Genomic DNA, 140,246 nt, shown 5'->3' on the forward strand with positions numbered 1-140,246 from the left:
GTGTGTGTGTGTATTAATTTCACTATATCAAATTTCTCTCATATCAGATTTTAACAACTGTACTCAGTTACTCTAAAGTCAAGGTCTTTATGCTTTAAATATATCAATTTAAACTACTGCACTGGTTTTAGTTTTTAAAGAATACATCAGGATCAAATTTAACATTTTCACTCAACTTCTCTTAGCTGTGACAATATACAGAAACTTGGCAGAGTTCAGTCAGACTCTAATGAAAACTCCATACAGGCTGTTCACTTGATGGCATATACCTGGAGTTTGAATATGTTTGCCTACATTTTAGTTCTTTTAATCAAAGAGAATATAATTGATATAGGAGACAGTTTGTCTTCTGTTTGTGAGCATAAGCAAAGTGGACATCATTCAAAATTGATCAAATTCTCCAATTATTCTATTGAGGGATAGAATAATTGGAGAATTTGATCAATTTTGAATGATGTCCACTTTGCTTATGCTCTGTCATGAGAAGCACTCTTACTCCTGTGAAGAAGATTTCATCTGGACACAGTGTGCAGGCCTATCCTGGCTGCCAAATAATGCTTTCAGTGCTGGTATGTGAAAGATAGCCCATTACAAATGACCAGTACACATCCTATCCCCATATCCCCCAAAACACTAAACATCACTGTTAATCATTGACCATTTTGTGATATTTAGCTACCAGTCACAAAGTACCTCAAAAAATGGAAGTAACAGAGTTTGGCCAAGAGAGAGAAATTCCATGAGGAGAATGTCAGAGGAACACTGAACCAATCAGTAGGACGCAGTACAGATTCCACGGCTGGCAGCCAGTAAATGAGGAACACAGATCTGAGGAATGGGCTTGAGGATTTTCCCTTTACAGACCTTTCAGAATGTGCAACCAGCACTCAAGCCTTAAAATAATCCAGACATTTTGGCTAGTACCCCTAATAGGACCTGTGGACAACATGAAACATATGTCCAAAGCACATATTCATGTGTGTACACTTTAATACTGCATAGGAAAATGAAAATATACCAGACAAATGGGCTTGTGTTCTTTTGCTGTTAATTCTTTGACCTGCATCTCTGGAAAGTGTTCACTATAGCTGCTCTAAAGCTGGTGTTCATCTCTTCATCATGCTCACACATTGCCTTGTAAGGAAGCCGCAGCTCCAGAACAAAGCAAAGTGGAAGAGGTAGGCTTGCAGAAGGGTGGGAGAAAGAGCTGGAACAGCAGCTGAGTGGTGCAGATGGAATGCACTTAGGATCAAACTGTTTGGACTGCAGAAATTTCAAACATGAAGCCAGAGTTTCTTGGCCAAAATTATGATCCAGGGATATATTTGAACCCTATTCAAACAACAGACAGTTCCTACTCATAGCCATGGGTTTGGTGTTTTTTGGACAATGTTCATAGACAAATCTTTAAAAGGCTGAATTTGCAATTAGGTTTTGCAAGCCCTTATATATCTGAACAAAGACCAGAAAATAGATTTATTTTAGTGTCTTTGGGAAGTACATGGTATTCCTTTATATGGCACTGCCCAGCACAACATCACAGTGCATAGTACAGGATTATTTTAGAATTGGCAACAGCTTCCAGCAATCGCAAAATCTTCTTGCAGTAATAATCTGAGGTGTGGTTATGAAAGTACAGTTTATCTAAAAAATGTGTTTGTTCTGCCTGTTTTGATCAGCCTGTACAGTTTTGCTTCTTCCCTTTTCAAATTCATATTTATTAGTCACCAGGCAAAGTACAAAATCAAACAAAATTCAAGCCAGTGGTCCAGAATGATGATGAGGAAAGCGGAACATAGAAACTTAAGAGTGCCTTACGGGAGGGTGTGGCTTGCTGTCATGTTCAAAGATCATGGACCCAGTATATTTGGGAAAGGACTGAGGCAAAAAATGTGCTTCATTTCACAAGTCTGATGGGTGACAAATGTCTCTTACAGAGCGAATCTTTATCCCACTTTGTCTTAAGACAAAATAATCCATATAAAGTACCACCCATGAACTGCAGAGGACACAGTCTTGATGATAATTGTTTGCACTAAAGGGTTCTCCCATTTGTAAGTACATGCTCTTTTGAATCCTTATAACAACCTTGTTTAGCAGTTACAAACTCCTGGAGGTCATCATCACAGATGACCTCAAATGGACACTGCACCACTTCCAAAGCTAAGAAGGCCAATGGAGAGTAATGTCACTGGTAAGTTGCTAAGCACAGGACTGCAAATGATTAAAAAGAGTGGTGAAGTCTCCTTGATAATCACAGACACGCAATTTCATTTCTGGAGAGCCATGGAGAATGCTGGCTCAGCAAGACACCACACATGCTGAATACCAATCACCGATGTTTGTTTGTATGCAATGCATCTTGTTAGTCCTGTTGTGTAGTCAGCCTTACTGTACTGTATTGTTGCTGTGCTATATTGTTGAAGTCTGTAGGAAACAACGTGCAAGTAAGAATTTCATTGCATTTGTGTAAGACCTTTGATTTACAACTGAGTACAGACAGTTGTGTGTACAAAGACAGTGCTTTGACTCATTCACACCTGTTAGAAATTATGCATTTGCTGACCGTTACAGACAGCTGTAGGCACATGCTGCACTTTTTCTGTAGTGAGAGCAACTGATCCACTGTCATAGTTCACAGCTGTTACACTCCCTGAGTCTTAGCCTCTTAGAGTGTTGATGGTGCTAGGAATTGTCCCTATTGCATAGCATACCATACCATATATATATTCATTACTTTCAATATGGTCAGTAACATTCTCATTTCACAACTATTGGCCTTACTGGTACTGTGCTATATGGGTTCAGATCACATTTAACAGATCATCAACAGATAGGCATAATTTGTATCCGTTGGGATGCACATATCTAACACTGCTCTTGTTACTCAGGGTGTTGCATAAGGCTCTGTTCTTGGCCATCTGTTCTTTTTAACATCCTGACTATTGGAAACATTATGCATCATCATGGCCTCAAATTTCATTGCAATTTACATTTACTAGCGCGCTTTACAATTTCAATCAGCATTTTTACCCACTACACTATACTAACCACATGCTGAAGACATTCAAATCTATCTTAATACCAGTCTGACAGAATCATTTCCACATTCCACACTGATTTCCTGTATTTGGTTTACCTTCCAAACTCCTGATGGAGGCTTTGAAGAACAAATGAAGACATGATGTGTTAACATTTTAACAGCCCCCTTTTCCTCTTTTATGCCATTTTGCATGTGGAGGCAAAAATAATTTTGCCGTAGGTGAGCAATTAAACAGAAAGTTAAGCGTCTGAGTATTATTCAAGCCTGCCTTATGGCTAAGCAGGCCACTAAAAGATTTCCCTTTTCCAAGCAGACCTGCCAGAATGTTCAGCTCAGCTCAGCTCAACAGATGACCTCAACGCACGCACGCACGCACGCACGCACGCACGCACCTAGATATACCTAATAACAGTGCAGGTGACATAATCAAGAAGTTCTCGGTCTCAATCCAGATGCTCCTGTTTGCTATATTAAAATAATAAATGAACGAACAGGCTGTAATTAGGCTACGTAATACAAAACACCACCACCAAAAAACCGAACTGTATTTATATTCAGCTATTATCTCACATGGTGACTGTCATAGATACACAAAGTTTACTAGTGAACAGATTAATCATAAACTGGAGGTAAATAGTGATGCGGTGTACTTTGGTGCGCCTTTGCTGCGAGAAGCAAAGGGGTGTGTCGCAAAGTCACAGGCGCGCTGGCAGATCTTTTGTTATGTGTGACCCGTTCTGTAAAGATGACACTGCAGCAGCAAACACGCGCATGAGTTGAAAAGTATGAAACTTTAAACACATTAGCCTTTTGCGAATTGTAGCGCAGTTTTTAAGTGTTTTTGTGGGACACGACATTTTCATCAAACTTTATTTGACATTTAAAATAGTGTACATTCGTTGCCATTGCTCCATTACCTGCATGTGTGCTTCTTGTACTGGGCAATCTTCATCTTCAGCCAGTGCGGGTTCATCTGCGAGCCCCATTTCCTCTATAGCAACAGGGTCTTCTTTTTTAACTTCTGTAACAACTATTTTCTCCTTGACTGGTGCCGATGTGTCTGCCTCCGCTTTGGGCTGGTAGTACTCAGCTGCCTCTTCTGGTTTTGTCTCTTGCTGGTTCGGTTCAGGTTTATTTGATACAGATTTCCTAGCTAAAAACGCCGATGCGATGATAATGGCAATAATTGTAAAGAAAAGAGCCGACAAAATAACAGGGGCGTCTATGGCCATTACTGCTGAATTGTGCTAAAGCCTTGTAATAAACAAAACGAATAAGTAAACGCTAAGCAAAAAGAGTCGTTTTGTTTCTGGACATGTACGTCTCTGTTGCTTCGTTAAAGAAGACGCCCATGAAGTGCAGATTAGTGTTTGGATCCGCCCAGTTGAGCATCGCGCCAGTGCGGTGTTACAATCTGGAAACCTGGGAGTAAAGGAGCCAAGTCAAATCTCACGACCCAGCGTAACTTCTTACGAACCACGTCTGAGGGAGGTTATATTTAAACGACGCATTGGAGCTTTATCATGGATGTTTCTATGCACAAACTCACCAACTGAAACTTTACAAAAATGAGCAACAATTTAATATTTTCTAAAGTAAATGGGCTAATAAGTAATTCGGTTATTTTGTGTTCGATTGCATAGGTTGCAAATAGGCCTATAGCCAAACCATATTTATGTAGTTTTCAAGTTGCTGACCCTATCAAATCACATAATCACGTGTCACTTGAATTAATCAGTACACACTGATCACATTTGCTTTTTTGTTTCTACCCATTTCATGAGTGCCACAATGATTTTTCTAATCTAATCTGATGACATGAAGACTGAGGTTTGACTAAGGAGGTCCAAAGTGGAAGCCAAAGCTTACACGTCCTGGCTGATTTTGTGCTTTGTTCTTGGAAGATTCCCAGTTTAGATAATGTGAATTGTGCCATGATAGCGTTTATTATTTGCAGGGAACTGTGCCTCTAAGAGGCTTTAACACTTTGCTGCTGTTGTTCTGGTAGTTATAAGGGTACGGGTTAGTTTTGTTCGTTTGTTTTATACGATACAAAGCCTGGAACAAATCAAATGTATTTAAACCAGAACAGATCAAAAATGTTTAAACATCTAACTTGGAATTCTACAGAGCAATTACTTGCTCACACATCACTGTAACTGCCTAGCATCACAAATGTATTTATCACCCCTCTCCCAAACATCTTATGCTTACCACCACAAACAACAAAACCAGTCAGATTCAGTGCAAAAAATTAGCAAAACAAAGCATACAGATATATGTTGCACTGTAATGTAAACTTTAGCCAAAAGAGGACCACACCAATACATAGAAAGCTTTATTAAATCAATATCAGATTGTTTGCTTTGATCCAAGCAACAACAAGGTGTCTTTTGTTTCTTTTTTCCACACCTAAAGCCCAGTGGAGCAAAAGCAATGAATGTGAGAGCCCAGGGACTGAAACAAACGTGCCGAGAAAAAATGGTGAGAGCCCCAATTATCACACCTCACTGTAAAAACAGCAGCACGTATGAGATGATGTACTTGCCCATAAGACTGAACTGAAATACACTGAAATCTGTACTCAAAATATATCTGAAATCTGTACTCCAAATGCATTTGAAAACATAACCATGAACATATTACAATGACTCCTTAATTAACAGTCACAAATTGCAACATTAGAAACCGGGGCAGTTTTGCCGGTAAGCAGCCTTACTGTTAGAGCAACAACAGAACCATTAGGGACAAATAGGCACTTTTTTAGGAGAGACACTAATCCACATAAAGTTACAAACATTTACAGCTGGATATCATGTCTCACTCAGAACAAATGTAACTAGTCTTCAAAGCACAAGAACCAATTGCTTCCAATTCTGTAACACCCCCAATGTGCAATACAACACATCTGATGAACCAGCTGATGACTGCTCTTGAGTCTGAAAACAATAGTAAGGAAACTGTGAAAATACTTTTCCTTTATGGTTACTTTGTTGTGTGTTTGCCCTTTTAGAATTTAATTTCTATGATTTAATTATATTAAACAATAGACAAAATTGATCCAATTCTAACATGAAACAAATTTGACCAACCTGTAATCACTGACAAGGAATTAGAAGACTACCCATATTGTTCTATTACAGATGTTCAAAGAATCGTGTTTGCCTTTTTTCCCCTTTTTCATGTACTTAATATTTCAATTATAATGGGAGAATTTTGGACTCCTAGCTCCTAGAACCCAAACAATATGCACTGCTGCCACCTAGTGTTAAATGTCTTCTTTACCAAAACAAACAGAAAGACCAGATTTGGTCTGCATGCTTATTTAAACACTGCTGTCCAAATATAGCCTAGTTTGCAAGTCTAGCCTACCCTAGCCTATCCACTTCTTGATGTTGAATAAGTGGGAGGGTTAATTCAAGGTTGTGATCTAAATATTAATAGTATTCTTGAGGCCATATTTAATACTGCATAAATTAATTGGCACTGTCCCTATAAAGAACCACTATTTTGCCAAAAGGTATTACTTTTCCAAGACTTCAAGAGAATGGATTAAGTACTCGCATAAATGAAACCATCACATGTGAATTATATCCAACCAGTGGATTAGTAGATTTAACTCAGGAATGCATTTGGCATGGACAAATTATTTTGCAAGCTAAAAGTGATTTCTAGAACTTCAGTCTAATGTTGAAATTAATTCCCACATGGATTTAGAATTCCTTATTCATTTACACTCACATTTATGTGGACTGTTTTATATAGGCAAAACACTATTCATGTCTTATATTATATTAATCATCAAAGATCTGCCTGTATAAAAAGCTAGTTAGGGTCCATGTGTATGACGCACCCCTAGAATATTGATTAGCAGTAAAAAACTACTTTCATATGAAATGATTCATACAGCAGAAACAAAGATCTGATGTGGATAGAACAACAAAAACAATCAGCTGGGGGGTGGGGGGGGGTAGAAGCTTTCTTGTGCAGAGATAAAGGCAGCAGCATCACACATCAAAAAGCCCCCACCATTTATTAAGTGGACAAAGCGGAGTGTGGAGGATGAACACGTAATCACTGGCAGCTAGTCCATAATCACTACAGTCTGTTCAGGTCAATGCCACACAATAAGTCAAGAGTCTGTCAGTGGATGCCAACACACACACAAAGACACACACACACACACACACACACACACACACACACACACACACACACACACACACACACACACATTCTTCTTCCCTTCAACTCATTCACACTACAGCCAACCCTGCCCCAGCAAAGACTAACTTGGATATTCCATCCTTCTTTTGTCTCATGTATGACTAAAAAGCACATTAGTGACAGAAATTCAGACATCGCACCAGAGTTGACATTGCTAAGTGGCCAGGCTTCAACAGCAGACTTCTACTAGCCAGAGGGACACCAGGAGAAGAGAGGAGGCAAAAGACAGAGAGAGAGAGAGAGAGAGAGAGAGAGAGAGAGAGAGAGAGAGAGAGAGAGAAAGAAAGAGAGATATGTCTTGGGAGACTCCGCCACCTGCAGCCCCTCCGGTAGCACTCCAAGGAGCAGGATGTCACCGTGAGGAGCTACGCTCTTTGCTCACACAGTCATCTTGGCTGGTGATGTCACCATTTCCCATCATCCCACAGGTTCTCCGCTTCTTCCTGCGGTGGGCCATGGCATCGCCCTCAGAGCCTGTTCCTGCCTACAAAGAAGATAAACACAGTCAGTATTTCACAACTCACACACACAGACACGCACGTGTGCACACATTACGTATACAATCAATGTTGTGAGTATGGTGTGTGATCTTCTGAGCATAGGCCCTCATTGTCTAAGTTCACATTAAAAAAAAAACATTTGAAACACAAAGTTTATGCCATAAATTACATTCTAACTCATTAGAATAACCCACTATAAACTTACATTATAAAGGTTCAGTGGCCAAGTACAAATCAACTCTGTACAGCACAATATGGAACACCCTTGTCTAATTTATTGCCAGAGGTCACAAACAGCACATTAAGTATAAGAGAATGATTTATACAGAAACTTGAATGTAAGGCAGAAAATAGTAAAACATGCAAAATAGTAATCCACACTGCTGATTACCCCTCTGCTTGATGTCTAAAATTATTGTACAGTACTGTCTGGTTTCACCATCTGCTGCTGCGAAATGCATCGCTGTGTCACAGAGAAACATTATTTTGTTCCTCACTCAATACACAATACTCTTCATTTCGACTATGAAAACATCCAGAATTTCTAAGATTGCATGTACATAGAGTATAAAATGCAAATGAAACAAAAGGTATGGAAGACACTTTTCATAATTAAACTTTACATGGAGTGTGGAAAGACTACTATACTTTTAATGTGTGTGAACTGTATGGGTGATGTATGTGTCTGTGAACAATTGAACAGATTCAAGTGAACGACAGTGTGTGCATGTATTTGTGTGGCCAGGAGGGGCAGGATGTACCTCTGAGTCCGATTCAGAGGAACTAGAGGAAGAGGAGGAGGAAGAGTCGCTGGAGCTGTCCGAAGCAATGCCCGTGGACTCCTGTAGGTCTACTTTATCTGCCAGAGCAGCTAAATCAGGCCTCTCCTGCTTGAGAATTCTAGAGGCAATAAGCAATGAATGCAAGAAGCAAATTAAACATCAATATATTGAGGCCACAAAGCTTTGCAACAATGTTTTAGGAACATACTTGCAGAACCCTTCATTCATTCATTCAATCATTCATTCATGGCATTTAGCTGACATTTTTTATCCAAAACGACTTACAATTATGACTGAATACACTTTGAGCAATTAAGGGCTAAAGGCCTTGCTCAGGGGCCAAACAGTGGTGGTGGTGTGGCTTGAATGGGTAATCTTCTGATTACTAGTCAAGAACCTTAACCACTCAGCTACCCCTACCCCTGAGAACCCTTTTCACCTGTACCACTTTCGGGAAAGCTTTGGTCGGCCACGGACCGTCTTGTGCCAAACGATGGGGAAGTTGGTGCTACTGGCGAAGTTCTGAGTGACTGCAATGGTGGTGTCCAAGTTGAGGACGACATGCCACCAGCCACCTGAGGGACAGGAGACACATGTTGCCATGACATGAAATCCCACAAGCTCCATCCATGAAGTTTACACAATGTCAGGGTTCTAGTACAGACATATCCTGAGTGTTGCCCACCACACTTTCTGGCATTACTTTGCCATGTTCCCTGTACATCTACTGGGCTACCCCTTTAAGCAATGCATTCTGAGTATAGCTGCCTCCAACAACTGTAAATCTAATAAAGACACTATATACTTAATCGTGCCAGAGTAGCAGAACAGAGTTGCAACATGATAAAATATGGACAAAAAATTTCAGTAACACACCAGGAACAAAGACTGTCTCGCCGGGGCGCTGCAGGATCTCCAGAGGCCTGAACTCAGCTGGCCAGGTGGTTTGCTGTGTGCGCGGGTAGATCACGCTGAACCAGGTGATGGCCTCGTCCTGCTGGTTGCCACCCTCCTCTCGGGTCACCTTGATGAGCTCACGTGGCGTGTGGGTGGGGAAGAGGCACCAGCGCTTGTACCCCTGAACCAGGGCATTCCACGCACTCGTGCCCAGTGGGTCGATGTGAATTCCTGTGCCAGAGCGAGCAGGCCCCATCACAAACCACCTGATGAAGGAGGCATGGGTACTTCATAACTAAAATACTCTTTCAGCAGTACAAGGGAAGTCAACAATGACACTTCAACTCTCCCACTGGTCAGTGTATAGCTATTCGTGGCACAGGCCAAACTATTTGTATACAGTGTGGTACAATACAAATGCTACAGGAGAGGTCTAAGCAACATTAAAACAATTTTGTGCAAAGTCAGCTAAATTGGTGCCCAGGGTGCAAGAACTTCAGACTCTGTGTACCGGGTAATACCACCTACTTTCTTACTGAGTGTATGACAGAACACGCACATTTGGTTACCATCCTGTATATTAAACACTCCTGAACAGCTGACTAAGCACACTGGCCCATGTATTACCTGTATGGCGGCCGGCGCTTCTCCCCGGCAAACTGAAAGAGATCGTCCCTGAAGAAGATGGGCACCTGATAGTCCTCGAGGAGTTTGCGGCGTTTGGCATGCTCGCCGTAGCTGCTGTCAAAGATATAGAGTGGGCTGTCGTCCTGAGTGGCCTCCATGTACTCAACGTAATACTTCATCTTCATCTTCACTGAATAGCCATCATTGTCCTCACCGCACTTGAACTTCTGGTTGCGGTACTTGCGCTTTAGGCGCTCTAGGGTCCATTTCTCCCGTGCCGGCCATGACTCCTGGCAGTTGAGCAGGACGACAGGTTTATAGGGCTTCTCAAAGCGTTGGACAAAGTCTTCGGGGCTCAGATGCAGGGTGTCTACTCTCTCTACATTGTCCTGAGGCAAAAGGAGAAAATTCCTGTTGTGGGAGAGTGACAACTGGGAGGGTGTGAATGTATAGAGGACTGAAACCTGGACCAGTCCTGATGCCCCAGTTTAGGTTTTTTTTTTTTTTTTTTTTTAATAAATACTTACTTTACATATTCATCTATCTGCCATGAAGGTGTTTCAAGGTCTTCTTTTATTATATATAAGCTTATTTGACTATTTCCTTGACTTGACAGCTAATTATAGACTGAGAGAGTTATACTATACATTCAAATTGCCTTACTGAAGTTTGATCCATGTGACTGCCATGTGATCCAATCACATTCTTTGCATGCACTACAAGTTTTCCTTTGAATGTAGTACAATGTATGTAAATTTACATATTAATTCAGTAAATGTTATTCTTTTGACTTATTTGAGAGTCACAAGCACAAAGGTGGAACTGGAAGCAGTGATGATTTGGTTACCCCAGGCCCTGTCTAGACTGCTTCAGTTTGGAATGCTCAGAGTACTTTTAGCAGCTGACCAAAGCAGAGCCCAACAGGCCTTCTCTAATGAACAAATCTCCCACTAATCACGAAGCAAAAGAATGTGTGACATACATAAAGAGCACTAAGAAAACATCACAATAACATTGCTGCTGTTATTATTATCATCATTATTATCAATCTTGACAATTAGTTTTGTCAGTTGTACAGGTAATCCAGACACCACCAATACAGACAAATCAGGCCGAAAAAACTGTAAATAATTTGAATTATCATTATATTTAGACAACCAATTACTACATGTTGTACCTAGATAACTAGGTTAAGTCAGCTAAATCGAGAGTGCAGAACTGATGAGAATCTGGCGCAACCAAAGACACGAGACACCAGCTACCTCGTCATGGTGTACGTGCAGTAACCAACGTATCCTAGCTACAATACAGCTATCGTTACTGGCAACTGGAACATGCTCCGACCGATAATGTCTTGTATGGGTAATTCTGTGCTGGCATCTTGTCAGTACCATTACACAAGACGTGGAAAACTGTCAAGAGGTTTTGACATTATTAAAAACACTATGGGAGAAGACGCTAGCTTGAAGCTCCTCTTCCATCTCCCTAACATGAGCTAGCCAACCAGCTAACCTAGCTAGCTGTCAGTGCTGTGAGTTAGCAGATAGCCAAGTAGCTACCCAACATTCATTACCTTCACTGTCCGGAGCGAAAGATCGAACGTCTCGCTGTAGTTATGTTTTGTCCAGTCAACTGAATCCTTTAATTCAGGTCTGGCACTCCGTTTCGCTTCTTTGATTCGTTTCTTACTTTTGTGGTTCATTCCCTCACGGTGTTTACGCTGTTTCAAGTTGAGTCTGCAGTAAAAGTGGTTAGCCGAGTAGGCTAGCTTCGTGAAAGTGGCGCTACTAGTAGCTCTAAATTTAGCTAGCCATCAAGCACGGTACAAAGCATCAGTAATTTGTTAGCTAGCAAGGCAATAGCTATTCAGGTTTCTGTGTAGTTCTTTATTAAGTCTTTATTAATTCGGATTAATAAAGACAAAACCCCCAAAATGTGTTTATTTCAGTAACAGTATAGAATGGAAACTACTCAAAATGAACTTAAGACAACCAGGCGACAAGCTCACCAACTCCAACATGTGTACAACCTAATATTAATTATTTTAGGTCCCGCCTTACGCGCAATATAAGGACAGCTATTTGCTATCATTTCAGAGTCTTTCCAACCGCAAATTTTAATTGGCTGCGATAAATACTTTTTGCCGCCAGTCAAATTGTCATCCAATAGAAAAGCAACAAAGAAGCAGACCGCCTAAAAACCCATATCTGATTGGCTGCATGGTTTTAACGCACTATCAACACGTATTTCTTTCCTTCCCACTGTTTGCAGTCAGGACGTTGGGTTTTTTTTTAAAATTATGCATTTGTACTAATTTATTTTTAGGTTATGCTACATAGTGAAACAGAAACACATATTGCAACATCATAAACATGAGCAAATCCGTCAATCCATGTTTTGTACGGAAACCGTTCACATTTAAGAACCACGATGGCACGCAAACACTGATAGTGTCCATACCAGAGGTATTGAAAGGCACGCATTACATGAAACTACTTTAGTTGACAAAGATATATTTTGTTACCAGTAATGTATTTTGCGTGTGTAATCCAGGTTCTTGATCCGCAATATGGAATGTACGTGTGGCCTTGTGCGGTGGTTTTGGCACAATACGTATGGACTACAAGAGAGAACCTACAGAAGAAGACTGTACTGGAGGTGAAGCGTTTTGATTACAGTTTGACTAAATTCGTTGTGACTCATGCATTCGCAATGAATCATATCTAAAAATACATATTTTAACCACTATAACAGCTAGGTGCTGGGGTGAGTTTACCAGGCATAGTGGCAGCAAAGTGTGGATCTCAAGTGATTCTGTCAGACAGTGCTGAACTTCCTCTCTGCCTAAGAAACTGCAAGCGCTCCTGCGAAGTTAATAATCTACCGAGTGTACCTGTGGTAGGCCTTACCTGGGGTGAAGTATCACCCGAGTTAATTTCTCTGCCAGCTCTAGATGTTATCCTGGGATCAGATGTTTTCTACGAGCCTCAAGGTGATTTTTTTCATCATTTAGTTGCTTCCTGCATAGTCTACCTTCACGAACTACTCGGAACGGTCAAAAATATGAGCATTTATTCTGCTTTTTACAGATTTTGAAGATGTCCTTGTGACGGTGTCCTTTCTATTAAAACGAAACCCTAATGGTCAGTTCTGGACCACTTATCAGGAGCGGAGGTAACAGTCCCCTCATTTCTTAGGTGTATGGAGAGATAATGAAGAAACATACAGATGAATGTCTGAGTACCAGCTACCTCATCCTGAAAATCTATTACTCTCAGCAATGTGCAACCACCTAATCAAGAAATTAATGGTCTTGTTAACACATCCATTGACGTTTCATACCATTTCAGCACTGACTGGTCTATAGAGGCTTTGCTGCACAAGTGGGACCTGCAGTGTACCAATATTCCACTGGACACATTTCATGCAAACAAAAGCCACTTAGCAGGATCAACTCTACCTGGGAATCACACTATACAAATGATGATTGTAACCAGGGGGTAAGGCTTGATGCTGTTGATGTATGTGACTACAAGCCTTGGTTGAAATAGCAGGCACTTGTAAAGTATATTTATTAAAGTATTTCATACTCTGGAAATTGTTAAAGTATTTACGTATTTTGTCATCTGCATATTACCACTAAAGAGCAAGGCTGTATTAAAATATTTATTAAAATAAAAGTTCAGACAAGGATTGTTTGATACAGAAATAGAAAATGCACCAACAAGTTTATTGATGATTCAGAAATTAAAAAAAAACCAAAACTTTTGTTATATCCAATAGCATTATATAATTCATAGAACAGCAAAAGAAAGTAGATTTGCAGACAATCATAAACCACCAAGCAGTTATTTGCAGGTGCTGTTTTATCAGCCACACCAAAGCAATCTGGAAACAGCCAACTGGAAACAGCCAAGCACTCAGCACTGCAACACTGGATCTTAACAGCTAACCAGCAATACTCAACTGCTTTACAACTGCGCCTAGTGCACAAAAAATACACAAGACAGAAGGTTAGAACCAAGTTGTAAACTGAATGAAAACCAATAATACAAAGATGTAACATCAGACCTGCAATTTATTCTCATCAAAAAGTGAAAATTCTTCCCAAATATTTTTCAGAATTGGTGTAGATTAAACAGTTTACTTCAGAAATAAATTAAAACAAGAAAAATCAAAGGGATTCTTTACCGGAAAAAAAACCCCAAAAATCACAAATGAGGTACAAATGAGACCTCAGCACTACCTTAAAAGGGTTTACCTTAGAAATCAATACAAAAGTGGTGCTCATCCTAGTCAATAAACCAAAAGACATCAGGACATGAAAAATTAACCACCTTATTCAAGCTACTAAGAAATTTGTGAAATGGCTAAAATGGTTGAACAATGAAAACACCTTTCATCCGTAGTGCGCAAGGAGTATTTCAGGCTTCCAGGCAAGATCTTCAGAGGTGTCTCACAGATGCATATATCTGGAGGAAAGCAAGAAAGTGGTCATAGGAGTGTCAAAGATGAATGTAAAATGTAAAATAGGGAGGTTAAGTGACTCAGTAGTATTCTGGGGGTCTTGAAAGAAAATGTGATTAGATCACATAGTGCGCATAAAAAAGTAGCCCAGTTCATAAAAGTAATTCCAATAACACAGAACAAGATTGCTTTCAACATTTCATAAAAAGGTTTACATTTTCTGGTTTGACTTAAAAATCTACCAAAGCATACAAAATGTGTGTTGTCCAATAAAGTATTCATATACAGATCAACCCAATACAGGGCAGATAACTTGTATTACAGCTAAACTAATAAACTCAATATGACATACCTACAATAAAAATGCAGAATTTTTGAAATGCACTCTATTCATTGTTAACTATTGTCTTAGTTACTAGCCATACCTGCTGAAAATAGGAATGTTTTTAGACACTATGCGCGGTTATGTGTCTCAAAGGAACTTGATGGGGCCAAAACAAACAAAGGAGACAACCTGTAGTTACCCACTGATGCTCAAAAGGAGAGCTGTACATAATGACATTTTGGCAGTCCAGCGTCTCACAGACATACCTTTAAACCACCCCAACACCAATCTGCTCCATAGCAACCCCAACAGCGGCAGGCAGCGGGATCACACAGACCTAACTGCTCAAACTTCCCCTCACACTCGTCTTTTACAGCAGACAGCACTCAGCAGCTTGGAGAATTCCACAGTTTTGATGAACAGTGAGTTCAGTACCATTACACAGCAGTGTCATACATACATACATATATGAGCTCCTCAACATGTCAAACATTTATAAAACATGCCTGTTGAAAACCCTGTTCTGCAACCCTAACAGTCATAAAATAAAAAGGCTTGTACACAATTCAGATCTAATAAGCCTAGTAAAATAGATTCATTGTTCTCGAACGTTAATATACCATTGATGTACTTTTAACGGTGGTGCCATTAGGCCTGCCTTCTGCCCTATGAATACACACTGATGGGTAGCAGAATCTAAAAAATGGATTCAGCAAACAAATAAGCATGCATCATTGTTAGTCTACCGGAACAGTACTTTAAATAGTTTTGTGTTTTCTTACCATAATTCCTTAGGACCCGGTTCCGTCCTCTCCAGTGGACTTAGGTTGACTTTTGGATCGCGACCTTGACTTGGAGTCTTTGTTGGATGCAGGTGTATGGCTTCTGGAGTGTGACTTTGATTTGGATTGGGATCTGGACCTTGATCGAGACCTAGATCTGGATGGTGACTTAGATTTGCTCCTGCGAGGTGTACGTGACTTTGAATGGGATCGGGAACGAGAATAGGAACGGGACCTCGACCTGCTGTTGCGAGAGCGGCTCCGAGATTGTGAGCGGCTTCTGCTTCTTGATCGTTTGCGTCTTCGTTGCCTTGGACTGGAAGGGAAAAAAGTGAATTATCTGAACAAACAAGACTACTGGCACCAGAATGGACAAAAATTTGTACTCATTTCATATTTATGAATATATCAAAGTGCCTAACATCAGTTACAGTACAGTCCAACATAATGGTGCTGAAGTGATTATATTTTATACAGGAACACATTGTAAGATTATTCCTTTATTTGTAGCAATATAAAATTCAGTAAACATCAGACATGCACATTTGTATTTCTATAACAAAAGCGAAGCCATATTTCTTAATTTTAAAAAATGCAGGTACTTCATGTGTAAAAGCTTTATATTATCGACTTCATTTTAAGTAACTTGTAGCTAGATGATTCCACGTGCTTCGATGACGATTCCACGATTCAATGGTCACATATTATTGCATACAACGTCGACCTCTACTGGCTAGGAGCGCTTCAGTTGTAACTAAGGAACTTCCAAATTTTTTAAAATTTGGTTAATGCGGTTGTTATGGCTGAATGTTAGTATGAAACTAAATACTTGTTAGTGCTGCGGGCTTTGGATTGTTCCCACAAATAGATTGTTTTTAAAATGCTTCGTTTTTGTAATGCATTTTCATTCAATATATTTGTGTTCTCACTTAATGCAGTCAAACGCAGACTGAAGACCCATCTATCTGTGGAATATTTAAATGACCACTGATCCTGCTCTTATGTTGACTAGCAAACTCTAGTACTTATTGTACAGTATTGTTTATTGTACTTCTTGTTGTCCGTTATAGAGCTTGTGTGTTTTGCACTTAGGCATCAGCATTGATACCCATTGAACTAGAATTTTGTTGAGATACAGGTATCTTGGACTCCAACCTACTGTACTGGCTAGGAGATATTCTATGAGTGAAAGACAAAGCACACTTGTAAGTAGCTCTGAATAAGAGTGTCTACCAAATGCCGTAAATGTTATGTTCTCTACTTTTGTTTGTTTCGTAAATACTGTTATCTGGCTCTCCGGACAACCGTAGTAAGATAACAGTGGCGTTGGCTATATGCCACCGAGTTGCTGCATACCCAAGATAGGTTACTTGACCTCGCTATCCAGTATTTGGTTAAATAGGAAACCAATTGCTTATAGGTTAACTAACTTATAGCTACAACGTTTCCGTTGGAAATTGCTAAATCAAAAAGACAATACATTACTTGTGATTTAACTATCAAATGTAGTTAATGACGTTTCAGTATCAGATGCGATCGTTTAAACTCCAGCTATGGTATCTTAACGAAACCCTTATTCCTCATAATTTCATCAGTTTAACTACATAATTATCTTGCCTGCCAAAAATGGTTTTATTGAACACTACCCGATCACCAGATGTCACTGAGGTGCGATGTTTCGATTGTTTCTAGCTAAAGATTTGATCATTTTTCGAATTAATACCTCCAGTTTCAATTCATCGAAGGAAACATTTATGGTAAGTTATATATGCTTACATTCTACAGTAAGTTACCGCAACCTGAGCTAAATCTGTTCTTACCTATGGCTGCGACGACCATATCCTCCGTACCTTCTTGGCGGGCCCCCGCCGTAGTAAGAATCTGGTGGTCTTCCGTAACGGGCCATCTGAACTCTCAGTTCCCGTCCGTCTAAAATTGCTCCATCCATCGCATCCATCGCATCTTCGGCATCCCGCTTGTCATGGAATCGGACAAAAGCGAAACCTCTGCTCTCTTTAGTGTAACGATCTCGGGGAATATACACATCCCCAACTCTACCATACTTCTCAAACACTCGGCGCAGAGTTTCTGGTGATGTTCGATACGTCAAGTTGTCCACTTTTAACGAAGTCATGCCCTCTATATCGGGCGGTGGCCTACCGTAACTCATTTTCCAAACGCTGCTGAGAATCACGTTGGTATTTGACGTTACTATCTTTTACAGGCCTATTTCAAACTAACGAGCAAGCTAAGCTAACTCTCACAGCGACATTACCCACACACACAGGACGCATGCGCACAACGCTCATCTCGCGCGTCCTACCTACATTTTTTTCCTTTTAATGATAATGGTTGGAGGACAAAAGAAAGTCACTACATTGACTTCACTAACAAAATTATATGTTCAGTAGTTACCAAATAAATAAATAAACACATTACGATTAAATATGTTAACTCAACAATGAAATGACATATACCACTATAGTACAATAGTACACCACCGTCACCCGGAAGACACGTGTCATTACTTTAAAAACTCGCTTACCCATAAACAGTTTTAAATGTGATTCAGGTAACCAGCTGACTCCTCACATGATACATATTTTCGATTCAGTGGTGGAACAGGCACCACTAGCTAAATAGTATGAAATATTACAGTCTGGTCTGAGTCTTCGGTTGCACATTAGATAAAACGTGAAGTAATTGCCCAGTGTGGTCCAGCAGTAATTCAAGCTGTGAAGAATAACCGATCCAGATTATCATTATCTCCGGTAAGGTATCGACTGGTTAAACCAACACTAGCTAGCTATAGCTATGAAAGTCTTCATTATATAGCCTAAAGAGCTTATATGATTATTTCCATGTTGTCAACGCAAGTTTAAATGCGAACTTGAAATGGCAATTTCATTTCATTGTTCCAAAATACAGTCAATACACAATTATTGGCTTGTCTAAATGAGAACATATTGGTAATTAGGTTGCGTCAGGTAACATTACAGGTTACCTGACTAAAACAGTCATCTGATTGTCTCTCAGATGTCACTTGACATCCTGAGGGATCTCTTTGTGTTCGCTGTTTGCAGACTGTAGCTTAGTAAAGATACGGCAAGATGAGTCCAGAAATGAAGACCCTACTTAACATCTTCATTTTGGGTTTTGGCTTCATGTTCATGTTCGCTGCCTTCCAAACCTGTGGTAACATTGAAGTAAGATGATATGTTTTCTAAACACCAGTACGCACATTTTATACTGTTGTAGTTGTAAGATATTACAAAAGATCTAAAAAGTGACAGCTTAATTCTGACTGGTCTTTTCACAGCAAACTGTGATAAAGAGTTTCAACAGCACAGAATTCCATGGTAGTGGCTACACAAGGTATAAGCTACTTTTCATAATTTGCTGTTTATAATGGCTGTTGCCACAGCTGTGAATATGAGCTTGCTTGTCTTTCCGTGACAGTAGTTTGTATTTGTGATCATGTGACCTTGCTGATAATTCCTTTTGTGAGATCAGACGGCTAACTAGAATTTTCAGGAACTTCATAATAATATGTGTTTGTGTTGTAACCTAATAAATGTTTGTATTACTTTTCTTGGTTAGGTTCTTTTGACTTATTTATGAATTGTTTGCAACAAGGCAGTTAAACATTCTTGTAATTAAATGCATAGTTTGTGTTTGGAATTTTATTGCATTGTAAATGTGGAATGTGCACAGCCATTAGCATTCTTTCTTAGATTTACATAAGCAAGCTAACACACTTCTCTGCTAGCAACTCTTGTAATGTGACAGTGACACACATTTGTTCCCAAACTAATTTAGCCACTTGATTCTTTTTGATAGCATGGCAATTATCTATGGAGTCTTCTCAGCATCAAATCTAATTGCTCCCTCAGTGGTCGCTGTCATTGGACCTCAGTTGTCACTGTTTTTCAGTGGTTTAGTTTACAGGTAAGGCCAGATGGATGTGCATGTATGCTTTTTCTCATTTCCTGTACTTAAATTAAATTGTATGTTGTGCTGTTCCTTTTGTACATATATTGGTCATTTCAGTAATAGGGCAAAAATGTATTGTCCTGAAAACATATTTTTATGGATACTTTTTTCTGTTCTCTTTTTTAGTGGATACATTGCTATGTTCATCCACCCTTTTACGTGGAGTTTCTACACCGCTTCTGTCTTAGTTGGAATTGCAGCAGCAGGTGGAGTGTGACGATCTTTTCCTTTGTCAAGGGTTCCCCATAAATTCTTGTCACCTCCTATTTTTGCATCTTAATTGATGAATCTTTGTATTCATAGTACTGTGGACAGCTCAGGGGAACCTCCTCACCATCAATTCCACTGACTCCACCATTGGACGAAACAGTGGAATATTCTGGGCCCTGCTACAATTCAGGTGCTGTATGTTTGCTGACTTGTTTTTGGCTGGTTTAGTTTTTTGTTATCACTAAGATGTATGAATCCTAATCAACAAGGGAGATTACTGGTGTTTTTTGTGTGTTTTGCAGCTTATTCTTTGGGAATCTGTACATATATGTTGCTTGGCATGGCAAGGCTCACATAACAGGTGAGGATGTTTTCCCCCTGGCATCAGTATGCATGTGCAGTAGTTGCAGATATAAATATGACAACTCTGTCAACACTCTGTGTGTCAGATGAGGACCGTCAGAGAGTGTTCATCCTGCTCACCGTCATTAGTCTAGTTGGCAGCTTCCTCTTCTTCCTCATTCAACGGACAGAGCCGGAGTCTACATCTTCTGAGGTGACTGAGTCACTGCTGCCGAAGGAAGTCTGTGAGAGTAACTCAGTGGCAGTGTGAGTATGAAAATTCAAATTTGTACATATTAAATGTGCACATTCAGTGCTTGCTAAGGGAGAAAAAAAGATCTGTGTGTGTGTTCTGTGTAGTGAGACCAAGGGTCTAGCAGCTCAGGCTTTGGATGCATTCAGTAAGTTTTTACTTATGCACTACACTAACATACTATAGACACATACTATAAACACTTAAGCTTTCAAAATTCTCCTAATGTTTGCTGAATAAACAGAGAAAGCTGTTCAGCTGGCTGTGACCAAAGAAATGCTGCTCTTGAGTATATCCATCGCATATACAGGTAGGCACAAATTTATGAAGGACGATTTTTTTTGCCACCTAATTTATCTATAGAATGACATTTTGTTTGTTAAAAATGTTCAGCTTTAATAGGCCTAGTAGTAGTACCCTTAGTACTATTAATACTAATAGTACCCTTAGGTTTATGTAATTTGTTTATTTTGTGAGCTTTGCCATGATACTTTCCTTTCTGTAGGCCTGGAACTGACATTTTACAGTGGGGTGTATGGGACCTGCATTGGAGCTATGACTCTCTTTGGGGATAACGCGAAGAGCCTCATTGGTCTTTCTGGAATTTTTATTGGTATTGGGGAAATACTTGGTAAGGCAGTATAACTCAACAGCAGCAAGTTTCCTGACTTCCTCAATGTCTTTCAAACAATAAAACATATAATGACATGTTTTTTTTTTTTTGTTCAGGTGGATCCATATTTGGAATGCTGAACCAGTTCAATCGCTTTGGAAGGAACCCAGTGGTGTTGTTGGGACTGTTTACCCATTTCTTGGCCTTCTTCTTGATCTTCCTCAACATAGCCAGTGACGCACCCTTGGCCCCCGAGGAAGGCACCAATCTGCAGGGATTCATCACTCCAAAGTATGTAGAGAACAGCAAAAAAAAAAGGACTCAATATAGATGCATAGTTCTGCCAAACAATGCTAGTATCGGTATCAGTAAAAATGTTATGTTGGCTAGCGTGGCCTTAATTTAAGTAAAAAAAAAAATGCTAGTGGTATTGTTTAGCATTATTTATCAGTAATTTATCTATGGTCTGATTGGGCTTGTCTTGACTCTTCTCTCGTTATTCCTGTTGGTGTATGGGATCAGCGTAAGCGTGGCATTGCTGTGCAGTTTCCTGCTGGGACTGGGTGACAGCTGCTTTAATACTCAGCTTCTCAGCATTGTGGGATTCATATTCCGTGATGACAGTGCCCCAGCATTCGCGGTTTTCAAGTTTGCACAGGTAAACATTGCACAGGTGTTGTCTGTCTAGTAGTCAGTTTAGGTCATGGAAGAATTTAGATGTTTGTAAAGAAACATCTAAATCTGTGAGGTTTAAAGTTTTAATGCATAGAAATCACCACTTCCACAGTCATTTGTGGAACAACAGAAACTTTTAATGTTCTTGTGCACTTCACATTTACACAGTACTAACTGCTTTCTCTCCCCATGGTCTACGCAGTCCATTACTGCAGCTTTGGCATTCTTCTACAGTAACTATCTCCTACTGCAGTGGCAGCTCCTCATAATGGTGGTGGTAGGTTTCATTGGCACACTCTCCTTCTTTGTGGCTGAGTGGACGGCTGTCAGCCACCGAAGGGACTCTGATTATGACAGCATATAATGACATATTATGACTGCATATAATGTTTGGAGCTGGTTGGAATGTTGCAGCAGAAGACTACGTTAGTGCAACTTCCTCTCCAGTGTTCACCTTCTTCCAGCTGCGTGTTGGAACTTCAGCTGGCAGAGACAGTGAATGAGCAGTGAACAAGCAGTCCTGCAGAGATGTGTTTAGGTGATTTGTTCTTGATGACCAATCATAACCCTGAGAACATTCTGAACTTGGCCTTTCAGCCAAGGGGAAAACTTGTCCCTGTATCCTTTTTTCTTTATCAGAGCCAATCAGGTACACACAAGAATCTTTGTTGTTTTTTTATATACTAAGCCATTACTGTTTGATCTTGATGTTTTCATATTAGAAATTTTGTTTTTATTTTACTCCTCAAATTCACCCCAGGTTCAGATTATGATTTTGGCCTCAGATCCCCTTGATTTCAAACATCTTTAGCTGTTTCAGTCCCATGCCACAGCATGATTATTTAATGTTAATTTAATATAACACACAGCAAAACTATATAATGTTAACACAAAATGAATATCTTCCCATTTAAGGTCACAATTTATTTTCAAAATTTAGAACAGTTAGAGTAGTATAGAAACCCTAAACTCCAAAAAAGAAATTGAACCAAAACACAAAAGTATACCTGCATTAAGCCAAAGAACTGTGCTCTACTTCTTAGCACTGTGCTTGTATTTAGTTCAGGTGGATCCTTTTCTTTGACCTATTTCTGAAGTAAATGTTCAATAATATAGGTAAAAAAAAGAGATTTAAAACCTGTAGATCATCATGTCATGAGAATCTGCTTGTGGATACCAGCATCAATTAAAACATACTATGATGAAGTGCATGTATCATATAGCTAGAGTATTTATTTGATAATGCTGTAATGGAACATACTGAGGCAAAACCACAAATTTCAGCTCTTCTGACAACTGGAGTTTTATGCTTGGAGAGTTTTCTTTGATGTTGCCAGTCACTAAGCACCCATGGAATATTTTATGTCTACATTGGACACAAAAATTGATCTTCTGAATTACTTTCCCATTTTTTACAGAATGTAACTTATCTTAATTTAGAGTTTATTTCTATGAGTAGGTAGGAGATGCATATTAACTCTGGGGTGGTGCTGTTGATTATGTGGTGTTTTGGACTTCTCAGCTTGAATACAAGCCAAGCTAAAGGATGTTGAGGGACATTTGAGTAGATGTAAATGGTAGACTTAATTTATGAATATTTGTTTACTTTAGTCATATACTGTTATACTGTTAACAAACTGTTAATTGAATCAGGATTTTCTGCTTGTTTTTATATACATGTGATTAAAATTTATTTTGCACCTTTCCTGTTTCTTGGTAGTGATATTTTATGATGGGTTAAAAAGCAAACACTTATCGTTCTTATGACTTTTATTTATTAGTTATGGTTTTCTTAACTGAGGCATATCTAAAATTCAACATATCTAAAACTAATTTTATTAAGAATATATAAATTAGCCTTTTTAGGACGTCATGGCTGTAATTCCAGGTGATCTACTGTGTCCTTGAGGAAGCCTGTAAGGAAACATTCCTTATAGTTATGGCAAACAGTTATTTTTTAAATCTTATCAATTAGTAGTTCAGACAGTTGTTAGCTTCAAATTTAGCAGATTAGCAGGAAAAGTGCGAAGAAGAAAGTTGTGTGTGTGACATGCCATCACAGAAGGAAATGTGAATTGTCTTCTTCATATTCAGATTAGTTAACATAAGAGATGTTGTCATTTCAGAGGCTGTCTCTCAATTTTTGCAAATATCACCCCATTAAGAATGCTCCTAAACCTATGATTATAAAGTGTAAATTATTTAAAGCAAAAACAGGGTCTTAATGTTTGTTTCATTTCATAGTCTAAAACAGGCTATGAGCAAAGTAACAAATGGAGAACATCATAAATCCATGTGTGTGTGTGTGTATATATATATATATATATATATATATATATATATATATATATATATAAACTAATATTGCCCAATCAGAACTAACATGGTACACCACAACTTTCCCACCAAACCAACCACCCATTTATGTTTTCCTTCTCAATCAAGTGGCTATGATGAGGTTAAATGAAATATTGCATCAGGTCCTCTTGGAAATAAACACATATATGATAAAAGACTTAGACAATGACTACTAGACACTGAGCTTTTATTGAGAGTCAGATTATGTCCTAAGTAAGGTTATTTTTTTATAAACTAAATAAACACTCAAAATAATGCTAAAATAGACATAAGGACAGATCTTGTAGAGCATTTAAAGAAAAAAAAAACAGATGTCATTCCATGGTCACATGATTGATGAAAATTATCATAGCTGTGAGCTTTAAAGTTAGAGTGCTGGGGACCTGGACATGTCTGTGAAATTATAGTCTAATGAACTCATACCCCCTTCCACCCCCCAGATTATGTTTCCATCTTCCTCTGATAGCTCTGAAGTAATTAACCCCCCACTGAGCATACAGAGAATAGCACCTAGAGGTGGATTACAAAGTGCACAAAGAGGTCATGCTTGGGTCCTGTGAATCATTAAAGCCCCATTTGGTTGTGTTCAGAGTCATCTGCAGACAGCCGACCCTGGTTGACCCAGCCTACCCAGCGTGCTCATTTCTAGGAGACAGAGAGGGTGATCTGTCGGAGCAAGCAGGGGAATGCGCGAGTCAGAGTATTGCTTTGCTTGCACAATTCATTGCAGGCAGAGAACAAGGAAATGCTATTTTTGCAAGTGGTACATACATTAAGTGCATGTTACAAAGTTTTAGTAGAGGAAACACTGGTTGATTGGTGTGTCAATGTTGAGGGGAACCTAACAGCCTGCTACCCCACCCCAGCACTGTTAATGACTGACCACTCATTTCCAAGTGTGTGGTTACACATTCACAACAGTCTTGAACTTGATAAAGTTCTTGTGTTAAGCAGCAGTGTTTTGTTAGTGGCATATTAGATTTTTGGCATGGGTGTAGGTCTGTGTCTTATGGGACAGCTCAGGGCATGAGGCTCTGTTGAGGGTTTGGTAATGTGGTTCTGTGTTAAGGACAGCCAGGCTGTAAGAACTCAGAGCTGTGGGCCAGTAAGCTGTTGTAGGGCAAGTTCTCTCCTTCTTCTCCCTACATGTGATGTGTGAGTGCAGCTCATGAGAAATAAGATCACATCCAACTCAGCACACTGGATGTGAAGGTGATAATAGGCTGACATTTATGTTTGGCTTATTTATGATATTCAAATAATTATTGTGTTTTTGTTTTTGTTTGTTTCCTATAGACTGTCATACATTTAAACTACAGTATTATTATTAGGAAAATTCATAACAATAATACGGTTACAGGATATTGATTACATTGAATACAAAATATTTTTATCAGTAGGTATGTGAAGATTTCAAACTATCTTTCTATGACTTTAATCACATCTCTGTAAAAGCACAGAGAAAAAGGAAGTGTATTATATTTCTAGTAAAGACAGAAGGGCATGGTGAGAACATGGATGAAGGCCTGTCTCAAATGCTACAAGCAGGCTGGGACTGTTGTTTTAGAGCTGCTGGAGGAATGTCTTTGTCATGGCTTCTGTCTGGCTTAGTTACCTGAGTTGTACTATGAATCTAATAAGCAAAATCCTAATGCAAATTTGTTTCTTTTACCAAAGAAGTCAAACAAATGGTATGGTGGAATCCAAACAGAAATAAGAGGGGAAAAGGCCACTGAATAAATAAAAAGAGGTTAGGCATACAGGTTGGGGTAGACAGGGGGTGTATTTTCTGACTGATAGCATTCTCCCCTCTGCAGGCTGTCCTGGTAACGCAACACTTGGGTGAAGGGGGCAGGGAGATATCTGTAACTTTCCTCTAAAAAGATATCCATAACTTTCCTCTAAAAGAGGGTGGATGTCTTTAGGTAAGTCCATGTGCTGTAAATCTTTTCCATACAAAATGCTGGAAAAACAGATTTTGTTGGAAGGAATGTTGTAGAGTATTTTGCCAGTGAAAACTATTTGGTAGAGAAGGCCTAAAATGAAACCAAATCCAGTGTCTGAGGGGGGTTATGTTCTGTTCTTCATTATATGGCACTTATGCAAGACTTGCTTTCTCAAAGAGTATGTCTCCATATATCTTTTCATATGTATATTCATGTGGACACTTGCCAAGAGAATCTGTGTTTTGGAGCAGTGCTTCATCCAAGTGGATGACTAGTGACTAGGATGACAAGTGGGTGCTAATGGCTTGGGAGGTTATGAAGGCCACAATTATCAATGAGACACAAAAAATAAAGGTTTGCTAGTGCTTTAACAATGAATATGCCATTAAGGCCCAGCCTTTGATAGTGTAGTCAATCTTTAACAGGTAACTGTTTAGTGTTCACACTGACAGTTTAAAAGCAGATTTCAGTAAGATACACTTCTGACATTCAATTTTATTTGCCAGATTATCTTAATCAAAATGATAAATTGTGATTCCATATAATTAACACGACTGTGTACAATTCAATACAGTCCAAGATTTGTGGTACACATTATATTACCTATGATTTGTCAGGTTGTGGTTTTTGAGAGGAGTGACAAAACATTCATCTGGTATATGTGGGATTACTAAATGGATTTAACACATGGCACAAACGCTATTTTACTAAAAAGTAAATACTACTAAATTAACTAAGTGTGCCTTTTTAAAGTAGGTTGATGGAGGATATATGATCAGTTGTACATATAAGAGCTGTGGGACAGCCATGCAAGATCAAGTATGGCAGACACTGATCTAACACAAGCTTGCATGATTTAGTGTGGCCACTGTTCAAACACAGCTGTTTTAACTCTGTAACTAAGAGGACCTTGATGCATGTTGGACAAGGGGAAATATTAATGTATGTAGTATGGCATGCTGCATTCTCCCCAGGCTGGAATATTATGCCTGGAAAAGCAGTTTTTTATTCATAGTTTAATTTTCTGTTTATTGGATTCTGCTGAAGAAAGCCATGCTTGAAAATATAATGGAGCATGTGAATCATGTGAAAGTATTAAAGACACAAACAATTATTATAGGTGTACTTGTTGGAGCACAGCGAGTGTGTCAAAGAGCCCAGGTGTAGGTGAGGAGGTGACTGAGTTTGAGTCATTGTGTTGTCAGGACAAAGGAAGCATCATCATCAGCACAGATCAGCAGCCACAACTTTGGGCAAACTTCAGGTAAATGCTACTTTCTACCAGCAAGTGGCAGCACTCAACACTGAAACGGTACTGAGCCTTAAAATACAGGGGGGAAAAAATCTGTGTGTGAAATTGCACACCTAGTATGTGGAGACTTCATCCTCACATTCTCACTTAGACTGACACACACACATACACACATACACACACACACACACACACACACACACACACACACACACACACACTCTCTCTCTCTCTCTCTCTCTCTCTCTCTCTCTCTCTCTCACACACACACACAAACACACACACTTTCAGAGGAAAGGTGTGTAGTAGCTGGATGAGAAAGTGCTGAAGTTGAAGAAGGGTCTTATGGGTAGAACTGTAGAGCAGCCAAGATGAACACATGCTGAGTCAGATAAGAGAAGGACAGAAAAATAGAGGAAGGATTAACCAAGTGATGGAGCAGAGCACCTTTGCTTTTTTACTGATAAACTAATGTTCGTGCTACTTTACCTGCAGCTTAAACAGCAATTACCTAATACTGGAGCACATGGCAACATCATTGTTCACTATGTTGCCAGTTGTAGTAATGTGAAGCAGGACCAGAATGAAAAGGCTCAGTCAGTGGTATCACTGGCATCAGGCTACAGATCCGGAAGTTCAGGCTATGGGTCAGGGAGGCTTGCGAGGTCCACCGGGTCAGGGTGGGTCCATGAGCCCCTCTTCCATGGGGGTTATGATTGCTCTACATTTCCAGTAATCTATAATGGTTCCTGTTGATGACAACTGGGCCTCTTTTTAAGAGTCCATAATTCAAAAGCTAATCCAAGCCAAATTTTACAACATTGTTACAATGGTTTAAGAGTCTGTTGAAAGTTCACGTCTGCTAAGGCTTACAGTTGAGCTGGTCCTCTGACAGGCACACAGTGCCATAGTAAATAGTAAAAAAAAAACCAAAAAACCAGCAAAAACAGCTGACTGGAAGAATGAGGTAACATCTTAGCAGGGACTCTTTTGTAATAACTGCAAGACACAGACTGCTCAATGATTGACACGACAATCTGGTAAATGAAGTTAATCAGTAGATGGGGAGGGAGTCCAGGATACCTTCCACTGGAAGGTTCAGTGTCAACAGTCAAATGGTAGGGTGAGATGACTGAAGCCCTTATGGTGCACGCACCAGGGTGCTATAAGAAACTCAAGACAGGAACTAGCAGCTGAAACCAGAACCATACAGTTTACAACAGTGACACACTTCCATACCAACATCCATACCTGTTGAATTTGATATTCCTGTACTGTGCAGAAGGGTGGATGTGTTAGATGTTACAATCAGTTTATAAAATTGGTGAATGCTTTTACTTGCATAAATCAGAAGGCTCGACATGTTGCTAAATTGCTATTATGATGATGGGGCAGTGGTAGCTCAGTGGTTAAGATACTCAACTTATAATCAGAAGGTTGCCACTTCAAGCCCTATCATTGTTGGGTCTCTGAGCAAGGCCCTTGACCCTCAATTGCTCAAGTTGTATTTGGTCATAAGTTGCTTTGGATAAAAGCATCAGCTAAATGGCATAAATGATAAACTCTTTCGGAAATGTGTTTATCAAAGATTTACTCAGACAGTTTGCAGTAGCCAAATACTGTATCTTCCATAATCTTGTGGGAAATGGATAGACTGAAAGGTTTAATAGGATACTTGGGAACATGTTACATATATTGCCTGTGTTTGTTAACTAGAGGAACTATGCAAATGCACTCATGAAACGTCCTCATGGAATATATCTCAATGACATGCAGAGAGAAGCAAGACCAAACAAAAGACCACAACAGAAAGGTTAATTGTACTTTCTTTAATCTTAGAGGTCGGCTTGTAAGCAAAGGTGAGATGGGAAAAGCTTGTTCATAGGTGGGAAGCATCAGTATACACACGCACATACAAGCTAAACGACGGTAGTATAAACATTAAAACTGTGCATGGAAATTTCTATTGGATATTAACTTCTTGTCTTGTTATTCAGCATCTGAGGGATCTGAAGTGGAAGATTAAGTCCAGATCATACTGATTCACTAGAGGAAGAATATATATTATAAGGGCATTTAATTGTAATTGTATTAATTTCATCCAAAATCCTATTTATTTATTTATTTACAATTTTGATTTTTAACTATTATTTAATTTTATTACAGTTAGCTAAAATCATTTAGGTGTTTACATTTAACTTTTGGGATTTACCCTGTTCCAGACTGATAGGTGCATCAGGGTAAGAAGAGAGAGGGCTGAAGTGATGCACCCATCATGCCTAGTGCCTACCGTACAAGCCTGTGGGGGCAGTGCTATGATCTGGGGTTGCTGCAGTTGGTCAGGTCTAGGTTCAGCAACGTTATGTGCCCAAAGAATGAGGTCAGCTGACTACCTGATTATACTGAATGACCAGGTTATTCCATCAATGGATTTTTTTCTTCCCTGATGGCATGGGTATATTCCAAGATGACAATGCCAGGATTCATCAGGCTCAAATTGTGAAAGAGTGGTTCAGGGAGCATGAGACATCATTTTCACACATGGATTGGCCACCACAGAGTCCAGACCTGAACCCCATTGAGAATCTTTGGGATATGCTGGAGAAGACTTTGCGCAATGGTCCAAATCTCCCATCATCAATACAAGGTGTGGAATGAATGCAACTCTGGACAGAAATAAATGTTGTGAAATTGCAGAAGCTCGTGGAACCGATGGCACAGTGAATGCGTGCTGTAATCAAAGCTAAAGACCTTTTTTTGGCCAGGCAGTGTCCATGCAGAGATACAGATGAAGCTAATAATCAGGGAAGTTAGATTGAACAGGAGGATTCTGGGAAGTGTAGTCCACAAAATGCTGGCTTGAGGCTGCAAACAAGACAAAGCTTGCGCTGATTATAAATCACTCTCAAACTATACTATTCTGAAAGAATATATGTATATTTCTTGCATATCTTGGGCAGTTTAAAACTAACCCACATAGTGTTTAATGCCATAAATGCTGTAATTGTAAACCTTCAGAGCTAATGCAGACAGCTCAGATTTTGCAATGCAAAAGAGGACAATATGGAAAGGCCTATGAATACATATTTCTGTGTTTGCTCGTACACTATAATAAAACAAAATTAGCTTGTTACAATTTTAAACAGTTGCATTTGGTGGGATGTCCCATATGAAAGATTCTTTTCTATGTAAGAATTTTTTTGTTGAATGCATACATACACAAACTAAAATTTGTGTAATACCTGTAAAGTGAATTTACATCAGCCCCACAGATTGTTACACATATGTACACAAATCTCTAGGAATAACAGGTTATAGTCTGAAATGTTAACTCTTGATGTAGAATTAAGATAATGTCTCAGTATAGCAATTAAAATAAAAATTTTAAAAGTTAGTTTCACATGTTTGATTTTACTGTGTACTGATGTAGAGAATATGCACATTTTACCCTTAAACAACTTTGTTCAACTCAAAATAGTAGGGCTAGTATTAAAAACATCCTAACTGACTGAGAGACTTGACTCTTTTTAGGTTATCAGGGGTAAGTACAACTCTGTCAATACAGACATCAGGTAAGCCTGGACCACAGTTGAACAACAACAGGGAATTATTTTCATCCAAGGGAATATTCTGAATATTTAATGCAAAAGTGTTGGGCTGGTGTATAGTGCACGGTTTTATCTCTGTGGAACAGCATACTCTTTTCACTAGGCACAATATCAGTTGCTATGCAACCGTGGACGCCAAGCGTTTGATTATCTGCCAACAGATTTTTGTTATATAATTTGATGTCTCTCCCTTTGGGGTGACTCCAACAGAGGACTGCCCGTAATGTCTGGGTATATAGAGTATTATTAGAGTATTTAGAATAGCCTCCTTTCTTTTTCGTAGCCAAGCAACGAAAGGAGCAATTAACTCATTCTTATTCGTAATTAAATAATGTAACAACCTATCTGTGCGACAATGACAGCCAGCATAAATTTATTTGATCTGGTGAATCTATCCATCGGCACACCAGAAATTGGAGCAGTTAATTTCAACGCTTTGCACACTTTGTTGCACGCGATCCTGGAACACTTGAAGATACAAAATGTTACCGCTGAATGGAGAGAACCGGACGAGGGTCACGATCCCAGAGGGGCTCTCGCGACCAAGACCACCTTATCAGGGGAGAGACCAAACATCTACCACCACATGGAGGACAGGCTGAGACATCTAGAAAACAAAATAAACGCGCTGGAGCGGTTTCCAAGCGGCCAAGAGTTGCTTAGTCGCACCGCTTCTGGGAGCACCACATCAGTGAACGACATGTGGCAGCTGATGCAGCTCCGTCGAAAGGTGGAAGCGAACGAAGAGGGAGTGTCAAAGGTTAGCCCCGCCTTTTGAGTTGATAACCTGATGAGTAAGTAATTACTACAAGAGGAAACTTAAGTTTACCTATGATAAGCAGCTCAGCATTGACGGCAACAGCTAGTAAACCCGCCTAGCTGTCTATATTCTCTCTCTCTCTCTCTCTCTCTCTCTCTCTCTCTCTCTCTCTCTCTCTCTCTCTCTCTCTCTCTCTAGGGGCTACCCTAAAGTGAATAAATATAATAATTAAAAAAAAAATCAAACAGATGTCACGACATGATGGGTGATACTTCTCATAGCTGTAAGTTTTAGAGCTGTGGCTGAAGCACTAGAGGTCCTGTCATCACCCAGACACGCTGGTCAGGATATGATCTAATGAATATTTACGTCCCCTACCTTCCGTTTCCACCTTTGGAGGCAGGCCACCCTATAAGAAAAGGGGTTAAACCCACAGGTTAAGGGAGTCTGTGGGACGTTTTTGATCCAGGACTGATAGCATTCTCCAGGCTGTAGGTTGCCCTGGTAACACCATTTGGATGAAGGGGACAGAGGGATATCTGGGGCCTCTCAAAGTTAAGATGTCCTCGAGTCCTTACAGGGTATTGTAAAGCGTTTTAGTGCTGAACAAAGAGATTTTGGTGAAGTGAATGTGTCAATGTGATTTGTCAGTGAAAGTTGTTCAGTAGAGGCCTAAAATGGAACCATTTCCAGCATATGAGAGGTCACATGTACTGTTCCTCAGTGTATGGAGCTTATGCAAGACATACTGAAGGAGATGCAGGAACTAAAGGAGACAAGAGATAACATGAAAAAGGAAGTCAGGGTCCTTCAGAATCAACTCAACAAGGTGAATCCCCCCCCCCCACACACACACCAGGAAACCTGCAGGACACACAACATGAAACACAGGACATGCCTATCAACTCATAAACAACATATTTATTAACAACAAATACTTTCTATCACAGCCTTCCAATGATCAGTGCTTTTTTCCCCTATGTACTATAGATTGATTTGGACAATTTAGCTGATAGAATCAGTGTTGTGAAGCAATACTTCCACAAGCTAGAAGACCTGGAGAATTCCATGGTGAGTTAAACTATTCATATCCTGAAAGCAGGTAGTAGGTGATATCTTCCTGGCTATTGTGGGTGCTAATGTCAATACCTTTCAATCTATTACTTAACGATAAGTACATTCTTATTTATATCTACACTCTCTCACTGTCAATCTTTCTTTTGGGTGTAGCGAGAGTTTAAGGAGAACATGGCGCTCTACCCACACCCTGAAGAGCTCAGCCAGTGTGTAACATGGGAGGTTATGCAGGCCACTCTTGTCAATGACAGACAAAAGATAAAGGTTTGCTAGTTTTACACTAAATATCTCCCAAAGATCCCTTTGATAGTGTAATTAGCCTTTAGCTGTGAATACTTTAGTGTTTGCATATCTTAAAAAATTACAAAATTACAAGATTACAAAAACTGCAACTCAGGTTATGATATTCAAATTTAATGTCTAATTTCCAGATGATTTTAAATAAAATCTAAAACTAAAATATTTTGATTGATTATGACAATTTTTTATGATTAGCATCGCCAGGTTCAAAGCAGTCTAAAAATCTATAGTCTCTGCTTCACATTATAATACATAAGATTTGTCAGGTCATGTAAAGACATGTCAAAGCAATCACAGAACATTTATCTTATATATTTGGGATTACTGTGGATTCAACACATGGCACAAACACTTAATTTAGGTTAAAAATGTAATTTATTTTATAGTGAGATACATGATGTTGACATACTCTTGAATCAACTTTCTGTGCCCTTTCAATATTAATAATGGTGAATATATGAACAATTGTACATACAGGAACTGAATGACAGCATCACATGCAATGGATTGCCAGTTACACCCTGTGAAGTCAGCATCCCTTTGACCCCAAGGGTCTCACCCACAGTGGATCTGCATGGGGTGGCCAACTCCAGTGGCTCAACAGGCCCAGACCTTGGGGGCTCTCATGAGGTCCCCCTGCTCCAGCTACCCATGTCTTGGATCAGCAGGGGGGCTGAGCGTTACCCTGAGACGGTGGGCGCCCTCAGGGAAATTGGTCAGCTGCAGGAGAGGCACAAGAGGCTGGAGGCCCATGTGGAGCACCTGGAGGAGGGTAAGGCAGACCAGGCCCAGGTTCAGCAGCTCAGGGAGATGCTCAGTGACATGGGTATGGTCCTGTTACCAGGGCAACGTCACAAAGAACAGGGGTTGTATGATTTGTTCTGTTGCTTAGGAGAGAGAGACATGCATGCGAATATACTGGAGCAAGTGAATTGTCTGAAGACTCTGGTGGACACTGTAATAGCAGACAGAGAGAAGGTATTAAAGACACACACACACACACACACACACACACACACAATAAATCACAGTTTAGATTATTGTTATAGGCATGCACACAGAAGCACTTGATTTCGGATACATCGAGTGTGTCAAAGAGCCCAGGTGTAGGTGAGGAGGTGACTGAGTCCGAGTCATTGAGTTGTCAGGACAAAAGCAGCATCATTAGCGCAGATCAGTTGCTACAACAAAGCCTAAAGATGGCAAACCTCAGGTAAATATCAGTTTTTACCAGCAGGAGGCAGCACTCAACACTGAAATTCTAGAGCCTTCAAATCAAGAGTTATCAACTTCATCCTTACAGTCTCACTTATGCTGACACACATTCACACACTCACATAAACACATTAACGCTTTCACAGGAAATGTGTGCAGAAACTGGAAGAGGAGGTGGAAAATCTGAAAGAACTAACAGCTGTCAGTATTGAGAAGGAAAACAGTCCAAATAAACACATGCACCATCAGGTAAGAGATAGGGCTTAAGAGCAGTATTACTCTTGAAAGCGAAAGAGCACATTCCGTTCACTCTTCGCCTGCTGTGTGCCTCTAGCTAGGGAGTTTACGCTCCATGCTGGAAGACATGATGACATCATCTTCTATGCTGACATGGAGTCTACAGCAAGAGATGTCTGACACAAACCAGGGTCAGCAGGGCGAGACTTTAACTCAGGGACATTGCTGGGGTCAGGGAAGCCTAGGAGGTCTATCAGGTCAGGCTGGGCCCACGACCCCCTCTTCCATGGTGGATATGAGCAGGAAGGTAAGCTAGCTGTTCCAGTGCTATGAGAAACTGCATGGCATGGTCACTGGCTTCATTAAGCAGAAGGAAAGTGACAGGACAGAACTTTGGCATTGCGTAGAAGTACACAAACACACATGTAATATAGACAAACACGTATTAATGTAAATACATCAGCTAAGATTAGAAAAAAAAAAATAATTTTGCTTTCAAAACAACTTTTGTATTAACTATCATCCAGGAACAAATCTACAAACATTTTCAGTATATTAGTTATCTAAAAAAAGGGCTATAATTTCTTTCTTGTGTGTGCGCACGTGTGTGCGTGTGTGTTTGTGTTTGTGTGCGTACCCCAGTCCGCTGAGTTGATGAGCGACGTGCAGGGTGCAATCCTGCACCTACAGGTGGAGTGTGAGAAGCTCCAAAGCACAACTAGCCAGCTGATGGAGGCCAACATCCAGAAGCAGAGCCACATTGATGTGAGTGATGCTGTTTTAGGGGCTGGGCTCAGTGGTAAGCATCTAGAAATCAGGGATTACCACGAGATACAAGTATTCAGAAGAAAGCATTCCTTCTAGAGTAGGGCTAAAATTATTTTCAATGGAGGATGGGCTTTAAGAGTGCAATAGTAGCCACAGGCATTTCTCTCCACGTGTACCAGTGGTTTAAAATCCGAGCCCTGAGATGCTTTGGATGCTCTTGTCCCTGCTCTAAAACAACTGATTCTACTCATGAACTGATTACAAACATCAACGTGAATTATGGTTGTATATAGTGTAGATTTTAAAAAAGATTTTCAGTGCAAGACTGAAATTGGAGAAATACTTTTATTGGACTGCCCTCCAAAAAACTAATTCACCGAATGTCTTATCAGCACCTGTACAAGGCCATGGAGAAGCTGGAGGAGAAGAAGGCAGACAGGGAGGTGGTGGAGACGGAGATCGGAATTGTAAGTGTCCTAAAGTCTCACACAATCTCAAAACCAAATTCCATATAAGCCCAAGAACTTTGCATGAGTGGTGAACCTCCTTTTTCTCCTCCATTCAGAAAGCAGACAAACGTGCCCTGGAGACCAAGGTGAGCCGCATGCAGTTTGACACCATGACGGAACAGCTGAACGGGATGTTTCAGGAGCTCCTCAGCAAGGTCGCAGGCCACGAGCAGGACTGGCACAAGGTTATCGAGAAGATCTCTAAAGAGATGGAGAGTAAGGTGAACAGAACAAACCTGTAACTGCACATGCAAAACCTCCTTCTGATACTTTTGTACATCAGTACTGCAGGGGCTGGTCTTGAAGCACAGCAAGGCAAAAAGTTATGTAAAATCCCCCTAAAATTCACTGCCAAGTTCTCCCAGTACAGTAATGACATAGAAAAGCACTGCTGGATTTTTCATATTCTCAAACATGTCAGTTATTCCATCAGTTTAAATAAATGTAATGTAATTCAAGTAGATTCAGGTTTGTCATTATACATATATACAAGTGCTCAGTATAACAAAATGTGTTTGGCGTATTCTCAGTATATGCCAATATGCATAGAGTTGCAAAGGTGTCTTTAACGAACAAGTGTATATACAGTATAATGAAAGGCATTCGTAGCCTTTCTGAGATAATGCAGCATGCAGGTCAACATAGGCATGTAATTGCTCTATTCACAGTGTACTAAAATGGGAGGGTGGGTGGACAGATACATAATATTACAAAGGTACATTTATAGTATTTGGCAGATGCCCTTGTTCAGAGCAATTTACAGAAGTGCTTTGTAGTCTTTAGCAAATACATATCCTCATGTGAGCATAGATAGTATTTAGAAACCATGACCTATCAGCCTAAAGCCCTTGCTAGAGTGGAAAAGAAGGCAATAAAAGTTTTTAAGTTCATATTTAAGTGCTTAGTGACTCAGTGAAGAGAATCAAGATACTCTTCAGTCTTCATTAGAACTTAATTCTACTACTTTGGTGGTGTCTTTTCTTCTTTGTAGCTTGAGGGACAGTGGTTTATGTCAAGGAATACTAGGTTAGAAGACAGTGTGGTGAAGTATTGGGTTTGATTAGAGCTTTAGATATGTGCGAGTCAGTCGAGTTATGTCTTTATAGGAAAGCATCAGTCCATTAAAGGTAAATATAAAGTTGAGTAAGATAAAGATGAATCAAGGCAGAGGGAGCGTTAAATTTTGCATTACTGTGGCATTATTGGTCTGGGAGTGAAGAACATTCTCACATTCAGAATCTGTGCAGGCTGAGGATGTTGAGTCATTATTGGTAAATCAGCAAAGGACTTTGTTGATAAAATGTATATGGCCAGCTGTTCTCCTGCATCACATGTTCTCCTATGTCAATGGATCTGTGGTTCCAGCTAAACCGCATCGAGCTGGACCCTCTAAAGAAGCAGCTGGAGGATCGCTGGAGGAGCATAAACAAGCAGCTCCAGACCCAGCCAGCCCCAATACATGATGACGCCGCTGGCTTCAGAAGGTGAGACATCCACAAACTGTCCAACTGCATAACACTAAACCTTACAGCTTTGTAGTGATATGGTAACATTTAAATCTCTTCCCTTATTCTCTCACAGACAGCTTTTGACGAGGTTCCACTGCATCTCCTGTGATCGGCCTGTCGACATGCTGACTCCAGGACCGTGAGTCTGCCTTTTTCGGTTTTTATTTTTTATTGTTTGTATGTATTGCTTGAGCGTAAGGACAGTGCTCCCCGTCTCCCCTCCTTGTGTTTCAGGCACTTGATAACATTGCCCTCACCTCCTGGATTTCCCTCTCACAAAACAAACAGGCCATACACCACACACCGGTGCTACAGCCGACTGCAACACATCTCCCACCTGATGCAGACTGAGGAGTACAGCCAGGCCAAGTCTACTCCTGGCCTGCAAGTTCAGGTCAGCAGTGATTGCAGACTGGATGTCCTTCGACACCGCAAGTCCGAAAATATGAAATTGTGAGTTTAGTCTAGCAGTGACAAATGTCCAGCTGTTCTTGTCCTGTTTGATAAGCCAGAGGAGGTGGACATCCTTGGTCTGGACGGACACATCTATAAGGGCCGCCTGAACAACAGGGCTGTGAAGACAGTGGAGTCTAGGCTGCCCACCATCTCACCCAAAGAAGGCAAGGCTACCTAATCGCTTTCCAAACTCTGAGTGAGCATCACTCAAGGTCCAGATTACCCATAAATAGTTCTGGACAGTTATTGTATGTACATTGGACAAAACATTGCTGACATGAAGCAGCCTAGGATTTGAGCAGACAGTCTGGGTGGTGGAAATGAGAAGGTGGAATGCCTGGATTGACATGAGCTGCAGCTGCTCTTGTACCAGTTTAGAGTTTAAATTATAAAAAGCAAAGCAAACTTGATAGTTACACTGCTTAAAAAAAATCCAGACTGAAACTGTAACTTTTGTAATTAAAAGAGTAGGGTGAGTAAAGAAAGGTCAGAGATAAGAATGGTCTCTTAAAGCTGCTGCCATTCATTTTTAAGTTCTTGCTAAATTCTCCTGGACTTGCCAGTGCTGGAGCCTATAGAGCACTTCCCTGATTGGGTAATACAGCCAGACATTGTTAAAAATGTGAGCTAGTTACAGAGCCCCAGGCAGTCACACAGACCTTTTTGTTTTTGCAATAGCTTTCAGGGCTCACTATATTGTTCTTGAAATAAATTACTTTAAATGAATCAACTTAAATGAAGAGGATCATGGTAGTGTGGGTTAATACTTCATGCCAGAAAGCACATTATATTTTAGTGTTTTGCATTTGAAGCTAAATGTGGTGCCATTCTCCTGCCTGACTGTTGTGTGTGTGTGTGTTACCACAGGCAACAGAAATAAGACCAGCTGTGCATCACCACTAAGCCATCATAGTGCAAAGACACAAGGCAACCAATTGGGTGGGTCCTTGAGACACTCAGGAACAGGATAATTAATGGTGTAGGTTAGTTAGTAGTGATGCTGGTTAGTTAGTAGTGATGCTGGAGAAAGTTACTCACCTTTTTTTTTTCCTTTTTTTTTTTTTTTTTTTTTAAGGGGGGGATATAAAAATATGGGATAATAATTAGTTGGTAAGTTATAAGTGGTAGATGCTAAAAAATCCTAGGTGCTGAATCGTTTGGGCCAGTTAGCATTACTATCTTATTACACAAAGCCTTTCGACCTGAGCCATTTTCAGCCTTATCAAACAAAGTTTAGATAAATAGAGATTGATAAGGACACCAATGAAACTGCAGTAAGCCATCAGAATTTACATATAACTAATTGGTAAAAAAAAAAAAAAGTCACTCGGTACTTACATTCTATAACCCACTGCTAACAACCAATAGGTTTGCCTTTCTCAAATTTCCAATTTAATGTCAAAGTCCTTAAACCTTAAGACTTTAAACCTTATGCATTATTGATAAAATACCAGTGTGTACTGTGAAATTGAGAATCACAGAAGCACAGCAGTCTCACTCGCAACTCTTACCCTTTGTCTCATGCCTCCCCAGCCCAGGCTTTATGAAGAAACGGGCCACGTCCTCCGTGAGCTGCATTTCCCAGGCTGATCCCTTGATGAGCCCAACAACAAGCTTCTGCATGGCCAGTAGCTCTGCAGAGACTTCAGCCAATTAAACTCAGAGACTTCAGTGACCATGCTCCAGACCTCCTCCTGTCCTGTTTGAAAACACACATACCTTGATTTAATAATGCGCTCACAGTGGCCAGCATGTTCGCTACATTAAAGGAGCATGCAATGCTAGAATCCCATCATTCTGAAATAGTCCCTTCATGCATAATAAATTATGCTGCAGTAAGGCTGGGGTTTAAATGGATGCGGCTTCAAGGGCAGGTAAGAAAGTGTTTCTCATTCCACCTACGCCCTCCCTCCAGAGGAGCAGAATCAAAATAAACGTTGACATACATATAAAGAGTTATACCCTCAATGGCGTTATCAGTGGTTGGTCTCTAAGGACTTGCTGCTAAATGTAAACATCATCTTTCTCACATTAGAGAATGTCCACCGTTGGACTCTGGGGAAGTGTAATATAGAGTAAATAACAGCAGGAACATTGAATACAGAAGGCTTTGCAGTTATAAGATCTGTAGGTTGCATGTGGCCACAGTAAGTTATTTGTCATGACATGTTATTTGTGCACCTAGACAATGAGACCATATTTCCATGTCTTGTACCATCCCTGTATTAATGACTCAGGCTGTAGCGCCCAGCGTACTCTGTGACCTGCCCAGTCACTGAGCATTCTTGTTTTCATATTTCAGTCTATTTTTTCTTGTGCCTTTTGAAGATTAAGGTTAAGTTATCATAAACTGGTCTAATACAAGATAGGCCTTCTCCTCATTTGTAAATGGTCCTGGTACCCGCTGCTAATATAGCTAGGTAGGTAAAAGCAAATCATGACAAGAATCATCTTTAGCAGATGTTCCTTGTGGAAAGAATGTAAGGTTCAAATATTTGAAATATTTTTAATACTTTGCATGGATGTACAACAAACTAAATTGAGTGGGATGGAATCTACCCCACAACTACTAATGATATGGGGTTACTGGAGGTTTGACCCATTTCATAAGGGAATATTTCAACCACAAGGGGACACTCGAAAATAAGGGGTAGGGGTAAAAATAATTGGCCATTACATTGAAAAATGTGCATTTTGTGACCCCACTGTAACACAAGGTATGAAATGTGGAATGCTTATTAAATCTTTTTACATGACTTTCCTTCTCTTCACTTTTTCAGCCAAAAAAGAAAGTCATGACAGGAGTGTACGGAACAGCCTTGGCACAGGGGACACAATTTCTGACAATCGCTGTCAGAATATGTGACCCCGCTATACCATGACAGCAAATGGATACAGGGATAACCATAAATATATTTTCATTCATTCATCCATTCATTCATTTATTATCATGTCAGAGTCATCTTGTAATCACTTCTAAAGTTTATGTTTTATTCCACTGATATCAATTAGGCAACATTATCTATCCACAAAAGATGGATACATAAAATTAATAACTTAAAAAGAGGATTAGATCTACTTTAAAAATACTGTTTGTATGATTGTCCAACTGGAACTAATATAAGGAACCCTAACAGGGATGACTTGGTATTGTGCCGGCTGCCACAGGCAGCCGCAGGGCTTTATCTCAGTAGAACTGCTCAGTGTTCTCACGTGGCACAGAATCAGTTGCTGTGCAACCGTGGACGCCGTGAGACACGACATATTAGGAATGTTTTGTGATTGGCGGAGCAGGCGTCCAACAAATAAAGAGCATAGAATTCACGCTCATGGTTATAGCCAATGTCGTGTTTAGTAGGCAGGACAAGTGAACTAGAACGTTGGACAATCTTGAAACAATTTACCAAAGCAGAGCTGGTAACATGGGGATTAAGAGAAACAAATAGCTGTGGACAGATTTTTTTTAGGTATAATGTAGAAAAGACAGACAATGTATTTTAGAGGCTCTCTCCTATTATAGAGCCGATTGATCTTTGATTATACAGGGTAATTAGAGGATTTTTTCCCCTAGAAAACCAAAGCGGGATTTTCACGTTTGTTTGATTTCATAGTTTAAAATAGGCTCGTACTGACCTTTCTGTTTTGCGTATTTTACAGTATTTTACGAAGCAAATTAACAAATGGAACCAGTAGTATTCCATATTACTACACAAATCATTTAATAATCTTTTTGTGGTACCATGTCATCCGACATAAGTTTATTTAACCTGGTGAATCTATCCATCGGCACACCAGAAATTGGAGCAGTTAATTTCAACGCTTTGCACACTTTGTTGCACGCGATCCTGGAACACTTGAAGATACAAAATGTTACCGCTGAATGGAGAGAACCGGACGAGGGTCACGATCCCAGAGGGGCTCTCGCGACCAAGACCACCTTATCAGGGGAGAGACCAAACATCTACCACCACATGGAGGACAGGCTGAGACATCTAGAAAACAAAATAAACGCGCTGGAGCGGTTTCCAAGCGGCCAAGAGTTGCTTAGTCGCACCGCTTCTGGGAGCACCACATCAGTGAACGACATGTGGCAGCTGATGCAGCTCCGTCGAAAGGTGGAAGCGAACGAAGAGGGAGTGTCAAAGGTTAGCCCCGCCTTTTAAGTTGATAACTTGGTCACAAAGAGTAAATGTAGATTTAGTTTGCTTATGGTTTATATTTTTCATTTGCTATTTTAAATAGTTTTAGTATGCATCTAAGCCTTTATTTGTGAGGTATCTATCTATCTATCTATCTATCTATCTATCTATCTATCTATCTATCTATCTATCTATCTATCTATCTATCTATCTATCTATCTACCCCCCCCCCCCTCTCTTTCTTACGTGTGCACGCACACTGCAAAGGACTACCCTGGGGTGAAATGGTTCATCAGGTCCACTCAGCAGTAAAGAGATGATTGATGAAAGACTCTTGGACAATGACTACCTGACACTGAGCTCCATTCTCAAATGACTCCTCTTTCTGCCTTTCTTTCCAGTGACTAAGCTGCACTGTCACCCACACACAGCCATTCCACTGGATAATTTAAAGAAAAAGAACTTCATAATAGTACATAACATTTTATCTGTACAGAGATTTTCCATGTTTTTCCATATGCACAATATTGCCTATGTGTAGATTATCTCCTACAGAAATGTATCATAATGTACATTGACTTCTAAATAATATGATTAAACATAGACTAACTGACATGACAACATGATGGATGGCACTTCTTATTGCTGCGCTGGGAGCCCTGACATTGCCTAGACATGTCTGTGAGGTTATAGTCTAATGAAATCATACCTCTCCTAGATTCTGTTTCCATCTTCCTCTGATAGCTCTGAAGTAATTAACCCCCCACTGAGCATACAGAGAATAGCACCTAGCTGAGGCAAATCACAAAGTGCACAAAGAGGTCATGCTTGGGTCCTCTGAATCATTAAAGCCCCATTTGGTTGTGTTCAGAGTCCCTGGCCGACCCAGCCTCATCTCCAGGAAACAGAGAAGGAGATATACAAGGGTGGAGGGGGCAGTCTAGGGGAGCTGGCAAAGGACAGGTCAGGTGGTAAGCCAGAGAGGTGCTTGCCTAACCCACTGTGGTTGTTGCCTAGGGGGATACTGCTTTCACATGCGTCACATGTGTTAAGTGTGTGTCTCAGAGTGACATGGTGACCGTACTGGGCAGAGGAAATTCTGGTGTGTCAGAAGTGGAACGTCGAGGGGGGTCCAAGCAGCCTGCTACCCCAGCCCAGCACTGTTAATGACTGACCACTCATCTACAAGTGTGCTGTTGCACAGTCACAACAGACCTGTTGATAAAGTTCTTATGTTAGGCAGTAGGGCCTGTTCTCTTTCACTTTATCAAAGTGATTGGGATATTTGGTACTGGCTGTTGCAGCTTCTGAAACCACAGTGTTTTGTTAGTGGTGTTTCAGATTGGTGGCATAAGTATAGGCCTGTGTCTTATGGGACAGCTCAGGGCATGAGGCTCTGTTGAGGGTTTGGTAATGTGGTTCTGTGTTAAGGACAGCCAGGCTGTAGGAACTCAGGGCTGTGATCCAAAAAGCTGTTGTAGGGCAAGTTCTCTCTTTCTTCTTCCTACATGTCATGAGTGAGTGCAGTTCATGAGAAACTGGTTATATCCCCTTGCCTTGTTTATTTTCTCTGATAATCATGTCATTCCTACCTGTTATCATGTGTATCACACTACTGGGAGGGACTAACTAATTTCCTCTTCCATATGTTTTCTCAGCCCTTTAGAAATTAGTAAAACCACTCAGTCATTAGTTGACAAAGGAACATTTTGCTTCAAAGTTCCTCCCATCCAGTGCTTTCCCAAATTTTCCAAACCCTGTACTGCAGTCCTTCACATAGTTCTTTTGTCCAAGTCTTATCTGATTGTCCCTTCCCCTACCCGTGATTGATTCATTGTTACTAACACACACACACACACACCCACACACACCCAAAACCATGATGGAAAGTCAGATACATAAAGTGAAGTCCATTCCAGCATCTGTGTTTATACAGTAATATGTATTAGTCATTATGAATTTTAGTGCAGGCATGCAAGACTGTATGTGTGGTTGTGTAATGGAGCATATGGTTATGAGACAGTGGTTGTGCTTCATAGCATATTGGACATGGCTGAAGGATTATGCCAAATGCTACAAGCAGACTGGGACTGTTGTTTTAGAGCTACTGGAAGAATGTCTTTGTCATGGCTTCTGTCTGTTTTGTTTACCTGATTTGTTCTGTGAATCTAATAAGCGAAAACTCCAAGACAAATTTGATTTGCCAAGTCAAACGGATGACACAGGGGAAACCAAACAAAAATAAAAGGAAGACAGGCAACCCTATAAGAAAAGGGGTGAGACACACAGGTCAGTGGAGACCATGGGGTGTATTTGATCCAGAACTGATAGCATTCTTCAGACTGCAGGTTGCCCTGGTAACATCATTTGGATGAAGGGGACAGAGGGATTTCTGGGGCATCTCAAAGTTAAGAGTATTACTTTCTTCTGAAAGAGGGAAATGTCCATAAGTGAGTCTACAAGGAGCTGTAAAACCTTTTAGTGCAAAGTACTGGAAAAAAATAGATTTTTGGTGAAGCGAACGTTTCAATGTGATGTGATTGGCCAGTAAAAGCTGTTCAGTGGAGAAGGCCTCAATTCCAGAGTCTGTTCTGTTCTGTTCCTCAGTGTATGGCACTTATGCAAGACTTATTGAAGGAGATTCAAGAACTGAAGGAGACCAGAGATAACCTGAAAAAGGAGGTCATTGCCCTTCAGAATGAACTCAACCAGGTGACTTAGTTGAACTGGAAAGACACAGATCAAAGCTAGTTCATAATCAATTCATTCATTTCATTAACAACAAATATGTGCTATCTCATCTTTCTTATGAACAAGGACTATGACTTATGGATTTTTACATATGTAGATTAATGTGGATCAGTTCACTGATAGAATCAGTGTTGTGGAGCAATACTTCCACCAAGTGGAAGACCTGGTGAATTCCATGGTGAGTTAAACCATTCGTGCATTGAATGAAAGCAGGTAACAAATGGCAGCTAAAATGTATTCCTGGTTATTGTGTATATAAGTTGAATTTTTACAGGGTTATGTTTCTTTCTGTACTACTCTCATTCATTCTCTCTCTCTCTCTCTCTCTCTCTCTCTCTCCTTGGTAAAGCGAGAGCTGAAGGAGAAAGTGGCGCTCTATCCGCACCCTGAAGTGTTCAGCCAGTGTGTGACATGGGAAGTTATGCAGGCCACTCTTGTCAATGACAGACAAAAGATAAAGAAGGTTTCCTAGAGCTTTAACACTGAATGTATTCATAAAGCTTGCAGTAACTGGTTTATTTAACAGCAGATTTGAAAAATTATGTCAGGTTCAGCTTGTCTAATTACCATAATATTTTACCCAGAATAATAATTGCAAATATTTTAAGTTCTTGTTATCGTTTAGTATGATTGTTATCATTTGTTATTATTGCCTGGTTCAAATCAATACACTGTACATTACAGCACAATAGTTTGTGCTTTACATAACATTTATTATTTATGATGTTGTGTATATCTGTGATTTGTCAGTAGTCACAAAGCATTCATCCTGTAAAATGTAAAAGTAAAATATTTCTGTGGTACTTCTTTCCTATATCACCTTACTGTCCCTGTTCAATATTAATCATGGTGACTATATGAACAATTATATATACAGGAACTGACGAACAGCATCACAGGCACTGGACCTCTAGTTACACCCTGTGAAGTCAGCATCCCTTCGACCCCAAGGGTCTCACCTACAGTGGATCTGCATGGGATGGCCAACTCCAGTGGCTCGACAGGCCCAGACCTCGGGGGCTCTCATGAGGTCCCCCTGCTCCAGCTACCCATGTCTTGGATCAGCAGGGGGGCTGAGCATTACCCTGAGACGGTGGACGCCCTCAGGGAAATTGGTCAGCTGCAGGAGAGGCACAAAAGGCTGGAGGCCCGTGTGGAGCACCTGGAGGGGGGGAAGGCAGACCAGGCCCATGTTCAGCAGCTCAGGGAGATACTCAGTGACATGGGTATGGTCCTGTTACCAGGGCAACATCACAAAGAACAAGGGTTGTCAGATTGGGAATGTCAGCTATTGGTTTTTAAAAGAACAGGCTTCGAAAACAACAGTCAAACACAGTCCTGAATGAAATATTTTCTCTTTAGCTTTAACATAGCTGATTGAACTGGATGGTAACTATGAGGCCGCTTCAGATGTGTTGGAGCATGGAAGCATCCTTACATATTTGAATTGTTCTCTTTGTCGGTTTCTGCTTAGGAGAAAAAGACATGCCTGAAAATATGCTGGAGCGAGTGAATCATGTGAAGAGTCTTGTAGACACTGTAATAGCAGATAGAAAAAAGGTATTAAAGACAGACTCACACACACACACACACACACACACACACACACACACACACACACACACACACACACACAGTGTAGATTGTTGGAGAGTTTGGGAGTGCAGGTGTAGGTGAGAAAGTGAGTCTGAGTCATTGAGCTGTCAGGACAAAGGAAGCATCATCAGCGCACATCAGCAGCCACAACATCTACACACAGTAAACCTGAAGTCAATACTCTTTTCTGCCAGCAAGTGGCAGCATTCAACACTGAAATACTAGTGAGCCTTAAAATCAAGGAAATATAATTTTGTGTAAACTTGGATGCTTAGTGCATTGAAAACTCTCAGAAATGCTCTCAGTCTCACTTACATCAACACAGACACATACAAACACAGTCCCTTCTCTTATTGAAGGATATACTGCTATAATAGCACTTTAGGTTCATCAGGTCAGGCAGGGCCCACAAGCCCCTTTTCCATGGTGGATATAAGCAGGAAGATAATCCATCTGATCCAGGACTATGAGAAAATGCATGGCATGGTCGCTGGCTTCATTAAGCAGCATGAAAGTGACAGGGCAGAACAGAACTTTCGCATAGTGAGTACAGGCATGCAAACACACATGTAATATAGACAAATACAACATACACATATCTACAAGAACTACAAAATCTTTTTTTCTTGTTTTCAAAACAAATTTTAGCAATTAGCAAGTATTAATTAGTGAAGAGGATAATTTATGTACATTAAACCTGGTGATTATCTTCTTTACTCTTGTGACACACATTTGTTTTGAAAATGTTTGATATGTACTGCAGCAAGTGATACTGCAAACAAACAAAGAAAAAAAAAAAATATATATATATATATAATTTTTTTTTTCTTATGTGTGTTTGCACTCTTGTCTGTATGTATATGGTTTTTTTTGCATGTTTATGGTGTACGTACTCCAGTCCTCTGAGTTGATGAGCGATGTGCAGGGTGCGATCCTGCAACTCCAGGTGGAGTGTGAGAAGCTCCACAGCACAACTAGCCAGCTGATGGAGGCCCACCTCCAGAAGCAGAGCCATATCAATGTGAGTAAGGTTGTGTTAAGGGCTGGGCAAGCCCAACCCTTAACAAGGCATCTAAGAATCAGTGATTAAAATGAGACACATGTATTAGAAACGTAAAAGCAAGCATTCCTTCTAGAGTAGGGCTAAAATGATTTTCAATGGAGGATGGGTTTTAAGAGTGCAATAGTAGCCACGGGCATTTCTCTCCATGTGTACCAGTGGTTTGCAGTCTGAGCCCTGAGATGCTCTGGATGCTCTTCTCCCTGCTCTAAAACAACAGATTCAACTCATGAGCAATTTACAAAAATCTCAATAACGTGAATTATGGTTGTATAGATTAGAGATTAAAAAATGTTCAGAGCAAGACTGAAATTAAAGAAGCATGTTGGACTGCCCATAGAAAAACTGAATGTGCCTTTAGAAAAACTGAATTGAAATATTTACTGAATGTCTTGTTTATTAGCACCTGTTCAAAACCATGGAGGAGCTGGAGGAGAAGAAGGCAGACAGGGAGGTGGTGGAGACGGAGATCGGCATTGTAAGTGTCCTAAAGTCTCACACAGTCTCAAAACCAAATTCCATATAAGCCCAAGAACTTTGCATGAGTGGTGAACCTCCTCTTTCCCCTCCATTCAGAAAGCAGACAAACATGCCCTGGAGACCAAGGTGAGCCGCATGCAGTTTGACACCATGACGGAACAGCTGAACGGGATGTTTCAGGAGCTCCTCAGCAAGGTCACAGGCCACGAGCAGGACTGGCACAAGGTCATCGAGAAGATCTCTAAAGAGATGGAGAGCAAGGTGAACACAATAACATTTCAAAACAAGTGACTGCAGGTGCATGAAGCAAGACAGTTCTGAAACCAGGAGGATTATGTAGTATTGCCCACACACAACAAAGTAGCAAGTTTTGTTACATATCATTTCAAATATCATTTGTTACATATCATTTCAAATGTTACGTACCAGACACGTAGCAAGCACACATTTAAGCTCTTTGCTATCTTCAGTGGTCAAGGTGAACAAAAAAAAAGACCTGTAACTGCATTATACAGTGGTTCCCATGGGGTTGGTTTTGAAATACAGCCAAGAAAATGTTCTGACAAGTTTCCTCAGTCTGGTAATACCACAGAACTGCACTGCTTACAAATTTTTTTTTTATATTCTAACAAATTTGGTATGAAGGATCAAGATTTCTAGATGATCAATCAAAGCAGGAAGAGCACTAACCTCTGCATTACTGTGGCATTGGAGAGGGAGTGAAGAACATTTTCACATTCAGAATCTGTGCAGGCTGAGGATGTTGAGTCATTATTGGTAAATCAGCAAAGGACTTTGTTGATAAAATGTATATGGCAAGCTGTTCTCCTGCATCACATGTTCTCCTATGTCAATGGATCTGTGGTTCCAGCTAAACCGCATCGAGCTGGACCCTCTAAAGAAGCAGCTGGAGGATCGCTGGAGGAGCATAAACAAGCAGCTCCAGACCCAGCCAGCCCCCGTACATGATGACGCCGCTGGTTTCAGAAGGTGAGACATTCACAAACTGTCCAACAGCATAACACTAAACTTTACAGCTTTGTAGTGATATGGAAACATTTAAAATCTCTTCCCTTATTCTCTTACAGACAGCTTTTGGCGAGGTTCCACTGCATCTCCTGTGATCGGCCTGTCGACATACTGACTCCAGGACCGTGAGTCTGCCTTTTTCAGTTTTTATTTTTTGTATGTATTCCATGAACTCAATGGCAGTGCACCCCTCCCCCCCTTGGGTTTCAGGCACTTGGTAACATTGCCCTCGCCTCCTGGATTGCCGTCTCACAAGACAAACAGGCCATACACCATCTATGAGATGGAGCAAATGCGTCATCACAGCAGGAGGTAAAGGGACATATGAAACGTGTTTCTCCTAGAAACACCTTGATTTTATGTACCAATGACATCTTATTGTGTGTAGGATCTGTTTGGAATATTTTGGTGACATAATTGTGGAGCTATTTGTCCTATAACTTTGGCCAGGATACAAATTAGACATACAGGATGTGGAAAGAAATTGAATGAGAATACGAATTGATAATGAAAAGCTTTCCTTCTGCCTGTCCTGGGTCCACTGCAGAAGATCAGACATGGCACTTCCAAGCAGTGAGTCAGGCAGTGCACCGGGGATTAGTCAGTAACTTTGTGCTTTTCTCATACTCAGTAATATGAACATTTAAGGTGGATCCCACTGAAAATGGTATGCATTTTGTGTCTGATAAGAAATTGTTGAAATTACACCCCATTCTGTTTTTAGCTCAAAGTGTATTGAATGAGGGCAGGGTAAATAACCACAGCATATTGTGCATTGTCCTAATTTGACAGTCTTTGGTGCTTTTGCAGTACTGATAGGTGCAACAATTCACCCTTAATCAGTAATGCAACAAGCTCAAATAACTTAATCTCTTGACAAAATAAGTTATTTTTTAAAAACAATAAAAGTTCGTTTTAGATTAATTACAGATTCCAGGTTAGTGTGGTAAACTGAATGATCAAACCTGGGGGCTTCAGGTCCTTTAACTTGCGTGTACACCTTATTTATGATCATCCAATCTAATGAAAAGAAATATGTCAGCTGTGTGTTATACAGGTGTGTAAACATGTAAGTACTGAAGTTTTGTTTACTGACCTGAAAATGGTTCCTTGTAGAGAAATATTCCCACCAAGGACAATTTCCTGAACATGGACTAGTTTTGGACTTAACTGCATTAGCAAATGTGAATCACCATTGGAAATTCTTTAAAATCTAGATTCATTGCCATGCTTCGTTTTATTTCATATTCAGTGAACGGATCCCAGAAATGACGGAGTATGGCTATTTGGCCCTGTCACGCAGCTGTGGTGGCAGTCACACCCTCACCTTTGCCAACCGGCGCTACAGTCGCTTGCAACACATCACCCACCTGATCCAGACAGAGGAGGACAGCCAGGTCATGTCTAGTCCTGGCCTGCAAGTTCAGGTCAGAAGTGGGTAATTCATGATCACTGCTAAAAGCATTTAGATCACTTCTAATATCACTTCTGATGGACAGTCATCACTTACATTGCAGTAATAGAACTTATAGATAGAGCTTATAGATAGATCTTGGATAGTAACAGATCTTAAAAATGTGTTACTCAAACGTATAATAACTGGGGGTGTTTGTATGAGAATAAATATTTTTATGAATATTCATAGTTTTCTTGTTTTGGATACGGGTGCTGAAGAACAACATTTGGTTTACAATGAACTGGTATCCCTTTACACTGCCAGTCTGAAAGTATTAAATTGTAAGTTTAGTCTAGTAGTGACTAATGTCCAGCTGTTGTTGTCCTGTCTGATAAGCCAGAAGAGGTGGACATCCTTGGTCTGGACGGACACATCTATAAGGGCCGCCTGAACAACAGGGCTGTGAAGACAGTGGAGGCTAGACTTCCCACCATCTCACCCAAAGAAGGCAAGGCTACCTAATCGCTTTCCAAACTCTGAGTGAGCATCACTCAACCTCCACATAACGTGAAATGGAATCTACCAGCAGCAGCCAGAAATTATTGTAATAACACTGGACAAAGACACTCTATAGATCTGTAAAATGGCTGACATAAAGCAGGCAAAGATTAGAGCATATGATCTGGGTGGTGGAATGAGAAGCTGGAATGTCTGGACTTACATGAGCTGCAGCTGCTGTTGTGGCAGGGAAGATCAGCACACTTTGCTAATATGGAGGTCTGGTAGTGTGAATTTTCTGCATACTCTTATGGTTCTTATGGCATTCCATTATACAAAACATCTTTAAGATGATTGCATTGCCCCAGCATTGTTCCTTGGCTTTGGCATACTTTCAGCCAGTCTGTGGACAGACAAGACTGGAAATGTGAAGCTTAATGTATGCTTCTGAAGAAAACTTGTACAGCATTTATTTAGTATTCAAATACATTTCAAACTTAGACTGTAGTTTTTGAGATTAGAAGATGACATAAAAGGATCTTTTTGAAAGTGGGTTAATGTAATGCTTTATGTCAAAAATAATCTAATATTGTAGTATAGTGACCAGTCTTTGAGAACAGGTCTTGCAAAATGTACTGTGCCCTTTATTTGCACATTTTGCCACTACAGTCAAAGTAAATTGCCTGTATCTGACAACAGCACATGTGCAGTCTCATACCTGATAGTGATCATTGGCAGTGTCAGCCTGTTTGTGTTGTGGAATAAAGAGGCGATTTATGAGGTCTTGTGTCTAAGGTCAAACATGATTTCTGCCTCTGCCTGACATTCAGTGCTGTTGTTTTTTGTCACAGCAAACAACTACAAGAGCAAAGACAGGGCAAGCCGCTATCAGCCGCAAAAGGGCCCCAGTGCGGACGCCAGTTACGGGTCTCTTCTTAGGCCTCAGAGTGCCAAGACACATTGCAGCCACTCAGGTGGGTCCCAGATAGCATGATGGTTTAGGTTTGTTAGCAGTAACACTGAAGGATATTGCTCACTTTTGTTATTTCTTTTAAAAATGGTTCAGGGTAAGATATCAGTAGATAATCATGTGCTGGCATGTAAAGTTGGAGAGCAAACTATTAAGACATGCTAAATGCTGAAAGGTTCAATACTATGAATATAATAAGCACGGCTGATCATAAATCAGTGCTTGGATAGCTTAGATCAGTGATTAGATAGCCAAAATAAAGTTAAACCAAATGAAACTGTAGTAAGCCATCTGAATTTAGACTGGTTGAGTATATCTTTAGGCTAATACATACAAGTAATTGATAAAATTCACAATATGTAGTATATATAGTCACACAGGACAAAACTTGCATTCCTACAACACCCTCCTGGTTGCCAGTAGGTTTCTTTTACATTCTTATATTTTCCAGTCTTTAAACACCACACTTCCACATTGCTGTTTTAAAATGCCTGTGCATACCACAAAACTGGGAATGAACATACTTTTCCAGTTGTGATTGTCACTCAAGCACAACTAGCCTCTCCCCCAACCTTTACCCTTTGACCCCCCAGCTTCAGGCAGTTTTGTGAAACAGCGGTCCATGTCCTCCATGAGCTGTGTGTCTAACGCTGATGCAGCCCACTCCCCTGCTGATCCTGACACTGAGCTTCTGCATTGCCAGGAGCTCCACAGAGACTTCAGCCAATCACAAGATGGACCGGGGTCATCATTATAGACCTCCTATAATCTTATTTCATTACATGTGTACCTTATTTTGAAAATGTTTACAGCTGAAAGGATATGTGTCCAATGTGTTAAAGAAAAAAATGCAATTACTAAAGTCCAACTACTCTAAATTAGTTAAACTGGTCAATAAATTGTGTAAATTGTGGTATTATTGGTATTATCTGCAGTATACCTTTTGCTAAATGTCAGCACATTTACTGAGGCAGGTTTCTGGCTAATTTCTGCCTGGCTTATCCATGCCTAAATTTAAAATGTGTCTTCTTTATAATACAACCTGTTCAGGTTTTGCAGCTTTTGGAACAATTCAGTCAATTGCCAAGTCATGCTAATAAAATATGTTTTCTAAGCATAGATTATTTATGCATTGACAATAAATATCTCACCTTGTTTATTTGAACTCCATCATGGCTGCCTGACATGTATGGTGTCCTTAAACAGAAAAAAATCATTTTGACTTGACCTGCTACTCAATGTTTGTTTGTTGCCAGACTTATCTAACCTTGCTCAGGTTTCCTCATTTACTAATAAGTTTACTTGATTTAGTCAAATTCACTAGACCTTAATAACCAGACATTAAATAATTATTTAAACATACACTTAAGCAGTCGAGCACTATCATAACTGATAGACAGTGTTTATATTTAAAGTATTAAGTCTGAATATAATATCCTTCTGGGTACACAATTTCATTAGCTGATATGGTCAAAAGTAGGTTCCACTGAGCTCTCTTTACTCCATGGCGTACTGAATTACTGATCTCTGTCTGCTGGCAATATTTTTCAAATTTCAAATGAGTTGTATATATTAACACTTCAATCCTTTAAAAAGTCCTTAATGGGGTAATTGAATGCTAATAGATGCTTTATAAGCTGTGGCCTGGTGGGTTGTGTTGATGGGTTGCAATAAAACTATTTCATTTAAAGAAATTTAAACAGTTGTTTATTCATTCACCCCTACCAAAGCTTATTTTTAGAGGGATACATTTACTAGTTTTTTTTTTTTTTGCAGGGTTCTTTGTATATTTTAAAGATACTATTTTACAGTAGCATTTCTACTCTATTGGCAGTTACAAGTTACACATGTAGTAGGCCTAACTTGACCAAATCAGAAATGGACCATACATATAGCTCTACATAGCTCTGTCTGAGAGTAAACCCTCAAATTACATTACTGGTTCTGATTACATTACTGGTTCTTACATTACTGGTTCTACAGCGGTGCTGGCATCACTGTCACCAAATAATGTGAATGGGGTTACTATGATAAGAAGAATGTGGACCAATCAGTGAACTGTGAAGGTAAGTGGCAGAAGCACATTGTGCAGAGCAGAGGGTGCATGTACACACTGTTCAAAAAAAAAAAAAAAAAGAAGAAGCTGTGGCAGGATGTATGGTTTAAATATCCTGTGAAGGACACATTGTTCTGCCTAACGCACCCCACAGTGGGGGTGGGGCAGTGTAATGTTGGTGTCTGTTCTTAGAAGGCCCTGGCATAGGAGATACAGCAATACCCATCAAAATGATGTCATGAAACAAATATTACATTTCAAATTTACTGCAACGTGCAATAGCAATCTAACAACTTCCAAATATGACCATATATTCAGTAATGGTGATGTATTACATTAGGTAATATATTTTCGGGCAGACTGAATGCTTGTTTTTTTGTTTGTTTTTTTTGGGAGGGGGGGGGGGGGGGTGGAGCACTCACAGCAACAAAGCCTAGTCCAACTTGCATCCATTTTTGTGGCTTAGCCATGTTGTGATTGTTGTGATGTAAAACACCTTATGTTCTCAGGTTACAAAAAGACACACACACCTTCACAGATCACTGATCAGTCCACATTTTTCTTATCATAGTAACCATTCATATTATTGGTTGACATGAGTTTCTACTTTAGATAATGCATTTTATGCCACAGCATTTAGAAACCCAGAGTTTGAGAGATGCCATGTTCTGAGTTTTACACTAGTTTGTGCTCTGATTTTCATCACATTGGTGTTGAGGCATTTTGTCATGACTTCAAAGAAATGTACATTCGAACATTTATCTGGTTCACAGCAATCACAGCACATCAACGACCTCAATATTTATGAAGAAATATTGTTTTAATAAGTAATCATCATTTTCCTAACAATACTGATTACATAATGCTACATGCTCTTGCAAACACAAGCAAGAATCACAGAGGCTCATCACAATTGTGGTCTTTCAGAGCAAAAACAAACCAGTCTTTAGTTGTTAAATCATTTATTTGACCTTGATAAAAACCACAATAAACACAGAAATGGCTGCAGATCATAACTTGTTTGTCAGACTATATAAATACAAAATTTCAACAAGGGGCAAGAACAGAAGTGCAGGGGAGAAAACTGAATACAAAGAAAGGTTGTGCATTAACTGAGCTTTTTACCCTCCACTCAACAAAACGTGGCCAGCCACTTTCCCTCTCAATAACTTGCTTTGTATGCAGGGATGTCTGTTCATTGACCTGTCCGCAGTTTTATATAAAACACCAGCCAAGTTTCTGTTAAGGTTTAGGAGAGGATGAGGGAGCTCTTAGAACAGTGATACGGGACTGTTAACCACAATAAGCCATCCCCCATTTAAAAAGTCAGATGGTTCCATTTTTCCATATAAAGCACCTACTGAAGCAAACAAAAGTCTTCCTATTGTACATAAACAATAGGGCATAATCACCTGGAGCTGCTGTCTGAATAAACTATTACCATGCCTTTACTCTAAAGGCTACTAGAATGAAACATGAAACATGAAAAAAGGGACCCTAATTTTCTAAAAGGCAGTGGCACTGGAGTCACAGCACCAGACGTTGAGAGCAGGAGGATCCCAGTTTGTGTGGGCTGCTGGTGAGATTGGCTAGTGATGTGTCCATGCTGCTCCACTGCTGGGTGTGCCACAGGCATACTTCTAAGCCACTGAATCTCCCAGCAGGAAATGACCTCAGCGGCTCTCCAGATAGCCAGAGCACTTATTCTTATGCTTCTTCTCAATCTCCGCTTTGCCCAGGCTCTCCACTGAACAGAACCGGCTCACTGAGCCCCAGAGACTGCTGGGATCCAATGGAAAACACTGGGAACATGTGTGATGAATCAGGGCTTCTAGTGGTAATGCAAGAACCAATATTTTTTTTAAAAGGTCAACTGAAGGCTAGAGCAAGTTTTAAACCTCTTCTAAAACATGGGTTGTGGAGAACTGATGGCCAAAATATTTATTCCAAAATACATTAAGATTTTTTTAACCAGAATCCTGGTTAATACAACTTTAGTTTACACTTAATAGTCGTCAATATTTATATGCATACTGGGATGCCAGAAGTGATTAGAATCAACAAGACAAAAAAGGTGGGTCTGCCAGAAGCCAAACTGTCTTAAAGGAACCTCTGACATCACAAAAAATGCTAACAATTCTAGTAATGACAGAGAGCCTATGAGCATTATGAAAATCATGCTCAGTAGAACCCAATATCTTTCAGGCACTATTAGTCACATTAGCATATTTGGGTAATGTATTCCTTTAGACATCACGCGCGCACACACACACACACACACACACACACACACACACACACACACACACACACACACACACACACACACACACACACACACACACACACACACACACACACACACACACACACACGCACACGCACACACACACGCACACACACACGCACACACACACGCGCACACACACACACAGTAGTTGCCTTTAAAAGATGCTAGCATAACTGTCCTCCCTCCTAGTACGACTCATGGATTTAACCCCACCCCCTAAAAACCTGGCGAGTGGTAGACATTGAGAGGCTGGGGTCAGGGCCCTGCCTGCTGAGCAGAGGTAGGTGCAGTCCAGCTTACTCCACTGGTCCTGTGGCTTAAGGGAGACAGCCATGGAGCTCACAAGCTACTTTCCAACTGTGTTGTCCTTTAACCGTGTCACAGAATACAACCCAACTAAGAGGATTGTGTGGACAGTTCACTGTAAACAGAGTCCCAATTTCCACATTTGAAGAAGAAAAAACAAACACGAAAAAACAAACACAAAAACCACACACACACACACACACACACACACACACACACACACACACACACACACACACACACACACACACACACACACACACACACACACACACACACACACACACACACAGTTTTATGACATAACCAGCCATCATTATTTTTGGGGAAAAAGGCATCAGCAAAGAGGATTTGCATTCAAATCCTACATTCCAACATTCTAAAACAACCATATGAAAACTATGAGTCCCTGAGACACCAGGACTCTGATGCCTAATAACAGCCCATTTTTTTTTCAAAATTATTGCAGATTGTATACAACATTCACTTAATCACTTACAAATCCAGATCTCCCATCCTTGCTTAGACTGAACATCCACTGTTAGGCTTCGGTTTATTGACAGAGGGAAAAAAGGTAGTGTCCCTATTTCCACCATGCCTGAAGAACTGGTATTGCATATTTGCTCTCAATCAGACCGCTAGAAGTCTTGTAGAACATCATGACCAGTCATAACTGTTTTACTCTTAAATGTTTTGCAGCCTTTAGTATGAGTGCTTGTTGATGCAGTGCTACAGAGGAGAAAGACAGCAGCCTGAAACACATTCTTCCTTTCTCCCGCTCCTCAGATGTCTCCATGGCATGAAATAAAACAAAACTGCATTTCCAAGGTTCCTTTGCTGCTGTTGCGCACCCCCCCCCCCCCCCCCCCCCCAAATGGTTTACATTTCCTTGATTTATTTTATAGTGGTTCTTCCTAGGCTTTTACAGTTATTACATAAACAATTAAGAAATCGAAGAAAAAAACAAAACAAAACAAAAAAACTCCCAGATGATTTCTGATAGAAGAAAGATTGTTCATTTCTTTTAGGGGGAATCGCAGTACCTTGTCTTTTCCCCATGGCCATCCACTGCCTTTTTTACATCCTCATTAAACACATCCTTTTCAGCTCTTCTTAACTCTGCCCCATTCCAAAACCTCCTTCACTCCCTCCCCTTCCCCCACCAAAGCCATTTACCTCCCATGCCCCATAATAATTAGAGTCTCATCTCTGGCCATGCAGGGCTGAAATGACAGGCGTCTGCTGGGCTCCGGTGGGCTGAGAAACGGGTGGCCACATGGGTGCCTGATGCATATGGTGGTGGTGGTGGTGGTGGTGGTGGTGATGGAGGTGTGTGTGGTGGCCCGTGGGCGAGGAGGGGGGCAACCAAGCGGGCTGGTGGCTGGGTGGTGATGAGGCCCAGAAGTAGTCGAAGGTGGGCGTGGAGGTGGGGGGAGAAGAGCAGGCCACAGGGGCCTGGGCAGGTGCACCACCGCTGGAACACTCCGACGCACGCAGCTTGGAGAACATGGTGATGGCGTCAGGGAAGTTAGGTGGCGTGGCTGGCGTGTTGCGTGGAGTGCACATCTAAAACAGAAAAAAACAAAACAAAACCCACAAACGACGAGTCAGAAACACAGGCTGCAGACTCCCCAGTTGCTAGCCCTGTTCTCTGCAAAAAGAATATCCCCTACACAGACATCTCACTGAGTGCTCAACACTTGAGGCTTAATTATCTGACAAGTTTGCACACAGAGCAAGAACAGCTAGGGTTTTGTGAGGACTTTCACCTACAATATTTAAATTCAATAGAATCAATAGCTTGTCTTCTCTGCCATCAGCCTGAGGTCAAGATGTATACAATCAGCATCACCCTCAGCCCATGAGTATTGGTCTCAAGATGTAAATAAAAGTCATGGTTTGTTTGTCCTGCATTAAATCTGGACTCACTGTACACTGCAACTGGACACAGATGGCCATGTGGTACTGAAGAAAGTGGGTCAACTCATCAATAGCCATGTCAGGGACTGATAAGTGTGTGTACACAGCCACGGACATTCGCACAGCCATAAATGGAGAAAGGATTCTGCCCAGCAGTGTGGAAAGGAGTGCTTTATTTAGCACACAGTCATGACTACTGACATTAGTTTGCCAACATCACTGCATGTTCACTTTGAGTGTAACTGATGCAGACTTTCAGAGGGCACTGTCACATATGCAGTATGCATATGCATGTCCCCTCCCCCCAGTGAGGTTTGTTTGGGTAGGTGTGAGCACAGCAATTGCACTTGGGTGCCGGCTGAAACAACCAAGACCCTCTGCGAGAGGTGGTCCCAGGCCACTTCCAAGCGAACCTCAGTTTGATTTCAGTGAGAACTTAACTTGACCAAAGCACTGTGCTTTGGGTTTAACAGGCAAGCTGTGTGCAAAAGGACTACTACAAACAGTGAAGCCATTAGTTTAACTACAATTTCTTTTATTTAATGAAATGGGTAGCTGAGATGGTGAAAAACATGACATTTCGTTTTCTTAAAGTACACAATATGTATTTTTAAGCCATCTGGATATGTAGCAGTAGCAGCTTGTCTGACGGCTGTAAACAAGACAAATAACTCAAAGGTTTGGCTACCAACAAGACCAAATTATTTATGAGAACAAAATGATTGGAAGTTTCTTTTGATTATAATTTAAAATTATCAGTAGAGGTGACATCAGTCATGGATGTTGCTTCAATTTGGTTAAAGTAGCTTTGCCATGTGACCAAGACCACTACAGCAATTTCTCCGAATGACAGCTTTAATGTTGTTTGTAATGTAGACTAACTACATTCATAAAAGTTACTTGCCTAACACTGTGAGGATAAAACACAGCAAATCATAAAGCCCAAAAAACCATGATGTTTTGAAATAGGCTCTAGCTTAATGTTATCCAATGATTTTAGCCTAATATACGAGTAGAAGGATCTATGCCCAAAACAGAACAGTGACACCCCCCCCCCCACCGTTTCTGACCAGTGAATGAAAGGGTACATTTCTAACCGTGCACATTTCACCCTTGAATCTCAACTCTCATGTCTTTTTTTCTGATACAACTAAGTTATGGCCATGTAAAACTGATTCAAACTGTAATTTTTATTCAAAGTAGACAAACCAATAGGTAAAAAGGGCCTTCACAACAATTAACAGAACACCAATGATTACTACTTATATACTGGCTGGATGTAGCCTTGGTTCCTCCTTTTCTCTATTGTTATTTATGGTAATTATTTCTGCTGTTGTTTTTTGTTAGCAAATGTTAACAGCAAATACTATCACTGTAGGGGCAAACAAAGGTCAATACAGTGAGAACAATTAGCAAATAATATAACAAATACAGATTTTGTAGAGACATTAAGGGATGTAAATTTCACAGTGAGAACAACTCATGTGTTGCATCATTTTAGAACAACAATGGCCTCTGCCCCGAATCAAAAAAAGATTTGGAACTTTATTCCTCGTTCTGCTCTTGCCAATACTGTTGGTAAAATTTTCACCAATTTCCTGGGTCATTATTTTAGTTTAGTCTGATGAAACAGATTCCAATGTTTGAAGAGGAGAAGTCAAAAGGTTGCACAACTTAAAAACAAATCACTTGTTTACATTTTTCTTTTACAAGTGCCTCTCATAACCTGTTTTACTACATCAATCATAAAAGTGGCACATGACCACCATTTCCACTCTATGGTTTAACAGCGACTGTGTAAGAAAAACTTGTTAACAAGAAAATCAGATTAATTACCTTTGGCATAGGATAATTTCGATTGGCATAGGATATTTTACATCTTATCTTGTGTATAATTACTCACTGAACTAATATTGCTAGCGTCGGTTACTATGTAACACTATTAATTACACAGTTAAAACAAAGGCAAGAAAAGGAAAAAATAGTTTGAAATGACAGTGTGTGGGGGACAGCTGCTACTGGGCAGGCAAGAGTCATCAAAGAATCTGCGAGATCAGTCACAAGCAAGCAAAGGTGAATGTGTGGAAATATACGGGCTTGTCTAGCACAGGGTGGAGTGTTTTCAGTTCAAGCTGCCTTCCCTGGGCCAGCCATACAGCCATAACAGCGCGTGCCTGACCCAGCGTAAACATGACCCCCACACAGACTCCCAGAGGACCCCTTCAAGAGCAAGGGCTCTCTCGGTGGGCCTTGGCCCAGCCTCAGGAGAGCATGACTGGGAGAATAACAGCCCCTGTGCTCGCTGATGAGCAGAGGGGTGGGGGAGGGCAAGAAGGGAGGAGAGAATGGCAGCATACAGTTTAACATGTTTTTTTTAAAGGAATACAGGCCCAGACATGTGACTCAAGAGCCCAGTTACCCAACGGCAGACTGTTCAAATCAAACACACACACAAAAGTGTAAAGCAGGTCTGAAGATCCAACAAACAATAGTAGGTGATTTGAGCAAGCTTTACTGCTTTACTGACTTGGACTATAAGTATAAAAAGGCCATATAGACTGGGTGCCATGTTCATAGATTACTGGGACAACTACCCTTCTATGAATGCGTTTTAAACGCTCTAAACAGTTTTGTTAATGCAGTTTTGGGTGCCAGAGTCATCTCACCCTCAGAGAGCAAAAGTAGAGGATAGAAGAAAGGAACAGAAGGAATATCCCACTTCTCTGCAGTGTGCCTAACAGTCACCTCCCACACACACAACACAAACTAAAGCCCACTAGGCTTCACTCTTTTTAGCAATGTTTTCAATCTAAAGCAAATGATTTCCTCCAAAGCAGCTCAGGGGAGCAGGCCACTATTCAATGGCTACTACTCTCGCCTGCTTATGTACCACCTCTCTAAAAGCTCTAAACACCTCCAACAATCACATCCTGTGTTGCCCTACTCTTCTCCTCCCCCTTGCCTCCAGCTGCATGATGTAATGGTTGCACCCAAAATATAAACAAACCACCCACCTGACCCATACACATGTACCCACATGCAGCAGACACTTCCTAGTTCAAACACACTCCTCCCAACAGAGTGAACATGCACGCCCACCTAGGAGGAAACAGGCAGCGGACAGAAAACAAAAACAAACGCTTGTGTAGGTACACAAATATTCCAAGAGAGAGTGAGAGTGCGCTCGGGTGCGCAGAGAGATTGAGAGAAAGTGAGAGTGTGTGAGAGCTTCACTGTGTGTGCGTGCATGTGTGTGTGAGAGAGGAAGCATATAAGGTGATTATATCTACAGAATGCACTGAATGTGAGAAATATGGTTTAACGTCTCTGTATATGTACAACAGTCACATGGTGGCAAGTCCACAGTGAACAGCTTTAATGACCTGCGTACACAGTGAGGACAGGATGATGTGTGGGTTTTACACAAGGGGGAAAAAACCCAGAAGCATATGCCAATAAACGAAACACATTTACTACCACTACAATTAGTTCTTTAGGGTCATAGACAAATTTCCTGATCAAACTGCAAGAAGAAATGGTAAAAACTGCATGGAGTAATGGGCAGGAAAGCATGGCTGCAGAGAGGTCTTTGTTCACCAGAGGTCTATTCTAAACTGATTCACAGCATCAAGTGTGACAAGATGTGTGAACTGCAGTGAAAATGCGAGCTGCAATCCCTCCAAACATGGTACTGGTTAAAATTACTAAAAGATTACCAACATAGTCTTCCTTCCCGTGTACTTCCTCAACTTCTACCTACAGCCTGTTGTCAATTATCCCTCCAATGACAATGACAGGATGTTGTACTCAGGCTTGTTTTAAGCAAATCTCTCTCTCAGTTGTAAATGTACTTACCATCTGGTGGTGGTGACTGGGGATGTTAGCCTCCTGGAAAAAAGCGCTTAGGGCAGTCTGTGGAAAAAGAGGGAGAGAAAGAGAGAAATGGTGAGGAGACAGGAAATTGTGTGTAAAAGCACATGGAGAGAGATCACAAACTCCTCAGCAAAAAAAGAGCAGTTTGAATTCTGCCCCAGCCCCCTCCAAATGTGTCTGTGCATCAGTCAGGAAGCTGATCACATGATGCTGGGGTTAAATCTGTTACCCAGCCGTCTGTGATACAAGTTGGGGATTCAAAATAGTCACTATAGTCTATCGCGCTGGGGGCCCAGAGTTGAGTTATCTTGAAGCTACACAAATGGCTTTGGTGTATACAAAAACTTTCACAATATACACATTACTAATGTGGGACTGAAGTGGAAAGGTTTATAGGTATTAACCACATAGATTAATCAGACACTAGCAACAAAAGAAAATGCTTCAAAAAACAAGAAACTTTGCTACAAGTAAATTGGCGTTAGCCGAGACACAATTCCATGAAGAATTTAACCAACATGAGAATTTCTCACACGGGAAGGAAAAGCAAGCACTTCTTTCATTTTGAGTAACCCACAAAGTCAGTGGATGACGATTCACATGCAAAGACTGAGTGCCTGCCTGAAACCACCCACAGAAATGCCCTGCCCTCCCATCTGATGCCAGTTGCAGATCCTAAAGCATTACTGGCCTTTAAGTTTTACCCAACAAGTGAATATCTGCCTCTCATTCTCTGTAAAAACCTCTTACCCTGCCAACGCTTCCCTCACAGGGTAGAGTCTCCCTCTCCCATGTGGGTCCTCCCCCCGTTGTTTGACAACAGCAGTGACTAGCGCAGGAATGTCTGCTGTTTGACGTGACACACATATCAACATGAAAGTGCAGAGTTGCTATTGTCTGTGGCGCTAACGGGACCACAGAGCTTCTTTGTCATCAAATCTTTTCCCTCCACCGCCCCACCCCTTCCCTGAAGTCAGTTGTGTATGTGAATTGTTCTCATTCAAGTCATAGTCTACAGATAATTTCCTAACACCGTATGCACATACAAACAAACAGGGTTATGGGTCACATTCAGCTTTTGAATATCACCCAATGGCAAAATACAGTGTCTGCTTGGATGCATCATTGCTGAAGTCTATGGAAGAGAAATGACAGGTTTTAAATCAAAATAACTGAAATTGGAGAAAAAGAATTGGGTGGGGGAGAACAACAACCACAACCGCAACCAAAATACAACAGGCAGTATGTGAACCCTACTGAAGAATTGACCCATAATTTATGAGAAGAGCTATTAAATAAACAACATTTTGCCTACATGTGATACAGGGCCTACATGTACACTACCTACCCAGTCAGAAAAACAAAGTATCCAATATGTGTAGGAATTTTTGGCTTGCCAGTACTGTTGCTAACACACCCCACCATATATACAAAGAATCTCAGTGTCCTGTTTCCGGACCAGCTTTGACCTTTTGCCACACATCTAAAAGGGTTTGTAAAGAAAGTAGGAAAACCGATTCTAGTTAACAACTTTGTAACACACTAGTCTGTTCAGAGACTTGATGTAACTGATGCAAACTAGTAACCAGTATTTTAACAGATTTCAGTTTAAGAACAGAGTATATACTGCCAGTGATATCACCACCAAGTTGTTAGCGCCAAGTCTGCCAAAATCAACTATAACCATATTTTACTAGACCTGGTTAATAGCACAAATAGAAGATTTGTATCCTTTAAAACAAGTTTTTTTTTTGTTTGTTTGTTTTTTTTTGCAAAAATGGAAACAGCTAAATCTTATAAATTGACAGATTTAACTATGGATGCTTAATTCCAAATTAATAAATTAAAAACACATTAAAAAAGGATTGAAATTCTAATTCAAATATAAGTAGTTTTCATGGACCTATATATATCCAAAAACAGTCTTTATGAATGATTGACTCAAATCACCAAGTGAAAAAGACCACGTTTCTGCTATTATTGGAGATTACTATACAACAAAGTAAACTAATGTGGACATCAAGCCATGTATTCATTGTTGGAACGCAACAAAGGATTACAGAGAGAGAGCACAGACCATCTTTACCCTAATAAACCAAGTGGTCAAGTTACAGTTCCCACAACAGATTGGTCATTAGAAGGTGTGTTGGAGGAACCATCTGGAGACTGAGTTGTGGTGTGAGGAATGCTTCCACAGTAACCCCTGTGTCTGTGAGAGCTGCTACAAAATGTAATCATTGGCCTGGTCCTGGAACTGAGAATGTAAGCAACAATGAAGCAACCATGGCCTCACAGTGTGCTGGTAATAAGGTGTGGCTCATTTCCTTTACACAGAGATAATCTTTCGCAGTTTCCAAATAATACTACTAAATAACCATAGTTATAGTTAGCCTTAGAGGCAAGGGATACAAACGTGGACAAACAGAATATGAAAGATTAAATCCATTTAAGACAAAGGCAGATACAGGCCAGCAGCTCTATGCATTTATTCAATTTGTTAGAAATGTTTCATTTTGCTTAGATCTAAATATAACCCCTGACACTTTAGTCTATAAAAAGACATAAGAACCAAGACACCATATCCCTCTCCGGCTGATGGTGGAAAGCACATTACAAGCATTGCATCAAGCAACGTAGGTTAATTCTGGATTAAAAAAATGCGGTTAAATTCATTCAGACATCTATGGCGCTTCATAAGACAATCAGGCTCTGCATACATTCTGTTAGGGCTAACATGAAGAGAAAATACACTTTAATAATCGTACTCGAGTAATGAGGAAGTGCTCTTTAGTTCCCCTGTTAATATCACGTTGTGTAGGGTACTGTACACAACTCGACATACCCGTCCAACGGGCAAAACAAAGGACGTTTGTATTCATTTCGGGCTTCTACACAGTTGTAACCAACACACATACATCTGAAGCTCTGCACACAAACAGTACGCTGACTTGTAGTAGTCATCATACGCTGAAGCGGAAATGGATTTCAAAGCATGTACGACATGCTTGATTTGTAACAGATAGATGTAAACAAAAAACGGTTTCACTGTGTTGCACCACTCATCCGAAATAGAGAAACAGGCCAACCTTCCTGGAAACAAAAATAACAATACTCTCAGAAAAAATTAAGAGGCTTGATATTCCCATACTTCTGAAACATTTAAATCAACTAATATTATTACTAGCTATATGGCTAACTGATTTTCTCGATTTTAGATTAACTCAATTCGCATGCTAGCTAGTTAACTAATGCCCATAAATAGATGCTCGCAATTAAAGCGAATACATGTTAAGGCATCACCTTGAACCTACGTAGCCACATTAGTTAAGTGACTTAGCTACATAGCCAGCAAGTAGAGATAGCTAACTAGTGAGGATTATGATAAACTTGTTTCCTGAAAATGACAACGGGCAGTGTCGCCAACAAGCTAGCTAGCGATAGCTATCTAGGCTAACCGTCCTGACACGACGAAGGGACAAACATATAAACAGAACTGCTCAAATAAACAGATCAGCATCTGCAGGATCTGGCTCTGTCGTTTTCTCGTTGAATTTGATTACAAACTGAATCTGGAAAACGAACTAAAGTGCTTAAGAAGGACACTCGGCTTGATGGCAAAACAACACATCACTGCATGACCACGTCTTCCGGAAAAGGTTTAAATACGCATGGTTTGTTTTAAAATCAATCACACCTGTAAAAATATCATGAGCGCATCGTGCTTCAAGTTTAGGAGATGCGTCAGTACTTCACTGCACACATGGTTTAAGAATGATTTTTGATCAATATGAACCTCTAAGGCTAATTCAGTAAATATGATCATATCCAGCTACCTCGAACTGCCAGTGCGCCGCCTGAAGGAGTTGCTTTGCCTGGTCAGCGGCACAACCAGCAGTCAAAACAAACTGGTTAATCATCACTTGATGCCTGAGTTCGTCCATATTCACCGACATGGCCTCTTTTCACACCTCCAGGACTCGTATATATTAAACCCTCTGTGTAACAAATAACAAAAATATAGCTAGATCAATTTTCGAAATGAATCCTTGCCTCTCCCTCGCTTCCACTTCTCGGCTGTTCGCCTTCACTAACAACAAATATTTTATGTCATCACTAACAACAAGCCAAACTCAGTGTCTGATTGGCCACCAGTGCAGGGATACGCTACATACCGAAAACCCATTGGTCATTCGGCAAATTGTCAATTGGTTTAGTGACGTACGTTTAAACCACACGTTTTCAGTGATTGGATACTGGAAGATCGTAACAAAAGCGCTTATTGGTCAGTATTAAAGAAACGTATTTTAGTATAGTAACACTATTGGTTACTCAAACTCGATGACGTTTGTTTATTTTACTATTGCATGGGGAAATTAACGTATGGTCCAAAAATGTATTCCCTGAATAAGTTACCCAGTTGTCTCATTTTTAATCACTGATACTTGAATAAAGAGGTTACGTTTTAGGGGTGAAGGCAAGAGATTTGCCTGGACTCTTTTTCTCTGTCTACAAAAGTAGATATTCTTTGGTATTGCTAAGTACAGTGGGATGGTGTGTTGTATGCTAATTTTAAACCAGCTCGGGAGTGTCAACCTTACCAGCTGTAAAACGGAATAATTCAGCTTTGGAGTAGGAGTAACCCTAGTGGGTGTTTCTTCTGCGTATACTATATTGTATGGAGACATACCTAATTTGAGGCTATATAGACATTAATGCATGGTACTAGAATCCCGTGGTTCTAGTACCATGAAATTCGTGTCATACGTAATATGAGACTACAGAGACATTACTAAGCATTTTCCCTTTGTACAGCCTTAGTAAAAACATGGACAAAACATAATTGTAATGCATATAAAATTTTATTTCTGCCTTTAGTACACATCTGACACAATAGACACTTTAGTTCCCTCTGTATCTGGTCTAGTCCTTGCACTGAAATTCCTTGTTTTCATCTTTCTGTAAAGGAACAGTGAAATATTGATAACAGGGACTTTGGACTAGATTCCGAGATAATGATGTCATTTCTAAGCTTTGATAATAACACTCACAATTAAGATTATATGCATGATAGCTCTCTGTCTTTGACTTGTTAATATGTAACACTGTTTTTCCATCACTGTCCACAGATCCTGAGATTTATAGGTAACAGATATAATTGCAAACTATAAGCTGTATAATCGTAAACTGGTGTATAATTTTAACCTACTGGTAAGAGAAGCTGGCCAACAACTGGTTTGAATCCCAGAGCTGACTGGGATTCAAATCCCTGTTTAGTGACTTGGCTGCAAACCAGAATCCTAGATACAGTCAGTATGCCATTGTGCCCTTGGGCAAAGCACGAAAGCCCTCCTGGATGACCTGGATGATGTTGCTCTGCATGGTGATGCTGTGCTGCTTGAACATTTTAGACAGCAAATATACAAAATGCATGAACAAAGTGTAATTTAAATTGTACAAGCTCTATATAAAATGTGTTGTGTACCCTTCATGTTAAAGGAAAAGAAGAGAAAATCTTATGTATAATGTTTAACCCTTACATGCATAAGTTAGGGTTAAAATGACAAATAAATGACTGAAAGCTATACACTTCTGCCATCTACTGTTGACTCTTAGAAAATCGTTCCTGTTTATTTATTTGTTTGTTTGTTTTCAATAATCAATTATGAATTCTCTCAGTGAAATAATGTTAAGACTAATAATACTAACAATATGGATGAGTGTCTGACTGCATGATCACATAGGGATTTAATATTCAGACAGCCAAAATGATTTAAGACAGACCTGAAAACAAACTGTTTTGTTTGTTTGTTTTTACAAACCATAGTTTGTAGGGAAAAAGTTGATAAGATTGTTTAAACTTACCTGATCAGGATCATAAAAATAACAAACCTGCATAAGTCAAATGCAGAAACATCTAAAATAATTTTAGATATGGCAAGAAAACAGGCTATGTGGTATGGAAAACTTGATTTTAACTTGATTTTTACAGTGAAATTTCTATTTGATCAGCCTTTTCTATACTTGTTATATGTGGCTAAGTTTCTTGCTTTTCTCTGGCTTTTTTCTTAAAAGAAAAAGTAAGAAAAATAAGCACTGAAAAAGAAACTGCAATAAAAATACTCATAGTGTTTTATGGATGATCTTATAGAAAGGAAACAAAATGAATGGGTATTCCATATGAAGCTGAATTCATAGGTTATTAAGATACTTTAGGTTCCACAGTAGCAATAAAAAAAGTTCAGCAGTCTCTGGCTTCAACACCATAGTTTAAACTTGGCCAGTTAGCTGATATCCCATGACTTACTAGTACACCTTGGACTACAATACAGCTATAGTAAGCCATCTGAGCCAAAACAAGCCTAACAAAGTGTAACAAAAAGGAAAGTTTGATGCCATTTTATGGGTGAGAAGGTGAGAAGTGAAAGCACTTCAAGTACTACTATTTCTTGCATATTCCCACCCCTTTTCAGCACCACAGTACAAACCTGTTTACTGGAGAGTTCCAGTCATAAGTACACAGTACAAACCTGTTAACTGGAGAGTTTCAGTCATAAGTATACAGTACAAACCTGTTAACTGGAGAGTTTCAGTCATAAGTACACAGTACAAACCTGTTTACTGGAGAGTTCCAGTCATAAGTACACAGTACAAACCTGTTAACTGGAGAGTTTCAGTCATAAGTATACAGTACAAACCTGTTAACTGGAGAGTTTCAGTCATAAGTATACAGTACAAACCTGTTTACTGGAGAGTTCCAGTCATAAGTACACAGTACAAACCTGTTAACTGGAGAGTTTCAGTCATAAGTATACAGTACAAACCTGTTAACTGGAGAGTTTCAGTCATAAGTATACAGTACAAACCTGTTTACTGGAGAGTTCCAGTCATATGTATACAGTACAAACCTGTTTACTGGAGAGTTCCAGTCATAAGTATACAGTACAAACCTGTTAACTGGAGAGTTTCAGTCATAAGTATACAGTACAAACCTGTTAACTGGAGAGTTTCAGTCATAAGTATACAGTACAAACCTGTTAACTGGAGAGTTTCAGTCATAAGTATACAGTACAAACCTGTTAACTGGAGAGTTTCAGTCATAAGTATACAGTACAAACCTGTTAACTGGAGAGTTCCAGTCATAAGTATACAGTACAAACCTGTTAACTGGAGAGTTTCAGTCATAAGTATACAGTACAAACCTGTTAACTGGAGAGTTTCAGTCATAAGTATACAGTACAAACCTGTTAACTGGAGAGTTCCAGTCATAAGTATACAGTACAAACCTGTTAACTGGAGAGTTTCAGTCATAAGTATACAGTACAAACCTGTTAACTGGAGAGTTTCAGTCATAAGTATACAGTACAAACCTGTTAACTGGAGAGTTTCAGTCATAAGTACACAGTACAAACCTGTTTACTGGAGAGTTCCAGTCATAAGTACACAGTACAAACCTGTTAACTGGAGAGTTCCAGTCATAAGTATACAGTACAAACCTGTTAACTGGAGAGTTTCAGTCATAAGTATACAGTACAAACCTGTTAACTGGAGAGTTTCAGTCATAAGTACACAGTACAAACCTGTTAACTGGAGAGTTTCAGTCATAAGTATACAGTACAAACCTGTTTACTGGAGAGTTCCAGTCATAAGTACACAGTACAAACCTGTTAACTGGAGAGTTTCAGTCATAAGTATACAGTACAAACCTGTTTACTGGAGAGTTCCAGTCATAAGTATACAGTACAAACCTGTTTACTGGAGAGTTTCAGTCATAAGTATACAGTACAAACCTGTTAACTGGAGAGTTCCAGTCATAAGTATACAGTACAAACCTGTTAACTGGAGAGTTTCAGTCATAAGTATACAGTACAAACCTGTTAACTGGAGAGTTTCAGTCATAAGTATACAGTACAAACCTGTTTACTGGAGAGTTTCAGTCATAAGTACATAAGTACATGTTTATATATGCCATTAAAAAAATAAAAACAAGGAAACAAATACCCTTAAGTAATTTTCAGAGCGGCCTGTGTAAGAACTTGAGACTCATGAGTAAAGTATATGTGATGAAGTGTACATGTCAGTTAGACAGTAGGACTAAAAAGATGGAGGAAAGAACATGGTTTTGCCTCTTAAACACTCCATTAGTGTGGCTGAGTGGCTTTCTGAAGCACTTTACAAAAGCAAGTATAAAGCAATAAAAAAGACAAGACTGTTTTCTGTAGGTCTGAGGAAAAAAACACTCCGAATATCATCACTGACCATTTTTGCTCTTTTTTTAAAACAAATTTTTGTCATTTGGACATCACTGAAATAAATAACTCTTTATCCTTGCTTAATACCCTGCTATCATTGGTAGGGTAAGCTGGGTTTCACTTCATTTTTAGTATCAATAAGTCTAAGCCTACTATACTCTACTAACTTAGGATACTGGTATCATTAATGAAGTCAGTTTCACCTGTCTCCACAATGGGCAGTTGGATAGAATCTTCTTGGACTGTCAATCAGTTAAAAAAAGAAGAGTTTTCATCCCTTTTGGGCTTTTCGTTCCTTTTTGTGAGCTGACCTTACATGCACGACGAACAAACCTGTGATTAAAAATGAAGCTCTATAGCAACCCCCAGACCAATAGAAGATCGGGAAGCTGTTTACAAGGGGGTGTACCGTTTCTATGGTTGCCGGACAAACCTCCTGCACCAGGTATTAAACTGCACCCCCCGAGAGTGCGCCGCAGCCACCGTTATAAGAACCTACCCTGGAGACCTTGAATTGAGAAGCGCGCATTAGAGCGCGAACGACGTAATCCCACGGAATTTCTTCCTTGAATTAAATAGTTGCTTTTCGCAAATTCAAATAAGGATAAAACATATCAATTGGCTTGTTGGATGTTTTCTTAGTTATTTCAAGTAGATAGAAACAGGTGAGTTGCATTTATAACATTTATAATTAGCGTAAAACATGGCCGATATTTCTTTGTAATCAACAATTATAATATTGTGCTTTTAATTATAAAAGCGCTCTTATTTAAGCGCCGCCGATTTTCTCATTACTGGTTAACTGCAAATAAACTAGCCTAACATTAGTATTGCTAATTTGCTGTTATCATAATAATATTATGAGTTTCAAATCATACAATTGAACTCAGGCTATTCGTTACATATCTAAAGCTAAACAATAAAATGTTCAGTGTAGCTAGCCTTCATATTCTCACGTTATATACTTTTTTTTTCTAGAGAAGGTCATTGTTGCGCATTTAAACCAATGATTTATTGTGTGCTAAAATTTAAATGTACCAAACCGTTCAGTTACTCATAATTCTGTTAAAATAATTCATACCACAAAGCTATGTAATCTACGTAAATATACCTGTATTTTTGGAAGGTTAGATATTATAAGAAGCTGTGGCATAGTAACCCAAACAAAGACGCGAGACTTTTTCAAGAAAATTCTGTGACCTCCAGTCAGTTGTGGAATTCAGGAGAGCTTACTTGGCAGCGCATTTGAAGTGGCTCGATCATAGTCAACACCTACACCTTTTCATTTTCAGTCTTAAAATTATTATTATTAACAATTTTATATATCTAAATATTACAAATTATATATATATATATATATATATATATATATATATATATATATATATATATATATATATATATTGATAATATTTTAGATAGATAGATAGATAGATAGATAGATAGATAGATAGATAGATAGATAGATAGATATAGATTCTTGTGCTTTATGCTGCTATGATATATTCCAGTTAATTCTAGCATTGACATCCAATCTCATGAATGATTAAAGCAGCTTGTGAACTGGAGAGCCATCATTGTTTTGTCCTTGTGCAGGTCTTGGCTGGGAAGGTGAAGGGAGAGGTGACAGAGGACTATGCTGTCCATGAATTGTGTGGACTCCTGGCCTGAGGGCTCTGTGGTGTTGGAGGAGGAGGTTGTAACAGCTGCAGCACAGGCTGAGGATCTAGATAAGAGCTGTACTGCTTATAACAACAGCTATAACAGTTCTGATAACTTGGATGACAGCCTGACCAGTCTGCAGTGGTTGCAAGAGTTTTCCATCCTCAGTGCCAGTGGAGGACAACATGTGTCTCCTTCCAGCCAACACCAAAGCCATTTTTTTGGGCAACAGCTAGGTGCTGAAGCCCCTGCATCTCCTTTAGCAGGTGATCCCGCATCTATAGGCATGCCACTGACCCCAGGTAAGCCCACCGCAGCAGCTGTTTGCCGGGTACCCTCCCTGGCTGCTTTGCCCAGCTTGGTGGCACATGGGCACTGCCCGGACGAGGTTGACTACAAGACCAACCCTCACATCAAGCCACCATACTCGTATGCCACCCTCATTTGCATGGCTATGCAGGCAAGCAAGAAAACCAAAATCACTCTCTCCTGCATCTATAAATGGATCACTGACAACTTCTGCTACTTCCGCCATGCTGACCCTACCTGGCAGGTCAGTTATGCGGCTCAGAGTTGATTACCATTTTGTCTTAAAACTATATTCATTTACAGTGATATATGCTCTTAGAATAGCTAACTGGGTAAAAGATCATATTCGCACATGTGTCCTAAGCTATTTTAGCACTTTGCTATTGTTTGAGTAAACAGCAGTAAGAAGGAGAGAGTCCTCTATAACAGCTGGCATGGCAGACTTGGATTAAAACCAGTTTTGGATTAAAACCAACTGCTGCTGAGTACAATGATTTTCCTCAACAGGAACCCTCCAGAAAGCTTTTTTTCCTTTTCATTCAGAGACTTTATATTTTGGACATTTTTGGATACCTGCCACACAGTGGAACAGCATTAGCAACTAAGCAGTATGACTAATTAAGTGTACTCGAGAGAAGAATGGCAGTAAACCCACTGTGCTATGTCTGCAGCAATATCTTACAACATTTAATATGGCACAATCAAATGCACAAAAACCTTTGCATTAAAAAAATTACATTTAATAAGATACATCATTGTATAAAGATGATAAGTAAAATGAAAAGAATATAATTGTTTTACAGACTAAAGTTACTGACAATTAAATAAATATTTGCAATAAAAAAGGGATTTTCAGACATTTTTCATTTGTTAGTGAATTATTAATTAACCCTGTAGCCCTTCTTAGGAAAACCTAGACATTTCCTCAGTTTTTAGTTATTCAAACTCCGAAACATTAACAAATAATGTTTAACCAAGGTCAGAGGGTCAGTGGTTAGTTTAAATGTAAGTGCTCTGTGGTGGTTGGCCAGTCTATCATGCTGAAAGTGCAGGACGCGCCACTTGTATACTAGTATGGATTTTAAACAAGTGTACTACCTGCTTTATTGAAGAGAACCATAGCAAATGGTAAGCACACTCATACCTGCATTTGTTCCCACAATGTGATTAATGAATAATGCTGCTGTGGTTTTGTCTTCTCTCCAAATGCATAATTGCAGAATTCGATCCGGCACAATCTCTCACTCAACAAGTGCTTCATAAAGGTTCCTAGGCAGAAGGATGAACCAGGAAAGGGGGGCTTTTGGAAGATCGACCCCCAGTATGCTGAGCGCCTTCTCAGTGGGGCCTATAAGAAGCGGAGGATGCCACCGGTACAGATAAACCCAGCTCTTCAAAACCGTCTCAGGATGAGCTCACAGCCTGATCTATCTGTGCCAACAACTATCACCGGAAGTCTCTCTGTTAGTCCAGAATCCCAGCAGCTCCTGAAAGAATTTGAGGAAGCCACTGGGATTGACCAGAACTGGGATCCTCGTCTGGCTGAGGCCACTATGTTTGGTTGCTGGGGTTCAGGGAAGGGGCACAAGAGAAAACAGTCTAATGGGCACCGGACTGGAGGTGGCAAAGCTCAGCGCCGCTCTAGCTCCCCACTGATGCCCACAGAGGATCCCAAAGATCTGGGCTCCTTGAAGGGCAACTTTGATTGGGATGCTCTACTGGACTCGGCTCTCAATGGGGAGCTTAGTCTGAACGAGGGCGGCCCACTGAGCCCAGTACCGCAAGATGAAGACCTCATGGTACATGGTGTTCACATCAGCCCTCTGGAGGCCCCTGTTGGTATTGTGGAGAACAGCGTGCTAATAGAAACACAAAGGAGCAGCGATGTAGACTTTGATGAGGAGACATTCTTAGCAACTGAATTTTTACAGAGTCCTTGGGCTGAGGAGGAAGCGGGGAACCATACTGATTTCCTCTGTAGTTCCACTGTTAACATTGACCAGCTTTTTGATCTGGGAGACTCACTGGGAGGTGACCTTAATAGTAAGATTGAATGTCTTCTTTGAAGAAATCAGTAACCACTGAGGTACATCATGACCAACCAGTCCTGGGAAATGTTACAAGGAACAAAGAGGATTAATTTGTATCCCAAAGACTTTGGTTCCATCACTAAAATAGCATTTTAAATTTGTGTCTGTTTCTTATTTTGATTTTTATGATTATGCTTTTATATCTGGCAAAACCTGGTCATCTACCTTTACTGACCAGAAAGCCACTGATCAAAGACTGCCACGAGTAAACCTCCAAGAGTAGATACTGACCAGCCCTGGAATTACACATGGAGCCAGTGCATGTAGAAGCAGAGAAATGAGATTCACACGTTTGTGTTTGTTTACAGGCTAAATGTGCGTGTTAACTAATAGCAAATTAAGCAATACATTTCTTTTTTTTTTTTTTTTAACATTTAAGACTGACAAAGCGAACAAGATAAAAATGTACTTTACTGCAGTTGAGGTACCTGCCTGAAAACGACAAAATAAAATATGCAACTGAACATGTATCATGATGAGAATGCTGGACTACTGTTACTACATGAACATGTATCATGATGAGAATGTTGGACTACTATTACTACATGAAATGCCATCACAGCATGAACTTGCAGCAGAGAGGAGGTGATCATTAGTGTTCTGTATTTGTGCAGAACTAGGTCTAGTTTCTCAAAATTATCATAATGTTAAGACCATCTTAATAATCACATGAATTCTAGTGACATTAGCTCTAGCTTCCTGTGCCTATGTTTGTGCTGCAGTGCTTTTGGGAAACTTATCCTTTTACATTTATATGAAGAATGACTATTAAGCTTTATAGTAGGAATAATATTAACCTGACTGATCTGGACTGGTATGGGATTTTCATCCAGATCACAACAGATAATATTGAGATATTTTTTGATCGTCTTTTGTACTGGCAAAGCTTAATACTGAAACTATGTGGACATCTCTAGAAAATAACAAGAAAATGATACACTCTAATGAACCTGTACTTATACACTACCAGAATACCACCCTAGTGTGTATTTGTGTTCTAAAATGCTCTAAAATGTAAGTGCCAAATTTCACTAGTTCAGGTATAACTGCTCTTTTCCTTAATGTTTAATAGCTTCCCATTTATTTTTACTTTGCTAAACGTTTTATCATGAGTTCTATCAGAGCATATTAAGTGATTGCTTTCATCAATAAAGCTAGCTACCTTTATCTTTTAGATTCTTAGCACATAGTGACATGATTTTAACACTTTGGGACAAGACAAAAATGAATAGGAAAGGAGCTTTAAAGGTTAATAAATCATAAATTGATCAATCAATAAGGCAGCTGATCATGTAACTCAAGCTGGTGGATTCAGCATTTTATTTTATTTAGTTTCTGATTTTCACTTATCTGTCAAATTCTGCTTGTTGTAAAATATCTAGTTAGCTCACGCCACAAAAACTTCTCAGTGAATACATCATGTTTGATGTGCCAAGCAAAAAAAAAAAAAAAATCATCTCTGCATTCTGGTCCAATTAGTCAAATTATTGTCAAATAATTACTGAGGAATTTCCTGCAGACATGGAATGGGCTAAAATACAATCCAACCCTTTTTTGGTTTGTCATTTTCCCTGTTCTCTCATACCTCATTACCAACTTCTTCTGAGGAATCATGTATATTGTAGCAGCATTTCATTTTTCAATTTGTCTTCATTAAAGAACACATCAGCTGTTTCTTTAAGGGGATATATATTTGTTTGTGTTGCTCAAGGTTTTTGGTTTAAATACAACTTATGTCCTTGACCAATGTGTGCATATTTGTGTCTGTATTGGCGTGTTTGTGTTTATGCTTGAATCCACTCAGTGTTTTTATTATGCTGGGGAGCATGTACATATGAACATATGCGTGTGTGTGAGAGAGAGAGAGATTTACACAAGCTTGCTCCAGCTTGTCTTATTTCTGAGGTGACACTTTCTACTGGCCCAGAGCTGGGTTTCTTGAGGCTTTGTCTGTGCTCAGTCAAATTCTCACAGGCCTGTAGTTCCACTCAGTCCTCTCGTTGGCAGAGCAGTGTGGGGTCTGATGGGGACGAGCGTCCCACGCCCTCATATATCACTGCACTTCTACACAGCTCAACAGGACCAGGCTGAACTGTGGGGGGTTGAAAGCAATTAGCCTAATAGGTCTACTTACACATTCATTGCAATTTATACATAATAAAATGGTATTTTGTCATTATTCAGCAGCATATTGTTAGCAGATGCCAGAGGTACTTGTCCATTTTTGACCTGAACGTGACCCACTACTTCCCTCAAAACAAATATTTTTAACTAAATGATCTGAATTGCCGTACTGCTTTTGTTCTTATATTCATATGCCAGTGGAAGGTTTTGCTGTTTACAAGAAATTCTGCATTTTTATTTCCGATCAACCAAATAAGCTTTTTCAGCACTCGTCTTTTTCGACTGCATGCTGGTACATTATGTCAGCATGAAAATTTGACCAGGGCAAAAAGCAAAGTAAATGTGATCTGAGCATCACAGCCTGTTGCTTTACTGTAGCTGCAATGCCTAGCCTGTTTCTAAGAAGGCTACTATGTCTCTTAGTTAGGTTCTTTCTCCACTCTGGGATGGCTCATCCATGGTGGAATGGTCTTTCCAGGTAGAGCACATGGCTGGTAATTATAACATTGTGGCTTGGTCAAACGAGAGGCCTGGGTAACCTGATGCAGGCATTATTCTCCATCCCTCCTGATGGCTGCCCGTAAGGAGAGCTCCCTGATGAAATGTTAACCGCACCATGTTTTTTCTTCAGTCCAACAACGCTCAAAACCAAAACTGCAAAGTGGCTACTACAGCATTTGAGGGGGAAAAAAAACTTGACTGGAGAAAAAGTGCAGTGAGTGGAATTTGGCACTGGTGGTTGTGGTCATGAACATCACACAATGACAGGCTTTAGGAATAGTAACAGCTTTTGCTGTTATCAAAGCCCCAAGACTTAATTTAGGGTCAGCTGAGCTGACAGACCTTACTACATTGAGGAGAATATCAGCTATTTGGCAACCTGCACCATCATGAGTGATTTTCCACCGTTGCCACCACAACTCCATTGGCATTCCTAGTGCTGCTCCCAGGGAAAGCATGAGGAGAGCACACAGCCACTACTGGTTCAGACATCCCCTCCACGCTTAACTTATCCCCTCAATCTGGAAAAAAGGCTGAAAAAAGGGAAAAGTGGAAAGAGAGAGGTGGGATACATCTCCTCCCCCCACCTCCCCCAAAAGGCCAGTCTCCCAGGAAACTACGGGAGCTATTGTCATGAAGACTGGACTCAAAATGGGAAAGGGCCCATAACAGTCCTTGCAGAATACAGAAAAAGAAAGAGCCTGGTGGTAACCAAGATTTATTACAATGATGGTGTAGAGCTTTGTAACTACACTTATCTATCTAAAGTGAACCCCTAAAAACCATGAAGGGGTAGAGGGGAGGGATTCACAGGCCACACAGCCCTGGGCTTTTTTCTCTGCTCAGAGGTTTACGGTTTACTGGAGCCTCTTTAGATGCTCAATAGCAAGTGTCTAAGACAGTGCTTCTCTGCAAGGGGTACAGATAAAAATAAACACCTCTGAGTTAACCATAACGAACAGTTTTCTGTGGGTTAATTCAAATAATTATCAGTGTATGTCTCTTTTTTTTTACATATTTTAACAGAGGTAATTTAATGGTTTTGTACTAATCTATGGTTATTTATTATCATTCACATTGTATATGTTAGAAACTAAAGAATCAGTTAGATGTTGGTGGTGTAAATGGCAAGGAAGCAATTAATGTATATTATATATTGTATATATATAATATACATGTATATTTTCTTTCTGGTACAATCACATTGGTGAGATGGCAGGGTTAGTTAAACATCTGCAGTCTGAAGGTCTATCTCCTGAAATTGTTGAGAGTTAACTAGGCTCTACTGCAAAGGGTATGCTATTTCATCATATAAGATTTTATTGTCGTTGTATTGTACAATAAAATTTTGTACAATGAATTTATATTGTATATATAGTGAAATAGTGCAAACCACAAACATTGTAACATTTGGTTACAATATAAAATGTACTAGGTTGCTGTTAAAATGGCACAATTGCTTGTTAGGTGCTGTTGTGGAGATGAAAAGACAATGCAACGCTTGACCTGAGATCTCTCTCACATACCTCAGCAGGAAGCACTTGGCTGACACCTGATCTCAACATGCCCCCTGGAGAGATTCTAGAGGGTTCTTCAAATTCATTATATTCTCCTGTATTGCCACAGTTATGTCCACACCACATGCTGTCAGAAGGCTGTCAAAGAAAGCAGCTTTCTAATTTTATTGTCATGCAATAGTAGCTTTTACACACTAAAATTCATCTGTAACCACGAGAATAAAATTCTAATTGACCACACTATTTTACCATATGGATACAGATCCATCTTAAAAGTGAGGGTCAGGCAAGAACCATTAGTCATTGTATGCAGAGTTGCTGGTGGTGGGTTTATGTTTGTTGTGTGTGTGTGTTCTCTGAGGCAGTGCCTCTTTGTGAGTGAGACACTAGCAGCAGGGTAATCCGACATCCATCACCAGCTTAGTGAGCAATATGCACGGTGAGCAAGCGCAGCGGGAACAATGCCTAGTGGAACGGTGGGAGGCCCCTTATTCATCACACAAAGCTGTGACGCTCTTTTGTAGGTGTTTCAGGGGAGGGAGGGGCGATGAGACGGCAAAAGATGGCCATGACAAAGCCCTTTCCCGTCGTAGCCAGTTAACAGGGATCGCCGTGTCTGGAAGCGATAAGCTCTGTTCCAAAGTGATTTGCATTATGTTCTTTGTGACCGTAAATGTGGTCTGAAATCCGAAAGCAATGCTATAAAGCCATCGGGATGTCTTGGACAGGCCAGACGAAGTGTGAGCGGATGTGCTGAAAAGCTTCCAGTTCCAGTAGGAAGTGGGCTGTCTGCATCAGATTCTACTACAAATCTGCAGCACTATTGTTTTTGCAAAGCAGGTGTTGTCACCTGTAAACAGCAACAGAGCACTCGACCTCCTTTCCACAACCGGACCACACTATCATCTATGCAATTCTGTCTCCATCTGACAACCTCAAAGCATCAGTACAGAAGAAGCACACATCTATACAATAATATCTACGTCAAGGAAAATTACCCATCTGTCAATGTGGCCTCTGATGACGGGAGGCAGACCTAAGACCTTGGTGTCAAGGATGACGGGTGTTGTGGAGATGAAAAAACAATGCAGCGCTCGACCTGAGCTCTCTCTCACATACCTCAGCAGGAAGAGGAGCGCTCGGCTGACACCCGATCTCACTGTGCCCTAGACAGAACTCTGCAGATCATCCATGCAGGGAGGGAGAATTACAGAGATGAGGAGGGAGAGAGAGAGAGAGAGAGAGAGAGAGAGCAAGAGGGGAAAAAAACAAACATAAACAAAGGCCATAGCAGCCAGGTTCAAGCTCTGTTGCGTCCAGCCCCGCTGGCCGGAGCTCGACCTTGGCCGGGCAAGCCCAGACCTGCCTCTAAATGCAGGGCGGGAGGCATACCAAGCTGCTTTCAAGACGTCGTCGCTAGGCCTCAAAGAAAAGAAGAAAAAAACTTTCAACAAACATGGGCATAGTAAGCTCTCTGCACCCTGCCCATATTTTCAATTTTTTTCAATTGTTTAATTGTTTAATTGTTCATTTTCCTCAGAAGCTTCATTGAATTTCCATACATGGCTTGCCAGGGCCCTTTTTAAATGCTTGTTCACTGGATACTCTCTTTTCCTTTTCTCTTTACACCCCCAAAATACACACAGACAAACACACACACACACACACACACACACACACACACACACTCAGACTGCCATTCTCTAAAAAGTTTAATTTGATTTCTTTATTTCTTTGTTTGTTTCCCAGTGGAGTGATGCTTTGAAACGATGCTGCTTTACATATCTTAGGCTCTGTCCTCAATAGGTGAGCTGCCGTGGTTACAAAAACCCAACAAAAGGCCCAAACGTTGGATCCAAAGTGGGACCCCCTCATAGAGTAGCCTAGCCAGGGCTTTCTCCTGCTAAACACAACACTACATTCTCAGGCCACCAACCCCAAGCAATGGGACTCACCATTTGTGTTGGGTGCTCCCTTTAAAGGACCCGATTGGAACGGACAGAGGATGAAGTGAAACAGACTTCCAATGTCTACTTCCCACAACCCTTTTGCTCTGGGGCCAAGGCTGAATCTGTGCTGCGTGGGCTTGGGTTCAGGAGCGTAACTGCCCTGTGGCAGCAGAGCATGGCAGAATCACCTTACAGTGCACAATTTGTGCTGAATGTTTAAAGATATGTGATCCCTCTTTATAAACAATCATTTTTAATGTAACTGAGGTGTATTTGATAAGGTTAAAGGTCAGCTAAATGTTAAACTGATACTAAGTTAAATGGATACCAATACTAATGGATGCCTTATGCTTTTAAGGACATACACATTATGCTTCAGTTAAAAATATAAACTCTCATAGTTATAAACAAATGTTATAAATGTTATAAACAAATAAACATGTTTTATTCTAACAGTATCACTTGTCCTCATGTCAAATATACATATTATTTAGATTTACATTTTAGTACTCTACAAATCTGTCATCTAGTCTTAATAGTTTTTTTTCTGCAGTTAATTAGGCACAAGATAAATTATATAGCATCATATAGCATTAAATGTAAAACATTTGTTTTTTACACTATATGAAAGTTCGCTTTCTCACATGCTTATAATTATTCTTACCATAATTTGTCCCAAAGCAAAGTTTTGATGCATGAATCAGTTTTAATATGTGACTCAGCTGTGTAAAAAAACACTGTTCTTACATGTTCTCATATCCTCAGAGCATTTAAGTGTGAGCATGCAGACTGCAAAGGGGTCACCTGACCCACTGTGGTAGATCTGATCTGTTCTGGTCCCTTAGTTATTATCATGGTTAATGGGTGAGCTGGAGGTCCATGAAATTTATGACGCTCATTAGCCTAGCGTCACTCTTGCGCCTTCTTTTACAGCAAGGCGCGGGAGGGCACAGTGTGTTTGTGTGGGGTGATCTTTAGCCCCTGCCAGGGATCAGACAAACACTTATTAACTGAGAGGAATGCAAACAAGCCAACGCTCAAAGGCTGGACAGGGTGGAAGGAGAGAAAGAAAGGAGGCGTATGTCCCCCTCACCCACCATCAGCACCTCCACCACACAATAGCAAAACAGGGATCCAGGGAATAAACTAGAACATTCCAGAACAACAGGATCCTTATAAGGATAGAAAGCTGTGACCTTATGCAGAACAGTGAACATCATGCTGAGAGGTGTGTAGACCTTGGCTGGTAATGACTGCAGAACTGGAGGACTGACTAAACTAACTGTGCAGGCATTCTTGTCATTATATACTCCAAAACATGAGAAAATGAGTGACCATGAACTTCCCGGTCTCTTGTACGTCTAAGTCTTTTTTTTCCTTCTTCTTCGTCTTTTAGATTGGGTCTGTCTCTGTGTGAAGCTGAGCAGGTGTGTTTGGGGAAAGACACCCATCAAGCATACAGTAGGCTATCATAGGAAGCTTCAGAGTTTTCTCTTGTGGGTGGTAGGGTGACAGGTCTTTGAACAGGTTTGACCTGGTGTGAGAAAGTATCTGTAAATGTGCCCAGACATAAAAGAGAATTAACAGATTAGTGCAGGAGGAAGCAAAACTGTTGGATGACTGTGCTACAGATGTAAGTAGGTTGTCCTCAGCATAGCTTTGTTTGCTAATAGCTTTGCTGGTGTCAGCTTTTCAGCTTCTCTGCCCCTTCAGAGCTGTTTGTACAAGACCACTGAGTGAATTTGAATTGAGCACTAAGGAACTTAACTCACTTTTCCAGACTGATGTAAAATATCGTTATATGGGTTAACTATGGACAAGATAATCATTCACCGTGAATGTCATGAAATGACATCTCCACACAGAGACAAATAATTTTTACATTTGATAATCCAAAAATGTATTTATCTTTGAACATTCTGTAAAAATAATCAAAAACCAAACTTTAAATTTCATACTGATTGTCCACATTTTAGAGCTATATAGTGCTAATGTTTATATCTTAAAGCATACACTGTTACCAGCACTCAACAGTGTCAATAGTCAGACTAAATTTTTAGGATGACCCTGTTGGCCCACTGCCATGTTTTGCAAATCAATGGTCTGCACAAAGTTGAAACATCTAGCCCTGCTGATTTGAGATGGCAAAAGCCCAATTCAGTGTGTTAGCTCCAAGGGATTAAGGAGTCACATACTATGAAAGACTTCCATGCAACCTCAGAGCCAGAAGTTAAGCATTGCTGAATAAGACATGGAGAAGACATGGAGAATCGCACACAAAGCACCAAGTCATTGTCATATCTGACAATGGTCTGTAAGGTATCAACCCATTAAGGTGTTGATGAGCACTAATAAAAACCCAAATTCTTTTATACTGGGCATTATGAAACATTGTGTGGGTGTAAAGCTTTTGGTGTTTTGAGTATTCCAATAATTCCAGCCTGGCCTCACCCTAAATCATCCTCTACATAATTGAATAGTCCATGATGTGTAATAAAAACTTTGTATAACTTTGTATAATAACAACTTTCTAAAGTACAATGTCTTAAATGTACCATGTGTACATGTCTGCATATGGGGAAACAAACCTACAAGTTAAGCATGTGCAGAAGCATTCACAGAGCACATCATGTTGCATGGGTGGCCTCATTTGGCCAAAGGAGACACCACTGTCAGCTCAAGGCGTTTGTTTCTATGGTGATGAGTAGCACTTGGGAAGCTATCTGGCTTACTGGAAATGTGGTTTATTGTTGACTTTCAGTAAAGAGGTGGGGCTGACAGGGGGCTGTGGAAGGACTGGCTGCTCTATTCCCTGTGTTGCAGTGGTGTTTGGGTTTGTGAGGTATTCCTTAATCTAATATGCATCAGGTGACCCCGGTCGGCCATTCAGGCCAAACAAAGGAAAGTTTAAATGTGCAATGGCCACTCACATCACTGTCCAGTTTTCACCTGACACCCCCAATGACACCTCCACAGGCCCATCCAGAGAGCACCTGTAAAGAGTAATACACATCATCAAATACCTTGACTAACAGTGAAAAGGTCTTTGAAACTAAAGCAGTTACACATTCAAACACCTGAAGTGTGCAATGGGGCTCATTTACTTACATCTTAAAGTATACACTTTCTCTTTATGTCATTTATTAACCTACGATAAGAAACTAGGGAAGACAGTGAGAACAGACATTTTCACAGTATGAGCACATTTCCTCAACTTTTATAGCAGTTACAGCGTCACAGATCGAAAAGTTCTTCCGTCTTGAAGTCCTATTAACTGGAGTAAACAGAAGCATGAACGACTCCAGAGAAATACAGTACTATGCTGCCCTCCTTTGGTAAACAGGGTGTGTCTCTCACGAACAAGCACTACGGGCTGACAAAATCTAGTTATAAACATGGCTGCCAACGATGGTGTACCAGAAGCTCTTCAAGTACTCCTTAGTGATGAGCTACTAAGGTAAGAGGGATAAATTACATTTAATAAGACGACTTAAAGTAAGTAATACAAATGTTAATTCTTTCAGGACAGATGAATCTTTTCATGATTCATAAATAGCTACGTGGGCAACCATTAGCAAAGCAGCTAACGTTAACCTAGTTAAGATAGCCACCATTCGAGTACGGAGGTGACTTCAGAGTTTACTGGCCAGTGAATGAAAACATGTAGCTTCATCTAGGTTAAATGACACAAACGCGCGGTTTCATCTAATATGCTGGTAATTTGTAAATCACAACATGCATCAAAACAGCTTTACTCAGACGCCCTGAATCGCACGACTTTCGTCCCTGATAGGAATTAATGTTACAGCGAGAACCTGAGAAACCGATTTGAAAACCAGTGAACGTCAAATTTCGTAGACAAGTCGTCAAAGTCTGGTAGTAGTGGGTCTTTACATTTTGGCCATTTTCCTTGATGTTTTCTTTTTTTGGGGGGGGGGGGGGGGGGGGTCTTCACGTGTAGTCCGTCGGAACTATTTAAAGAGCGGTCCCGAAGTCATAAGATTCCCGTGAAGGGACAAAAAGAGTTTCTACCTGACGGCTCTGACCAGCAGAGGGCGCGCCTGCAGAAGAGTCTTGACGAACACTGGACGCTCGTAGCAGAAGAACGAGTGGAGAGGCTGTGAGTCATATGTAGCTGTCTAGTTTTGTTTACTATATAGCTAGCTAATTATATTTTTAACATAAGTTACAAACGAGCAAAGACAGAAAGCCTTACACGGTTTTTTCAGCTCAATAACAGTTACCTGTTTACTCATGATGGCGGACTGCGAAGATCCTTCAATATGAAAGTATGGAAATGAAAAATGGTTTAGATAAAACCAAAAAATTACTAAAATTAAGAAAGGAGGGTGTTTAAGTGCTTTTACTAAATTGAATGACACAATTTTTGTTTAATTAGATTTTAGTTAGTATTTTAGGAGTGAACATAAGGGGATCAAATACGAAGGTTCTGTAATTCAAATTTGTTAATACTCAAGTCCGAAAGTATTAGGACTGTTATCTCCAAATTGCTGTGTAGTTAATAAAGTAACCAGAACTACATAGTCAAAAATAAATGTGTAATTTTTGTCTCATTTCTAGTGGGAACCTTGTAAGTGCAGAATGGATTCCCAAGGAAAAGCTTGTGAAGTTGCTGTCACCAGCAGTGAGTGTAAACCTACAGGAAACGTAACCCTATAATAATTTTCGTTAGCTCACTAATCTCTAAATTAAATAACTACTCTCCACTTATTCTTGACATTAGTCCTTTTTTTTTCTCGTGGCAGGATTGTTAGATGGAGCTGAGGTACATGATGAAGATGGTGTCTATAAACTTATCTCGTTGCAGGGGAAGTTTTGGCAGACAATGGGCTTTTCAGATCGAGGAAAGCAGTGTCTGCTTCCAGAGGAGGCTCTTTACCTCATGGAGTGTGTGAGTGGAAATGCATTCACGTATTGGAATGCTAACAATTTTAATTATGAATGCCAAGCAGATGCTAATTGATCCCTGTTTACCTGCAATGTTTTTGCTTGTTCTTTTAATCAAATGAAGGTTTTATTATTCATATTTGATCTGTTGGTCGTTTCATTTTCTTTGTTAAACATATCAGGGCAGTGTGCAGGTGTTCTACAAGGACCTTCCTCTGTCGATTCAGGAGGGTTATGAATGCCTCCTTTCACCTGAAACAATGACTCTCCATCAGTACCAGGTTGGTAAATAAATTTCCTTTTGCAATCTGCAAAAGAGTACAAAAATGTTGTTTTGGCTAGATACTCATGGCCTTTGAATGAAAGATAAACATTCAAATATGGGGAGAAAATGCAGAATACCATCTTTTATTGATATGTATTTTTTTGAAGTATTTTCTAGCGCTTTTGCTCTTATCTTTTGCTTTTGAAGTCAGTAGTAATATACATAAACAAACATAAAGGCTCAGTCAATAACTGTAGAAAACCAAGAAGCAATTTGGATGCTTATAGAAGTCATTTAGGCTAATTGAGGATGCATTGGGCATTGCAAAATCATATACATTCACAAGATTACACATATTGTCTGCTGATGACAGTAGCCTTAATCAGAAGAATTGTGGGAAATAAAGCGGAAGAATTTAGAATGTTTTATTTTTCCTGCTATTCTGGTGGAGATGTTCTCTTCTTCTATGCTAGGGCATGTTGTTCATTTGCATGTTGATGTTTATTTATGTGCACAGATACCAAATATGCTGTATTCAAACACCAGTATTTTCCTTTCCATAGGTGTTTGGTCATTTAAAGAGGCTGGGGTATGTGGTAAACCGATTTGACCCAAGGTAATCATGCAGTCTTTCTCTGTTCATGAAGTGTGTGTGTGTGTGTGTGTGTGTGTGTGTGTGTGTGTGTGTGTGTGTGTGTGTGTGTGTGTGTGTGTGTGAGAGAGAGAAGGAAAGTTAGTTAGTTTCCTAAATAATATTTTTGCCTTGTAGTCAAGTGCCATCCCTGTATGAACGACAGCTGAATTTACCCCTCCCCAGAGACATGCAAAGTAAGCAGCTAAAGAGGAAGCGCAGTCAGAGCCCTGGCTCCAGGTACCAACACTGCCTCAGTCTGACCACTGACTGCCTTACCTCACAACCTCTCTCATTTTCCACTAGGCTTGTCTTTGACCTTAATGGACATTTAACAGTTTGTGTTTAATTGGAAGAGCTCATGTATAACATGTATGTTTTGAATACTTTCTAATCCTTCCAGTTTTCATGTCGCTCCTTTAGACTATGTGAGAAACAAAGTGCAACAACCATGGAGCAGACAACAGTGGAAGGAGAGTGCAAAGGAGAAGTTCAAATCAGGGAGCCAGACTTAGGCCATGTGGCCCCAGAGCAGGGAACAACCCAGCAGACTTCCCAAGATAAGTCCATGGAGTGTGTGGCAAATTCAGACGGAGCTTCAGCAAGGAACTGGTGGACGGACATGTCTGGCCAAGCTCAGGCTGCTGCGGCCCAGGCTGCGGCACCACGCTGGGACTTCAGCTGCATCGTTTTCCCAGACCTGGGCTCACATCGGGCCAACTCTGCTACCCTGGCTGCCCCTGACCCCAGCCTGCTCCCTGGGGCTCTGGAAGTGGGCGAGTGCAAGGTGGCCCACTGGCTCAGGAAGCTTAACCTGAAAAAGGAGCGCCTGTCCCGGCGTGATTGGGAGAGGCAGAGGGAGCGGGACCGATATAAGCGGGACATTAATGATGACCGCGAGGTGCGACGTTGCAGGAACTGGATGGAGTATTTAGACCTGATGGAGAAAAGGAGGAGCCAGCAGCATAAGGAACGACCTGCTCACCTTTGGGAACAGAAGGTCACGCCCCTTACTCATCCTGGGCAGTGTATTTCACACCGTAAGTTTTAACCCATATGTGATAACATCAGTATTTCTGTTAAAATAATAGAATGTTGATGTTTTTATGGGTCTTTGTGGCCATAATAAATTTTCCGTGTTTTCTGTGGGGCAGGTGAACTGCTAGAGCAGATCAGCATTATTCCTTCATGCGATTTACTGGAAGGAGCCTCCAGGTATATTACGTTCTTGTCATTATTATCTCATCCACTTGCAACACACTTTTGTACACGAAACCAGCCAGTGTCTGTAGGGGCAATATGGCACCAAACTGTAGCATCATGTTTGGTCTCAAAGCGTTGAAACTGCACTATCTGGTGTCTCATCTCAGCCTCTACCCTCTTAGGTTACCATGGTCAGACAAGTGGAGGATCTGTTTCAATGTTTACCAGCCAGACACAGTGGCTGAGTTTAAGAAGAGTCACCCTGGAAAGCCTTATACTCGCCTGTGTGTTTGCAGGTAAACATGACCTCAATAGGGTCTTTATCTCACAAACTCCACGGTCACATTCCATATATTATAAATGGCATTGAGAGCAGGTGCTTAGTTTAATAAGTGCATGATTTATTAAGCAAGCACCCTTTGTTGTAGGGTTTAGGGTAGGTCATATTAATTACATGACAACCGTTGTTTAGATTTGTGTGAAATATGGTTTGAACTGACTCTGCTGTGTTGACCTGGGCCTTTCATAGCTTCGATGGTCCAGTGCCTGACCTGTGTGTGATAAAGCAGCTGTCCATCCTGAGTGGGGATGTGCCTGTGACGTTTGCAGTAGTGGACCATGGGGACATCTCCTTCTACTGCTTCAAGGAGTTCAAACTGCCCACTGACATCTACTGATGAAGGACCTGTGTGCAACCTGAAATACTCACTGCACAGGAACAAAAGACTGAATTGCTCAGACTTACTAAAGAAATAATCTCTCAGGGTATTGTTTTCATTTTCATCTTTGTGGTGACACAACACAAAACCCAATATCTAAGGGCCATTCAAATGTAATGAAAGTACAAACACCAGTGGACATGTCTTGTCAGTGATTGACTGTTGGTCAACTAATGATTCTATCAGGAAATTAAACCATAATCCTGCTTTGAATTTGTACTGGACTGGTTTGTTTGTGTAAGGTCGCCAGTGTTCTCCAAGTCCATGCATATGTTTTAATTTTATTTCATGTTGATGTGTACAAAGCTCCACTGGGGCTCCTCAAACAGACATGGCTAGGTCTCTGGTCATTGTAAAGCCACTGTTAAAGTAGAAAGAGGTGGAGCGTAATCTGCAAGGTATAAATATCTTACCTCATCACCAATGTTCACATGTATGAAGGACCAAATGTTCTAAATATTCCACTTAGCTGGTTGGGTAAAAAAAAATCTGGTGATATGCATGTTGTTTGGCTGTTCATTATCTCATTTGGTAAGTTTTTGTTTAAACTGGTTAACCATTTATCACCCAATAGGAAAATGGTTCGTGCATGTGTGTGTGTGTGTGTGTTTGTGTTTTTCTTTGGAGATGTTATGGGTGAAGGAGAGTGAGAAAAAGTAAATACTTTAGATGTACTATACTGTAAATTTACTTTATAGAAAACACCAAGGCATTATGAGGAATGATATGGCCACCTCCTTGCTCTTTTCCACCACACTGAACACGTGGCATTCCCCTGCCTCCACAGGGGTGGTGCAGGCATTGTCCAACTGCAGCTATCTGGCCCTTCAGGAGTATCTTGGCCTGGACAAGAACAACATCAAAATGACCTCGCTGCGGCCTGTAGATCATTGGCAAACCTCTACTCTCGTTTTTGCGGATCTCCATGTTTCCTCTATCGTGGAAGTGGTACGTGTCTGTCATTTACGTGCAGGATATGTGAGTATTACAACTGGCAGTGTTTTGTGGGAAACCTTTTAAAAACATGTAGTATACAGATGGGAAAATGAGCAGCTATCTTTTGGGAATCCTCTGGATTTGATCATTCACCCCCCAGTTCTCCTCTGAGTATGAATAGACTAGAAAATGTATATGTACATTTGGTTGAGGCAGTCACTTTCAGAGGTTTTGTGTGACTATTGGGGGTGCAGTATTGCTCAAAACCACTTTTCTGTTACCTTCAGAATGAAAAAGCCCAAATCTTCTCTCTCCAGGTTTTTATGGAAATGGTATGTCTATATAATCTGCTAATTGTTTTCAATATGATAGGGCAATATTAATTTCAGAAGCTATTTTATTGCTTTTAATGGCGTTTGTATATATTATCTACTCCAGAGCTGGGTCAATGAGTTTACAAAATGGAACCCTAAAGACTTCTGTGGAATAACTTTTATGCCTGTTTCCAAACAAATACTTTGGATTCCAGATATCAACATAATTGAAAAGTAAGTATCAAAAACACAATACATGTCTGTACTGTTTTCCGTGTCATCAAATAGTTGTGTTTTTGACTTTAGGCATTGTTATCTTTCTAGCCTCAAAATAGAGTTTTCAACTCTGGAGTCTCCATTTCTGAAGATGCAGTCTAGTGGCATAGTAACAGTTGGACAGTTCTACACAATAACAGCTGCATGTAAAATGGATCTGTACCAGTTTCCCTTTGACACCCAGAGCTGCACTTTAACACTCCAGTCTACTTTAGACTGTAAGTAGGAGTTAACTCTCATACTCCAGTTAGTGGGTGGGTATGAAATGTGCAGTTGAAAACAATATAGCTTTAAACATGTTTGCATATTATGAATTAAAATATGAAATAAGTACGTCAGCTATATTGTAAAGCTACAGCTTAGCTTTAAATAAAGGGCACATATTTAAAATATCAAAGGGTGTGGGTGGACAGTCTGTGGTACTACTTGGTGGATACATAATGTCCCACAAGTTCTTGATTGAATTCAGATCTGTGGAACATGAGGGTCAGTCAACGGCATCAATGCCTTTGTCATCCAGGAACTGCTTACACACTCTGGCCATATGAGTGGGGCTTTTCTTTTTTTCCCTCCTTTTCCTTTTCTCTGGGGTCAGAGAGACAATAGGAAGCACCTATAACATCCTAACTTACTGCACAAACTGTTTAAGCAGTTAACTATACATTTTCCATTACATACCTAACAGCAGTCAGGGGATCGCTGATTATCATGGGGAGGTTTGTGCGACCCTTCAAGGATATGCCTCCCCAGATCATCAGTGATCTACCACCACATCAATCATGCTGCATGATGTTGCAGGGAGCATAACCTTTAACACAGTGTCTCCAGATTCTTTCCCATCATTGTGAACCTGCTTTCATCTGTGAACAGAACAGTGCACCAGTTTTGGAACTGCCAGTTGAGCTGCATGTTGCTGGGCAGTGAACACGGCTCCCACTAGAGACCGTCAGGCACACATGCCACGCTCATGGAGTCTGTTTCTGACAGTTTCATTAGAAACATGCACACCAGTAGCCCTCTGGAGGTCATTTTGTGGGGCTCTGGCAGTGTTCCTCCTGTTCCTTCTCACTCAAAGAAGCAGATGCTAGTTTTGCTGCTGGGCTGATGTCCTTCTACAGTCCTGTCTGGCTCTCTTCATGTAATGTCCTGGTATCTCCTCCATGCTCTTGTGACTGGGAAACACAGCAAATGGGCAGTGGTAGCTCAGTGGGTAAGGTACTGAACTTGTGATCAAAAGGTTGGCAGTTCAAGCCCCACCACTGCTTAACCCTCAATTGCTCAAGTTGTACTCAGCCATAATTGTAAGTCGCTTTGGATAAAAGCGTCAGCTAAATTATATAAAATGTAAGTGTAAAATTGTAAGGGCACACATGGATGTGCTGTCCTGGAGGAGTTGGACTACCTGGGCTACAGATAGTGAGAAGGACACTAGCAAAATGCAGAATTACAGTACTGTAGAGAAGAATCAGTCAGGTGAGTAACTGTGGCCACCACCTGCAAAACCATTCCCTTTTTGGGGATTGTCTTCTTGTTGGCTCTCCAGTGCACTTATTGTCACCTTTATTTGCACCAAAGCAGGTGAAATTGTTTCATAATCTCTGATTATATGAATTGCAGCTACCTTCTTTAGTGGCAACACTTCCTCTTGATCAGTCCTGCAGAGTAGTTGGTAGGTATTTCAACTTATGCAGACTTTGCTTGAACAGCCTGCTACAGATAATACTATTTCATTGGGATTGAAATCAGGACTCTGACTTGGACAATCTATTTTGTTCTATTCAGAATGACTTGGACATTTAGAATTTGTTCTATTTGAACCAACCTGTTGGTGATTTACACCTGCATTTTGATCATTGTCATTCTGCATGACACAAACAGCAAAAGGGACACCTTCAGATCCTCAATAGTCACCATAAAGATCTGTGTTATTTGTCTGAGTATTCCATGCATGTGCATTGATCTGTGTAGAATGCCAACTCACAGGTACATATATGCTGACATTCTGCCTTTTACAGTTCTTCTTTACTGTGGCTTGACAGTGGCTCAAGCCATTAGAAATCCTAAACTTATAGACTTTTTACTTTAAACAACTTTTCTTTTAGGTTCCTCTAAAAATCTCCTTTGATTTAGCCATATTGCTAAAGTATTGTGTTGGGAAAGGCAAACATTTTTCTATGTGGTTTTGTAGGTCAAACCCACAACTGGATTGACTGGAACACCTGACTTCAGTGATTCCCTAACAGTCTTGTAGTGCAGTAGTGATGTTAATGGTACAGCATACAAAGACACTTTTAGACAGTTAAAGCTTCTAATTTTGTGGGGAAGGCCCTTTCATGTTCCAGCATGACTATATTTATATGCACAAAGAGCAGTTTGATGTGGAGGAACTCCAGTGGTCTGCACAGAGCCCTAGGCTCACATATGGGATGAACAAGAATGTCAACTTATGTTCCAACATGAGTGCCTGACCTCATAAATGGTCTATTGACTGAATGGTCAATCCCCACAGAATGATTCTCATATACATTAAACAATCTTGTCCCACTGCTCTATAGCTGAAGAGCTACAGATTGAGCCATACTCCAATGACTCAATGCTGCATTTGGGCTCAAAGCAGCTCCTCCAAATCCAAGGAGAATGGGACCTCCTTAACATTAATATGTCCAAGACTCATCTCCAGGCCTCTGGAAAGGATTGGGACCAGCTCACATATACGGTATTGACTGGCATACTATAATTCTAAATGTAATTAGATACTGTTTGTGATTAATTATTTCATTGCGAACAAGTAAAATTTCAATGACAATGTCCATTTGGGAATCATCTAGTCATTTGCTTTCATTGAATATTTCTTTGTTTCTTTACATGTAACTTCAGAATAATTATACTCTCTACACACAGGTTACCATAAAGAGGAGACCCTTACTGTATGTAATTATCTTCCTACTGCCTGTTTTATACTTCCTGGTGCTGGATGTGGCCTCTTACTACATTCCTAATAGTAGAAGAGAGAAGTTGAGCTTTAAGGTTTCACTACTCTTGGCAAACACAGTTTTTCCGCTAATCCTACATGACACACTGCCCTCCACTGCGAACAAGATTCCACTGATAGGTTTGTTTATACTTTTTCTTATGCTGTTAATCTTGAATAAGTATTACATTATATTGCCAAAAGTATTCGCTTGTCTGCTTTTGCACGCATTCAAACTTCAGTGACATCCCAATCTTAATCCAGAGGGTTTAACATGATGTCAGCCCACCCTTTCCAGCTATAACAGCTTCAACTTTTATGGGCAGGGTTTCCACAAGGTTTAGGAGTGTGGGAATTTTTGACCATTCTTTCAGAAGCACATTTGTGAGGTCAGACAAGCATGTTGGACGAGAAGGCCAACGAGAGGTCTCCGCTCTCACTCATCCCAAAGGTGTTCTATCGATATCATATTAAACCCTATGGATTAAGATTGGGATGTCACTCAAGTTCATATGCATGCAAAGGCAGATGAGCGATACTTTTGGCAATATAGTGTATGACCACATTTCACACACAGGGTTTCTTTCTCTAGGTGAATCAAATTAAGCATAAAATAAAATACCTAATTAAAAATATTGTCAAATTGCCTTAATATCGTTGGTGTGATATCAAAAATATTTCATTAGCTATTTTCAGAATTTGGATGCTTCCTGGTGATCAAAAAGACTGTAATATATAACTGCCATATTTGCTGTTATCTCAGGAGTCTACTCTAGTGTCATTTTCACCTTCATGGCCATAAGCCTACTGCAGACCATACTTGTGATTTTTCTGAGGAGCCGTGATACTCGGGCTATCCCAAACCTCCCTGGAGAAACTACGGCTGTTCCTGCACATCCTGCTCTATATCTCTGTAAGCTTCTGGGTCTACAGGCCAAGATCCATATCTGTGAATTCAAGCAATATTTACATATGACTAAATTTTTAATTGAATTGCCTAAAACATATTGATGAATAGGGGGTTGTGAGCTGAATGTCATTTATTGTGCTGAATGAACTGAAATGTAACTGACCACTGCTATGTTTGTGTCACATGCTGTTTGCTTGCTTTTGTTTTTCTGCTCACAGCTGCAGAACGAAATGAAAGCACCTCACACTCAGCTGCAGACCACAGTGAGGAGTCAAACAGCATCCATATACTAAAGCACATTTGTGATGAGCTTCGGACAATACGTCTATATCTCTCGTCTATGGAAATACATCAGGAACCACACCCACAACCCTGGACGAAACTGGCAGAACGGATAGAAAAGGCCTTCTTCTATATCTACGTAAACAGTGTGCTTCTATTTCTGCAGCAGATTTCACAGGGTTGGTTTTCAAGGAACTAATACTATGTTAATGTCAACATCATGAATTATTTTAACTAAAAATAGACTACATTACTTCTACGAGTTATACCATTTACCAATTACCATAGACTCCAAAAAGCTATAGGGGAGTTTACCTTAAAAATGCAACATGGCAGGATCTATGTCTTTATTCCTCTACTCAGACTTATGCTATTTTTAAGAAGTGGCCAGGTTCTTTATTGCCAGGTTAAAAAACTCATATTGTAGTAAACTACATTGACCTGTTAAAGCATTAATCACTCTTTTGGCTACAGCAGTGATGGCTCACGAGCCCCATTCAGTCTAGTTTGCTTCTCTCATGCTTCCACATGACTCAAGAAAGCTTGAGGCCAGATTTGAAAGAGAATAGTGATTCATTCTGTAGTTCTATTAGTTACTGTAGTTTTAATTGTTTACTTGTGCTGTTTTTCTAAATAAAGTAGTTCACCATCACACATCCCTGATAAAAACAGGATGTCAGTCTTGGAAAGTTTTGAGCCCCTATATATTTTCCCTGCTTAATAAACAGAAGCAAATTGTGGTTTAGTGTCCATGGGATTTACTTGTGTTCTGGTGAACAAGGTATTTTTTACATCAGTCTCATTTTAAATTCTTAATGTTAATCTGTAAGTAACAATGTGACCAGAATTACTTTCCAATGTACTGTCTTGTGATATCATTTCTCTCCAATGCAGATATCCATAATCAGTTGTACAACAAAAATATTGGTTTAAAAAAAGAAAAAAAAAACTGTTGAACTGTATAGTTTTCAGCATTGTTCCTGGGCAGTACAGGGAAAAAAAAGCCTAAAATGAGCTACCTATTCTCTTAACAGGGAATGCTAAAGATGATAATTTCTTACAGACCTCTTCTGTGGGTCTTTTAAGACAATAAGTGTGATCTTACTGACCAGTTAAAGGCCACTACATTTATTTTGTTGTAACCATTAAGGAAAATGCATCACAAGTGTGGTTCTGTCCTTACTGTTGTTAACATGACATCTTTGGCTTCTTCAAAATGGTACACAAGCTGTAGGTGAAAATACTGAATACTCACTATATCATCTAATTATGCAACTATTAATACAGTAGCACTGTAGAAGTCAATGTTCCCATTTGCTATACTGCCATGATCATAGGTGTTTGAGCAAGTCATGTGAAATGTCCTGAGAGTTTGCAGTGTGCTATAGGACATTAGATTTATAGATAGTGATATATAATTTTCATTCATTTCAGCTGCACACCATGTTAAAAAAAAAAAAAGAACAATACAGGCACTTGAGTCCTCATATTTGTACTTCATAAATGCACAGAACAGTGTGGAGGCTATAAGTCTTGGCCTCAGTTTCCCTTTTGTTTGGAGCTGGGGCTGCTGAAGAGGCTGATGCCAGTCCGGACACCGACCCCTGCCCCTGTCACACCTGGCTGTTGCAGTACCTTCTTCAAGGTGGTTTTCTTAATGGCAGATGGGGAAATCTTCTCTTGGTCAGCTAAGTGCTGGAGCTCTCTGTCAGCACACAGAAAGATGACGAGGTGAAGTGACTCGACATTTCTAAACCTATTTGCAAAAAAGATTTTCCATAGAAGTTAATTTAATCTCTCAGTAAAACCTACTTTAAGATGCACTCTTATATAGGGGTTGGCGATAAGAGAAATATAAACAACACAGTTAAAAAAAAAAAGAATGATAAACAATATTATTTTCCAAATGTTGGAAAAAACAATACATATACTTCAGGCCCATCTTAAGAGACACTTCTAACAACAAGAACAACCAATGAAACATTAAAACCAGAAACTGTCTTCAATGTCCACTGGCCTGCTAACCTGGTTCTAATACATGACGCTTCCACTGCATTTATAAGCAGGCTACGGAAGCCTCCACTCTCCATTACATGCAGTGCATGGATAGTGGCGCCCCCTGGTGATGCCACATTATCCTTCAGCTGACCAGGGTGCTGCTCTGAGTCCAGCAGCATTCTGGCTGCCCCCTAAAATCACGAATGCAACTGTTAATCACAGGAAAATCATTACCAATCGGATGAAATAAATATAACTGATGATCTCTGGATGAGTCTTTAACCAAGAGAGCCTGTGCTCCAAGTCGAACAGCCAGCCTTCTGGGAAGCCCCATCTTCACTCCTCCATCAGCAAGTGCATCAATAGCGGTGAAAGCCTGGAAAAGAAAAAGCAGCATGGCTGTCATGGGTTTGTTTAATGCTGAGGGGGAACTGCTTTCCTAAAGCAGACTGGACTGAGTCATGTGGAGTTATGCACAGATTCAGCCAGCTACACATGTACACTACTACAGTACATATAGCAGGTATGATGCCTGAAATGACACAGTATCCATCCTTCTAAGCTTTAGCGGAAATGAATGTCCTCCCACTGACAGGACTCAGTGGGTCTAGAAGCCCGAGTCCCAGCAGGCCACCCCCACTCGTTGCCACTCACATAGGCCGGGCCACTGCCACTGAGGCCCGTTACGGCATCAATCAGGTCCTCCTCCACTTCTGTGCAGTATCCCACACTCGTCATGAGCTGCTCCAGCAGTTTGGTGTCCTCCAACTCAGTGTGTGTGCCCACAGCGTACACCGTGGCCCCCTCAAGCACCATTACTGGCGTATTCGACATACAGCGAATCACCTTCGGTGCTGGGTGATACTGAAGCAGTTTCTGCAGGACATGGAGGAATTCTCAGCAGAATGGTACTGATCTGACCAGGGTTCATGGATCAGTTTAGAAGTAAAGCTTCCATAATCTCAAACTCCAGTTTCTGTGTATTAAGATGGTTTTTGCTTGTAGAGTTAGCTAATGCTGCTCAACACAAGCTAAACTTTTTGTGCATGAAATTTTGCGGCTTTATGATTCCATCAGTACTATTTGTAACTGCAAATGGATGGATTATGTGTTTACATCTCACATACCTTCTCTATGGAACTGATAGTGACACCTGCTGCACAGGAGACAATGAGGTGACGCTCTTCGATATCTGGTCCGATTTCATCCAACACAAATGGAATAATATGTGGCTTGACACCCAGAAACAAGACATCACTTCTGCTGACAGCCTCTTTGTTGCTGGTAGTCAGATTGACTCCCATTCTCTAAGTGGACAGATACTTACTGCATTCATTATTGCATCCAATTATTCAAACCTAGCCATAACGTTCGTATCAAGAAACATCACCGTTTGATTTGGCATGAAATGCTTACCCTAAGAGCAGTGGCAGCTGGCAAGTTAGTTTGAGGGGAGCTAGCGGTTATCTTGTGTGTAGCAATTACACCTAACGACAGAGGGGCAGATCAGATTTTGTTTCCATAATCGGCATAAGAGATTAAGGGAAACCATAAAACAGAGCTTCTCCTTCCCTGCGAAGCACTTATACCTGAAGCTGCGAAACCCTTTACCAACGCGTGAGCCAACTGGCCAGCTCCGATGAATCCAACACTCATCTTTAGTTGCCTAGATAAACACGCATCGAATAAAAAAAAACCTATAAATACTAGAAAGTACGACAGTCACTGTTATGGAACATGTGAGGAAGGTCAAGTTTGCAGAATTGTTCAATGCAATGCTAATGTTTGGGCTATTTCCTGGTGGCTTTGAATCCGGACCATCAACTTTCGTTATGAGAGGACGTACCAAAACAAACATAAGTTTGTAAATTGTGGATTTGTAAAACCATTTGCAAAACCATGTTGTTCGACAATAGGGGAAACAATTTAACTTGGATTATTTACCTTGCGAAAGCTGTTCACGCACGCGTTTGCAAGATGACAGAAGGCTGAAATACCAATGACACCAAAGTATTACAAACTATTGCGAAGAACCAATCACTGTACTTAGAAGGCGGGAAAACAGATGCATCACTTTGTATCGTTTCATTCGCGTAAACTACCAATCCTATATGTTGATCAGGTCTATGTACCGGAAGTTACTTGCCTGATAGTCTTGTTCTTTGCAATACCTTCTAAAGATCTCTATAAAAATGAATGGAAAAGCCTGTTGCACCAAGTTGTTCCCGTACATTTGGTATTGTAGGCCAGCTAAAAATATATTTTATTCTTTGTCAGGTAGGAAACAAGGAATTCACATTCATCTAAAAGGACAAGTAAAATTCTTGGACCATATTATAGGGAACTGGTTAAAAACATTATTAACAAAAAATAATAACTCACCCATGTTTGCCAGTATGAAAATGTAACTTAATGTGAAGAAAAACACGCAGCTTTTTTGAGCTACTTCAAGCACATTCCTATTTAGAAAGATATCACCCTTAATCCCTTGCTATACTGAGGACAATGCAAAACATGTTTTCCAATTCACTTCTCTCCCCTGCCCTCCAGTTTATGCATGCATGCGCTCGCTCTCTCTCTCTCTCTCTCTCTCTCTCTCTCTCTCTCTCTCTCTCTCTCTCTCTCTCTCTCTCTCTCTCTCTCTCTCTCTCTCTCTCACACACACACACACACCATGCAATTGTTAAACTGTCAATTGCAATGGTCCTTCTACAGGATGAGATTAACACTGATACAGAACACACTGATGTACTTACAATGAAATGTTTATTAATTACCACTGTGCATGTATGTATTTGAACACAGGAATATTACTAATAAAATAAAATTACTAATATACTAAAAACCCTGAATAAAATGAAAATATTAAATTATGACGAATAACATGCAACATGTCATATAATGTCATCTATAGTTTTGGAACTCAAATGGAGATCAAATCTCCACTTAAAAACATTAAAATGTTCATGAATTACTTTAACTTATTGAAACTCACAACATAATTAACAGACACCTGGTTATGTTCAGTTAAATTACATAAATTATACAGTTAATGGAAACACAACACTTTGCCTTCCATGTTTAAATATAAAAAGACACACTATTAAATAATACTACTATTATATGAAATTTCATACCTTTAAAACTATAATCAGGAATTCCAGAAAACAAAATTAAAAACTTGTAACAGAACCTAAAACATCAAAGGAAGGGCTTTGGTGTTTGAAAGTTAAAACAAAAAAAATGTATCAACATTCACTTATATAAAGAGACAAGCTCTAAGATCTAAATAATTTGCTTATATTTACATTGTTTAAAAAAATTAAAGAATTAAATGCTCGACTACTTTGGCCCATAATATGATTAAATGATCATATTTAAATAAAAACTAGGGTTTCATTTTGAGAAGAATGGTGAAAATCTGATAAAAACAAAAATGGCTTTATAAATTCCTGACTGTAGCCACAATCAGTGATGTTATAACTTAATATTGAAAGCCAAACTTGAGAAGTTATCACTGGATTGCCAGCACATGGAAGCAGTCAAGGAAGTCACATTAGTCTAACAGATGACAGATAGCATTCTGTAAAGGGTTATACAACTTCTGCACAACTATATTTTACTATGCAGTATCTCATCTATTGAAAAAAAAGCACTTTAGTTTCTCAGACTTGTTGAATGACATTTTATTTTAGTGATAATACAATGTATCATAATGCTTTTAATTGTTTCCAGTGAGACAGGTGCTTGTCCAGGGGAGTAGAACATCATCTTAGGCTGCTGATTGGGTGACAAAGCGAATCCTCTGAGAATATACCAGGTCAGTGAAGTACAGGACCAGGTTTGCAAAGGTGAACACAGCCACTACTAGCTTGCTGTCCCAAGGGCACTTCCCCCGCAGACAGTTGTCTGGGCGGCTGGGCGTACCATACTTCTTATCAAAACTGAACACAGGCCAGACCACAGCAGCGCTCATGTACAGCAGCACTGCCAGGAAGGTGTAAACAATTACAAAGCGGTCGAAGGGCAACCGCAGTGCTGACGTCCTCCCTGACACAGTCAGCATCACCACCACCACCGTGACGGCGAAGCACAGACTGTAGACCACCACACAGTACTGGGTGGCGATGTGACGATTGTATTCACTGTCGTTTGCCAGGGCTCCAAAGATAATGCATGCAATGAAGGCTTGGACCACTTTGAGTAGGCCTGACATGGTGGCCATGTAGCCAACCACATGGCCCGGCTTGGCCCTTGTGAGGAAGACCTCAGCTCCATATGCAAAGCAGCACACGCTGGAGCAGACGGTGACAGCAATGCGGTAGTCACGCACCTCGCAACCCTGTGATGGGCACTCACGGCTGAGGAAATACACGGGGTACACAATGGATGCTGTGACATACATGAGTGTGGCTAGCATGGCGAATGCCACTGTGAAATTGTCCCAGGAGATAGGCATGCATCCATGCAGCCGCGCCACATCCAGCGTGAAGATCACCAGCGTGACGGCAAAGCAGAAGCACCATACAAACATGCAGAAGGTTCCGTAGGTGTCACTAAAACCCGCACTGTGGGCCACCAGAGCCATGGTGGTGCAGCCCAGCACCAGCTGGCATATGCGGGAAGCACCCAATCCGGACAGCACGGCATCCCGGTTCAGGTAGTGGCCTCCATAGGGATCCATGGTGCTCTGTGCCCCTCAGTGTAGACTGGGTGCACCTCCACACCCGGCTTCACAGACCTCGCCCTCGGCTTGGCTCTTTTTATAGATGCCCTTAATTACAAATCTCCTTCAGTGCTTCCCCACTATGCTTTGTAATTACTGCCGTGTGTTTGGGGATCGGATTACACTGAAAAATGTCTTATGCCTGCTGTGTAACAAACTATTTTACAGTACTGCCTTACTTTTACAAGATTCTGAAGGTTCCAGTTTTAAGTTAGCACATACAAAGTTGAGTCTGACCTGTGACTAAGATATTATTCAATATATTAAAATATTGAACTGTAGCTGGCATACAGTTAATGTTTTAACCAAGAAATTCTATTCAGTACCTTTCAACATAAGGTTAGAATGTCACAGAATTTAATGTACTTGCAATCAGAATTTGCCAGTTGAGCATTACCCTTGACTTCAAATGGAAAGTTCCATTTAGAATGATATGCTACCTCAAAGATCTTGTCAGTGTAGTTCCCGTCAAAAAAACAACAACAAAAAAAACAGAAGATCCAGACGTTCTCCAAATGTACAATGGTAGAGTTCCAGGAAGAAAGTGAATAACTGCCTTTCTGAAAATATTGGGCAAAATTTGTAAGACCCCAAAATGCTGCTCCTACGGTGGTCTGAAGAAAGAAACAGCTGAAAGTAGGCTCAGGGCAGGAACTCCATCAGTCATGCTAAGACGTCACCACTGCTTTTCTTGCTCTTTCACATGCTGGGTTAACTCTGGTCTTTGTAAGAACAGAAAACTGTTGAGGAAAGTTATTTAAATGGATGTTCTGCCAACCTTGGGGCCATAGGCCCCACCAGCTCTATAAATAGGAGTCTATATTCCACAGTGGAATGGGGTGGGAGTCCTCATGTTCATGTCAGGCAACCAGGCAGGGAGTCATGTTTCAGAGGGCGGAGAAATGGGGGGTGTGTGTGTGTGTAGAGTCTTGTAGGGAAATATTTTTGTGCAGGATAATGACAGAGCTCGAAGAAGAGATACTCATTTAAGTTTCAGATGAGTGACAAAATGACACTAAAGATTTTTGGTTAATTACGTGTGTAAATGTTGTTGTGGGGCGGAGGACCACATCATCTTACTGGAGTTAACTCCGCTTTAGCAAAAATTATGCCTTTATATTGATCAGATATTGTTGCAACCCTTTCAGCAATTTCAATAAACTTGAAGTGTATCTGAATTGTTTCTAATCTCCACATTTCCATAGTTCCATAATTTCTGGAAACACTACAGCAAAATCAAATGGGATATAAGGGAGTTTCAGTGAGAACACTGTGTATTAAAAAGGGTCATTGACTTTGGACTTTACGGGTGCTCAGAATGGAAAGTGTAAGCACAGCTGTTTGGTAGTCAAAGTTATTTTTATTCAGTGTTGATCTAAGCTTTTAAATGCACAATACATGTTTCACAAATGTTGGTATTTTTTGTGACTTCTTGTGATGTTGATCAAAATAATGTTTATCAAGAATTAGTTTAGAATTAAAATTAAGAATTGTGTTAATAATTAATAAAAATACAATTAGTAGTAGTAATATAATTTTAGGTTATTTAAAATACTTTCTAAATAAAATGTGTTAATATTTTTGTGAAATAAAAAATGACTAGTCTGCATGCTTACATCACTAGTGTATGCAGGTGAATTTAGTAACACAATGAGGACACAATTGCAAAAATTTCTTTGGAATAACTGTAATAACTGTGTTACTGCTGATACAAATACATGCAGATGACAATGGAAAAAAAATAATATATATATATATATATAATATATAAATATTTACAATTTACAATGAATCGCTTCTCTGTGAAAATATCTGTGAAAAAAAATCATAAATATGACTTACATAAAATAAATATGTAAATTACTAATGTAGCTTTGAGTTCCTTTGTTAAAAATATGTTACAGAACAAAATAAATCAGTAATTCATTTTCTTCTCTGCATTTTGTGAAATGGGTGTTTTCCTAAATGAAATTACATGAATTTTATATTAAAAAGTGAATTTCCTATTAAATATTTTAATAATCCAGAGTGTCTCACTGAAGAAAGCCAATAAAAAAACATAACATCTGTACAGAGGTAAATGCTTATGAAAAAACAATACAAAAATGAGCACTTATAGAAATTTGACATTGTGTTGAGAGTTAAAATGAAAGGAAATGTTCAACCATTATGCAAAAATTAAGGTGTGCTTGCCTTGACTGTAGAGTGGAAAGAGAGAATATTTCTGAAGCTGAGAATCCCAAATGCTGTACAACTCTTGACCTAGTACACATACTATAACACACATATTCTTTAAATCTTTAGTTAAGTATATGTGGGTAAAGATTTGAATATTGGTTAACATTTCCTTTAATTTTTGTGGTAGTAATATTGTAAGAGAATTCATGTTTAATATTTTGTTTTATATATAAATCTGTGTACTTCACTGCAATTACAACTACATATATATTTTATATAATCTATTTTCAGGCACATCAGGAAATGAACAGAAACTGACCTGAGTAATGGAATTATGCTTAAACTAATGACCTAATGCTTGTATGAACTGAAAGGAGGCTGTACAAGCAAAGGAAGCACTGTGGAAGCAGCAAACAGAGGAGAAATTCAATTTATTTATTTATTTTTCTCTGTTTTCTTTATTCCATTGGAAAACTGGTATAACCAACCCAAAAGCCTCCTTTGAAAACTTTCTCTAAAGCTCCTGCCTCCAAAGACATTCACACAGTGCGTGACCCATTTGATGTATGGCGTGCATATGAAAAGTAATCCTCTTCATATAGAGGCTTCCTGATTGAGAGTCTGGAGCCTCTTTAATTACACTTTGTAGCAGGACTGAAACTCCCACCATCAACGCTTGGTTTCATCACATTTGTTAAACAGAAAAGGTTGGCCAAAAAATACAAAGAATTCAGTGATACAAAGAAACTGCAGTTAGGCATCTAAATGCCTACTGTTCTCCTCATGTCATCTGTGGAAGTACACTCCCCCCCCCTTTCCTCTCCAATCTTGCCCCCAGTTTTGTGTAACAAGGAATGGCAGAATATAGCATTAACCTTAGTGCTATTTTTGTGTACTTTTTAATTAATATAATTACATGAATGGAAGTTAGCTTATCCAACTTATGCACTTACTCCAAGACACTTAAATATGGATCAAAGCTTAGTTTCAGGCCTTCATATACAGAGTTGATGATCCAGTGCCCCATGTGCTTCTTTAGAAGACTCCTTAAAGCCATCATTCTCTAATCATATAACTACATAGCTAAACTATATCTCAGCCCTGACCACTGTGTTGTACTTTCTTCTCTTTCAATTGACTGGTAAAAAAGTAAAAATATGAACAAGGTTGAAAATCCTTAAAACTGGATTACATTCATCATACTTGAAAATTAAAGAACACGTCACCCAAAAATGTTGATGTGGCTAGAAATGAATGAAAACTAGTAGAATGTTGGACAGGCTATACAATTTAGAGCAAAGGTCTCAGACTATTCCAAGACCAACATTGCACACAGTTTGAAATGGGGGTGGAAAGTCAAACGTGAGACTCAACTTACTGAGAGTCTACACAGACAAAAGAAGCTTGTGTACTACCAAAACAAAAATAAATTAATCAAACAAAAAGGTATTACCACAAGTCTAGAATGTTCAGAGAAACTAGAGGAATATGAGGAACAAGTGAAAATTACTACTCAAAAAAAACCAAACAAAAAAAACCAAACCACAAAACAAACCCCACACAGTAGTTATGTTTGAAATTTGTTTTAGCTGTAGTTAGCAACTGTGCCCTGAAGGAATATTATGAGGTCTTTAGCATTTCTAAGTCCTGACATGCTAATGCTAGCCTTCACTAGCATTCTGGGGTGAGGTTTTGGTGTTTCTTTAAGAGGCAAGAGGTATGCCTCGAATTGGGTGTTATTAAAGTCTCCTCTGCAGCTGTGCACTGGATTGGATTAGTTTCAAAGTGAGCAGCCAATGTCTTTCACGGAGGTGGACCTGACAGAAGCTACCTAAATCTGAATCTTTGTTCAAGGGTTCTCTAATGTCTCCCTGTCCTTCAAATCAAACTCCTTCAAATATATAGGATGCATGAGAGCAAAGCAGAAGTCTGACACTCTTATTAGACCAGCTTCAACAAAGGACAATGCTAATGAAAGGAAGGAAAGGAGCCCTTCAGTGAAACTAGAATGTGATCCTGGGGGAAGGAAGGGGTTTATAAGAAGGTTAAGGGGCATGTTAGGGCTACAAGGGACAAAGGTCATTGTTCAGAGGTATTATAAAGACAGCCAGACAGGAAGTACCACCCAGGCATGGAATAGCTCCTCCCATGGTCATGAGGTTTAGCTGCCATTACTGAGCATGCCAAGTAGCTTGCTGGGGTCCATACCCTGTTGCTGGGCCATCTTCTGCACATCAAAGCCCATGTGCATGAGAAACTGGATGACGTTCATCTCCTGTCCTGTAGCCTGGTCTCGGATAGTAGGACATGTCGGGTTGCAGTGGGGCCATGGGCAGCTGTCAATTAAATGCATGGGGCAACCCCTGGGTGGGGCCTTATTGTTTCGGCTGTTGTCATGCAGACTGCGGTCCCAGCAGTGCAGCGCTCTGGGCAGAGAAGTCCCTTTCACTTGTATGTCGATCCAGTAACTGGAATAGACATTAGAGGGCGCTGTTGTTCAAAGATTTTCCAATTTAATATGAGACCAAGTTATACACACACGTGTGTGTGTGCGCGCGTGTGTGTATGGAATATATTAAAGGAATAGTTTATGTTAGCAAGATTAAACTCTTACTTTCTGGTGATGACCTCATGCGAGAGGCATGCTGGTGCAAACATAGCCCTGGAAAAAAACAGAGCAGAGGAGAAGGCATTTAACACACATTTTACAAAAAAAGTCTCTCATATCTGGGACAGCAGGTGAGTGAGATGTAGTTCCTCCAACTGCCTCTAGGCATGTGAGTTCTAAAGTTTCGCTTGTGCTTACGGGACATCTTTGAGGGTGTTCCTGAGCTCGATACCAAGGTTCTGGATGTAACGCCACTGGTCCTCCTGCACAGGCTGCCCTGTGAGGTGGATGTTGTCCACAGTCAGCTGGGCCTCATCAAAAAGCCACTGCACCACAAACACAGGTCCTAAGAAACAATTGAAACAATGAAAAAACACCACAAGGCAGATATACAAGAGACACACGTGCACAACCCAGAAATCAAAACATAATGGCACATGTAAATTTAGCATGCTCTCATTACTAAGCTGTGTGCTTTTTGCTTTACAGTCACTTACGTTTAATCGTGGGGTAAACTCTGTAACCAAAGAAACAATTCCATTCACTCCCTTCATGTGCTTGTCTACAGCGCTTGGGCACCACACCTCCCCAGTACCTGCCACAGAGAGTTCTACCATTAATTTAAATTCACAGAGTAGGATTTTGTTGGGTAATCAACCCAAAAGCCTCCATCCAAACCTCTAAGGTTCCTACTGCCACAGACATGCACACTTGGAGCGTGACTTCATATGTACACAGTACATCAAATATGAGAAGTAATCCTCATCATATAGAAGTTTCCTGATTGTTTAACAAGGCTACAAGCCAGACTATGTTAAAACTTTTAGCTGCTGATCCACAGTCATGGATTGCATGATTTCTCCATGCAAATGATCATCATCGCTTCCAGGATTTAATGATACTTAATGTTATAAAATAGCTTTGACAGTATAAGGACAGTGGCTGAACATCTCTTAATTACTACAACTACGTGCCACACCTAATCTGCTCTGGGGAAGGTTCATTCACAGTTTAGCCCAAGTAAGTGGGAAAAATCTTATCGGTTAATAATCAAACCCAAGAGAAACCTTTTAATTAAAGCAATAATCAAAATTGTGACCCTTAAAAGTGTTAAAAATAAATAAATAAATATCATATCATTGTTCACGCCACTGGGCAAACTCGTGGAAGGTGTGGCTGAACATACTTCACGTTGCTTGACTGTTCCACACATTAGAAGTCAGCAGATGTAAGCACATTTATTTGATGCTGAAATGTGAACACAAGGCTTAAGCTTGACATCTACCTTTGTGATACCCATAAAGTTCAAGTTTTTTTAAACACAGCCTGTATGAAGAAAATATTGAGCTTGGTTCACTATCCAATTTTAGTAGTAGCCCTTAAGAATGTTTTTAGTAGAAGCCAGGACTTTGATACATCTTTAGATGGAGGAGGGAAAAAGCCATAATGTTACATTTATCTGCATTTGAGATGTCTCCTACATTCTGAATTCATATCATTGCTGGCAATCAACAATGATATACAATTTCTAGCATTTGATAACCAATTATTTTATATCTTTTAGAATACCATCAAGTTTGGTCCACGATCAGTGATCTTTCCTGGAGACAACTAATGCATACAGATTGAAATTAATAAACCTTTAACTAGTATGTTTAACATGAGAAATTTTCCTTACTTGATGCCTCTCTTGATAGCCTCTATAGGAGCACAGCTAATGGTGTCCACACAATCAGTGAAGCGATATTGCTTGTTGTCCAGAAACCAGCCTGAGTCAGACAGACCCCTCACTTGGATGTTTGGATAACCCAGCTCTTCCAGAAGCTCAGCCACAGGGTCCAAATTCAGAAGAACCCCGGTACCACCCGCACTTCAGAAAACCCCCAAACACAAAGAATGAGCACAGCCGTCTCAGAGAACTGGAGGATTTTCTTAATTATCAACACTTGAGCCTTAACACACACTAACCTGCTTCCAGCTAAGAGAAGAATCTTGCCATTGTCCAGACCTTTACTCAGCAGGTCCTTAACCACTTCTCTTATGATGAGAGAACCCATGAAGGCATAGTCATCTGCAAACCACAAATACAAAATAAGATAAAAAGCTACCTGAAACCATGATAATACAACAGTATTGAATGCATAAATAAGACAGTGCCATTCAGCTTTCAATTTCACAGAATTGAAACAAAATTGGTGAGCCCATGGATCCCACCTTTAGAGGAATGAACTAACTTTTTATTGCAATTACAGTCTGAGCTGACTTACTTTGTTCTGTTTTTGTAATGGCTCCACTCCACACATCACTGGAGCAATACGGAATGAACCTGAGGCGAAAGATATGATTTCTTTCCAACCCCTCCAAATCAAATGTCATTCATGTGAATAGTTATTTGAAAATCTAGCTACATAAGCCATACATAAGAAACCAATGAAGTACTCACACCATGTTGGCATTCCACCAGTGAGGGTTTTCCTCTGGGAGTGGAGACAGAATACCTGTGCCTGTAAAAGAGAAGACAGACAGTAGCTACACCATGTGTTCCAGTCTCTCATCTGTTGTGAATAGGAGCCCCTCTTCATCATTATGGAAACATACAATTTTTAGCTACTGATTTTTGCTTTAGCTACTCAATTCATATTTTGGTGGAAACACTTTAGGAGCTTGATGGATTTAAAAGCTCTTTATAGGTGCACTGATCTGTAAAGCAGAATTATTAAGGTTATGGATCTCACCCGTTTTGGTCTGAGGCCATTTTGAAGAGCTCATGAGTCTCCTCATCGTCTCATATCGGCTGTCACAGTTCTCCTTGTTGAAACAGTACCACCCACCTGCAGAATAAGACACACCCTTTATGTTTAATAGGATTTAGCATATAATTCTGGCATCGCAAGGTATCGGTATGAATCCATGCTGGTTTTGTAACTTTGTGCTTACCCTCCAGAAACACCAGCCATCTTCTGCTTCCCTTTGACTCCTTAAAGTAGTACCTATGTGGAGACAGCAGAGACCCAACAAACTTACCCACAACTACAAGTGTCTGAGGTGGTACCACAACTACTTTAGATCATGTTCACAATATTGCAGGAATTATCAGTATATCAGGGCAATGTAGCACCATGCATGATATCTAGTTCCAGCTTTCTATGATCTTGGTTAAGATTCTTTGTGTGCATGGGAGGGGTAAAATCAGGGCAGGGTGGGTTATAAAAGGTATATGTACAGGTTGCCCTTATAGCAGTTTATAAAGGCAACTTGTAACCCAAACCAACAGCTTCCATTAAGATGTTTATCTGTATGGCTGAGATGGAACTGTAACACAAAAACTGTAAATCACTGCATCAAATCAGCATCCTGTCATCTTGCAGTTACATAATATCTAAATGCAGCGCAGAGTAAAAGCATAACTTCATGTAATAGACAAGAACCTGCATTCTAAAGCTTGCCATTGAACTACAGAGTGGTGGGAATGGTGACGAGACAGCACCGTTACTGCGGCTGTTATAATCCTGCGTCTAGATCTACGACTAGGTCTACGACTACACTGAAGTCACTGCTTTAGCACAGCGGCTCACAGACTCGCAGCACTGACACTGCCAGTGTTGCCGCGCATGCTGTGAAACACGAAGGTCACAACATGCACAGAAGAGCTACAGAGAACTTCACGTATTCTTTTGCTATATTGCATTGATATTTTCCCCAAACTAAGTATGGAAACAACTTGGTAATACAATTAGTAAAAGCCATTAATACAATTCAGTTCAGGCAGGTCTCGATAATGAATCTTTTGAGTGAATAGATTTTGAGCAGAAACTCAACAGTGGTGGGAACGTCAAATGACAACAAATAGATATTCAAAATCTTTACCTTAACTACCATCTTATTTGATTAATATGTCAAATAAAATGATAATTGTATGCACGTTTAGTGCATTTGTAACCCATTATCTGATTGCTTCGTTTGGGAGCAACAAGAGAAACACCAGCAATTCTGAACATAGCTTAACAATACATTACACACAAGCTACCTTCTGCCAGTCTAACCCATGACATTAAACCAGAGCTGATGGATACTATAATGCCCCCCTAGTGCTTTGTTCTCTAAAGTGCATTAACGCTCAGAGGATACTAAAACCATTCAGCAGAATCGCCATGATTCTGTTATCCACCATATGCATATTAGGTGGTGGCTCAGTGATTTGTGTTATTTATAAAGACTGTTTCATTTATTTTTGAGTTGATTAAACAGTTCCAAGTAAATCAATGCTGCATAGCAATCCAAGTAAAAAAGCAAAAACAAACAAAAAAACTCAACATTTTGTTTACGATAGACGCGTGTATATTTTAGGCTCTGTTTTTGCTCTCATTTGGCGAAATGTATACTCCAATTGCCCAGACGTTTCTGGAGATAGTAGCAGTTGCTTATATGACGTCTAAAAACTCGATGCTCTCATAAAATGTGGGCAGTGTGCCTTTAACAGAAAATACGCAACCATTATGTAGGAATCATCTTGTACATTTATGTTAGTTATTTAAAAGTAAAAAAAACTTTAAAATACACCAATTATTTTATTACAACAGTAGAAGAATTGGTACTGCATGTCACTAGCATAAACCAAATCAGTACACGAGTGCTGTATATAATGAATGGGAAAAAAAAAACAAAAAAAAAAACCCACCACCACCACCACCACAACATTAAGGGATCAAGCGTTAACTGAGCCTCGGTGGGTGGGGGGTGATTATAGGAGTGTTCCTTTAGATAGTTGGTCAGACATTGAGAAAAACGTGACGGTGTTATGATGACAAAAGGTGGAAGTATATACACAAAACGTTATATTGCTGGACAGCATTGAAACTAGAGAACTAGTATAATAGCATAGGACTAGTATAGCACTACATGGATTAACAAAAACTTTAGTTAAGGTAAATCTACATTATCATATTTGTATGGGAAGACTCAGGCAAAGAACACCTTAAATTTTAATTATCTTTATTAATTTTTATTCATACATGCCTGGCGGAGGATTACTTGTACTACAGACATTTCAAGAAATTACTATGATTAGTCGGAAAAGGCAACAGCAATCAAATCTAGGTCCACTTTTTCTGGCTAGGAATTTGGTTGATCTTTGCGCTGTGCCCCGCCCACCTGCTCCAAGCACCTGTGGTCCTCAAATGTAATTCTGGCAGTAGAAAGCGCACACAAAATGACTTACCCGGCTGGAGTTCCGTCGTTGCAAGTGACGGATGTATTTTCCACAAAATTCAACTTCATGTCATGATCAAGCTTTTGCGCAGAGCACGGGTAGAGAGACTGCGCCAAGTTCTTCACCTGAGTCATAAAACTGTCCATATTTTCTTCAACTGCCGTGAAATCCAGTGAAAAGCTCTCTGTTGTGTCTCCACGATCTCGGTAGGGAGCGGAAGACAGCACTCGTCGCAACTGGGGGTTGCGACCTCCTCGAAATCTTCTCGCGCCAAGAGCTCCGGATTGCAAGAGTCCCAACATCAGCGCGGAATGTATCAAATTCATCACCGTTATCTTCTTCTGGTGACGCTTCTTGTGCATCTCCCTCAAATGGTTACACGTCTAATTAATGTTAAAATGCCGGTTCAAAAAAAGCAATTCATTCAAAATGAACTGTAGGGGACCAGGAGGACCAGCTGCTGGCGTTCCTCAGTGGAACAGGTGATTTCACTCAGCTGAGCTAAATATTACCATTAACGAATGTTCTCACTAAACAGACTTCTTTATTGCAGTTTTCTTGCATGTAAAAATATAAAAGTAACCTTCAATCGTTTCCAGTAGTCCGAGATTCACCGTATATATGTACTGAGCCGTACCACCTCGTCGCGTAGAGTTGCTATCGCGAATACCTGTGCGTAAATTACGGCCTGGGTTTTGTTTAAACGTTTACCCCTTCCCATTTCTTAGAACCAATAGCGGGAGAGGGCAGGCCATGGGGCGCGGTCAGACGAGACCTCCACATCCTTCCACCCTTTTAATTTACTGAAAAAAAGCGCTCGTGCTTTGGATCCTTTGATCCACGATGTTTTATTTGATGCGGTAGTTTTATTGGCCTTGAAATGCCCGTTTCCTAATCCACACGATTTTACAGAGCGAGACTCGCTTTTGTGTCTTATGTATAACAAAATACAATAACGGTGACTGAAAAAATGCTTAAAGACACTCCACTCTAGTTTATAGTGTAAATCAGATCAAATAAAAATACTACTACTGCTATTATTCCTACTACCACCACCACCACCACCAAAAAGAATAATTGTTGTTGTTGTTATACATGATATAAATAAGACTATAGATGACCATCTCTCGAGTGTTGTTCGCCAGTCACCTTGATCACTTCTATTCATAGAACCTAGGTGTATAGGAACCTAATCAAATAACCCATAAGTATCCAATTCTAAAAAGCCATCTTCGTTGTAGCCTATTTGCATGTCGGGCACATGCGAAATCACAGAGCTAGAAGACAATATCTTTATTAAATAGGCCCGACCGAATTGAAGGACTGATGAAACTGATATGGGGAAGAGTGAGCTACAAACTTGATCGGTGTTGAAAAATAGTAGGCTTTTGCGGGATAGTGTGGCAGACACCACATTACGTAGATTTAGCCTATAGGCTGGGCCTAATAAAATTATTTCTAGGACTACATTTAGTCTAGTAAACCTTATAGGCAAATACAGTTTCGCTGTAGACATATCTACCAGGATCCCATCCCTATTTTCAAATCAGAGTGATAATTCGTTTATCATTATCATGAGGCTTGGATCACTGGTTTGGGAGCCGAGGTTTGTGATGTCTTAATTAACCGTTTCGCACATTAAATAGTTTACATTAGGGCGTGACGGACTTCGGGGATCCTCACACCGGGATTCATCGGTCATGGAGCGGCAAGATCAAAGATAGCCCAAACGCCCAATGATAATGGGACACTTAACTTTACAGAGCCCTGTTGTTTCAAACCAGTAGTCTAACTTTCATTTATGTAACACCGTGGTAACAGAGGAACCCACCCTTTGGCGGTAATTCACTGAGTGACTTTCCACGAGTCCGCTTTTGTTTAAATGCTAATCACGAAAAGAATAGACCAGTCACCCTCTATTCAGATACAGAAACGTGATAATTCAACACTCCTATTCCAGCCATAGTCTGCCAGTTACACAACACTGGTTCAACAGTGTTGCGAGTCGTAAAGTATTCTACATAAATAACACAAGCGGTATTTTAGGTTATAAATATCAAGATGTTAAAAAAATTGTATGTTTACGTTTGGACAAAAAAGCTTTACACAGATAAGATCGCTGTAGAATTTGCATTTCATCTTCTACAGCAGATCTCTGTAAAGTGCAGCTGAAATAGATCTATCGTATTTTTTATTAGATGAATTTAAATATGTAGTCTGCTTTAGTAGTAGACTCCTGAGCTATCGCATTATTGTTGCGAATGCTTGTGCTCCAATTTAAGTTTTATTCAACAAGACATGAGTCTTTGAATAAATCTATACATTATCTATACATTTGATTAACATGCAAAAAATGAAAAAAAAAAAGTAATAGGACAATGAGAGATCGCATAACAGTACTGAAGTGATGAAACCGAAAGCAAAATATAATTGTATGTGACGCACCTTGAGTTGCTGTTGTAGCGTCGTAGCCCTAATATGAAGTCACACTAACAGGGCTGTCGGTATTCATTGCGAAACTTCAAACAAAATACTTGTATAACCGGGCTAAGGAGGGAAGGGTCTGATTGAGTTTAGTTACTTTGACCCACACCTCTTGCTTTTATTATATGCCATTTATGAAAATCCCACGCAACTTTCCTTAGCTGTTGCACTCGTGTGGTGACCCACATAATTTGACAGTAAAATCGGATATGCTTACTTTAAAAGTGGTAGTTCCTGTTTAATAGTGGAATAAAGCAGACAACGTGTCATTAAACCTAAAACCTTAGGTTGCTCTTTTTCCCACCTGAGGCCAGATGGATTAAACTCAGAATTATGTCATGTGAAAGTGACCCAGCTGTTGTGAATGCAGTGGCTTCAAAGATGTCCTACCAGCCCACCAGCACCACCCTTTTCGCCTGACTCCAGCCCCCTATGAAAGTCAAAGTCACTCTTTCATCTCTGATCAGTTGCATGTGCCCTTCACAGATCCACAGGTTTTACTGGTTAACTTTGGCCTGGCAGAGCTGCCCACGTGACCATCATGCCTAGTTTTCAGACACATCACAGATATGAACACATCACACAAAGACAGAGAGAGAAAGAAAGGCAGACACAGAGAGGGAGACAGAGAGACGGCAACAGACAATAAGATGGAGACTGTCCTCCGCAAGCTCTCACATCCCTGTCCCTTCTGCTCTCCTTGCGCTTCATTTGCTTGACTCTCATGTCTCATGTGCTGTTGGTGAGGAGGGTCTCATGTCTCACATGCTGTTGGTGAGGAGGGTCCATCCTTGCTGATCAAACCCTGCTAGTTGGAACTGTTAGGTCAAGTTACAGCAGAGAGATCAAGAGGGATCAGGTTCTTGAAAGGGACAAGCTCCAGCTTCCATCATCAGAAACAGGTGCAGGGCTTCAGCCTAGAACAAAGCAGAGATTGACACTTAGAAAATCTCTTATTTCACATTCATATTTCAAAAGACATTCTTTCACATATTTGTGAAGTTCAAGCTTGAAGTCTTGTTTTTGGTTTCATGTATAGAAATGCATCTTCAAATAAAGGAATTCAAATGTGCCCATTTTTAGTTGTTGAACACTGAAATCTGAAGAATAATATTTAGGTCTCATAGATTTAACTGGGGTAATGCTAAAATTTTGGGGATGAGGCTCCTATTGGGATCTTTAATCTTGGAATGTGGTAATTGTGTGTTAGCAGGTTTATGGGGGATCTTTAGTTTTAAGGGTCTACATTCTCCATGTATTCTGTGGTACCCAGAGAAGAACCCTAACCCCGACTCAGTCTGGAGGCATCACTGAGGGTGTGGACTTGTGTAGAGAGAAAAGAGGTGGTACACATCTGTTGTGCAGACTCTGCTTTCATAACAAGAAGCCCTCTATTGGATGCAGATGATGCCCCTTTCGATATTAACTAATCAGTTCAAGACAGGGTAGCGCTTCTTTGGTGTGTCCCTGGCACAGGAGGTTTATTAGATGTTGTCAGGTTGCATACTAATTGGTTTAAATGGGTGAGTGCTATTTGTTTGTGAGGCTAATAGATATTTAGGGTGTAAACAATCTGCTGATTTGCAAGTGCCTTAAGTTGATAAAGACTAGTAGTCTGTACACTGGGTCATGAAAAGTATATTTAAGTATATTTTGAAATAAAAACTTTGGCATAGAATCTACAATAAGGAAGCAGTGTGCATTCCTGTGACTTGCAGTGAAACTAATCACACCATCTGCTATATTGCTTGCAATGTGCATGTGTGTGAACAAGATGCTTGAGGGGTACAGGGGCATGAGGCTGGGGGCTTCCTTCCACCAGAAGAAGGCTGTCATGCTTTGAGGGTGAACCAACAGAAAAGTCTCCTATCCTGCTGCTCATATGATTAAGTGGAATTGTAAGTCTATTAATATTATTACCCATCCTAACTCCTTGTAGATCATTCTCTGCATGCAGACAAAAACAATTTCAAGATTTGCTGTTGAAAAGTGAAGAACTGTAAAATAATACAGAAAATGCTTCAAACACAGATAATGGAATATAAAGAGCACATTAAAACTTACAATGAATCTACTCTGAAACTTGCTAACAAGGTCGTAACAAGGATAAAGAAGTACCAACAGCTAATATAATGGAAGCTGTGAAAAAGTGAGCAACAAAAACAAGCACAAATGGAAGTTGTTTTTCAGTGTATTTTACAGAGGTTATGATTCATAAACCAAACAAACCCACACATACTGGTGCAAATGTCTTCAGGAGTGACCCAAGCCAAAATAAACAAAACCCATACTAACTAATCATAACACAAGAAACCTACAACAAAACTTTCCTAACTCCCTAACAGAGACAAAACCCACACCCAACAAAAATGGCAGTCACTCCCTACCACCAGTGTCCAACACCAAACAAAATATTTACACTATCTATACACAGACAGAGACAGACAGACCCACAGACAGACAGACAGACCCACAGACAGACAGACAGACAGACCCACAGACAGACAGACCCACAGACACCAAAGCAGGAGGGGCGAAGCCAATGACGAAGTCCAAAAATGGGGAAAAACAAGGTCATACACAAATCATACACATTTTCAATTCAGCATAACAACTCCAAACCAAGTTTCCTTTTTCTCTCTTCTCTTTCTCTTCTGGGAGGGGCCTTTAAATAACCCACACAGTTGGCAGGGAAACCCGGCAAGGAACAGGGCAGAGTCTCAATCAGGGTGGAAATCCTGGCAGTGCATCTGGAAGACACACAGATCTTTTCGTAACACCCCTCCCCATAAGTGCAGACTTCCAGAAGATGCTCCAGCACACAAACAACAAAACAAGCCCAAACCATCAACATCTAGAAAGAGCATCTGCCACTACATTTTCTGAACCCTTTTTATGTTTGATGTCAATATTAAACCCTTGGATGATCAGAGACCAACGCATTAAGCGTTGATTGGCATTAGCCATATTCTGCAAGAACACGAGCAGATTATGATCAGTGTATACGGTGATGGGGTCTGGACTACCCCCAAGGTACATCTCAAAATGTTGTAATGCTAGGAGGAGCGCGAGGTCTTCCTTTTCAATAGTGCTATAGGCCAGCTGATGTTTCACAAACCTTCTAGAAAAATAACAAATAAGGTGATCTAGGCCTTGTGAGTCCTCCTGTAGGAGGACAGCACCGGCTCCACTACCACTGGCATCTACCTCAAGTGTAAAAGGACGAGTAAAATCAGGGGTTGCTAGAACAGGAGTGCTGCACAACAAAGCTTTCACTGAGTCAAATGCATCTTGACAGGGTTGTGACCATTCAAAAGGGGTGATGTCACGAAGCAAATTTGTGAGGGGTTAAACAACATCAGAGAAGTTCCTACAAAAGCAACGATAAAACCCTGCCATGCCCAAAAAGCGCTGGAGTTGTCTTTTCGTCTCTGGGGGAGACTTGTACTTGGGCATCAAGGGGATGCACACTACCACAACCCACTAATTTCCCCAAGTAGGCAACTTTGCTCTTACCAAAAATCACATTTTTCATGATTAAGAACAAGGGAGGCATCCAGTAGCTTCTTAAAAACAAGATCAAGCAACTTTACATATTGTTCCCAAGTGTTGGTATACACAACCACATCATCCAAATAGACTTCACAGTTAGGCATGTCACATAAAATATCATAGTCGTCATCAAACGCTGAAAGGTAGAAGGGGCATTTTTAAGATTGGATATTGCCGTATATTGTAGGAAACAGTCAGGGGTAGCAAATGCCGAAATGTCAGATGCACAAGAGGTTAACGGAACTTGCAAATATCCCTTAAGTAAATCAAGCTTACTTACAAATCTTGCTGAACCAATCTTATCCACACAAATTTTCCATTCTAGGCATTGGGAAGGAATCAGAAACAGTAACTGCATTTATTTTTCTGTGCAGAAGTGGTATGTGCCATCTGGTTTTGGCACCAGAATGCATGGGGAACACCAAGGACTAACACAAGGGATCGCAAGATGATTTTCTAACAAATACTTGGTTTCTTGATTTAGCAATGTACGTTTCTGGGGATTGGTACGATACGGTTGTTGTCTAATGGGTAAATGAGAAGCAACATCAATGTCATGCTGAAGGACAGTAGTACTAGTGGGAACGTTTGAAAATAATGTGGGGTATTTCTGAATGAGACTGGTGAGGTCAGCATGGGCTGCTAAAGGCAAGTCAGACAACTTTTCAGGGGGATGTGTTAATGCTTCTGAGTTAGGCAGACGAGCACAAGGCAAACAGTTCCGACCTAAATGCAAACCATCCTGTTCTGGGGCATATTCAGTAGGGGTTACAACAACCGAAACAGGACTACAAGAAGGGGATCCTGAACCAGTCTACTTAGTGTGGTCACGGTAGGGCTTCAACATGTTTATATGACACACACGCGACTTTCGTAGTCGTTTCAGTGTAGCCATCACGTAGTTGGTGGGAGACAATTTAGACAGGATCACATAGGGACCAGAAAAACATGCATTGAGAGAAGAACCAGTAATGGGAAGAAGAGCGTGTACTTTCTCACTGACCTCAAATTGTCTATTGATTGCCTTTTTGTCATATTTAATCTTCATGGTGGTCTGAGAAGAACACAGGTTCTTCTTGGCTATTTCTCGAACTGCCTGTAGCCTGTCACAAAGCCTAGAAACAAAGTCACAGAGACACAGCAGGGGCAGACAGCCACTTCTCATGTAAGACCTTAAGAGGTCCTCGAACAGCGTGTCCAAAGAGCAATGTGTTCGGGCTAAAACCAAGACATTCATTCACAGTGTCACGGATGGCAAATAAAAGTGGGACTCCCTCATCCCAATTTTTATCACATTCCAAACAATACATCCTCAGCATATTCTTAAAGGTTTGATGTAACCATTCCAAAGCACCCTGTGATCCTGGGTGATGGGTGCTGGATACTTGATGTTGTATGTTGAGCTCATAAGTAACCTGTGTGAATAGATTAGACATAAAATTTGTGCCTTGGTCAGACTGGATACATTTGGCTAGGCCAAATGTGGTGCAGAACTTAATCAGTGCTTTGATCACAGCTTTTGATTTTAGGGAACAAAGAGGAATAGCTTCGGGATATCTCGTAACAGAACACATCAAGGTAAAAAGATAATGATTCCCTGAGTGTGTCTTTGGCAAGCGTCCAACACAATAAACTAAACCTCTTTCAAAATGGTCCACCAACAACGGGGATGGGACGCAGTGAAGCGGATGGAACAACCTCATTAGGTTTCCCAACTACTTGACAGGTATGACAGGTACCTCAGTACTTTACTACATCAGATCTAACTGATGGCCAGAAGAAATATTTCAAGATAGACCACTCAGTGTTTCTGACTCCTATATGACCAGAGAGGGGGTGATCGTGAGCTAGAGATGATGCGTGGGAATGATACGACAAAGGAACAACTATTTGAGTCACAGAATCACATTCTTGGTTAGTTGTTCTCCAACACATGGTTCTGAATGAAACAACTGCTTTGAATTCCTGAGGGTTTATTTTTCCTATCAATCAGTTTAAAGCAATGAGCTAGCGTCTCATCAGACCTCTGTGCAGCAATAAGATTTGACCTAGACATCAGCTCATGCGAAATGAACGGAGCAGGTACAATAGGGTTAGTATCACGAACAGTTTCAGAAACATCAGAATCATTAGAAGGATTATTCATGAAAGTGTCTGATAGGGAACTGTCACCTAACTTGCGTGCCTGAGCACAGGTCAACACACAGTTTTAGTCAGTTCCCTGCCCATCAGGCTGAGAGTCAATAGGGTTTCCCGCAACTTCGGGTACAGGGAACACAATCCCACCAGCTATGTCATTCCCAAGTATAAAGGAAACTCCACTCACTGGTAATTCAGCATGAACGGCCACTTTAACACCAGTGTAACTGTCTGAACATAAAATCATTGTGCAGCGGTAGCCTAAGTATACCTAACTCAACGCCTTGAACTAGGACGTCACTGCCACAACAGGTCTGCGTTGAGCTTTTTCGGAGCATCCGCAGCACGTGCATTCTTGCGCTTAAGAGCAGGACAGTTAGCTATTATATGTCCATGCTCGTGACAGTAAAAGCATTCTCGTGTTTCCACTGGGGACAAAGCTATAGTCGAGGGAGGTGTGTTCTTGTGTTTCTGCGATGGGGCTGGAGCACGACTGTGGGATACAGGGGAATTAAAAACAGCTTTGTGGGTTAATACAAATTCATCAGCCAAAGTAGCTGCAACTGTCAAAGTACAAGCTTTCTGTTCATTCAGGTCCCCACCCCATTCTCAGGAAGCGACTGCTTGAAATCCTCTACAAGCATTGTTCATCAAACGTGGTAACACCACTGGCTGAACACCTTTCAAACAGTTTTTTCTCTTACAAATTCAGTGAAGGTCTGGTTGGGGGTTTTTACTAGCCACCTAAAGTTGTGCCTGTATGCCTCTGGAACCAACTCATAGGCTCGGAGAACAGTGGCTTTAACAACTTCATAGTCTAAACTCTGTGCAAGTCTTAGCGAAGAACACACTTCTTGTGCTTTGCCCACTAGTTTGCACTGTAGCATTAAATGACCATACGTCCTTAGGCAATCTCAGAGATGTAAAAATAGGCGTCCACCTCATTTTCCCTGAAAACAGGCACAAGGCCAATTTGACGAGTAGCATCAAAATTGTCAGCAGCGGGAGTAGAGTTGGTTGGGACCAAGGCCACTCGAGGAGAGCGTGGTTTAGGGACCGGAACAAATTCCTGTGACAGGCTGGCTGGCATAGGTGAGGCAAGCTTCCGAGGAAGAGGCACTGGCCTCTCGGGATCCATACTCATCCTCATCCTCATCAGTGTCACCTCCTTGTCCATCTCAATCTGTACAGCCCTAACACGTAATAGTTCTGTCTCACGCTGCTTTTATCTCCAACTCCAACTCCTTCAACTTCACCGCTAGCATAGGATCTACCCCAGGGAACAGAGACATAGTGGGATCTATACGTAGACCAGCCTCTGAGTCGTTAGCTGCCTCTGCCACTGGCGAACACTGAGCTGAGCCCATCGTAACACCCATTGGGCTACCAGTGTATTTTACGGAGGTTATGATTCATAAACAAACAAACAAACACATACTGGTGCAAATGTCTTCAGGAGTGACCCAAACCAAAATAATAAACAAAACCCACACTAATTAAATAAAACTACACACTAACTAATCCTAACACAAGAAACCTACAACAAACTTTCCTAACTCCCTAACACAAAAACAGAGACAAAACTCACACCCAACAAAAATGGCAGTCACTACCTACCCCCAGTGTCCAACACCAAAATACCAAACAAACAATGTCTATATATATATGTGTGTGTGTGTGTGTGTGTGTATAAACACAGATACCGAAGCAGGAGGTGCGAAGCCAAAGACGAAGTCCAAAAATGGGGAAAAACAAGGTCATACACAAAACATACAAATTTTCAATTCAGCAAAACAACTCCAAACTAACACACAGTCTCCTTTCTCTCGCTTCTGGGAGGGGCATCTGAATAGCCCACACAGTTGGCTGGGAAACCCGGCAAGGAACGGGGCGGAGTCTTAATCAGGGTGGAAATCCTGCCAGTGGATCTGGAACACACACACACACACACACACACATCCATCTTTCCGTAACAACAGCTTTATCGGTGTTATTTAAAAACACAAATTCTTTCTCTACAGTATTTTGGAAATTGTTTTGGAAAATATCATTTATAATCTATGGTTATTTTCACAACCGAGACAACAATAAAAGTGGTTGTTCTTATTATCTTACATAGAGTTAGAATTAATTCCCCCAACACTGGTGCAATTTATCAACTGAAGTGTACTTAAAAGCTACAGAATTTTATTTTTAGCAGCAGAACTAACTCTTTTGGCAGTGAAATGTTATACCGGTAAATGGTACTGACATAATGCCCTTCTGGAAGCCATCCTGTCATGCTTTTAATATTTTAGTGTGTGGTATTTAAGTTTGATGTAACCCAGCCAGTGCTAAGTTTGATGTAACCCAGTCAGTGCTAAGTTTGGTTCAGCCCACTGACAGTCATCAGATTGACATCATTCCATTGCCTGATTGCTTTCCAGGAAAACCTCTAGCTTTATGTTCTGCTGAAATAAATGCATCTTTATTCTCTACTTTTGTCTTGAGAATTTAAACAGAAAAGGAATAGTTGAGCACATAAAGTCATTTATTTTTTAACAGTGCAAATGAGTGTGCCAGTGTTGTCAGCAAAGGATGTACTGTTAGATGAGTTTGGTTAGTTGGTTGTGAACCTTTATGTGGAATCCATGAATGACAACAACATTTACATTTTATATTTTCAGCATTTGGCAGACTGTCATGTCCAGAGTGATTTACATATATTGATCATAATCAGCAACAATGTAAACCATAATTAATAATTAAAAAATTTCCTATGGTTTTTCAAATTTCTTTGAATTTGTAGAGGAGAATATTAATCTTTCACCTTAAAGTTACAAACCCGGATTTACGGCCTTGCATTGTGTAGAATTAATTGACAAAGTTCTAAATTAATATTTGTGAAACATTGCTTTTTCCAATAGATACTGTCAGAATGGAGCTTTCCAGAGATCCTGGTCCAGACCCCTTCCTCTGGATGACAATGCACGCACTGAGTTAATTGGATTTATTAACTTGGTTACAACAAACCTCTACTGTTTTGGCTTATAGTCAGACAAATCAGATGAGTTACATTTATCATGGTACATTGTTATTGCACAGTGATTTAGACAATGACACTAAAAGTCACATGTAATATATATATATATAAAACATTTTTTTACCCCTGTTAGTCACACACTTAATACCTTTAAAAATACAATGTAATTAAATGTTCTTAGAGTGGAAGAGTTTATTTATTGATAAAAAAAAAAACAGATTATATCTATCAACCTTAGTAATTATTTTGAGATATGCACTTTCAAGTACCTTAGAATCCATGTGTTTCTACTAGTTTCTACTGTGAACAGTACACTTGTGTCCATACATCCACATTATATTTACATAAAACCTTGTAAAATTCCAACCTATTTATATAAGTTATGGAGTTAATTAAAAATTAAGTTAATTTAACTTGTGAAATTATAGTAGTGTGTGTGAAAAAGAGAGATTGAAGTAGAAATATCTTCTTCTGTCTTCTATGTCAAACTTTTCTGTGAATTCTGGCCATTAATGATGCCCACGAAGGCATCCGATGATATTCAGAAATACTCAGTGTGTATGCGAAATAAAAGTCTTTCCATGGGTTACTTGCTTGTGCTGAATTACTTATCTCTTGTATCACAATGTACATCAATTCACATGGACATGAATTGCCCAAAAATATTCAGTAAATACATTGTGGTGAAGAGAATACATAATGCATAAAATAAAGTACTTCACAATAATTAGCTAAGAGAACAATGTCATTATGTTACCATGAAAGTAAACACCTTGGGGGTGGGTATTTACATCTGAATTTTTACTCTGCATTTGTTGCAAAGATTTAAGTACACATAATTAATTTTGCCCTGTTTTAGCATCATTCATTTAAAGAAGCTGCTAGTGTCACCTGGCTTGCATGAACATCAATGACATCAGCATCAATGACAGCACAGCTAGCTTGCATGAGTGACAGCACAGCTAGCCTCGCATGAGAGGCACAGCACAGCTAGCCTCACATGAGAGGCACAGCACAGTTAGCTTGCATGAATAACAGCACAGCTAGACTGCATGAATGACATGCATGAATGACACAGCATGGCTAACTTGCTATCTTAGGGTCATTCACCAACAATTGAAAGTTTATGGATTTTTGCTGACCTGAATAGATTAGACATAACAGACCTATTTATACTGTCAGGGAAGTAATTAAGGAGTTTAAAAAGCATATGATGTGATGAACCCAATTGCACTTTGGACCCACACATAGTAAAAATGATGATTTTATAAGATAAAATGTCATCATGTACCTTTTGCAAGCTGTACATTTTTTTTGTAAAATGTATCTTAAGAAAGCCTACACTCTCCTGAAACCCCAGCAAATGTCTGAAGATCTTATGTTAAGTTATTCTCTGCAACCAACTGAACAGTCAATGGACTGTATAAACGTAGTAATTTTCTTTACTAATTTCTTTTCTTTACTATTACTACACTGTAATAAGAACACTGTAAAATGCTGTGCTAATGGCTGGCTTAAGTACATCACGAAAACCTTAATAGAAACATGTTCCAAAAAACACTCCTACATGAAATTTTGCATATTTTCCATTAGAATAGAGTAGATGTGAGTCAGGTACAAGAGAAGCTAATCTGTAACCGGTCATGAAAGAACAGCCTGCTCTTTGGCCAAACTCTAAAACCAGATGAGGGGCTCTGCGTGGCCCTGAAGTCATTACCTCTTCAAAGGTAATTAACACATGGCTTTTGTTTGACTTCGATCAGCCCCAGATTGCAAGGGTACAGATGGTTTGAGAACCGAACGACAGAGACTAAGAGCAAGGTGTGTTCCAATGTGCTTTCATGTCAGCAGGAAGCGCTTGGCCCTTGACCCCTCCCTGACCCCAAATCCACGCTGTCAACGCCACTTCCATGAGTGGCCCATAAAGATTAACATCTGGGAAGAGGGCTAAATCCACAACACAAATCTACGTCTTTCCACACCATAACATTTACTATATGGTTTTAAACATATGCATCAGGGGTTTTGTCTTCATTATATACATCAGACTAAACATTGTTTATTTTGACTGATACTATGTTCAGAACTGACTGGAATCATGAAGACTACTGCAGATGTGCTTGTGTTTTTACTTTGATCTGAGCTTCAACATGCTCTTTTTTTGTGTCTGCAATGTGAAGGGATGGTGAAGCAGGTGTGAAAACATGCCACCTGGTGCAGGTCTAGAAGAACTAGCTAAGAATGCTTTACTTTCTCTTGTTATCCTCAGATGAAGGAGAATAGTAGGCTGGCCCTTCAGGCTACAAGCTATGTTTCTTGGGGTCAGTCATCCCTTCACCTCTACTAGTCCAAACACATTCTCTACCAAGAATTTAAAGCAATAAGCAAATGTACAGTAAACAAACACAATATAAATGGCAAAAGCAATCTGTTTGGTCTCAGAATAAATCAGTCCCAGATTTAGAAAAATACCACAGTTCAAGCCCTACAGGTAATCCCCAAATTTCTATTATAAAATGAAAATCATCTCCATCTTATGAAATAGATAAAAACAATGAATGATGCAAGCATACTACTTATAAATCATGCAGACATGTAACAAAGATTAGTTCATCATGATAGAAAATGTGGCAGTACAATTTTGAATTATTATGCAGTTAAGGAATACATTGCATCTTGGCAAAACACTTGGATATCTACAAGATAACTGGTTTAATGCTCTCCTATGGTTCTCTGCAGGATATCGGAACTGCAGCTGTCAGCACACAGTCAACTTTTTGTTTTCATATGTGACAGGATTTGGGCCAAACCTGCTTTCAAAGTAATGTTTTTACTTGGGGTAAGCTGTCAATGTTGTTTTCAACTTTCCTTTTCTGTTTGTGGAAGTGAGATGGGACAGGAGAGTCAAAATGTTCCTCAACAGTGTGAATCCCATCACCCAGAATACCACCTTTTCACATGGTTCAGCACCTCTTAAACCTTTTAAAATCAACTTTACTCATTATAGGCATTAGTTGGACATTCAGTGTTGGCCAGAGGAGGAAGGGTTCCCTTTCTGAAACTTGGTTCTTCTCAAGCATTCTTCTTCATGCTCTCAGGGAGATTCTCCTGCATGTATTGTCTTGGCTTGATTATTAGGGAACTTAACATAGATTTTTTTGTATATATGATTTCTGTAAAGCTGCTTTGTGACAACACATTGTACAAAGCATTAAATAAATACATTTGAATTTAAACAGTCTGCATTACTGCATGAATGTATGTGTGTGTGTGTGTGTGTCTGTGGAGTACTGAACAGTGATGACAGACTTTCCTATAGGAGAACTCAACTTGTTCTTGGTTTTTATTGATTAAAAGTGTGTGTTGTCTTGCCTAAAGTCCTGTAGTGACTTATGTGATATCCCACAGGGCTAGACATTTAAGTAGATGCAATTTTCTTTTTATGACTGCTTTGGCTGTCATTCACCTGCAAGAAACAATACCACTTGTCTGGATAAATGTATCCGAATAATCAGAATAATCATAACTCAGAGCTGATTAATAAGAATAAGATCTCACAAGATAGAATTACCTCTGGGTTTTTATAATTGTAGCCATTTATAAGTAGTCTTATTCTTTAGACATGAGAACCCTGAGTCAAGCAAACAGATTAAAACTCACACAAACTATGATTTTTTAAATTTGCACAAAAAAAGTCACAGTAAATATATTCTGGTCATATGTAAAGCACATAAGAAGAAAGTATATGTATTACTTGTTATAATGTGCTATAATGCTATAATATTTCCATGTGCATAGATAGTGCTATTCAAACATTAATAACTTTCACAAAATCACAAAACATTAACAAACCTTTAACAATCTGAATACAGAATATGAATGGGTTCTGTAAGAAGAAAGTAAGTGGGCATTAGGCTAAAAAGGGAGGGTATTAGAGCATGTATAAGATACCTTTTTGGCTGCTGTAAGAAATCCCAATGCAGTTGGTAGCTCAGAATGGTTGTTTAAGAAAACCATGCCATAATTATTACAAAAAAAGTATCCTAAGAAAGGAAGTGCATGCATGGTCTAGTACTGAAGCACCCTCTACCTTTGAGAGCCCTCCACATACCCAAGGTCAAGGACCAAGCTCTAATGCCTCCCCAGCATCAACTTCCATTCCAGGAGTTCTAAGAGTCAAATGACTCTTAGATTATGAAGGACTATGACTCAGGTGAGTTGGATGGCATTAAGGACATGAGAAATGATAAATGTTTCATAGTCGCACACTGACTGACCACCCCTATAGTGCGTGTATTGCTGGATTACCGGCACCACCTACACAACCTGCTTTCATTCAAACAGAATATGAATGCCAACATTTTCCTCAGTGCCAAGAAGCTAAAGAAGGCCCTTTTAGCACAGCAGCTAAGGATTTATAGTGTCAAGTTGCAAAAACACACAAATTTGAGGTTTGTGCCTTTGATGGTTGGAATGTCCTATTGGTCTTTAGTGGAACATGTCTTCGTCCAGATGCATCAAAGCTCACAAATTTATTTTCCAGCTGTATTTGCATATGTAATAAAATGAACTGTGCTTCTTATGTATACATTTCATTCACAAAAATAAATCTTATATCCACAGATGTACCTGTTGATTTTGACAGGAATTGTCTTAGTCTTTGTTCAAATACTTAATTTCTTACCAAGATGTGGATTTCTTACATAATTCAGGGTTGTCATGACTCACTGAATGTAATTTCTACAAAAGCAAAGGCATGCAGCACCACATGCACCCATAAGAACATGTAATTGCTCTGGACATTACGTCTACCAAATACTGTAAATATAAATGTGCACCCAGTGAAAGCAAAGACCCCTATGAGACCTCCATATCCATTTATCCAATGACCAATGTTCTTTTGAGGGCTGAATTGAGCTTGTAGGTAGACACCATTAGTAGACCTTAATTGGAGGAGACATCACAGTAGCAGTCAGGGGGTTTGAGCTAAAACAAATGTAGTCAATGTGATCAGTTCTAATTGCTTTTTGATCTTTGCTTTTCCAAAATGATGCTTAATTGATTTTGTGAAGTGAAGGTGAAATGGTTTGGTTTTATACTATTTCTCAACTTTTTGTCTCTGTTCTCCAAAAGAAGATCACTGGCATGTCATATTGCCTCTTTCCATTTCTTCTTTTAAAATAAATAAATAAAGACACCAAACATCAAAGCTGGTCTTGGTTAATAAAAGAGGACCTCAAATATTTTCCATTATGTTTGAGATGGTTTTGGGTTTCTCCATGCAGAAGAATGACAACAGGCTGAAATAAGATGATGCTCTAATTGTACACTGTAGAGATTCAACAGACCAACTGATGACTATTCTTTGATGAGAGTAGCACAAAATGCCCCCTCCTCCCTTACTTTATGCTTATACACTCACTCACTCACAGTCATACAAACTCATGCCATCTTTAATGTCCTATCTGCCCTCCGCCCTACTGCATACTTAGAAGAACAGCACCCACTGGCTTCCATTATTGTCAAAGCTCTGTCCTCTAATATCTGTCCTCAGCCATGACACTGTAAATTTGGTGGCAACTATAAGTGCTTTGTGGCGTGTGCATGCACGCACGCGCACACACGTATAACTGTTGGGTAAAAGTCTTTGCTTCCAATATCTCGCCAAAGATTTAATTTAGTTTGGAGTCACTGATATACATGGACTCTGCTATCTAAGGCTTTTCATAGTGCTTTATTAAACCTACACATTAATTTCTTCATAACCCCCTTTTGTTCTTTAAGCAGTGTGAATAGGTCTGGTTCCACTCCAACATGACTTACTGCACATCATTTAAAGAGCATAGTGACTCTTTCCAAGTGTAATAATAGCTGTTCCAGGATATCTGGAAGTGAGAAATTAAGATAGAAACAGCATAACAGAGACAGCCTGATACAAGATCTCTTGGGATTACTACTTTTCTGGCTGGAGATACTTGTTTAGCTCAATTAGAAACAATTCAGATGAATCAGCCTATCTAGAGCAGTCAGGATGGCCTCATCCAAAAATAAAGTGAGCTGGTTTTTGAACTGGAAATAATGTTCTTTACCTTAGATGCCCTCTGCAGGGTGTTTCTATCTTTTCAGGCTTTTCACACAGAAATTGACCAGAGCCACCAGAGACAGATAATGAAGAAACTTAAAACCTTGTTTGTTATACAGATAGTTTTGAATAATAGGACTTGGACAAATGTATCTACAGAGAACACAACCAGAGAACAGGCAAGGTGCTGCTGGTATTTTGGGGTCATTACTGAGATTACGGTTGCCACTTCCTATTAAATGAAAGCTAAATGAACCCCACTGTTCAGAGTAGGACAAACGAAGATGAACAGTTTAAAAGTTCTTCACTGGCATTCCCCCTCTGTGCTAAACTGTAATTATAGTCATTCCTTCCCCTGTATAGTTTGCTTTCTAAGGAACAGATAAGGTGAAAAACAAGTCACAAAAATGTTGACATGTTGACAAGAGTTTCACTTTAAGACCAGAAACATGCAATCAAAATAGACCCAAAACAGGCCACTAAATGTTTTGATGTATTTGTTGGATCTCTCTTCCCCTTATAATTGCACTCTAGGAGACCCAGAATGTTGTAGACTAAACTAATTAACATGCATGACACTTAACCACAAAACCAATGCATTACTAATGCACTGTTCCAGCAGGTATGGATGGCATTTAACATCTGTGTTTAGTACTGCTCAATTCTAAACCAACAATCCTATGTTAATGATAGGGACTTTTTGCATGTTGTGCTGCAAAGTATGCCATTGTTAAAATGTGTAGCAAAATAAATTGAGCTTTGAATTGGAATTTGGAACAGCTATATCTGAATAGCACAAACACCATACCCTGGAGCGCTCCATTCACACAACTGGTGCATGAACTATTCATGAACTATTCTCATCTACTGCTGCACCTTTCTTCAGAACTAACACAATGCTGTTTTTACCATAATAATCCTCAGGGGGGCGCTCTATTAGTGCAAGGATTAAAAATTGCCAAAAAGTGCAGCAAAGGAAGAGATCACTATGTTAGTACAAGATAGCTTTCTTCTTTGACTGCAGTTTGCTTGGTCTCAATATAATCGCCTTTCTTCCATATATCTGTTGAAATTTACTGTTTAATTCTTACTTCATTGATGCATCCCTCTCCAGTTTTGTCTGTGAAGACACTGGAGAATCATTCAGTCTTCAAGTCAACTCATAGGCCAGACCTCGAGGATCTGCCAACAGTGGAGGATCGGCAGAAAAATCAGTTATGTGCTTGTTTTTTAGAACTCAACACGATTCATTCACCTGATAGAATGTAAAATCTGAGCCACAATACTGTCACATAAATAAACCCACCAACCACTTCATTATAAATAAGTATCTTATACCTACATGCTTACTGTTTACACTTACACTTTATAGGTACAGCGATCATCAGTTGCCTTGCGCAACTTGTCAGCCAGATATTTGGATGGTAGAGGATTTTCAACACAGCAGTGACACTGACGTGGTTACATGGTAGTATATGTTACACTGGTACAAGTGTTTCAGGCACAGCAGTGTTGTGGCAGGTTTTATGTAGAACATCTGCTGAAATGAGAGTGATTTGCCACCTAAAATATGCAGCTAGCAGTGTTACTATGGTCTGAAGCTTAGTTATGCTGACGGGATATAGTTAAAACAAACTGTGCACTGTTACAGAATGGACAGTTTATAATTGTATACCTACAAGGTGTTTCTACAAGGTAGGTATTTTTTTTTTAAGTGGTCTGAGTGTAGGGTTTGTGGTCCAAATAATTTATATATGTAATCATAAACTGGGAAAACAACATATCCACTGAACCCTGGAGTTTTTTTAATGCCAAAATCTTTTCATGTCATGGGAAACTGATGAATCTCTGTTGTTTTATATTGCTGGATGATTTTAAAAGCATTTGCAGTGTTCTTTGAAGTGGAGGGTGGATCTGCTTCTTCTCCATAGAAGTGTCATCACATTACTGCTAGCTTTCCCCCCCACTTTCTGTCTGGGTAGGCAGACTACTGCATGAAGCTCAGCAAAGCCACATTTCTCCCCAAGATTTGCACTTGATGTTAAAATTATTTTGCATTCTTAACCCACACTGTTAGATCAAAAGAAACAAAAAAAAACTATGGCTGTTTAAATTATAGCACAGATTTTGATGCACTGAACAGTTGCTATGAAACATCTTCTGCACCTGGAAATACATAAACTATTTTTATATGTTATTCTTTTATTTCATGTTATAGAGCTTATATATATATATATATATATATATATATATATATATATATATATATATATATATATATATATATATATATATATATATATACATACACACACACACACACCTCAGCCACCATGTCTTTGATGTTTTTGTCTAACTGTAGAAGATTAGTGAAGGATCCTTAAAAGGGATGTAGTCTCTGTATCATTCTGGAGGATTCTGACGTGTTTAAGTATAATATCAGCCACTCTTATTTGTAGGATGATAAGTCACCAAGGCACCAAGGGAATTCTTGTAGTCTTAACTGCAGATTGTATAGGTCAGTGCGTCCACTCTCTGAATAGGTAAAACATGAGCAAAGGCATCATCTACGACTTCCTCAGGAAACCCTGTTTTGAAGATATTCACACATTTCCATGTTTTTCTGGTGGAAGTGTTCATTCTCACTGCAAACGCATTTAAGTAGCTGTGAGTAAGGAACATTTTTACAGGCCTCGGGATGTGAAGAAATGTACTGCAAATAGGAATGACAGTGTGTAGGTTTATAATAGATGGTGGTATTTAAACAAGAATTAGCAAACTTCACTGAAAAATCCAAAAAGCCCATCTTCCTGCCAGGATGTGCTGCTTCATATATATTCAAGAACTGGGTGGAACCTGGAGAATTAAGCAATGCACAGTAGAAGACCTCAGACTGTTTGTGTAGCAAAACAAAAAATTTCATCAATGTATCTCAGAAATTTTAAAAGGTTCCTGTCCAGTATATTGCTAAACAATTCTCTACTATAGTATAGCACTACTATAGTACTACTGGACCTATTGCTCTTCCTGCCTGTTTAAACTGCTGTTTACACTGCAAGAAAGTTAGAATTAACTACTCAGGAACGATGTGTCCCATCAAAAGGTCTAAAATTTGTACCTACCAGACCAATCATGAATTTAAGTCCATTACAGATACTAAATATTTTTATGGTATTACCTTTTATAGGAAGAACAGCTCTGATATCATTCTACATTTACAGTCTACCATTCAATCCACTATAAATCATGCCATGTCAGCAGGACACCTCCCTGGTTTTGCACGAAATCTTATTGTAGATAATCCTTGCTGTAGCTGTTTTTATCATCTCCCTAAAATTCATAAGGACAATAATCCTGGATGTCCTATTATATCTATTTGTTCCTGCCCAACAGAAATATCTCTGAATATTTCTGAATGACATTTTTCAGACAACTGTTCAATCCTTACCTACATATGTTAAAGACTCCTCACACTTTCCACAAATCCTTGAATGCCTGAAACAACAAATGCTACCTGCCAACTCCTTGCTTTTTTTAATGGACATTAAAAGTTTGTACACAGTCATCCCTAATGAAGATGGCTTGAGAGCTTTAAAACATGTTCTTGATGAAAGACCTGAGAAAAATCCTCCCACAGATATGACTGATAAGACTGTCAGACTTTGTGTTAACTCTGAACTGCTTCACCTTTGACTCCAAGTACTATTCACAAATAAAAGGAGTTAATATGGGCACTAAAATGGGACCATCTTATGTAAACCTCTTTGCTAGATTCATTGAGAAACATTTTATGAGCATATTGGACCTGAACCCTTACAATTTCTGAGACATATTTATAACAATACATGGTATTGCTACAGACACATTAGAAGACCTCCAAATGTTCATTTATTTATTCTCCAAGTTCCACCCAGCTCTTACTATAGTACACTGCAAATACCTAGAATATATACCTATAGAGAAGGGGGGAGGGGGGGAATATATATATATATATATATATATATATATATATATATATATATATATATATATATATATATATATATATATATATATATAAACACACAAAGCCCCATCACTGATGTTTATCAGTTAGGAATAGTCATTAGATACTGATGGTTGTTTTTTAATGTATAATTTAATGTGCCTAGTCATATGAAACTTTTCATTTTGCTCCTCAATTGTGACAATGAAATCACACAGAGATGCACAAACCAGTGTATTCAACAAGCTCTGACCAAGGCATAATGAAGCATAACACAAATGACCACTAGTGTCAGGTTAAGAGTCCGCAGCAGTTGCTGGCACTACAGACCTGGCTCTCACCAGCATTTCTGCTTCCTAAGATGCTATATTTATTCTAATAAGTCTTCTCTGAGGAAGACCCAGTTTACATTAACACCAATCAAATTAAACTTTAACCATAACACTTTCGTAACAGCTATGAACTTTTGTTCCACCTCTAACATCCCCACCTGTACCGGCCAGCTCATGTGCACCTGAGCCTGTTTAAATATAACATACCTGACAAACTGTTGGTATGTTATATTTTAATAATTTTTTTTTTTTGGGGGGGTGTTAATGTGTTTGTATGTCTCTGACCTGTTGTGCAGGAGTCACTTCACCAGTCATCTGGGAGAGCGAGACATCATTCCACTTCTGGTGATAACACAGTGTCTCTGGGGTGAACAGGCCTAAGCAGGCTCAGGTGCATGTGAGCTGGCTGGTACAGGTGGCGGTGTTAAAGGTGGAACAGCAGCAGTGATAGGTGATGGAATGCGGTCAAATGAATCATGGGACTCAGGGTGGTGAATTCTGGGCATCTGCAGAGGATGGTATCACGGAATAAGGAGCCATCCACTTGTTTCACACAAGTTTTGCATTTCCACACCCCCATGCAATCGCCTTGCAACAGTTTTATTCTCACTGCTGTATCTCCGATAGCGAGTTTGGGGAGGTCTGTCTCAGCCTTGCCGTTGGCTTATGGATATCTGAGGAAGGAGGTCACATGTTTGAACTTCCAATCTGTTGCAAAACTACTGAAGTCAGAGCATGTGAACTGAGGTCCATTATCCATTCAGAATAGTGGTTTTCAGTTGTTGCAACTGCATGTCTGAGTGGCCACTGACACTGCAAAGTCACTGATCAATCATTTAGATACTTCGCCTGGAGAGCGTACTCCAAATCGTGCTGCAACTGCTGCTGTGGTACAGACAGTATGCTTCCAGCTGTGTGTCCAGCGCAATTGCAATGCATAGCGTGTTGCCTAGATACCTTTCTGGACCAGGCTTGTATACTACCTCAAGGTTGTAAGGGCCAAGAGCATGCAATGGAAGTGCTTTGGTGCACGTAAAAGCAGCTTGCTAAAAAAAAAAAATTGTGAACAGTGGAGAAAAAAAACAAAAAACAAAAAAAAAACCCAACAAAAAAAAAAAAACAGTGGCTTGTGGTCCATTCACACGGTGAATTTTTCAACTCAGGAATTTTTTGGTCTGGTATTAGTTATAGGGCTGTTTTTTCAGACATCAAGTCTGAAATGTTTTTTTCAGATTTAGGTTTATGTTTAATCTGTGTCTGGGAAGCTTGCCCATAGAATTGATGCAAATTTATCAGTCCATTTGATGTCCTATACTGTGGGGGAGCTGTTATTCAAGTATTTCAAACCTGAGTACAACAATGAGTATACCATGTGTATTACCGGTGGCCCAGTCTCACTATGAAAGAAAAAGCCATGCTTTTCATGTATTTATGGTGTTTTTTCCAGTAATTTTGCAGGTGTCAAAGACTCTTCAACAGTGGATGTAATGCCACACCATGGGGGGTGGTGGTACAGTATTGAAAGCAAAAAACAGCAACAATAATGCAAAGCAGTGCTTTAGAGGGGTTCTTCAAAACATGATCTCAAGCTCCTGGGCTGAGCTTGAAATGTTAACTTAAGAAAACAAGCTGCCTAATGGTGGAGTATTTATGTATTTTCCTTTGGCCCTTTGAAGTGAGAGGCCATATTACATGTTGGCCTGACTCTGCTCTCTTCACACTGTTGTGACTGCAACAACTCAAGAAGGCTTGCTTTCACCTCGCAACTCCCCAGAGCCTCTTCACTGATTCCACTGAATTTATTATTTTTTTTAAAGGGAGCATTAGTTTCATCAAAGCAAAGGAAACTGATGACGAGATTTACAGATTGTCTGCTTCCTCAAGTCAACCTCAAATGTTTGTTTTTGATGAAATAGAATATGGAATATGGAAAGCTAAGAAGCCTGTTAAAAATCTTGAAAATAAGTGATAACTGATGGAATTAGAGCTTGATGTGATCAACATTTAAGAATTTCCGTTCTTCTTATTGTTATTTACCGTCCAAAAGATCTCCATCAAGTAGTGGCAAAACTGTAAATAGAAACACAGAAAGCAGTTCTAAACAAATATATTTGAAGTACTTAAACTTAACTCATCAAAAAATAAAGAAACTGGCGCTGTGCTTTATCAGGAAATCCATGGGCAAACAAATTAAAGTGGAAAGAGTAATCATTCTGACTCATTCATTCCTAAAGTCTTTACCTTGTTGCCTATGTCTACCATCAACAGCAGTCTCAGGAAAGTACTTGTACTTACCTATTGCCACCTGCATCTTCTTTAACTGGTAAAAAAGTACTGGAACTGAGAGGCCACTGCACATTATCAGTGGAAATGTTTTCTCTCTCGGTCAGCTGTGTATGAAAATTAAAGAGTAAGGTTCCCTGCTGACCTCAGTTTTGGGATCATGTTCCAGAGTATACATCAGGTCACAAATGTCTACATCCAGTTGGTCATATTTCATTTACAAAATAGTTTACTTGATCATTACGAGGTGGAAAACAGACATTTTGAATTGTCCTACGATTTCTTACTTGCCATTAAAAAACATCAATGTGACTTAGTGATAAGCATTCCCTTATATGTATGTGTGACCGGATTGCTTTCATCCTTGGCAGATAGGTCAGTCCTTTGAGGTTCTTACAGTTAAAACAACAACCTCGGTCAATACTATTTTTAATTACTCTCCTCAGAGTGCATTGCAAATGTTTATTTTTTTGATGGTTTATGGAGTCTTACATTGTAAGGATGTGTACTGTTACTTCAGTTCTATGTTCTGTGGACCATCTGTGGATTGCGTGATGGGATTTGAGGACACTTGTTCTCTTAGTAGAATTAAACAGGCACAGTCACGAGCTTTCACAGATGCCATGAGCAGGGCACAAGTGTCCCTGGCTCTCTGAACCTACTCACACACACATTGGCCATATATGTATGTATATGTGTGTGTGTGTGTGTGTGTGTGTGTGTGTGTGTGTGTAAAATATGGTTGCGATGAAGAAACTGACCTGTTGTAGTGCGATTCTTTTACATTGCTGTAAAAGTACAGGGAGTGAACATTTGATAAATGCAACCTCACATAGACCTTCATTTATCACCCAAGTGTGGCATAAACACTGTGAAATCTTTACACGGCAGCCAAAGTCTGTTTTAATCTTAATGAGTGGCTGCTCTGTGTTATAATAGCTTTTATGGTTACAGATTTATTTCATTTGAGGCAGGACTTGGTATTTCTTTAATGGGTGCTTTTTTTTATCTGGATTATGTTCATTTGTCAAAGCACATGATATAAAATTCTGTGAGGCACTGAAGTTCAGTTTTAGTGCTAGTACAAGACATAAAACTGTGAGATCCTTCACAAAAGTATTCAAGGCACACTTGGGACATGCAAAGGCATATTTATGCTTGCTGCAATGTTGAATTAAAGAGGTTGCGGACTGAGTAGAATGTGCTAAGGACACAATATTGCTTTGTTGCTAATCGTTAAGTATCCTGGCTCACATACATCGTCCAAGAAAACCCTGATGTCCTTTGTGGTAACAAATGGGAGATTTTTTACTATATTGCTAACAGAATAAACCATAACCAAAAATATAGATATGTTGGCTTTCATATAAAAGAGTAATTACTGTTTCTCCCAAATTTGCAGCAGCAGCAAGGTGCTCCTCTCTGCTAAATCTATAGATTCAGATGGAAAAGGAACATAATGAAGACTTCAGTGAAAACAGTCCAGATTTATGTTAAATAGAACGGGTAAACTGACATTAGTTTTAGCAAGCGTAATTTTGCTGGAGTTTGATGTCTTTCTCACATGTTCTATTGCTGAGGGGATTTACTAGAATCTGCCACAGTGAAGTCTGAGCTCCAGAGTCCCCCCCCCCCCCCCCCCACACACACACTGTCTGGACATGACAGGCAGATATCCTAACACCCCTTCACATTCATTTACTAAATCTACTAAATCAAGTTAAAATGGGGTTTGGTTTTGGGAATCTAAACAAACTAGTGGAAAACCATTACTCATACATTAATATCTAAAAGTGCACATTACCAGTGATAACCAATGTAACAATAAGAAAATTCCTACTTATTTTGTTGAAAAGTTTATGATATAGTAAATGTGTGCAGTACATTGACATGGGGGATATTTGTTGTTTTTTTATTGTTATTGTTCAGGCTTAATATACCTCCTTTAAAAAGAACAATAAAGTAGCAACACATCAATCAACATGGTTTATTTCTGCCACGATGATGACAGTGTACCTTATCGTGCTCATCCAGAGTGTCTAACCCAAACCCTTCTGAAAAGTGTTTCACCAATATAAAATAAAGAAACAAATCTCTTCTCTATGCAGTCTTGCTCTTGAATCAAACAGTTTAAGTTTATTTTTTAACTTATTCAAGCCATTCATGCCATGCCTTCTTTAACAGTTGTAGCACCATGCAAATGTCTGCAGCTCCACATAATTAAGAAATAGCCATAGTAACTCCAGATAATCTTGCTTCAGACAAGCCTTATTTTGGTTTTATAAAGCAGTGTAGGAAACTACCTAATGTATGCAGTAGCAGAGCAAGGATTTCTGAACAGGCTGGATCTAAATATGGCACAAGAGGCCTATCTAGTCAATGAATGATTAACTAGTTAAAAAATGAATTAAATAATCAAATAAATGATTAAAAAAGATATTACATTTTAACCAATTTTCTCTCGTCACATCAGTTTTGAGTGAGATCATGTTGTTTGGGTCCACACCATGAAGTTTGGGTCCACTTTATGTCAGTAGTTGCATTGCCAGCACGCTTCATACTTCTACTACTAAAGTCAGCAGAGCTAGCAATTTGGTTTCCTCTTGCCATTTCTTCTTATCATTTTCCTTGCTAAATTTCTGGAAACATTTGATGTTCAGACTCGATCACATATTCTCATGAGTCTAGGTCTATGTCCTCCTAATAAAAGTGATTTTTTATAGAATAAAAACTAAGAAAAGCACTAAGTGGGTGAGTCTATATCATGTCCATTGGAGCAGAACAAATGATGTGTATAATTACTTAGAACACCATAAAGTCCATAAACCACCGAGTTTGTTAAGCGCTCGTCTAATATTTTTAACTAAGTAGTCTGGTTCTACACTGTGGTTTTCTGCCCTCTCTTTCTCCAGCAGAATGGGATCAAACGGGCAGGTGTTAGTTTTTAACTAACTGCCCCTTCATAACAGGCCAGGAGTGTAAAGGGTCTTTGGCATCATGCTGGGAGCTCACCTCGTCTCCAGGTCCTTCGTGATTTTTTTCCCTTTTGTTCTGCTTTGCACTTGCTATACTGATTACACTGACACATTGCAACCTTTTTTCTACAATGCTCATTTCTTTAAATAAAATCTTTTGTTCATTCTATTGATGTGTAGTCTCTTAATATTGCACCATCTTAAGATGGCAAGTATAATAATGTATAATAGTTTATTTTTTGCATGTGTCAAGTCACAATGAATGTGAAATGAACAATGAATGTTTGTTAATAAATTAAAGAAAATTCTCTCCAGCTAATTTAATAGTTTTTGTAGTAAATGAGCTAAAAATAGCCTCTTTGGTTAACATTTTACTTAATTCATTTGTCAGCAAGGTCTAGGCATCTGCTGAGAGGAGACTTGCAGTAAAAATTATAAGTATTTCACCAAGTGAAAATCTGATGACAGTAGCTGAGACTAGGGGACTGCAAGGCATTAACTGTGGTTCTGCGGCTTCTCCCTCAAAATACAGCTCTAGGGCAGCTCTCAGAGATCACAAACTGGGAGCTGTTTCCAAGGGTATGTTTGAAATGGCAATAATATGCTGATGTCAGAAGCTGCTGTTTAACTTGGAAAACGTAGGACATAATGATAAAAAAAAGATTAGGATCCTTAGGCACCCTTTGTTTTTGGTCCACCAGACAAAATTAACTTAGTATTTTAAATGGCATTTTAAATGCATAATTAATAGCCAGAATCAGTAACTTGATCAAACTTATTTGTCAGATTTAATATATATGTTTTCAGAATCTGTTCTCTCAAAGCCATTGTGGTAAAATGTTCTTTTTTCTTCCCATTTTGAGATACTCTTAAAACAACAATGGAAACCAAGCCCACAGTGGTTTCCACAATAACTAATTTTAACTCAACATACAATCAACATAGCTTGTGGTTTCACTAAGAACTTGTTGCAGGGGTTTAAGAAGGGTTTGGGCCAGGGGCTCTTCATTTCCCACCACATACCTGCTTAAACTCTGCCAGCTTTGTTTACCTCTCTCCTGCTTTATGCAAGCAAGAAACAGCAGGAGGGAAGAAGCACAAGCTATTTTTAGAGTAGTATTCTTCTGTTCTCTGTGTTCGGCTCTTGTAATTAACAGCATCATTTGAGATGGAAGTAGTTGTTACGTAGTTTGTTTGTGCTTGTCTTTTTCTTTTTTCAGCTTGTTATAAGTGAAAAAACAACCAGAAAATATAAATCTTATTCTTGTTTTCTTAACAATACAGCATTAGTTGTCCAGCCATGATCAGTGACCACTTTTTGCTTTTATTATATTATTAAAGTTGTCAATGGTCAACTAGTTGTGGGGGGGGTGGGGGGGGGTGTCTCAAATATGCATCAAAACAATTTAGGATGCCTGTCTTTTCTGATCCAAATAGTGTTGGCATACTCTCATCCATTAACAAGGAAAGGTCTATAATACCATAAACATTGCAATCAAGTTCAAATTGCGTGTGCCAACTAGAGCTCCATTATATATTTGTCTGCCAGATCATGAACAAAAATAATAAAACAAATATAATATAAAAGTTATAATAGCATATTTTTAAGAACAGAGTAGGAAGCAACATGCATGCAGTGACAAACATGACCATCAAGGCAAGGCATCAATGGATTCAGACAGAGGATGGTGAACACTATGAACAGGCATGGCAACAGAGGATATATCTGAAAATACTGATATCAAGGTACTCCAAAACAGTAAAATGTTAATGGTTTTATGTGAAATGGTTCCAAATGGGTAGTTCAGACACTAACAAGTGTGAAATAAGTAGGTACATTAGTTTTCTAAAGGAAATATGCTCCAAAGCTTGTTGCAAGCCATAGCCCCCTCAAAATTTTTGTATTACCATTAAAACTTTCCAAAATATATTTGGCAGGTGCCACAAGAAACTGCATCAGCCTTTGTTGCAGATAAACAAGCAGGTGACCGTGCTGTGTCCTGAAATTTCAATTCAGACAAAGCACAAGACAAGGATTTTTTCCAGAACCCTACAGAGAATTCCAGAAAGAGGACAGAGGCCCTTCAAGGGGGCCTCCCATAGGGACAGTAGATTTCTTTTCAATTCCCAGTGACCTCATCTGTGTTTGATTTGAACCCCCCTCTTGAAACTGGCACATGGGGTTAATTGAGAGAGCTTTGATCAACTTGGCCAAGAATAGAACTTGCTTATCTTGTTTGTCTGATGACAGCCCTTAATGTTTTAGGCAGCCTTGATGTTGTAGGGATAGCTGGAGGACAGAAGTGAAGTAGGTGAAAGGAAGACGTTCACAGATGTGGGTTCCATGGACAACAGTCTTGACCCTCATTTTTTTCTGCTCAGGATTATCTACTGCTAATAGAGTTAAATCTTCTAATGGTTATCCCTTTGAAAGTGCGCTTTCTCTTACCCTTGGTCTCTCCATAGCACAAAAATATTATAAAGGGCCACAAAACCATTTTTAAAAATGTCAATATTACATTGTACTAAAGCATTTCTAGACATTGTAGCTTTAGAAGTGACAAGATGAAAACACTAAACTTATTGGTGACAGACAACATATCTATAGAGACAATACAAAGGAGTGGCCTGAGTCTGGGTGTTCCACAAAACATATTTCTGTACATGTTTCACTGTGAAACCAAGAATAGGGGAATCAAATGGGTTTTGACACCCACCATTGTACTACAGACTCCAAAAACACATCAAGAGTGACAGCATTAA

At 39.9% G+C, this 140,246-nt stretch overlaps 14 protein-coding genes and 1 long non-coding RNA gene across 36 annotated transcripts in view; 7 read left to right on the forward strand and 8 right to left on the reverse strand.

Moving 5' to 3' along the window:
* si:ch73-366l1.5 (FILIA-N KH-like domain-containing protein) overlaps positions 1–5,222 on the reverse strand; it is a 13,416-nt gene extending 8,194 nt beyond the window's left edge. The window contains exon 1 of the mRNA XM_081711029.1: positions 3,961–5,222. Within this exon, the coding sequence (XP_081567155.1) occupies positions 3,961–4,275 (315 nt within the window). The 5' untranslated portion in view covers positions 4,276–5,222. The remainder of the gene's footprint in view (positions 1–3,960) is intronic.
* A 146-nt stretch (positions 5,223–5,368) lies between these two features.
* jmjd6 (jumonji domain containing 6, arginine demethylase and lysine hydroxylase) lies at positions 5,369–12,079 on the reverse strand. The gene is made up of 6 exons (XM_027009082.3): positions 11,650–12,079; positions 10,077–10,465; positions 9,429–9,715; positions 8,992–9,127; positions 8,532–8,670; positions 5,369–7,754 (listed from the first exon to the last, which is right to left on the reverse strand). Exons 1-6 carry the CDS (start codon positions 11,776–11,778, stop codon positions 7,623–7,625), a joined length of 1,212 nt encoding a protein of 403 aa, XP_026864883.2. The 5' UTR covers positions 11,779–12,079; the 3' UTR covers positions 5,369–7,622.
* Positions 12,080–12,268: 189 nt separating this feature from the next.
* mettl23 (methyltransferase 23, arginine) lies at positions 12,269–13,674 on the forward strand. The gene is made up of 5 exons (XM_027009084.3): positions 12,269–12,541; positions 12,630–12,734; positions 12,831–13,068; positions 13,166–13,250; positions 13,427–13,674. The coding sequence occupies exons 1-5, from the start codon at positions 12,449–12,451 to the stop codon at positions 13,578–13,580; spliced, it is 675 nt and encodes a 224-aa protein (XP_026864885.1). The 5' UTR covers positions 12,269–12,448; the 3' UTR covers positions 13,581–13,674.
* Positions 13,675–13,787: 113 nt separating this feature from the next.
* srsf2b (serine and arginine rich splicing factor 2b) lies at positions 13,788–17,961 on the reverse strand. Of its 8 annotated transcripts, none has more exons than XR_004776618.2 (4): positions 17,471–17,961; positions 15,651–15,966; positions 14,473–14,548; positions 13,788–14,059 (listed from the first exon to the last, which is right to left on the reverse strand). XR_004776618.2 is itself a non-coding variant. In XM_035530993.2 (3 exons), the coding sequence occupies exons 1-2, from the start codon at positions 17,818–17,820 to the stop codon at positions 15,660–15,662; spliced, it is 657 nt and encodes a 218-aa protein (XP_035386886.1). In that variant the 5' UTR covers positions 17,821–17,961; the 3' UTR covers positions 13,788–14,548; positions 15,651–15,659. The 8 variants fall into 8 exon arrangements, 3 of the variants coding, with proteins under 3 accessions (XP_035386886.1, XP_035386921.1, XP_081567156.1); XR_004776616.2 differs by adding an exon at positions 15,135–15,261 and having other exon boundaries at positions 13,788–14,548; XR_014122747.1 differs by having other exon boundaries at positions 15,135–15,966.
* A 265-nt stretch (positions 17,962–18,226) lies between these two features.
* mfsd11 (major facilitator superfamily domain containing 11) lies at positions 18,227–23,441 on the forward strand. 2 transcript variants are annotated; one of them, XM_035525326.2, is made up of 14 exons: positions 18,227–18,421; positions 18,687–18,856; positions 18,970–19,025; positions 19,491–19,598; positions 19,770–19,849; positions 19,947–20,043; positions 20,156–20,214; positions 20,303–20,462; positions 20,556–20,596; positions 20,693–20,758; positions 20,954–21,079; positions 21,178–21,352; positions 21,584–21,719; positions 21,939–23,441. In XM_035525326.2, exons 2-14 carry the CDS (start codon positions 18,761–18,763, stop codon positions 22,098–22,100), a joined length of 1,362 nt encoding a protein of 453 aa, XP_035381219.1. In that variant the 5' UTR covers positions 18,227–18,421; positions 18,687–18,760; the 3' UTR covers positions 22,101–23,441. The 2 variants fall into 2 exon arrangements, with proteins under 2 accessions (XP_035381219.1, XP_035381187.1); XM_035525294.2 differs by having other exon boundaries at positions 18,734–18,856.
* Positions 23,442–32,650: 9,209 nt separating this feature from the next.
* On the forward strand, positions 32,651–37,908 carry LOC145653849 (glutamine-rich protein 2-like). The gene is made up of 12 exons (XM_081708335.1): positions 32,651–32,731; positions 32,891–33,001; positions 33,515–34,015; positions 34,399–34,501; positions 34,587–34,796; positions 35,132–35,254; positions 35,650–35,724; positions 35,823–35,987; positions 37,132–37,250; positions 37,348–37,413; positions 37,509–37,668; positions 37,783–37,908. The coding sequence occupies exons 4-12, from the start codon at positions 34,490–34,492 to the stop codon at positions 37,906–37,908; spliced, it is 1,056 nt and encodes a 351-aa protein (XP_081564461.1). The 5' UTR covers positions 32,651–32,731; positions 32,891–33,001; positions 33,515–34,015; positions 34,399–34,489.
* Positions 37,909–40,489: 2,581 nt separating this feature from the next.
* On the forward strand, positions 40,490–53,344 carry LOC113576815 (glutamine-rich protein 2). 4 transcript variants are annotated; one of them, XM_035536434.2, is made up of 16 exons: positions 40,497–41,875; positions 44,477–44,581; positions 44,718–44,798; positions 44,970–45,083; positions 45,498–45,846; positions 46,095–46,180; positions 47,115–47,237; positions 47,680–47,754; positions 47,853–48,017; positions 48,628–48,746; positions 48,845–48,910; positions 48,996–49,097; positions 50,038–50,212; positions 50,578–50,689; positions 51,531–51,653; positions 52,243–53,344. In XM_035536434.2, exons 1-16 carry the CDS (start codon positions 41,471–41,473, stop codon positions 52,404–52,406), a joined length of 2,364 nt encoding a protein of 787 aa, XP_035392327.1. In that variant the 5' UTR covers positions 40,497–41,470; the 3' UTR covers positions 52,407–53,344. The 4 variants fall into 4 exon arrangements, 3 of the variants coding, with proteins under 3 accessions (XP_035392327.1, XP_035392364.1, XP_081567158.1); XR_014122748.1 differs by lacking the exon at positions 52,243–53,344 and having other exon boundaries at positions 40,490–41,875; positions 50,038–50,219; XM_035536471.2 differs by lacking the exon at positions 44,718–44,798.
* A 1,306-nt stretch (positions 53,345–54,650) lies between these two features.
* Positions 54,651–66,181, reverse strand: ubald2 (UBA-like domain containing 2). Its single transcript, XM_027009136.3, has 3 exons — positions 65,928–66,181; positions 62,077–62,133; positions 54,651–57,867 (listed from the first exon to the last, which is right to left on the reverse strand). Exons 1-3 carry the CDS (start codon positions 66,045–66,047, stop codon positions 57,505–57,507), a joined length of 540 nt encoding a protein of 179 aa, XP_026864937.2. The 5' UTR covers positions 66,048–66,181; the 3' UTR covers positions 54,651–57,504.
* A 4,622-nt stretch (positions 66,182–70,803) lies between these two features.
* Positions 70,804–75,035, forward strand: foxj1a (forkhead box J1a). The gene is made up of 3 exons (XM_027009111.3): positions 70,804–71,008; positions 71,940–72,558; positions 73,535–75,035. The coding sequence occupies exons 2-3, from the start codon at positions 71,980–71,982 to the stop codon at positions 74,378–74,380; spliced, it is 1,425 nt and encodes a 474-aa protein (XP_026864912.2). The 5' UTR covers positions 70,804–71,008; positions 71,940–71,979; the 3' UTR covers positions 74,381–75,035.
* A 799-nt stretch (positions 75,036–75,834) lies between these two features.
* LOC113576801 (uncharacterized) lies at positions 75,835–84,431 on the reverse strand. Of its 4 annotated transcripts, none has more exons than XR_014122753.1 (5): positions 84,390–84,431; positions 83,426–83,488; positions 80,502–82,046; positions 79,545–79,724; positions 75,835–76,496 (listed from the first exon to the last, which is right to left on the reverse strand). It is a non-coding gene; the product is annotated as an uncharacterized LOC113576801 (long non-coding RNA). The 4 variants fall into 4 exon arrangements; XR_014122752.1 differs by lacking the exon at positions 84,390–84,431 and adding an exon at positions 83,604–83,732; XR_014122751.1 differs by lacking the exon at positions 80,502–82,046.
* On the forward strand, positions 83,850–88,434 carry tsen54 (TSEN54 tRNA splicing endonuclease subunit). Of its 3 annotated transcripts, none has more exons than XM_027009107.3 (11): positions 83,850–83,952; positions 84,457–84,615; positions 85,077–85,140; positions 85,324–85,407; positions 85,586–85,684; positions 86,232–86,284; positions 86,438–86,539; positions 86,723–87,339; positions 87,454–87,514; positions 87,685–87,798; positions 88,032–88,434. In XM_027009107.3, exons 1-11 carry the CDS (start codon positions 83,891–83,893, stop codon positions 88,177–88,179), a joined length of 1,563 nt encoding a protein of 520 aa, XP_026864908.2. In that variant the 5' UTR covers positions 83,850–83,890; the 3' UTR covers positions 88,180–88,434. The 3 variants fall into 3 exon arrangements, with proteins under 3 accessions (XP_026864908.2, XP_026864909.2, XP_026864911.2); XM_027009108.3 differs by having other exon boundaries at positions 86,486–86,539; XM_027009110.3 differs by lacking the exon at positions 83,850–83,952 and having other exon boundaries at positions 84,475–84,615; positions 85,262–85,407.
* Positions 88,128–94,650, forward strand: LOC113576806 (5-hydroxytryptamine receptor 3A). 3 transcript variants are annotated; one of them, XM_027009122.3, is made up of 9 exons: positions 88,128–88,267; positions 89,009–89,199; positions 89,445–89,489; positions 89,596–89,705; positions 89,796–89,965; positions 92,303–92,463; positions 92,649–92,859; positions 93,482–93,631; positions 93,847–94,650. In XM_027009122.3, exons 2-9 carry the CDS (start codon positions 89,086–89,088, stop codon positions 94,107–94,109), a joined length of 1,224 nt encoding a protein of 407 aa, XP_026864923.3. In that variant the 5' UTR covers positions 88,128–88,267; positions 89,009–89,085; the 3' UTR covers positions 94,110–94,650. The 3 variants fall into 3 exon arrangements, with proteins under 3 accessions (XP_026864923.3, XP_026864924.3, XP_081567160.1); XM_027009123.3 differs by having other exon boundaries at positions 89,009–89,169; XM_081711034.1 differs by lacking the exon at positions 93,482–93,631.
* A 372-nt stretch (positions 94,651–95,022) lies between these two features.
* LOC113576807 (pyrroline-5-carboxylate reductase 1, mitochondrial-like) lies at positions 95,023–97,910 on the reverse strand. 3 transcript variants are annotated; one of them, XM_027009124.3, is made up of 8 exons: positions 97,853–97,910; positions 97,498–97,574; positions 97,325–97,395; positions 97,036–97,215; positions 96,563–96,784; positions 96,192–96,284; positions 95,936–96,099; positions 95,023–95,615 (listed from the first exon to the last, which is right to left on the reverse strand). In XM_027009124.3, the coding sequence occupies exons 2-8, from the start codon at positions 97,562–97,564 to the stop codon at positions 95,450–95,452; spliced, it is 963 nt and encodes a 320-aa protein (XP_026864925.1). In that variant the 5' UTR covers positions 97,565–97,574; positions 97,853–97,910; the 3' UTR covers positions 95,023–95,449. The 3 variants fall into 3 exon arrangements, with proteins under 3 accessions (XP_026864925.1, XP_026864926.1, XP_026864927.1); XM_027009125.3 differs by lacking the exon at positions 97,325–97,395 and having other exon boundaries at positions 97,036–97,100; XM_027009126.3 differs by lacking the exon at positions 95,936–96,099 and having other exon boundaries at positions 95,454–95,615; positions 96,143–96,284.
* A 747-nt stretch (positions 97,911–98,657) lies between these two features.
* myadml2 (myeloid associated differentiation marker like 2) lies at positions 98,658–101,444 on the reverse strand. The gene has a single exon (XM_027009127.3). It carries the CDS (start codon positions 100,590–100,592, stop codon positions 99,681–99,683), a length of 912 nt encoding a protein of 303 aa, XP_026864928.2. The 5' UTR covers positions 100,593–101,444; the 3' UTR covers positions 98,658–99,680.
* A 538-nt stretch (positions 101,445–101,982) lies between these two features.
* notum1a (notum, palmitoleoyl-protein carboxylesterase a) lies at positions 101,983–120,635 on the reverse strand. Of its 2 annotated transcripts, none has more exons than XM_027009141.3 (12): positions 120,508–120,635; positions 110,639–114,030; positions 108,358–108,410; positions 108,156–108,251; positions 107,864–107,924; positions 107,688–107,746; positions 107,389–107,491; positions 107,099–107,290; positions 105,918–106,015; positions 105,619–105,766; positions 105,427–105,474; positions 101,983–105,280 (listed from the first exon to the last, which is right to left on the reverse strand). In XM_027009141.3, the coding sequence occupies exons 2-12, from the start codon at positions 110,989–110,991 to the stop codon at positions 104,974–104,976; spliced, it is 1,518 nt and encodes a 505-aa protein (XP_026864942.2). In that variant the 5' UTR covers positions 110,992–114,030; positions 120,508–120,635; the 3' UTR covers positions 101,983–104,973. The 2 variants fall into 2 exon arrangements, with proteins under 2 accessions (XP_026864942.2, XP_081567161.1); XM_081711035.1 differs by lacking the exon at positions 120,508–120,635 and adding an exon at positions 117,669–120,470.
* Positions 120,636–140,246: the final 19,611 nt, after the last annotated feature.

This window comes from Electrophorus electricus, chromosome 3 (genome assembly GCF_041902795.1).
Source record: "Electrophorus electricus isolate QZ-2024a chromosome 3, ASM4190279v1, whole genome shotgun sequence".
Lineage (NCBI taxonomy): Eukaryota > Metazoa > Chordata > Actinopteri > Gymnotiformes > Gymnotidae > Electrophorus > Electrophorus electricus.

Bases quoted from the DNA above. Each gene is read 5' to 3' on its own strand.
- srsf2b (XM_035530993.2), bottom strand. From the start codon at position 17,820: ATGAGTTACGGTAGGCCACCGCCCGATATAGAGGGCATGACTTCGTTA. The intron at 15,967-17,470 runs GTAAGAACAGAT...TTTCCCTTCCAG, and splicing joins TATGGTCGTCGCAGCCATAG to TCCAAGGCAACGAAGACGCA.
- notum1a (XM_027009141.3), bottom strand. From the start codon at position 110,991: ATGCACAAGAAGCGTCACCAGAAGAAGATAACGGTGATGAATTTGATA. The intron at 107,925-108,155 runs GTGAGATCCATA...TCTCTTTTACAG, and splicing joins ATGGCCTCAGACCAAAACGG to GCACAGGTATTCTGTCTCCA. The intron at 105,475-105,618 runs GTAAGCACAAGC...GTTTTTTTCCAG, and splicing joins AACACCCTCAAAGATGTCCC to GGCTATGTTTGCACCAGCAT.
- LOC113576807 (XM_027009124.3), bottom strand. From the start codon at position 97,564: ATGAGTGTTGGATTCATCGGAGCTGGCCAGTTGGCTCACGCGTTGGTA. The intron at 97,216-97,324 runs GTAAGCATTTCA...CTGTCCACTTAG, and splicing joins CAGCTGCCACTGCTCTTAGG to AGAATGGGAGTCAATCTGAC. The intron at 95,616-95,935 runs GTTAGCAGGCCA...GTGTGCTGACAG, and splicing joins GCGTCATGTATTAGAACCAG to AGAGCTCCAGCACTTAGCTG.
- mettl23 (XM_027009084.3), top strand. From the start codon at position 12,449: ATGAGCAAATCCGTCAATCCATGTTTTGTACGGAAACCGTTCACATTT. The intron at 12,542-12,629 runs GTATTGAAAGGC...TGTGTAATCCAG, and splicing joins TGATAGTGTCCATACCAGAG to GTTCTTGATCCGCAATATGG. The intron at 12,735-12,830 runs GTGAAGCGTTTT...CCACTATAACAG, and splicing joins AGAAGAAGACTGTACTGGAG to CTAGGTGCTGGGGTGAGTTT.
- LOC113576815 (XM_035536434.2), top strand. From the start codon at position 41,471: ATGTCATCCGACATAAGTTTATTTAACCTGGTGAATCTATCCATCGGC. The intron at 47,755-47,852 runs GTAAGTGTCCTA...CCCTCCATTCAG, and splicing joins TGGAGACGGAGATCGGCATT to AAAGCAGACAAACATGCCCT. The intron at 48,018-48,627 runs GTGAACACAATA...CTGTGGTTCCAG, and splicing joins CTAAAGAGATGGAGAGCAAG to CTAAACCGCATCGAGCTGGA.
- mfsd11 (XM_035525326.2), top strand. From the start codon at position 18,761: ATGAGTCCAGAAATGAAGACCCTACTTAACATCTTCATTTTGGGTTTT. The intron at 20,044-20,155 runs GTGCTGTATGTT...TGTGTTTTGCAG, and splicing joins TGGGCCCTGCTACAATTCAG to CTTATTCTTTGGGAATCTGT. The intron at 21,080-21,177 runs GTAAGGCAGTAT...TTTTTTGTTCAG, and splicing joins TGGTATTGGGGAAATACTTG to GTGGATCCATATTTGGAATG.
- LOC145653849 (XM_081708335.1), top strand. The intron at 37,414-37,508 runs GTGAGTCTGCCT...CTTGTGTTTCAG, and splicing joins GACATGCTGACTCCAGGACC to GCACTTGATAACATTGCCCT. The intron at 37,669-37,782 runs GTCAGCAGTGAT...CTGTTTGATAAG, and splicing joins CTCCTGGCCTGCAAGTTCAG to CCAGAGGAGGTGGACATCCT.
- myadml2 (XM_027009127.3), bottom strand. From the start codon at position 100,592: ATGGATCCCTATGGAGGCCACTACCTGAACCGGGATGCCGTGCTGTCC.
- ubald2 (XM_027009136.3), bottom strand. From the start codon at position 66,047: ATGTCGGTGAATATGGACGAACTCAGGCATCAAGTGATGATTAACCAG. The intron at 62,134-65,927 runs GTAGCTGGATAT...CTTTTTCCACAG, and splicing joins CGGCGCACTGGCAGTTCGAG to ACTGCCCTAAGCGCTTTTTT. The intron at 57,868-62,076 runs GTAAGTACATTT...TTTCTGTTTTAG, and splicing joins CCAGTCACCACCACCAGATG to ATGTGCACTCCACGCAACAC.
- jmjd6 (XM_027009082.3), bottom strand. From the start codon at position 11,778: ATGAACCACAAAAGTAAGAAACGAATCAAAGAAGCGAAACGGAGTGCC. The intron at 8,671-8,991 runs GTGAAAAGGGTT...TATTGCCTCTAG, and splicing joins CTTTCCCGAAAGTGGTACAG to AATTCTCAAGCAGGAGAGGC. The intron at 7,755-8,531 runs GTACATCCTGCC...TCTTCTTTGTAG, and splicing joins CCTCTGAATCGGACTCAGAG to GCAGGAACAGGCTCTGAGGG.
- foxj1a (XM_027009111.3), top strand. From the start codon at position 71,980: ATGCTGTCCATGAATTGTGTGGACTCCTGGCCTGAGGGCTCTGTGGTG. The intron at 72,559-73,534 runs GTCAGTTATGCG...GCATAATTGCAG, and splicing joins ATGCTGACCCTACCTGGCAG to AATTCGATCCGGCACAATCT.
- LOC113576806 (XM_027009122.3), top strand. From the start codon at position 89,086: ATGACCTCGCTGCGGCCTGTAGATCATTGGCAAACCTCTACTCTCGTT. The intron at 89,490-89,595 runs GTATGTCTATAT...TATCTACTCCAG, and splicing joins TCCAGGTTTTTATGGAAATG to AGCTGGGTCAATGAGTTTAC. The intron at 89,966-92,302 runs GTAAGTAGGAGT...ACTGCTCTATAG, and splicing joins ACTCCAGTCTACTTTAGACT to CTGAAGAGCTACAGATTGAG.
- tsen54 (XM_027009107.3), top strand. From the start codon at position 83,891: ATGGCTGCCAACGATGGTGTACCAGAAGCTCTTCAAGTACTCCTTAGT. The intron at 83,953-84,456 runs GTAAGAGGGATA...CTTCACGTGTAG, and splicing joins CTTAGTGATGAGCTACTAAG to TCCGTCGGAACTATTTAAAG. The intron at 85,141-85,323 runs GTGAGTGTAAAC...ATCTCGTTGCAG, and splicing joins TGAAGTTGCTGTCACCAGCA to GGGAAGTTTTGGCAGACAAT.